The sequence below is a fragment of the Microtus pennsylvanicus genome, chromosome 6 (genome assembly GCF_037038515.1).
Source record: "Microtus pennsylvanicus isolate mMicPen1 chromosome 6, mMicPen1.hap1, whole genome shotgun sequence".
In the NCBI taxonomy this organism is placed as follows: Eukaryota; Metazoa; Chordata; class Mammalia; order Rodentia; family Cricetidae; genus Microtus; species Microtus pennsylvanicus.
The window spans coordinates 42,829,636-42,951,531 of record NC_134584.1 but is presented as its reverse complement, the minus strand read 5'-3'; the positions used below and the strand labels follow the sequence as shown (position 1 = coordinate 42,951,531).

Here is a 121,896-nt window from a genome sequence, read left to right as displayed (position 1 = left end):
ACAGCACCTTCCACGGCGGGACGGAGACACCCTGCGCGATCAGTCACGCGCGCGAGCGTCCAAGCACCCACCTGCGAGAAAGAAGAAGCATCTTTCATCTTCTCCATCCAGCTACTTGAGGGCCAAACCCGGAGCAGAGAAAAATGAGACACGCACGGCCCCGCCCACTCACGCAGTTCCTGTCACGTGCCTTCGCCCTGTCCAATCAGCGTCGGGAACCTCCAGGCTTGTGATTCAAACTGCGGCGCGGCGAGCTGGGGAGTCCCCGCCGGCGTTGCCCGGCGACTGCTGCGGATTGGCAATGGAGCACCGCATCGTGGGCCCCGGGCCGTACCGGGCCACCAAGCTGGTGAGTGAGGGTGCATGTCAGGCGGACCCCGTGCCGGCGTCACCGCCGTGACTCGGACGGTGCGCATCCGCTGGGGTCTGCCGGTGCTGCTGGGCGAGCGTCTGCTGGGTTGCGGTTCCTATCCCTGCCCCGCAGCGGGCAGACGAGGCCTGGAGCCAGCCTCACCAGGGCGGGATGAACTTCATCTGCGGGCAATGGTTATGTTATCTGCAGTAGACGGCGCTTTCGGCTTTAGCGGGAAGCGAACACCTGGCGATCGCGTTCCCCTTTGTCCTCGGGACCTACTCCAGCGCCTGGGACAAGATTGACCTTGGGTGGAGCTCTAGGACCACCCTGCCCGTGTTGCACTGGCGGGTTGCGGTGACCAGCCAAGGGCGTGTCTCCTTCCTGAGTGACACTGTTGACACTTGACGAGAGTTCTTTGTAACGGTGCACAGCGTGAAGGTGTATTCTTCCTCCAAAGGTTCCTGCCCATGGAGTTTCACTTTTTGTCAGCACCCACTTCACTTAGGGATCAGCTCTGATAGGTGGTCTGCAAACTCTGCGGAGGCGCCAGGGTGAGGCCTTTTCTCCTGAAAACAAGATGCAAAGATTTAGCCGATCTGTCTCTGTCTTTTTACTTGGAGGAAGTAATTTTACTGACCCCGCCTCCAAGGATTAGTTTAACGGAATAGGCACAGGTGAGGACTTGAGTTGAACCACTCTCAGGTATATGTACCTTGCAGTCAAGTCTCACCACTCTCTATAAGAAATATCCTGGGAAAGGTGGGGATGAGGAGCTAAACGCTAGCTCTTGTATTAGACTCATATTCTAGAGACGTAGTTTCCTTTCTTTCTAGAGCCAGGCACTCTGTTCCGTGGAGTCAAGTCACTTTCCGGATGGATGGAACCCAGATTTCGGGCTGCTTGTTCTTTACTTTTTAAATTAGACTTATGGGGCACTTGGAGAATACTACTACTATTACTACTACTACTACTACTAAATTATGAACCTTCACAGGAAACAGCACTTGCCTCATATGAGGTTTTTTCCTAAGATTTTAGGGACTGTGGCATTGTTTCATTTGGCTGAAAATGTCACATTGCTAAGATGTTTGTGATGAGGGTTGTTGGAAGGAATCATTGTATGATCTACTGGACACCCTGAGTGATCCATTTATTTTAATAAACCTAAAGTAATAAATTTAGATTTTCTTTAGAACTAGTTTCTAAGAGGTATGAATGGTAATGGCAAGGAAAATAATAGAGCCTCAAAATGGTGTTTTTATAGCTGATTCTGCAGAAGTGGTTCTAGCATTTAAACTGCCTGAGGTCAGGACTATTCCTAGCTCCAACCCCAGGGCAGATAGAAGATGTTCCTTTCAGTGACTTCTACAAACTCTAATGGCTGCGCTCTCAAGGGTTTGTTCCAAGAACCCCCTGTGGTGCCTGCATGAGAATGGTCCTCATAGGCTCAGGTATTTGGATGCTTAGTCCCCAGGAATGGAACTGTCTGAAAAGATTTACAAGGATTAGGAGGTGTGGCCTAGTTGGATCAAGTGTGTCACTGGGGGTGGGCCTTGAGGTTTGAAAAGCCCATGTGAAGCCCAGAGTTTCTCTCTCTCTCTCTCTCTCTCTCTGGATCAGGATGTTGCTCTTAGCTATTTCCCAGCTCCCTCCTGCCAGCTGCCATGCTCCCTGTCATAGTGATAATGGACTAAACCTCTAAAACTATAAACAAGGCTCCAACCAAATGCTTTTTATGTAAGAGTCGCTTTGGTCATGGTGTCTCTTTATAGCAATAGAACACTGACTAAGATACCCAGTCAATGCCTAAAACTACGATAGACCCTATATATAGTATACGTAGTATGTGTTTTTCCTGCATATGTTTATGACAGTTTAATTTATAAATTAATGCAATGAAGGATTAACAGCAACAATAACAGAATGGAACAATTAACATACTCTAATAAAGTTCACTGTAATACTTTGGAGCCATTGGTATTAAAATAAAGATGACTTGAGCACATGCACCGTGATACCTCCCTGTCTGATAACCTAAACACAGTTAAATGACTAATGTGTGAGTGGCATATGCAGTGTGATACCCTGGACAGTGACATCATTCACATCCTTGGCAGGATGAGGCAATTTCAGTCTGCCACCCGGAGCTGCATGCAATTGAAAACTTAGGAACTGTGAAGTTTTGGAATTTTCTATTATTCAGATTATTGTTAACAGTGGGCTGCTGAAATTTTGGATAAGGGTTGACTGTTATGTTGTCCTTTTGGGTAGAAAAAAAGAACACGTTTTATCCTGTACGCTATTTATCCACAATACTTGTTCAAGGGAAACAAACTGGATCTCGGTACAGCAAGTCCATATCCTGTTTTATGATAAAAATAAATATTGTAATTGGAAGTGCTTTTAACATTGTTGGTATGGTTTGAGAAAGATTGGTCTCCATAGGCTCATATATTTGAATGATTAGTCATCAAGAGTAGCATTTCTTGAGAAGGATCTGGAGGTGTGGCTTTGTTGGAGTAGGTGTGGCCTTTTTGGAGGAGTGTGTCACTGTGGTTGGGCTTTGAAATTTCAGAAGCCCAGCTCAGCCCAGTGCCTCTCTCTTTCTGCTGCCTGCTGATCTGGATGTAGCGCTTTTAGGTACGTCTCCAGCACCACGTCTGCCTGTGTGCCGCCATGCTTCCTGCTATGATGATAATGAACTAAACCTCTGAAATTGTAAGGAAGTCCAAATTTAATGCTTTCTTTTGTGAGAGTTGCAATGATCATGGTGTCTCTTCACAGCAGAGGAACACTGTCTAAGGCAGTTGTGTTTATGGGGCGCTTCTCCTCTTGGTTGCAGAGGTTTCATATAGAGATGCTACTGGATTCTCTGTTGCATTAACATGTTACTGCAGGAGTCTGTACAGAAAAGTACTTTCTTTGGATGCTTTTAATTCCTACCTCCATGACATTCAGGCCCAGTTTAGGTTAATCAGTTAATTAAAAAGAAAAGTATATGAATAATTAATAAAGACCCTCAGTTTTACCAGTATTTTTACAGGTAATCAATTTACCTTGCTGTCTTATTATGTATTTGAGAAACTTAATGTTAATTATTAAGATTTTAAAAGACACAGTGATCATCAGGTTTTTCCCCCTTAACCGTGAGGGTTGCTCTTACCAGAAATTAGTTATTATTAAAAGTAGAACCTGTGGATATTTTCCAAATATAGTCCAGCTGTGTCTTAAAGCTTTTATTGCATAAATAAATGTTTTGTAACTCGTCCTCTCTTGTCCTTCAGTGCTGGCCTTTCCTTCCCTCATCCTTGGCCCAACTCTTTTCCTCTCAGAGTCACTCTCAACTTCCTGTTTCTTCAGGAAGAGCCTGGAGACTTAGCATACAAATGGCAGGGTCTATAGTCTCCTCCCTGGTTGGCTGTAATTTCTCATAACATGTAACTTCCTCATTTTCTAAAGCCCTGATGTCTGGCTTGAAAATAAAACTTTACAGATTAGCTAACATTTTATGGTCAAAGTGAAATGATGGGTCCAGTTCACGACGACACATGAGCTAGTCAGCTGTTGGCTCATTCTCAGTGGAACAGCTGTCTTTTTTGTTTTCTAAACTCATTTAAAAATAGTTTCCAGAAGGCTTGTGCTGTGTGGTTTGGAACAATCCCTAACCTTTTGGAAGGTAGTTAGTGTCGGAACATGGTCCACGGAGCTGTGTGAGGAGAATTTTTGAGAATTTGTGAGATAACTCCAAGGAACAAGGCAAGTGTCTTGTAACCTCTGTTTTTCCAGGACACGGGTTGTTCTTGGAATGCACTTTTTCCTGCTTCTCCCAAGTGTAATAGGAGTAGGTTTACTTTAGGTCACCCGTCGTCTTACCCATGATTATCTAGAATGATGTTTCTAAGCAGGAGCTGTCCTCAGTAGTATCCAGCCTGACTCATGTGACTGTGCCCTTGTGACTGTATACAGCTAGAACTCAAGTGAACTCTGCTCATATGACCTTCCAAACCTCACAATATAATACCCTCAGAATATAAATCGTCTGGTGCTCTCAATAAAGACGGCTATTGCAGGAGGCTTTAGCCCGCCTCCTTTTTAAGCTCCACTATCCCAGGTTCATGCCTCCAATAGAGCAGAATCAGTGACTGTGAGGACTGCAGGATACAAAGGCACAGTGGAGAGAAAGGTTGGCCGAGTCCTGCTGTGTGAGGAACAGAAATGGCAGCTATTTATTCACACATCCACATTCTGGAAGCAGAGTGGACAAGAGCCTCATGAGTGGTGGGATTAATTCCTAGGCATGCCAGGAACATCGCTGTGGTGTTCTTGGTGTCTCTGGCATAGGCTGTGGAAAACTGACTGTTTTATATAGTGACCACTCTGTGATGCTTGCAGTAGCCACTCCCGGCTACCTGTGTCATCTGCTGGGATGCTGACTAGGTCGTTGCCATGTTCATAAAGCTTCCCTATTCTAGACCTATTCATGTCCTGGTTTCCTGTCACCGAAAGACAAGGAGTCTTGAAGAGGCTGAGCTGTCTTGAAGTTGTTAAAAAATGACATCTAGAGAGATCTGGATTTTGTCTTAAAGTGACATAGTGGCTCATGTGATTCTATCAGTGGCATTTGGGAGCAGAAGGAAACTGGATATTTTTTGTGGTACTTAACATGTACCAAACCTTACGTAAACTGTGAATAGAAAGTCTGGGATTAGAACCCCAGTCTCGCCCAGCACCTCATATTTTCCCTTTCTTCAGAGATTGATTCTGTCCTGTTGAAGACATCTCTTAGCCAAGGCCAGACTAACTGCTGTAAGCATTGATTGGCAGCAGTGTGTTAGCGTTAGTCAGCATGCGCTCAGGTGACACAGGTTTGTTTGCTTAAAGGTTCGTACACCAGGGCCACAGTTCTCTCTGACCTGACTAGAGTAGATTGAACCAGCCCTGTTTCTTAGCAGACTGACCCTGGGTAACACCTAACCTCCTTGACCTTCTTTTGATTGCTCTCCTTGTGGACTGGGTGGGTGGGGCTTGTATTGTAGCTCAGGCTGGCTTTGAACTCACATTCGTCTTGCCTTAAGGCAAATCAGAAGAATATGGGTACCTGCCAGCGCTCCAGCTGGTTTCCATGATTTTCATTTATCGGAATCTCAACTTTTTGCGTTTTAGTTTGCTATAATTGCTATATTCTACAGAAATGTGTTAACCATGCCCAGTGTATTCTGCTTATTGGTAGAGATTGGGCTGAATCCTAGAGACTCAATGCGGGGGCTTTTCTGCATACTTGCTCAGCTTTAATGGCTATACCCTGACAATAAAGGCGATAGCTGTAAGATTTGTTAAGTACCTACATCAGGGCAGACACTGTAGTACACTTTTTATCTTTTATTTTTTTATGTCTCTGGTTTTTGTTGCTACGTAGCTAGAGATATGCAGGTTCGGCTAACTCCGATATAAGGCTGGCCTGCTGGTCATTAGCAGAGCGGGCTGTGAAGTCAGACAGGGCTTCAGAGCCTGAGCTCTGTCTGTTCAGTCTTCTGAGTCCCTATGGCTTCTGAGGACACCATGCTGAACTGAACTGTGTTCTTCAGAAGAGCCCCAAGCCAACCCTCCCTCTCAGGCAAGTGAAGGGATTAGGAAAATTTGACTGCAGCAAAAGAAAAGAAGGGGCTTTACAGTTTGTGTGTGTTTTGAGAGACTGACTAGTGAGTCTTTTCAAACAGCTTTCCTTGGTGACTAAGCAGACCCTTCATACTACCTTGTAAAGGTTTTTCTCTGCTGTCCGGAGCCCTGTGATATTGGGAGGTGTGTCGTTATTACTATTCATGCCTTTCTTCTTTCCCCACACGATGCCTTTCACACTGAACAGTCTGTGTTTGCTGAGTGAAGTCATAGTAAACATGGGACTTCTAGAAATGAATTGTATATAATGGGATAGATTTGGGGGGTAAGGTTTGGCAGTGTTTCACTATATAATCTAAGCTGGGCCTGGGACTTTATATGAATTCTAGGCTGGCTTTGAACTCCAAGCCCTTCTGCCTCAGCTTCCTGAGTTCTGGGATTATATACAAGTGTGTAGCACCAAGCCCAGCGATGAGCTTCATTTTAACCAGTACTCCTACCATGGTTTCCATTCCAATTGTAACAAAATAACCATAACTTAGACTCTTGTTTTTTTTTTTTTTTTGAGACAGGGTTTTTCTGTAGCTTTGGAGCCTGTCCTGGAACTAGCTCCTATAGACCAGGCTGTCCTCAAACTCACAGAAATCCACCTGTCTCTGCCTCCCTGATTGCTGGGATTAAAGGCGTGTGCCGCCACCACCTAAATTGTCTAAAGTAGACAATTTAGACTACTTTAACTATTTCTAAGTGTATCGTTGTGTGGCATGATTACATCCACACCAGTTTAATCATTACCTCCCACCAGTCATTCTTTAGGACTTTAAGAATCTGAAGGTTGCAAATAACATACTAAATCTCCATCTGTATTCCAGTGTTTTTCCTTTTTATTTAAATAATTAGATTTTATCTGTTTACCTGTTTACCTACCTAGCAGCCTCCCGGTTTGTAGATCAATCTATATTTATCCTCTAACCTAGGGTCTTGCGTATGCTAAGCCGTCCCCAGTCTTCCTGCAGTTTGTTAAATGGAAAATTGGTATTCCTTGATTTAAATATTTGGGACTTAGTAACCCTTAAAGAACACTGGTCGGTAACTACACACTTTTGTGTCTTTTGCCTAGTGGAACGAGACGGTGGAGCTTTTTCGTGCCAGGATGCCTTTACGGAAACATCGCTGTCGTTTCAAGAGCTACGAGCATTGCTTCTCAGCTGCTGAAGCTGTGGACTGGCTGCACGAGCTTCTGAGGAACAGTCAGAACTTTGGGCCCGAGGTCACTCGCAAACAGACAGTCCAGCTGCTGAAGAAATTCCTGAAGAATCACGTGATCGAAGACATCAAGGGAAAATGGGGCCAGGAGGATTTTGAAGACAACCGTCAGCTCTACAGGTATTGGCAGTGTGTAAAGTCTGCAGAGGAACCTTAGGGAGACTGAGTGCATCTGCTCCGCATCTGGAAACTTCCTGTGTCCACTGGAGCGGTGGTTCTGTTTGTGATGTGCTAAGTGCCTGACTGAATGGGCTGTTAAAATAAAACCAACTGCGGTTTGTCCTGCTCCATCAGAGCAGCACGGAACAGGCTTTTGTTGGGATGCTTTTCCAGCAGGGAAAAATTTCCACGCCTCCTGCTTGCCTGGACTTAGTAATGACTTAGTAATTCCAGAGTGCCTGGCAGGGTGAAACGGTCCCTCTGGGGATAGCTTTGCTGAGGACCAAGGATTGGAATACTCAGGGGCAGAATGTCCGGTCTTGAAACAACTCAGGGTACATGTGTGGGATTGTGTTAGAATTCCTTCTCGTCTCTAACTAGCTGGATGCTGCACACCTGCTTTCTCCATGGGATTGGCTGACAATACTTTATGGTGTGGACAGTTAGTACCAGGTATTCTGAGGGGAAATGGAGATCTATGGTGCTTTCTCTCTGAGCAGTAGGGTATTTTATTGACAGAGGCCTGGGAGACCTACCTAAAATTCAGGTGATGGAAGACAACTTAAGAGGAATGGAGTCACACAGGTGCAGAGAGGAGCTGCTCTGTAGAAGCCTGTCAGTGCCAAGAACTGGAGAGGACTTAACCAGGAGTGGAGAGCTGAACAGGGAGACTTGTAGCTCGTGCTCTCCTTTATTCTAACCGAAAAGCAAGGATCTTGATCAGAACATGTCTAATGAGCCTGTCAGCCCGGGATGCATGGCTTCAAGCATGTGTCTTCTTCTACCTGATCTATTTCTTTGTTTCCCTCCTGACTAACTTTTGTGCAAAGCAGAACAGGGTGAGGGTGGTCATGGCATGTAGGGTGGTCATGGCATGTAGGGTGGTCATGGCATGTAGGGTGGTCATGGCATGTAGGGTGGTCATGACATGTAGGGTGGTCATGGCATGTAGGGTGGTCATAGCATGTAGGGCGGTCATGGCATGTAGGGCGGTCATGGCATGTAGGGCGGTCGTGGCATGTAGGGCGGTCGTGGCATGTAGGGCGGTCGTGGCATGTAGGGCGGTCGTGGCATGTAGGGCGGTCGTGGCATGTAGGGCGGTCGTGGCATGTAGGGCGGTCGTGGCATGTAGGGCGGTCATGGCATGTAGGGCGGTCATGACATGCAGGGTGGTCATGGCATGCAGGGTGGTCGTAGCATACAGGGTGGTTGTAGCATGTAGTGCTAAAGAGGTGCTGGTGTGCATTTCCTGCCAGATCGCCTGAGGGCGTGTCCTCCAATGTTTCCAGTGCCCCGATGTCAGGATTGTCATGTGAGCTGTTAGTTGTTTCTCCATTTGGCAATTATTTGCTGATCTAAGTTCTGATTAGGGTCTTGAATGGCCTGAGTTTATTCTGAGGTCAGAGTGCTTATTGGTATCAGATGGTGGGAAGTCCCGTTCAGGCTGCACATACCAAACTGCACTGGGAATTCTTAAGTGATTGTCCTTTCGGGAAATTCCTTGATTGTACCCATCAAGACTTGGCTAGAACCACTCTGAGAGACTTTTCTCGATGAATAAGGTACAGTCTTTCCTGCTGTGATCTTAAATAGGGTATCTTCCATTGAGTGTCCTGAGGCTCTTGAATTCTCAGGAGAATAACATAGGCATGTATTCCTGGAGTTGACCACTGAACACTGATTACTAGAATATTTCCTTTCAGTATTAAACTTAATCACACATCCCTGTTGATAAAAGAATTCACATGACAGAAGATGTTTCTTCATTAAGTGTGGTGGTCCTTCGGTGTCCACCAAATGTTGGTTCCAGGAACTCCCCATTTATCCGAAAATCTGCATGTGCTAAAGTTCCTTATATAAAATATAGCATTTCCATGTAACCTAAACACAGCTCTTACACTTTAAATCCTCTCTCGATTCCTTACAATACCCAATATAAATACGTAGTTATCTCATTGCTATGAGATAGTGACCAAAGTACACATATGCCATCCAGATACAAGCACTGTGCTCCTGACTACACAGATCAGATCGTGAACAGAAAGTGAGGTGAACTAGGGGAGGCAAAGGAAGCTCCGCTGGGAGTACCCAGGAGAATCTGAGGGCGTGTGAGGTGGCGGCTCCAGTGCTTTTTGAACTTTCTGCAAACTATTTTTTTTTTAAATATTTGAGATGGGGGTCTTGCTATATTGTTTGAGCTGACCTTAAACTCCTAGGCTCAAAAGTGATCCTTCTGTGTCAGTGTCCTGAAGGTCTGAGAGTACACATAGGAGCCACTTCATCTGCCAGAAGTCTTTTCTTCATATAGTGTTGGCTGGTCCAAGCTTGGGTGAATCTTAAGACATAGAACTCATGGATATAGGGGGCTGGTTCTAATGATTTCCTCCGTAGTGTCTTATTTTGGTAGCCGAGTGCTTGACTCATAAACAGGACAGCCTTTTGTTATTTAGCACTGAATGCTCACTATCACCTTGTTTTTTTTCTGCATGAGAATTCTGTAAATTAACCACTGACTTTAAACATGTAAACCATTGGTGAAGGGGCCTGTGACTTGTATGGAGGTGAGCGTACAGCCAGCTGGCACACACAGCCTTCCGGAGTTGGTACTTCATGCCAGAGTTCTGGGGAGGGTTGCCTTTGCTATTCTGACCTGTGTATCTCCAGCTCCTTTCTTCACGTGAAGAACACGAAGGCCAAGTTATCATGGAAGCTGAAGAAGAGAGAATACGTCAAGGCAGGTTAGATCTGGAGTGGATGGAGAGTTGGCAGAGTTTAGGACATACTTCAAAAGGTCCAGATTTATAGAAGGGAGTCAGTCCTTTTATGTAGTCTAGAAAGTGCTGAAAAGGACAAGCTAGAGAGTTCTTGTTGGAAAGAAAGAAACTAACATTCCAGAACATCTCTGATGATGCAGACTCGGTAAGTAATTTGCCATTTATCTCTGTAGATGTAAAGCTGATATCCTCATTATGATTTTTTTTTTCTCTTTTCTGGAGATACAGTCTTACTCTACAATCCAGGATGGCTTGAACTTGTGGCACTCCTGTCTCAGCCTTCTAAGTGCTGAGGTTTTGGGCCTGAGCTTCCCGAAATATGAAGGTTAGGAAATGAATAAAGCCGGGCTTACAAACATGTTCAGAGTCTTGGAGTTAATAGTGGAAGGCTCATCATTTGAGTCAAGGACTGTCTGTAAAGAAAATCACTGTTCTTGTCATATGCCAGGCTGACTCAGTTTCCCCAAGATGAGGTTGACATAGCTCAACAGATATGCTGATGATGAATAATCACAGTCCAGTGCGGAGCATTTGTGGGCAGCACGTTTGTAGCCACAGAGTCCTTGTGATGCATAGTAACTGATAGAGTGCTTCTTTATGAACATCCTAGATGAAGGAGGCATGGGCAACAGTCAGTCTAAGTGCAGCAGGGTGGTACCTGAGTCTGTGCTATTAGAGAAAGCGACATGAATGCAAACAGTCCGTTATCTTTTGTGTTTTGTTTCTGTAGTGATGGAGATCAAACCCAGGCTCTTCTATTACCTTTGAACTATATCTCCAGCACCTGACTGTGTGTTTTATTTTTTTATTTTTATTTTTATTTATTTATTTGTTTTTTGGTTTTTTTCGAGACAGGGTTTCTCTGTGGCTTTGGAGCCTGTCCTGGAACTAGCTCTGTAGACCAGGCTGGTCTCGAACTCCCAGAGATCCGCCTGCCTCTGCCTCCCGAGTGCTGGGATTAAAGGCGTGCACCACCATCGCCCAGCGACTGTGTGTTTTAAAAAGAGAAATTACATATATATGTTGGGTAATTTTATAACACGGGTGAGGAATAAAGCCCTCATTTTGGAAGGAATCAAATATCTCTAGATTTTAAAAATGTTCATTGTATTTGTTTGGTGAATGCCCTTAACTTAGCTATGGTTTTTCAGGAGTCAAACAGCAATGAATGTGAAGAGAGAGTTTAGTATGTAAGAAGGAAAGTGAGATCCTGCTGTCTGGATGTCCATGAAATTGAGGGAAGATGCAGTAGAGCAGCTCCCAGTGTGGTCTAGGGTTCCCTCTCTCCATTACCAACACCAGTGACTTCAGAGTCCTGGGTCTCAGTAATAGGTGCTCATAGTTGGACCAGAGGGTGGCTGTTTCAGCAGTTTTACATTCCCAGACCTCTGCGTGAGGGACACAGCTGGTCATAGCACAGAGTCTTTTAGAGTCACATGTACTACCATTGTGCCATGTGTTTTTATAAGCAGTTTCAAGCCAAGCATGGTGGTTGCACGCTTGTGATCTCAGCACTCAAGAGGCTGATGGTAGGAGGAGCTCAGTTTGATGCCACTCTGGACTGCATAGTGAGAACCTCTCCCCAAACTCAGTACAAGCAAAGTCAAATAGTGCCAGGATGTTCATCTGATGATTGATCCCCTGTTTGGGTTTTCTTATCCCCCTGTTTATGAGGCAGTTCCATTTCAGTAATTTCATCTGATCTTTAGGCTCATGGAAAGGGGGCTGGATAGCTGGCTCATCAGTTAAGAGTGCTTGTCACAATTGCAGAGGACTCAGGTTCTATCCCTAGTATGTACGTGACTCTTATAACTGTAACTCCAGTTCCAGGGATCTGGAGCCCTCTTCTGACCACCAGGTACACAAACATCTATACACATTAAAAATGAAACAAAACAAAAAACAAACAGAAAAACAAAAAACAAACAGAAAAAGAGGACAGGCAGAAGTATCTGTGAAGCACACATGTGGCTGTGGATGGGTACCAAGAACATGAAGAACGTTTGAATTCAGTAGTTGCTCAACAAGAATGAGGAAGAGGTTTGAGCAGATACTTCAAAATATGCAGATGACAGCCCTCAAAGATGTCTAACATAGTAAACCTCATGGAGATGCAAAGTAAAGCAGCAACCACTAAGTGGCTAAAATAAAAATGCCACCACCAACGTCAAGTGCTGCTGAGGTGCAGAGGTTGAGACCTCTGTCATTGGCGGGAATCCTAGGTCGGCAGTCACTTTGGAGAACCTGTTGGCAGTGTCATATAGAGTTAATATAGAGGACCTCACTCAGCATTGCTTTTGGATATTTCCCTACAGCAGTGAAAATTTAGTGTACGAAAGGAAAACTTGTATCTGTAGCGGCTCTGTTAATAATTAGCAGTAACTGGAAACAACCTAACTGTCCCATGGTTGGCTGGACAACACAGTTCATCTACACAATGGAAGGCTGTCAGGTTGGGGAAGTGTGTTGGCCATACAGTGAAAAAAAAAGAGAGTGTTTGGGGGAGTAATGAAACCTCTTTCCTGATAGAATGAAGGCTATACAAATGTGATTGTGTGTTAAAGTTGATAGGATCATATTACCCCCAACTCCCAAATCAGCTTTTCAGTAGGCCAGTAAGCTGTAGATTTGAAAAATCTCATTGGTATCTTTGTTGACAGAAACTAGAGCAGATGTTTTAAAATGTAAGACCCCTGAGTCATTTTTTTGTCACCCTGTGAAACATTCTTGCAAATTCTTAGATTATCCTGTAAATCTTCTGAAGGGAACCGGTTCAGCTCCCACAATGGGTGGACTCTTTACTCCCTCTAGTGGACATCTTTTTTCAGTAGGAAAGCACAAAATGCATGTATGTGATTTTATTCTCTCACTTCTCATCTCACCAAGTCCATAAAGGTCAAGTTTCAGGCGCTAAGTTTAAGTGCCAAGGTGCTGAGACCAGCGGAGTGCAGGGACCTGGAGACGCAGGGAGTTATTTTCATTTCTTAAGCAAGTAAAAGAAAAATATCCAATGTCAAATTGGTCAGTTGAGTTTGGGAGCATTAAAAGTATAAGGAATGCGTTTTCTTCTCTCTCTCTCTCTCTCTCTCTCTCTCTCTCTCTCTCTCTCTCTCTCTCTCCAGAAATTGGTTCAGATTCACACCTGATACCGTTTGCTAGAGGTTTCTTTATTGGCACATAGGACCCACTTTCAGTTTTGGCAACACTAGTTTTGAAATGAGAAGCAGCACATTAATCAGAGAATAGTTTGTGTGTGTTGATGTTTTTGTTTTAGATATATTTTCGTCTTAAGTTGACCCACTAATTACATCTTTGCTGGGTGTGGTGTGGCATTTCCACACAAGAATATGTGCTTTGTGACCAGATTCCATCCACAGACTCTCGGGTCACCTTGGAAATGTCTCATTTTTCTTGTTGGACATTAAAATCCCCTCTACTAGCTATATAGAAAAACTCAGTTGACCTTGTGACACAGTTACTGTATTGTGCTATTAGAACTGTTCCCAGTGACTCCTTCTATCCAACTGTACCATTGAGGGTCTGATGTTATACAGACTCTCTGGGAGGCAGACAAATAGGGAGAAGGCCATGGTTAGGTAACAAAGGTGGCAAATTTCCAAGATGATGGGTTTCTTCCCCACTCTCCCCAGTTGAGACAGACTCTGACAGCTTTAAACAAAGACCTTGCAGGCTTTTTTCTCTCACCAGGAGGCCTGCTGCTGAAGGACTGGCTGAGCAAGTTCAAAGCTGGCTCAGAATATGTTACATAACAGCTGTGGGCCAATCACCCATCCCATCTTTCCTCAAAAGGACCAGCCCTAAATCAGGGGAGGAAAACTCTTCAACACTTTAAAAACCCCACCCCCTGAGAAGAGAATGGGTTTTTTAGGCTTCATGAGACTACTCTTCACCCTCCTGTTTTGAGAGAAGGTCTTTTTCTCCGTGTTTCTGGTGTGTGTGTGTGTGTGTGTGTGTGTGTGTTCACTCCAATAGACACCTTTCTTCAACTGCTGACCTTGTCTGCTCCTGTTGGCAGTGTTTAAGATTTCTCCACCTCTTTTCCATCCTTTAACTGGCAGATAAGATGAACTTGATCCAGACTCCTAGACCACGGTTGTTCATCTTCTCTCCACCCCAGTGATGAGCAGGCGTGCCCTTGCCTTTCTAGGTGTTAGTTTTCTCGAATAGCGAATCACGGGTTAATGAGGTCCATCATCCCTTCCTCTTGTTTTTTTTTTATTTTTTTATTTTTTTTATTTTTCTAGTGATGTTGGGGATGGGGCCCAAGTCTTCATGCTTTCATGTGATAACTGGGAGGAGACAAACATGGCTAGTCTTAGGACGTCACAGGGGTGAATTTGGTGGAATTTATAAACATGGCTAGTCTTAGGACGTCACAGGGGTGAATTTGGTGGAATTTATAAACATGGCTAGTCTTAGGACGTCACAGGGGTGAATTTGGTGGAATTTATAAACATGATCTCATAAAGGTGTAATTAACAGCCAGGTTGGAGTTCTGGAATATTGGTGAAAAATTTAAACATACATATGCTTATATTTATATGGAGCTATTAGCTTTTTTTTGTTCCTAATCATGCTCAACTTTTCTATTTGTGGGAGTTCCTCTTTTGTGGTCTTGGTGGGAAGGAGGCCATTAGAGTGAAAGCCTAGGTGATTGAGCCCACCCTCCTCATCCCTCATGGCAAGGAGGACGCAGGCACATGGCCGTTCTGGCTGTTTAGGTGTTTGCACCCAGGACTAAATCTTCATGCAAGGGAAAGTACAGTTTTCATCTTCCTGTGACAGAGGCGAGAGTCGGTAGGCTCAGTGGTGGACGCACACAGGTATATAGTGCCAGTGCTGGCTTTGGGACTCACCTATTCCTAGGGCTTGGTCTCAAATGTGGTTCTAGCTGTGTTTGCCACCTGGCCCTCTGCTTTTGTCTCTGCCTCATCCTTGTTCCTCCTGTTCTCTAGCTCTCTGCTGGTTTGTGCCCTATTTGATATCTTCATATTCATTTCTAGTTAACTTTGCCAAGATTGATTTCTGGTGTTTGCAGCTGCAAGAGCGTATACCGATGGAACAAGCAATGCCTGCAGAGGATGTTAAGTTGGGGCAGCTTTTTCGGCCTAGGAGATTGTGTGTAGACCATCTGAGAGCAAAGCAATGACTCAGACTGTTGTGCAACATTCTGAGGCAGGAGGGATCCTTGGCGTTCTCTGAAAGCCCGAGGCACGGGGAAGATCTGCCAAGGACGGGAGCTTTACCAGTTGAACCCTGGGCTGAGAATTATACACGGAACTATTAAATCAGCGCAATTCTGCGGTTACAGCCAATCACTGCCATCTTGTGTGATGTGGAAGCTGCCCGGGTGTTGGTAGACATGCCAATGGGGTGTTGAAATACGCTGTTCTAGTCAAACCAGGTGAAGCCTGATTGTCAACACAGTTTTGTAAAGTCCTGTCTAAGGTGTGTTGGTGATTAATTCTCGCTAATTTCAAACCTGTGAGTTGTTTCTCTGCCCTGACCCTGAAATATTTCTGCCTTCCACGCTGTCTGGCAGGTTTCTTTATCCTTTCCCTCCGTATTTGCTTTAGCCATGTGATTGCTACCTGTTTATCCTTAAAGTTGCTATTTTCTGTGATCCTTGGCTAGTTTTCTCTGAATTCTCTCTGCTTGTTATTATTTATTTATTTATCCACTAGCTTCAGTAGAGAATGGAACCACAATTCAGAAATCTCTTGGGAGCAGTGTGGTTCACAAGTGCTCCGCCCTGTTAGACGGCAGAGAGCTCTCTCGAGCTGGAGGGAGATCGCATAGGAGCACATCCCAGCTGTTATTGACACAGATACAACGGGATAGAGACTTGGGGTTAGTTAGCCTTTCTCAGGAAAGCGCAGTTTAGGATTAGCAGAGAACAGTGGGGATTTGTTGTACGGTTGTAAGACGAGGTTCACTGAAGTTCCTGAAAGGCAGAACAGACACACCATTCTGTGTGTGGAGTTGGCAGACTGGTAAGCTAGGAATGAGCGACGCCAGGCAGATGTGTCATGTGAGCCTCAGGAAGCACAGTTGACGTAAGTGTATTTATACCACTCACATCAGCCTTTTATCCATTGCTTGACTGAAACTTATGCTCTGATAGGAGGGGCTAGTATTTTGTGTGTGTGCATAAAACTTGAAAAGATATTTTAAAGTTACGTTCTGAGCTGTTTTCTAAGTTTTAGTTTTATTTCTTTACGCAGTTCCAGGGGAGTATCACAGTGCATGTGCGGAGGCCTGAGGGCTGCTCAGGGCTACTCATGAGAGTTGATTCTGTCCTTCCGCCACATGGGGCCTTGGGATCAACCTCAGATCGTCTGCGTTGGCGACAGTGCTCTCACTTGCTGAGCTATCTTGCTGACCCAGTTTTGAACTCTTGTTAGAATTTTGTGGGTTTGTTTTGGGGGGGGGTGTCTCTGGTAATTATATCCTTACATATGCTGCTTTGCTCTCTCTGTCCTGTTTCTTCTTATCCTTTCTCAAGCACTTGTCACACCTACTGTATCCATGGTGATGCGGAGCAGAGAAAATGGGCACCCCTTTCTGCACATGGGTGAACCCTGGATCTCTTCTGAAGCCTCTCATAGGACATGGCTTCAGGGCTGTAGGAAGGTTATCTCTGTGAAGTCCCTCAGAGAAGTTTGCTTTCAAGGTGGCACTCAGTTGAATCTTTATTAGCAGCAGGTGTCTGCCTGTGGAGGAAACCAATAAACAAGTTGGGTGTCATTACAAGGGAGTGCTGGGAGATAAGAGTGTGACAGAATTTTCTTTTTTATCTGGGTGTCCCCATCATTCCAACAGAAGATCTAGTGTCCATTGAGAAAGAAGTCCGAAGGTTAGTCAATGAAGAGTGAGCTCCCGACCTTACTGTAAGCCAGCAGTTCTCACTACACCCCCTTTTCTAGTAACACTGACTGTAGCTTTCCCACACCATGTGAGGGGGAGTGGAGTATAACGTGAGCTCAGTGATGGGAGGGTTGTAACAGGGTGTGGAGTACAGCAGGGCTGGGTTCCAAACCCAGCTATTGACAGTTTCCCATCCATGCATCTCTAAGTAAACTGCTTATACTCTGTGGCCCTGTGGCCTCATCTACAAACTAGGAATGCTAACATTTGGTCTTGGCCCACACTTAGGAGTAGGGATTGAATGGTTCTCTTGCCGCTTATAATATTCAGCCTGAATGTGCTTGTTGTTGGCAATGCAGTGGGGACAAGGTAGGCCTGTCTGTTCCTTGTCTCATGTTGTCTGTGTAACCCCCAAGTAAACGCTGTTACGTCTGTTCACTAGACCAGGGGCCGGCAGCCTTGTTTTATACGTGGCTGGATAGGAGATGGCTGGTCTTGCAGCCTCTGGCACAGCCCGATTCCCCTGCTTTCTGTCAGAAGCAGCTATAAATCGTATGTAAAGAGTGTGTCAGTAAGACTTTGTTTATAAAGCAAATGATGGAGTTTGACGTGCAGGCATAGTTGTTAGACCAAGGTTTACCCACTTGTGTCTCATGTGTAACAGGTACTTGTATTTCTTGCATCCATGTGAAGTTATATCGAATGAATGCAAACACAGGATCCTTTAGGACTTTGGAGTAGAGAAGGAGGTGGCAAGATAGTACCAGATGTGTATGATTGTGACAGTTTGAATGTAATTGGCTGCCATAATCTCATTGGGAGTGGCACTGTTAAGAAGGAGTATGGCTTTGTTAGCATGGGTTTGGCCTCGTTGGAGGAAGTCACTGTAGAGATGGGCTTTGAGGTTTCCTGAGCTCAGGATACTCTCTAGTGTCTCAGTTGACTTCCTGTTGCCACAAGATTTAGGACTCTTAGCTACTACTCCAGCATGGCATCTGCTTGCCTGCCATGCTCCCTGTCCTGATGATGGACTGAACCTCTGAGCCTGTAAGTGAGCCACCCCTATTAATGTTTTTCTTTATAGGTGTTGCGTTGGTCATGGTGTCTCTTCACAGCAATAGAAACCCTAGCTGAGGCAGTGATCCTTAGTGCTGTGGATAGGGAGTACCCAGAGGGATACAGGAGTTAATAAAGTGAACAGCTCATGGTGATGCAAGTCTCACCTGAGAAGGAAAGAACTGCAGGAACCCAGGACCAGTGCCTTTCCCAGGCTCCTGGGGTGTTCTCACGCAGAGTGCGGCTGAAGTCCTGCCTCTTCCGGAAGGAGTGGACTGATTCTGTTATTCCATGTGCCCCATGATGGGCTAGAAGCATCTTGTAGAAAACAGGGATGATACAGCGGCTGGGGGTTGTTGGCCTGAAGAGAGAGATGACCTCTGTGGTGAGCACAGACTGTTTCGTGTGCTGCAAAGAACCACTTCTCCATGCATGTTTGTGGGACATTCTCCCTAAGGGGAGGTCAAGAGGATGGGAATTACTAGGAAGACCACAGCTCTGGTCCCCACAGTTAGTCAGCTGCTGCTTCTCCCCTGCCTTCTTTTCCACCATGAGTTCTCTCTCCTCTGTCATCACCTTGCAGGCTTAGAGTGCTGTACCTGGCAGAGTGACCCAGAATGTCATTCCTGAGGGTCTGCACCCTCCTTGATCATCTTGCACTTCTCAGACTAGTCGTTCTGTACGGTGCCATCCACAAATGCAATGGGACAAGGAGGTAGCACGGGGTGCCATGCAGACATCGCTGCTCTAGGCTGTTCCTCCTGCCTCCACTGTACGAGCGCAGTCATCCTTTCTTCTGGTCAGAATCACTTACCCTTGACATGGTAGTCATTCTCCTCGCCCTCTGCTCCCTGGCCACAGGAGCAGTCCAGAGTGTCCCCATTCGATATCCTAGCAAGAGTTTATCCCTTTGGGGTCAGGAATACTACCAGCTGAATCCAGAGTGGTGGTGACCATCACTCCCCTGGGAGTTACTAGGAGGGTTGGAGAGCAAGGTTAATCAAAGGAGAGCATCCTTTGATTTTTGGTTTTAATCTAAGGGGCAGCAGCCATACCCATAGTGATCCCTCAGTTCCCAGATGGTTTCATTGCTGTAGGCCCTGCCTGTGTGTCCCCGTGCAGTGCTGCCCTGATCACTGTAGGTTTGTGACAGTCCCGGAGGTCAGTTTCCTGCCAGTGCTCCATCTTTGTGCTTTTCCAGATCTTATTCCTAGTCTAGGTCCTTTGTCTTTCCACATTGGTTTTAGAGTCAATGTGTTTATAATAATTCCTCCTGGAGTTTTTGAATGGAATTTCTGGTGGAATTCAGTAGATCCAGTTGGGATTTAACTTCTCAACAAAATTGAATCTACCAAGTCATAAACAGAGTACAGACATCTTTCTGTTTTATGTCTGTCTGTTGTTCTGCTGTTTTAAGTTATTTCAATTTTGAATATGTTTCATTAGATTTTAGGTCGTTCATGTTTTTTGATGTTACTATATACAGTTATATGTTCCTGACACACCTTCATGCAGTTTTATGAAATATAATTAGCAAATTTTCAGTATTTGTGTATGATATTTATGATGCACACACACACCATACTACTACTGCATGTGCTGAGAGGCTTTATAGAGCACAGTTAAAGCCCTAGAATTGTTGAAGATTTGTCTAACTCATGGATTTCTGGAAAACAGCAGCCCTGAAAAGACCAGAGCTCATGGTAATTACTCTCTGGCAGGTTTTTGTTGATGTTGAATTTTGTTTTGTTAGTCTAAAAGCCTGAGGCAAAGAAACAGAAGATTTGTTAAAGGTTATATTTTTTATTTGTGATGTGTGTGTGTGTGTGTGAGTGTGTGCGCCCGCGCGCAGTTGCGCACACAGAGGCCAGAAGAGAGGGATAGATCTTTTGAAACTGGTGGTTGTGAGCTGCTTAGCGTAGCTGCTGGAGCTGAACTCTGGTATTCTAGAAGACCAACAACAAATACCTAGGGAACCATCTTCTTAGCCCTCAAAGATTTAGAAAGTGTGTTTTCCTTATGACTTAGATGTCTTATTGCACTTTTGATTAAATACTAAATTTAATTTTTTTCAAATAAGTATGCCGAGGATAGTAGTTGTTTGTATTGTGTTAAAGGGCATTTTCAGCCATTATTTGGTGACGGAGGGGGTGCTAAGAGACCAGGGTTGCTTTGTTGGCTACTCAGGGAGGCTGATCACTTTGCTGCTCTTAATGTCTTTGGTATACACATGTGGAATTCAGTATGACTTTATAGTTCTGAAATTTATGATTTACAGTTTCTGAAACAGACACTTTGCCCAGCAGAGGGAGCCATGGTCTTTGGAATGTTCTCTTAGTGTGAGGGACCTCCCATGCTAGAGGCGATCGGCTGTAGTTGAACAGTGTGCACTGGTAGGGAAGCAGAGCCTCTTTCCCCACAGTGTTCATCACCTGAGAGCTCGCCAGGGTTTGGACACAGGTACGGATGATTCCACTGCTTCTGGTTTACTATATTTTTTCTTGAATTACTTATCCATATAATCTTTAAACAATTCATTATTATTTTTAAACACTTATTTTATGCATAGGAGAATTTTGCCCATGTATATCATGTGTGTGTTTGGTGCTTGTGTAGGGAGAAGAAGGAACTGGATCCCATAGAACTGGAGTTGATGATGGTTATGAGCTATGCGGTGAATGCTGGGAATTGAACCTGGGTTCTCTGCAAGAGCAAGTGCCGTTGACCATTGAGCCTTTTCCCCAGCCCCTAACAACCAATTGTCTTTGTTTCTGAAGTATTTTCTCTGTCCTTGACTTTATATAAAACTTACCAGAGTTTAATCTTTTGTTTGTGGTAGTTTTTTAGATCTGTTCATATTGATGTGTGTGATTACAGTTGGCTGTTTGTACCCTGACATACCAGCATTCCACAGCCTGTACCCCGTCAGTAGAGAGTTGGGTTGCTTCCATTGTGCTGTCTTCATCTATGTGGAGAGATTGTTCTGCCCAGCCAGTGTTATTTTAGGGTACCCAGCATTATCCCAGAGTTCATTGCATTTGGAGGGTTTGGGTATATTCCACTTGCTGGTACTGACAGATCCTCTTCCAGCACACATAGTGCTTGTTTTTATTCCACTGGCAGAAAATATCTGATAAGGATTGATTTACACATTGCCCCCCTGGTGTGCCTAGAGAGCTGTCTTACTGTGATGATATTTGGCATTACGCTGGTGACTGATGAGGCTGAGTCTTTTTATGCATGCTCATTATTTCCATCCGCATCTGGAAATACTTGTTTCTTTCACATTCTTACCTCTCTGTAGAACTTTTCCTTCTAGTAGATTCTTAGTAGTTAAAATAGGATATTTTGTCAATTAATCTTTTATCAGTTATATAGATGGTAGTGGTCTCTCAGTCTCCCTTTCGCGGTGCTGAGAAACGGCCTTGTGTACGCCAGGAAAGCAGCCTGTAACCTAGCTACACCTTCAGCCTTTGGTTTTGTCTGTTAGTGCCCTGCTGTGCCCTGCTGTGCTCTGCTCTGCCCTGCTCTGATTCCCCTCCCAACCCATCCCTTCCTCTCCCCTCTTCTGTCTTCCCCCTTCCTTCTGTTCTTCCTGTTACTTTTTATAGTCCAATCCAGGACTCTTGCACATGTTAGGCAAGCACTTGCTTTACCACAAAACCTCTAGGACTTGTTTTATGACATCCTGATGAATAGAAAACTTAATAATTTTATTATATCAATGTTTTGTTTTTTTCTTTGAGACAAGGTCTCACCTTGTATCTCTGGCTGGCTTGGAGCTCACTGTTCAAAGGTACCTGCTGTCAAGCATGGCTACTAAGTTCAGTCCCCAGAACCCAGATACAGAAGAAAGGAACTAACCCCCATAGATGTCTCAGTCCTGTGCATGCTGTGGCCTGTACCACAGCTCCAAGAAAGGAATCGCTTAAAAAGTCTTCATCTCCTGGAGTCTGAGAGTTATTTTTTTAGTATATTATCTTAAATCTCATATTTGCTGTGATATTTGTGTATGCATAGGTGTATGTGTGCGTGTGTGTGCACGTGTGCACGTTGTGTGTCAGGTGTCTTCCCACTCAACTGAATCATGGCTTTGACTGGGCTGGCCAGTAAGCCCTGGGGAGCTGCCTTTCTCTACCTTCTAGTTCTAGGCTTAAAGGAACTCACAGTCATGCCTGACTTTTTGTATAGGTGATGGGGATTTGAACTCAGGTCCTCATACTTACATAGCTAGTAGTTTTTTTTTACTCACTGAGCAGTTCCCTTAGCCTTTATGATAGTTTTTATTTTGAGTAAATAAAAGAGTTTTTGCTGTTAAAATAAGTGATCATAACAGAAGACACAGACCATTCTTGCGCTTCATGGTGTGAATCAGGCAATGTTCTGATTGTCTATGGCTGAGAAACAATGTCACCAAACTTCACTGGCTTAAAGTAACTATATTTTTAAATTTAAGCTACTTTTTTTTGTCTGTTTGTTTTTAAGACAGGGTTTCTCTGTTTAACAGTCCTGGTTTCCTGGAACTCCTTTAGTAGACTGGGCTGGCCTTGAACTCACAGAGGCCTGCCTCTGCCTCCCAAGTGCTGGGATTAAAGGCATGCACCACCTTTGCCCAGCAATCTATGTTATTTTTGAGAAAGGCTTATAAGCCCAAGGTATCCTAGAATTCATTATTGTAGCCCAGGCTGGTCTTGAACTCTCCATTTTCCTGCTTTAGACTCTCTAGGACTGGAATTATAATGTACCACAAGACCAGATTGTGCGCTCTCTCTCTCTCTCTCTCTCTCTCTCTCTCTCTCTCTCTCTCTCTCTCTCTCTCTCTCTCTCATACTCTCTCTCTCTCTCTCTCATACTCTCTCTTCCTTTCTTTGGTTTTTGGTCAAGAACTTAGAAGGAAATCAGTGAGCAGGCTGTTACCCACCAAGAGAGACTGTACAATGACTCCTTTCCCTTCTTACAACTATGGTGCCTTTGTAGCATGTGGACCAGTTCCTCTCTACAGAGGTTTCCTTCCCTCTGGCCTCTCCTTGTGGTATGTGCTTTGTGTAATATCCAGGGGTAGGGGAGTCTCCATATTTCCATGGTAGGTGGCTTAGGAGAGATTGTGTCCCATGCATGGGTCTCCCAAGTGCAAGTATTACCAGTAGTCGAGGAGAATGCTGATGGGTCCCCAAGATCTGTGCCTGGAAACTGCTTGTCATATTCTGCTTGTCAGTCCACTCATTGGGGTCAGGTAGAGAAAGCTCCTGTCGATGGAGACGCAGTGACATATTGGGTAGGAAGAGCATATGGAATGGGATGGGAAGAGCATATGGGATGAAAAGAGCATATGGGATGGGATGGGAAGAGCATATGGACGGGAGCTATGTTGTGGCCATCCTTGGAAAATATAATCTGTCAGAGTTTGCCTCTGGCTGCAACAGTTTCCTCTCATTTTCAAGGACCCGTACCCTCCCAGTGAGACAACTGAGTCTCATCCTGTTATGTCACGACATCTACTGATACGCAGTCTGAGATACATCTGCCATTTCTGTTACTCCCCAGAGTTCCGTGGGGCTCTCAGCTCGATTCTTTGCTCAACATTCGGAGTCATTCTTTGTGTAAGAAATAGCCCAGGTCTGCAGCAGGATATCTTTCTCAGACACTTCCAGTGCCCTGAAGGTTGAAAGTTGCAACAACTCATTTCGTTTCGAAAAGTTGAGGCGGCTTTGATTTTCATTTCTCCTTTCAACTGCACACATGGGTGGTAGTTCTGCTACTATTCCTGTCTTAAGAAGCTTGCGCTTCCTTAGGAATCCTGTTGTGACTTGCTCCATGAGATGGAGTCACAGTCTTAGAGTTCTTTGGCTCAGCTTCTGCTCTGTCTTGGGCTACTCAGAAGTCCTCTGTGACGTAGTCCCTTGTGACTCCTGAAGCCTATGATGGAGTATTGACTACATCCTCAGTCCCGGGATTTCCCAAGTGACAGGAGGGTCTTGTTACTTGTGACAATCTGCTTTGGTAAATACTGAGTGTTTGTTACTGCTGGGACCCTGGGCAACTTCCTGATGGGCTCAGTCTTGGGGAAAGACCGGGTATTTCTCCAAGACGCTGACAAATATCCCCCACAACGGTCCGTCCCAAGCTAGGAGACATGGGACTAAATGAACTGAATTCAAGCCACATCCTCAAATTTGAAAACACGGGGAATGACAGAGTAGACAGTGCACACTGGGAACGCATGGTCTGTTCAGTAACTGGCCACTGTGGTGCATGTAGGAGAAGTGACACTGCATCTCTACAGCAGACTGCCACAGTGACAGTCCAAAGGTGTTCACCCCTGAACTCTCTGCAATGTGATTTCGCCTTCATATTTTATTGCCTTGAATCCTTCTCACTGATGTATTACTTAGTTCACTTTTTCTTTAATGTCTTTCAATAGCATTATAAAGGACCTGCAATTTTTTTCTTTTCTTTCTTTTTTTTAAATTTATTTATTTATTTATTAAAGATTTCTGCTTCTTCCCCGCCACCGCCTCCCATCTCCCATTTCCCTCCCCCTCCCCCAATCAAGTCACCCTCCCTCATCAGCCCGAAGAGCAATCAGGGTTCCCTGCCCTGTGGGAAGTTCAAAGACCACCCACCTCCATCCAGGTCTAGTAAGGTGAGCATCCAAACTGCCTAGGCTCCCCCAAAGCCAGTACATGCAGTAGGATCAAAAACCCATTGCCATTGTTCTTGAGTTCTCAGTAGTCCTCATTGTCCGCTATGTTCAGCGAGTCCGGTTTTATCCTATGCTTTTTCAGACCCAGGCCAGCTGGCCTTGTTGAGTTCCTGATAGAACATCCCCATTGTCTCAGTGTGTGGGTGCACCCCTCGCGGTCCTGAGTTCCTTGCTCGTGCTTCTTCTCCTTCTGCTCCTGTTTTGGACCTTGAGATTTCAGTCTGGCTCTCCAATGTGGGTCTCTGTCTCTGTCTCCTTTCATCAGCTGATGAAGGTTAATATTCAGGAGGATGCCTATATGTTTTTCTTTGGGTTCACCTTCTTATTTAGCTTCTCTAGGATCACGAATTATAGGCTCAATGTCCTTTATTTATGGCTAGAAACCAAATATGAGTGAGTACATCCCATGTTCCTCTTTTTGGGTCTGGCTTACCTCACTCAGGATAGTGTTTTTTATTTCCATCCATTTGTATGCAAAATTCAAGAAGTCCTTGTTTTTTACTGCTGAGTAGTACTCTAATATGTATACATTCCATACTTTCTTCATCCATTCTTCCACCTTCAGCTGCGCATAGCTTTCACCTAGGGGTGGGGCCTTGTGAGCTCCCCCCCCCCCTTTCATGCTGGTTTGGTCTTGTGAACAGTCCTTCCTGACTTCAGGCCCTTAGAATCTTTGTTCCCTTCATTTGTCCTGCTCCTTGAGCGTTGGGGTAGGGAGGTGAACACTCCAGGGTCTTTTCTTCTCTGTACAAATCGCGTGTCTCTGTGAGCTGCTGTCCTCTTATGGTGTTTGTTTTGGAGACAGGCTTTGTGCTGTGTCTCCCAGGCTGGCCTCGGACTCCTGAGGGCATGCTCACACACCTACTGAGGAACTTATAAATCTTTAAGGTGTGTTGTGCTTTGAGCCAGTTAGTTGTGGAGCTTTTTAAAAAATTGCTTTCCTGTTTGGGAAATATTTCTATTTCATCCAAGTGAAGTTTGAAGCAGATCAGCTAATAGGGTGTCTAGCCCCAGACCGCAGGAGTCAAATGCTAGGATTAAACTGGTAACTTCTTATCTCCAGAAGGTAACTCCAGTAGTCACCACCAGAGGGAGCCCTTGTACATTTTTTTTTTTTACCCCCTCTGGCTAGGTCTCCAGACTGAAGTGGAAATAGGATACCTATCTGCCAGGTGTTATGGTGGCAAAGATCTCATCACTAGGTAGGGTGAGAGATAGTCTGCACATAAGAAATTCTGCTTTGCCCTTTGAGATATTTATTTCTCAGTGGATATACAAGGATAAAGTTTCCAAAGCTGAAGGGGAGTGTATAGATGTCCGACTCATCACTAAGTTACTATTTAAGGAGGTTTTTCCTTCTGAAGGACGCACAGGCAGCGCGTAAGATGCCAAGTCTGAACCCAGGTCCCCAGTTTTCCTACCATAGTGGAGAGTGAGCTGCGAGGTGCGTGGTTTAGGAACTTGGGTTATATACGCAGGTGAGTCTGTGGGAGGGCGCATGCCCACATGATAAGCTTGGGTTGGAAAGAGGTTTTGTTGTGACTGTTGGTTTTAAGGACTCAGAGTGGACCTAGGTGTGGTGCGTCTGTCATTTCAGCACAGTGGAAGGCTGAAGCAAGGATGATCTGTAGTTCAAGGCCTGCCTGGGCCGTAGCAAGGGTCTGCTTAAAAACAGAAGAAAAGGTTGGGGGGGGGGAGAAGAGGAGGAGAGAAGAGTTAGATGTTAGATGGACTGTTATGAAACAGCCATTTTCTTTCTTTCTTTTTTTTGGAGGGGAGGTAGTTCAAGGCAGGGTTTCTCTGTGTAGCCCTGGTTGTCCTGGTACTCACTCTGTAGACCAGGCTGGCTTTGAATTCACAGAGATCCACCTGCCTCTGCTTTCTGAGTGCTGGGATTAAAGTTGTACGCTACCACCACCCAGCTGAGAAAGCCTTAACATACAGACTCAAGTATCCTTGGCTGGCTTAATGTTTTCATTTATTTTATATTTGGGATTCTGTCACCTGCTTTAATAATCTGATTGCCACATAATCCACTGGGGGTGGTTTCAGTTTCTAACTGAACTGGTGATTTCCAGACCTCGTGGTTTTTCTTGTGATTCAGACTGACTTAAAATGCAGTGCGGCTATTGGATGTTCTTTTCAGAGGATGCGGAGTCGAGCTTTTCTCTCCTCGGCTCTTTTGAAGTCTCCTGTGACTGTTGTGAAGAGGTTCCTCTAGTGCTCTTGTTACCGTCATGTCTCCTGACTCACCGTGAGCGAAGTGTTCTTTGAAGACGTTGGCACTTTTAGAACTCTTTGATTCAGTGTGTGCCTTAGAATGAGACGCTCACAGCTCAGAAACTCACGACTGGTCCAAGAATGAGACCATGTGTGCATGAAGTTTGGGCCGTAAGCATCTGCATCACACCCCTTGTCCCTAAAGCTCCTGGAATGTTGCAGAAGACAGGGCTGGGAAGATGGTGAGAGCTAGAGGTGGGGAGGACCAGGGCCAAACACATCTTCTGGATGTGACTTAGGAGCTCACGGCATCGTGGATGTCTGCACAGATGAAGCCTGTCACATTCCAGTGTGTGCGTGCGTGTGTGTGTGCATGTGTGTCCGTGTTGGGGCGGGGCTTGTACACTCTTAGCTATTGACAGCCAGTGTCACCTAGGGGAGAAGAAGCACTTTTCTTTAAGGGTGTGGCCCCTGGTATTGACGATGTACCGAGGATGGCCTCATACTCATGAGGATGTGGAAGGTACAAATTTGACTTTGTGGAATATTTAAAAAGATAAGCTGGGGGGGGGGGGGCTGGAGAGATGGCTCAGAGGTTAAGAGCATTGCTTGCTCTTCCAAAAGTCCTGAGTTCAATTCCCAGCAACCACATGGTGGCTCACAACCATCTGTAATGAGGTCTGGTGTCCTCTTCTGGCCTGCAGGCATACACACAGACAGAATATTGTATACATAATAAATAAGTATTTTAAAAAAAGATAAGCTGGGAAGAGCTGGGTGGTAGATTAGTTGAGTGAAGTGGAGGGCAGATAAAATCCATTTGTGTACATGTATGAAATTTTCAATTAAACATTTTTTAAAGAATAAAATGTTTCCTATAGATATCACAGGGAAAATTAAATATATGTGTGTATATGTGTGTCTCTATGTATGTGTGTGTGACTGCAGTGCTCATGGAGGCCAGAAGAGGGCATCAGATACTCTGACACTGGAGTGGCAGGTGGTTGTGAGCTGCCTGACAGGGATGCAGGGAACCAAACTTGGGTTGTCTAAAACAGACATGCTCTTAGCCACAGCGCCATTTCTCTGATTCCTGTGGGGACGGTTTTGAACCTTTATTTGGGCCCGAATCTTAAAAACAAAAGTTAACAACTTCCTGATTTCTTGCATTGCTTTTGAGATGCTCCCCTATCCTTTATTGCAGTGCTGGGATTGAACATCCCAGACGCCAAAGTTTCCCACATGCTGGGCAAGAACTCTGCCCCTGAGCCACACATCCATCCTACTGATATATTTCACTGTATCCTGTTCTAAAAATGTATATAGGAACGTCTTAGGAGAAAAGACACATATTTAGCATAAGTTCTTTTTTTTGAAAAAAAATTCCTTTATTTATTATGTATACAATATTCTGTCTGCGTGTATGCCTGAAGACTAGAAGAGGGCACCAGACCTCATTACAGATGTTGTGAGCCACCATGTGGTTGCTGGGAATTGAACCCAGGACCTTTGGAAGAACAGGCAATGCTCTTAACCACGGAGCCATCTCTCCAGCCCCTAGCATAAGTTCTGTATTGGTGCGGTGCAATCCATTTTCAGGAGAGAATTCTTATGTTCAAGGTGGAATGGCCCTGATAGTCAGGGGATCCAGGAAGATGGGCCATGTGGAGAAAGCAGAAACATTCCAGACGGTTTTCTACCTCCCCGAAGATGGATTTCTTGGTTGGTATTTCAATCCCTGTGTGACATGTTGGATATTCCAGGGAAGAGGAGTTAGTCTTTCTGAGAAGTCGTTATAAAAGTGCACCCAGGGCTGGGCCTAGCTGGGTGGTGGAGTGCCTGCCTGCTGTGCATGACCCAGCACTGCCAGCGAAGGAGTCAATGGATGTCAGTCAGTGTGCTGCCCTTCGGCCTCGCCCACTGAGGATTTCTCCGTCTGTGAAATTTAGCAATAGAGCCAGGAGGCAAAGAAGATATCACGCTGGGTGAAACCAAGGGCCTCCCGTTGCATTAAGAGCACCTTTAGAACTGATGAGGTGACACACACTTGATACTGCCGTTCTGGCAGCATAAGCAGAGGGGTTGCCTAGGCCAGGAGTTCAAGCCTGAGTACCAAAGTGAGACCTCATCTTAAAGATAAAGGGAGAGAAAAAGAATTCAAGCCAGAAGCCAGCCACAGCTGTCTACACTGTGATCCCTGCTTTCCAGAGGAGGAGGCTGGGGGACTGTGAATGCCGGGTCTGTCTGGACCCTGTAGCCAGTCCCTGTCTCACTGAGACTGACTGATGGCGAGCTAAGGGTGTAGTGGTGGCCGAGGGCTGTGTAATGTGCACAGTGCCACAGGTTCAAACAAGGCTTATTATAAAAAATGTCTCATATTTTATACCCTTTCTCTATAAATATTATTTGGTGGGCATAATGAATGAATATCTTAAAAGTCATTGTTGATAATGCTATTACATGTTTGATAATTTAATCAAGAACGGGCTCATCACTCCCTTGAGTGCTGAACCACCTGTCTCCTATTGTCTGCAATAATAGAGCATTTCTTCTTGGATTCAGGTTTCCTCCTTCCTCACCCCTGAAGCCATATCCAAAGAAGCCCCTGCATCAAAGAGATGTCATCAAATTTCCAGAATGGAATGATCCCCCACCTGGCACTTCACAAGAGAACATTCCCGTGAGGCCGATTGTGATGGTAAGAGCTGCGGTAAAGACAGCGGGCACAGTATTGCAGTCGCTGGCTGCTGGGAAGAGGAAGTCACTGGGTCCATGGGGTTGCCATTGGTGATATATCCATTCTGGTGGATAACTCCCCCCCCCCCCCCCCGCCCACACAGTGGGCCCTGGGTAAACCCAGTGAGTTGTCACACAGCAAAAACAAACAACAAAATAAAGAGATGAAAGGGACATGGGGACCTGGTGGGGGAAGGGGTGAGGAGGGGACAAGAGGGGTGAGGAATGAGTGTGACCACAGTGTATTGCACACATGTGTGAACTGTCAGTGAATGAATGAATTAAAACAGTAGTCATGATTTCAATCCAGGAGGGATCACCTAGTGAGTTACCAGCGTGTCTAGTGCGCTCTCCTGGGTCGTGTTTGAACTGTTTGGGAGGCACTGTGAAATAACTCCCCACCTGCCAGGGCCGAGGCCATTTCACAGGCTTCTCTCCTGGTTTTCACCCTTACCCCTGACATGTGATAGAGCCTGTGGTGCCTGCTTTCATATGTTCATATGTTCAGTCAGAGTAGATTCTGCTAACTCCCTTTCCTGTCTTCTCCTGGAGGCTGTCTTAATTATTGTCTCAGGAGCATGAGCCGGGAGGCTGTCCTGTGGAGTGACCCCATTCCCAGCACAACGTATGAACAAACCTGGCTTCTTCCGGTCTCTAAAGAAAAACACACAGCCTCTTTTTTTCTCCTCCATATTTTTTTCTTAAAATATCCTTTGTGCTAACAAGACTGCCAAGATTGAGATGATGCTAAAAAATAAAATGCAGAGAATCTTTGATACGTCAGTTATGGAAGAAATTTACTGACCTTATTGATTTAGGTTAATCAGGTCTTATAAGACTAGACATCCAGACAGTTTTGTTTGTAAAGATGTGATGAAGCCATTTTTAGACAACCCAATTAAAAGAAAAAACAGCCCTCGCCCCCCGCAAAGAAATTCTGTGATGTCTCAGCTTGGGGAGGATAATTAAGGAGCTCAGGCTTATCAAAAATGATCAAGGCAAAGATGACAGCAGTGATAGAAGCGGGGACCCCACAGGGGCTTGCAGACTTGTCAAGGGTGGTGCTGACTTTGGTATGAATTTGACAATAGTGGTGGTTTATGGGAAATAGGAGTGCCTAGCAGGTGGATGGAGACAGTGACCCTGGAACTTAGAAGGGAGACAGTATTTGGAAATCCCTCGTTTACTTATTAAAAATATTTACTGAGAGCGTCCGTGTGTGACAAGTGTGCAGCGCACATATACTCAGTGCCATGCGACACAGTCTCCGCACGCGCAGTCCAGATAGAGGACAGTGAAGCAGAAGATACAGTGTTAGACAGCAGATGGAGACTGTGGGGTGCTAGCTCCTCGAGGACTGCCCAGTAGCTGTTAGTTCCTAGTCGAGAAAAGGTTCATACGGAAACTCCTTTTCTTCAGTTGTCTGTTTAAACACCTAACAGAACCTGATCTTGCAGAGGAATCACAGTTTGTTTCCCAGCACCCATGTTTATTGGCAGCAACCATCATAAATCCAGTGCTGCTGACTTCCATGGGCACCTGAACCCTATCTACCCCACTCTCTCTCCTTTAAAAACAACAACAACAACAAACAAACAAACAAAAAATAACTTTCTTGCTTTTTTCCGAATTAGTAAGATTTTTTTTATAGCAGTATATTTACAAAAATATATTCTAGAGACCCATTGTGAATGTTTTCTACCATATTTTTGCCTCTCACAGGTCAAAATTCTTCCCTGTGATTGAAAAAAAAAGTTTGACTTGTGTCTAATAGACTGACTGGGGCATGAACTGCTAGGAACACGGGTGTGGAGAGCTGTGTGGCTTGGGCAGCCTGAGCTTTCTGAGCCACCACCTGTCTCCAGAAGGTGTCGCTCCCTGGCTCTAGTCATCCTGAACCATTCTTGCAGGCTGCTTGCTTTTCTGCCCTTAGCAGTTGCTTAGGATTGGGTTGCTTTCCAATATTATATATTTGCTTTGATATTTGCTTATAAAAGAGAATTCTAGAATATATATATATATATATATATATATATATATATATATATATATATGATTACTCAGTTGGGACCATGTAAATCAAGACAAGCATTTCTGCACTTAATTTTGAATTTATCAAAATCTATTTCTCAGGTTAGTTGGAGCTCCCACAGGAAATAGCAGTGGTTTAATGCCGTACTTACTGCCTTAGCTCTTTTGCCATTCATTGTAATAGGACCTGATCTTGAGAGTCATTCATTCCTTCTCAGCAGTCCATACAAAGAAAGATAATTCTAACCATATTTTCAGTCAAATTACAAATAGACGAGTCAAAGGCATTTCTCATAAACTGTAGCATTTTATATTGAAAAATTTATTCTGGTTCTTTCTATTCTGCCCCTTTCATCCCTTCTTCCTCCCCATCCCCCTCCCGCCACATTAGAATTCTGAGATGTGGTTCAAGCGGCACAGCATTGCTATTGGAGAGGTGCCGGCTTGCCGTCTGGTCCACCGAAGACAGCTGACCGAGGCCAACGTGGAGGAGATCTGGAAGTCCATGACGCTATCCTAGTATGCACGCTTGATGTTTGGGAAATTGTGGGGTCTTCTTTCTACTTATCTCTTTCCTACTCTGCATTTTTAGTTTTCTGAAATTATGTTTAAAAATCTCAACTTTGCATAATCTGTACTTATGCTGCTTACATATATAATTTAACTGAATTTTTGAGAATTTTTTATTGTTAGATATGTAATAGTTAAAATATGACTTTGAATTCTTTTTTATTTTTTTTAAGCCTCTTGAGACATGCTCTTGCTTTGTAGCCCAAGCTGATCTTGAATTCTCTGTCATCCTGCTCAGCCTTTGGAGTGCTTGGATTTCATATATGTCCTACCATTACCAACTTAAAGTTTTAAACTTTCAGTCACTGACATCTTAAGTTTAATAAGCATGTAATGGAAAATTTGACCTTAAGGGATTTTAGTTAAAAAACTGTCTTAGAATTCAAGTTGTTGTGTGATTAAGTAATTAAGGAAGTATGCTATTGGAAAAGGATATTTTAGGTTATTTTAAATATATTCCATTCCTAACCCACTGTCTAGAAAGTTTGGGTACAGTAAATGAAAACAGTGCACCTTAAAGATTGATCTTTTGAGGTGATAAGGGGATGCTCAGTGGATAAGAGTGCTTGCAGTGAATGCAGCGAGGACCTTGGTTCAGATCTCCTGCGCAGGGTAGAAACTGACACGCCTGCTTGTGCCTGTAACCGTAGCACTGTGAGGTAGAGATAGGTGGATTCCTGGAGCTCTCTGACCAGCTAGCCAAAACAGTGAGCTTGGAGTTCAGTGAGACCTGCCTCATAAACCAGGGGAGGGCTACAGAGAAGACATGAGGCACCCTTCTCTGACCTGGACATGAGCATGCCTGAGTGCTGGCTCACATGTAAACATACACCACACATGCACGTACACACACACACACACACACACACACACACACGGCAGGGGTGGGGGGAGAGAACCTATTGTATTGCTCAGTGTTTAGCATTACTGAAACAAACTTTGAAACTTTGAAAATTATTTTAAGAATAAATTATTTATCATTTTAGTTTACAGAAAGTCCTTGGCCTGGATTCCCTGGAAGAAGTTCTAAACACCAAACTTGTCAACTCCAAGTTCATCATCCATAATGTGTACAGTGTCAGCAAGCAGGGCGTCGTCATCCTGGATGACAAGTCAAGTGAGTGCTCAGCCCTGTGCGCTGCTCGGACCTCACATTGGCACACACGTCTCTTCCTGAGCCCCAGCGGAGTCTACGTCCTCACTACATGTATCTGTTTTCTATCAGTGTTTTACTCAGTGTTTGGGTTATTAAAATATCATAGAAAGACGAGTGTCCAGGGAGTCTGAATGCTACGGTCATGGGCAAGAGTTACCATGTGGTAATGATTCAGGTGGTACTGGCCACTGAACCTAGGACCTTGTGAGCTAGTCAGGTACGCTAGAAACTGAGCTACATTCTCAGCCCCACGTTTAGGTTTCTGAACTACCCTTTCACAATGGTGTCAGTAAGTTAGGTTGACTGGGATAGTCTTTATTATTATTTATTATTTTAATGAGATAACTTTAAATGTTGAAAGTATTTTTTTTTAATTTTTTCTAAGCTGGTTTATAAATCAAGGGGTGAAACCAAAACACAAACCAAAACATGCCTTTAATTTTTTATTTTTATTTCTTTTTGTAACAAGGCAGTCATATTGCCCATAGTGCCTGTGGTGGGCCACAATCATCAGACTGGTTTTATTTGTGGCAAGGTTTTACTATGTAGTTCAGGAACTTGAGATATTCTTTCCTCAGCTGACAGGCAGGGATGTGTCCTCATATTTGACTCAAGACTAATTTAAAAGCCTTTTCTTATAGGTAAGTGTTGGACTGGAATTAGAAGGGTTCTTTGAGTTGATCTTTTAATTTAAGTTCTTGCTGATAATTGGCCTTTGGATGTGAGAAAATGGTCTAGTTCTTTGGGGGACATAGGAAACTGTTAGTAAATTCAGGCTGAAGCTCCTAACCAGTGGCGTGTACAAGAAGGGTCACGGTGTGTGAGCGGAGAAGAGGTTTAAGTAAGCTGTGTCCCTGGACAGGAGGAGGACTTGCCTTGGAAAACAGGAGCACTCTCCTGTCGTAGGCCCTCCATCAGGAATGGAGGACAGTGGCAGGCAGAAATCGGTGGTGGAGAAGAATCGTACTTTGAGTTGGCACTTGGACAACCAGTCAGGTGTTTTTGTTTGTTTGTTTGTTTTTGTTTTGCTGTTTTTCCGCAACAACAGGCTGCTTCCCATACTATAGAATCATACAAGTTCCTTTCTACTGTAGTGCCAGAGGGAAGAGGCTGTATCAAGTTATTTTGCTGGGATCTTTTTTTTTAAAGGTTTTATTTTTATTTGTGTGTATGTGTGTTTCTGTGTAGGTTTGTACGAATAAGTGCAATATCCAAGGAGACCAGAAGAGGGAGTTATTCCCCAGAGCTGCAGTTGCATGTGATTGTGAACCATGTGATGTGGGTGCTGGGAACTGAAGAGCACCCCATGCTCTAACCACTGGGCAGTCTCTCCAGCCTCTGGGCTGGGCTGATCTTAGCCATGTCACTACTGTTGTAAGGCTGAGCTGCTACTTGCAGCCTGTGATTAATATGTCAGTGGAATGTTCTTGACCTGAAACATTTTGAAAATGGTAACAGATAAAATGAAAACTATATTAGACCTACAAAATATACTGTCGGTCCTGACTCCCCCACCCCCCGCCCCCGGCCCCTCATTTTGGTGCTAAGGATTGAACCCAGGGCCTCATGCATGCCATGTTTTTCCCTGGACAAATCATCCAATTCTTTCTTTTTACTACTGTTTTTAAAAGTGTATCCTATCCTTTGAGAAAGTGTTATTTCCGATTTAAGTCCATGTTATAACATTGCTTCTAAAGAAAAGAAAAATTTCTATCTTGTAATTGTTCTGTACACAAATTGGTGAAATGTCTCATATTGCCTGGGCAAATGATACATTCTAATACCGTGTGTGTGTGTGTGTGTGTGTGTGTGTGTGTGTGTGTGTGTGTGAGAGAGAGAGAGAGAGAGAGAGAGAGAGAGAGAGAGAGAAAGAGATTGATTGATTGATTGAGTTATGAAGAGATGAATAAAATATCTTTTGTATTTTCCTTTTTATTCCTACAGAAGAGCTTCCTTATTGGGTCCTGTCAGCTATGAAGTGTTTGGCAAATTGTAAGTACTAATTATCTGCCAGTTTTATAAAATTAACAGAAATTAGTGCCTTGAATTAGAAAACATTCCTGCTCAGTGGGCTGGACATTGATTTGACACCTGTGAGGCTGGCAGGGAATCGTTTGGCGACCGTTGTGGTTTTCCGGTAGATCCATGACTTAGTCACAGCATTTTACATTGCAGTTTTAAAGGCATCTAGTTCTTCCTCGGTCTCATGGATGAATTAGACATCAAGTCCGTGCCACTCCGTGAGCACATCGTAGGGGTGAAAGAAACGAGCGACAGTGTGCACCGTAGAGCAGCCTCCTGTGGTGGTCTGTAGGCTTTCATTTCTAAAGGGGTTGTTAAGCGTCTGCCATGTTCACGTCTTGTGTGCTGGGCAGCTTCTGTCCTCTACGGGGCTTTGGAGGCCAGTGTTATAAGAGGAACAGGGTGTTTTAGAGAACTGGCCTGGCTGATCTGCAGGATGGCTTAGAAGGAGAGGAGCCTGCATTCAGAGAGACAACAAAGACTGTGTCAGAGACCTGCACGTAAGATCTGGAGGCCTGGCCCAGGGTGGGCCCGAGGGAATGCACTTAGGCATAGAAAATCTCTTTAGTGGGCACATGGCATGTTCCTCATTGGCTGTCATCAGCACCGTAAAGGAACAGTATAATAAAGGCTTAATGAACACTATCATGGTCTTGGTATTTTCAGGAAGTGTAACCTAAAGAGTGGATTCTAATATTTAAAGGAAGAAACGCTTTATTATTATTACTGTGTGTGTGTATGTGATACGTATGTGTGCATGCTGTGTTGCCTGTGTGGCGGGCAGACGGTGGTTGGGGGATCGCTTCTTATTCTCTGGGCTCTGAGGGTCTTCACCAGATCATCAGGTTTGGACAGCCAACACTTTCACCTGAGGAACAGTCTATTCTGCCCGAAGCATGTGTTTTTAATGAGAATCCTTGTTATTTTAGCTTATTAATAATGACGATATTTGGTTTTAGAGAAGCTCTAGAGTATCATGGCTCTTTCAGGAAAAGGTTACTTTCTTATTTTTGTGTAGGATCAGCATATGCAGAGACAGATGTGTAAGTTATTGAATTAGTAGACTGAATTATTAAGCTGAGTCACTTCTGTTGATTATAGAATAAAACTAACCATTGAGTATGGTTGTGTTACTAGCCCTGTGTGGGGCGGTTTTTCCCTCTTATTCTGAACACACATAGCAATACCAGTTAACATACAACTCAGAGTTCTCCAAGTTTAACTCTTAAAATTTTCACTGATGTTTGTTGATAATTTGGATACGGCTTTAGCCTGGAGAAGTACTTTACTGAAGATTTTAAAATTGTGTGTAGTGTGTGTGTGTGTGTGTGTGTACACATACTATTGCCACGCCATAGCAAGTGTGTGGAGGCCAGAGGATGCACGGAGGAGTTAGTCTCTTCTTCACCTTATGGGTTCTGGGACCGAGCCTAGGTAGTCAGACATGGCCATGAATGTCTTTATCCACTGTGCCATCTTGCTGACCCGGAAGTGCATTTTATCCTTTCTGCTCAACTGGTCAAAGTAAATTAAATAAAAATTACAACTTTGGCCAGCGGTGGCAGTGGTGACATAAATGTACAATTGCGAGGCTCCAACACTTTTTCTGAGCTCCTGGAGAACCAAAGATTTGGAAGTTACCCGTGGGAATGAAGCTATAGTGTGCGCTGAAATGCCGTGAGGTGCATTTGTTGTGTGTGACTTTTACTGAAGACGGGAATGCTGGGAAGTATGTACTCAGTTCCCTAGTTGACACACAAAGTCACAGATGCCTGCAGTAAGGTGGGCATGACTGGCCATCTAGTAGAGGAAAGATGGCCTATGACTTTATAATTGCTACGGGCTAGAGACCAGAGTGTTGGGAGAAGGAGCGGGCTCACATGTATTGAGAGCAATCTTTACAAATGGTTAGCATATCACAGAGGGTTGGTTATGTATCAAATATAAAAGGTAGCCAAAGGACAAGGCCAGCCTGTTGGACAGTCTTATAAAATTTCTAAGCTTTCCTGAATTCTCCTGTGTATGAAATTTTACTCTGAGTCTGTCGGTTACGACCTGCTCTTTGTCCTTACCTTTAGTAAGTGCAGTCTCCTCTTGAGTCCTCTGAAAGGGTATAGGTGACTATCTGGTGTCTTAAGGGCTATGTGCCTTCTTTTTCTAGAAGTCTGCTATTCTTCCTTCTCTTTTGAAGATTTCTTCAGTCAGTGTAGACCATGCACGCTTGGACCTGCGTGCTCAGTTTTGGGCCAGATCCTTTCATGGATGCTCAGAGGATGAAGATTGGTGTTAATGCAGAACTGGATTAACTGAATTCTTTTGCCTTTTTGTGTGTAGACATCAGAAGAGCCAATAAAAAATGGAAATGAAATAGGCAAAACATTTCATTCCAGAATCTGTCAGGAATAACATTATTATAAAAAGCTAGATTAAGGGAAAAATATGTCCTTAGAACTTAAGGTGATTAAGAAAGAAAAGATCTGTGTTTCCTTTAAGGGATTTCTCCCATATTTTTTAACAAAGATGATGCTACATTCCCTAGGCATGTAACTGTTGATTACTCGCTCACCCTGCTAAGTACTAATTCTGGCAATGGGTCTTCTTGTTGAGATATAGCAGACCATCATTTGATTACGCTTCCTATGTGAGGAAGATGCAAACAAACATGGTTTATACAGTTGCTGCTAGGTTTATGCTTACAACATTATTTTAACCAATAAAATTAATTTTTAAGACGGGTACAGACTGTAAAGGGTACAATAAGTTTTGTTTTCGGCTAGAGATTTTATTTTTACCTATGTGTGTGGGGGTGTGTGCATGTAGGTGGAGGTACCCATAGAAGTCAGAAGGGGGCATTGGATCCCATGGAGCTTCAGTTATACATGGTTGTAAAGCCATCTGATGTGGGTGCTGGGAACTCTCTTAACCTCTGAGCCATCTCCAGCTCCCAGTAAAGGAGATTTTAGGGACACCATAAAGAGCCATTTCATGACGTCCTGGGAGATTGAATGTCATGGTCCAGAGTGGCTTCCTGTGTTACAGCTCGAATCTCTTAGCTCCCTCAATTCTGTGGGAAGAATTTCCTAGAATTTGTCTTTGTTGCTTTGTTCATCCTCTTGGGCATATCAGTCTATCTGGGTTTAATGGCTTTGTCCTCTGCTGGCCGGGAGCTGGTCACATAATTGCACTCCTTTTCGTCCATGGTCCTCTTGGGACGCACTGTTTCCTTCAAGGCCTCAGCACCTCCAGTTTGCTTGTCAGCTTGGCAGTGTGATCCTGTGCTCATTGTGCAGTGCACTGAGGGTGTTTGCTGTCAGATTGTGCAGATCATTCTTATTTTTCCTGGGACCTGGGTTCTAGAGGGACTTTCCTCTGCCCTCAGGTGGCACAGAGCATGGCCCAGGCTGGCTCAGAGCTTCCAAGGTTGCTCCAGCTCTACAGTGTGATCAGTTTTCTTTTAATAATTGGGCAGTGATTGTTTATAGTTTAGAATAAATTGACAAGATAGAATGTAAAATTTTTCTCATCTTTTCAAAAAGCATAAAAGTTTCATTTGTCTGAAAGTTTGTTAGGAAAAACTGATTCTTTCAACTGTATGATTTTAGGATATTATAGGATAGTTAATAAACTCAAGAAGTTGTAAAAATTTCTTGATAGCTCATCTATTACATATTAACAAATTGTTATTTTGTTAACTTTATTAAGATTAGGAAAATTTTGACTATTTGAAATGAAACATGAATAAAGTTTGCCTTGACTTGAAAAAAAAGTTTTTCTTTTAAAATAGAGATATATTAAGTACTCTTCATTTTTATAATATATTCAGTTAAACATTAATCGTATTTGAGCAAAAGGTATATGTCATTTCCATATGAAAACTTATCTGTATCTCTCGAGTATCTATCTGTGCACACACACAGATGGTCAGACTATGGTACTTACAAGTAACTGCCTCATTAATTGTTCTCTTTCTTCTTTTAAAGGGCCCAACTGTTCTGATTGGAAGCAGCCTATGTACTTGGGGTTTGAGAAAGATGTCTTCAAGACAATCGCGGATTACTATGGTCACCTGAAGGAGCCACTCCTTACGTTCCATCTGTTTGATGCTTTCGTCAGTGTCCTAGGTGGGGATATGTATATGTATATATATATATATATATATATATATATATATATATATATATATATATATATTATATGTATACACACACACACACACACACACACACAGCAGTGTATCAGCATGGTGATACGGAGGCATCCTGTTGTCACTGTCTCCAGAGTTCCATTAATAAGAGCTCAGAACATTATCTTTTATTTTTTTAAAAAAATCCCATTTTAAATTGAGTTTTGATATCCTGTTCTATTTATTTTTGTTTTACTTTTAATATTTATATGAATTATTTGTAACTTTGAGAATTTCATACATCAGTATTTTTCTTTTATTAGCATATATTAATTTATATATTATATATGCTAATATATTATATATATAAAACCATGCAACAGCCATGCCATACCTGGACGACTGCACCGCCCCCTTCCTCTGGCTCCTAGTCTCTCTTCTGTGATGATGCTCCCTGGGCCTTGGAGGGGTTGGTGGCTATCCTGTTTGCGGCAGAACATTCAGTGCTCACTTTTCTCAGCACTTTGAGCAGTTGCAAGTCTTTGCAGTGACCAAATTAATATATATTAGCATATATTAATTTATATATTATATATGCTATATTATATAACGGGTCTCATGAAGACATTTTCATACATGTATATAATGCATAATCCTTCCTTACTTCTTCCCATTCCTACTGACTCCTCTTCACAAACAGCACCTTCTGCTTTCATATCTCTCTTTCTCTCTCTCTTTCTGTGGGACACAAAGAGTTTCATTAGGTTTGCTCATCGAAGCATTGGTAAAAGCTATTTGTAGGGTCATTGCACCTTTCAGTGGTTCCACCACAGAAAAAATGTTTCCCTCTGCTCCAGCCATGATTAACTCCCGACAGTTTCTCAGGGTGGAGTGGGGAGTCCTGACCTCCCCACAGTGATCTTTGTCCGCCTGCATAAACCTTCATCTGTGATGCAGTGTGTTGTGCCCAGTCTTAGGCAGGAATGAGCTTCCGAGTGCAGCAGCCATGCCATACCTGGACGACTGCACCGCCCCCTTCCTCTGGCTCCAAGTCTCTCTTCTGTGATGATGCTCCCTGGGCCTTGGAGGGATTGGTGGCTGTCCTGTTTGCAGCAGAACATTCAGTGCTCACTTTTCTCAGCACTTTGAGCAGTTGCAAGTCTTTGCAGTGACCATCCTCCACTGAGAGAGATGCTTTCCTGACCTAAGCTGGGAGCAGCACTGCCCTGTGGTCATAAGCAGGAATAGCAGAGGGCAGAGGACGGGTCTGGCATTTATCAAGACAGTGGTAGTAGCTTCTCCACGTGTGTCATGGGCTTATATTCATTTATTTATTAAATCAGGTTTTTTTTTGTTTTTGTGTTTTGATTTTTATTTTTTAAATACCAAGTGTTAATTCCTTCCCATGAAGCAGGGCTTCAAATCCAATCAGTAAGTGGATGGTTACCTCCATAGCGATCCTGCCAGTGGTGCTCCAGTGTAGGGTCCACAGCTGGGTAAAAGTGTTGGTGACTTTTTGCCCCTAGCGGCCTGTATAGTGCCTTCCTGCACAGTAAAAGCTAGCCATACAGGCATTGTCAAGGTAAGAACTGATAGACTGCTTAATTCCTGCTCCAGAAGGAGTAAAAGGAAATAGTTAACCTGTATTGTAAAACCCAAAGCAAAACCCAGCAGCTTTTATTTCTAAAGGAAGACCAGAATGTTGTCTAAGAGCATAACTTGGTTGGTAGAGAAGAATGTAGATTTGACATTTACTCTTCAATACTAAATTGATTACTCTAGGTATGACTTCATGAGCACTCAGTGTAGGAGGTATATTGTCATTTTGAAGGTAATTTATTTTTATTAGAAAAAAACACGTCTTTATAGGACTATTTGATACTTGAAATATGCAAAATAAAAACAGTAACATTATCCATGAAAAGCTTGTTTTTGTTCTTCATATATATAGGCTTATACCTTAGAATTTACACCGTCAAGGAAACATGGTAGAAAGGGAGAAAAGTCCATTATTACTATCGTTCCTTTCTTTTTGGAAATCAGATTTCCCAGTGGGCTGTAAGTATCTTCTCCTTGTCAAATGCATGCTGTGTGAGTATCGTCAGTTACGTAGACGTGAGAGGAATTAGCATACTCTTGTTCCCTAGCATCCTAGGCATTAGCAATCTTTCCCCTTCCAGTTTTACTTCCTTTATTTTTCTCTGCATCCCTTCCATAGCATCTGAACAAAATGTCAGTCATATGTGAATGAGTTACCTGAACTCAGCAGTGTACTCTAGATTCACACCTCTGTAGGTTCTCTGAAAGCAACAAAGTTGCTATAAATCATTTGTGTAATAGTAACTGTGTGTGTGTGTGTGTGTGTGTGCATGTGTGTGTGTGCGCACGCGCATGTGCGGTTTATGTGCAGGCATATGCCATGGTGCTCCCGTTGAGATCAGATGACTGCTTTGTGCAGTTGGCTTTCTCTTTCCAGATTTGTGCAGGTTCCCCGGCAGTGCTTTACCCACCCATCCACCTTGTTTTAGGCGTGATTATTTTCTATTAATATCAACACTGGGGATAAATGGAGGACCTGTTTAGTTTATTATGGGATTCTAAGACCAGCAAGTCTTTTGGGTATTTTATTTAGGCCAGTAATCTTTTATGGGTGTCTTGGTTTTGATTTGATTTTTAGATAGAGTCTCATTTAGACCGAGCTACCCTTGAACTCACTATGCAGCTAAGGCTGGCCTTGAACTCCTAACTCTCCTCTTCCCCTATCTGAGTACTAGATTACAGGTATTTGCCACCAACCCATCACTGTTACGGAGTCTTCTTGGTATTTTGTTTCCAGCTGGGTTTGATCTGGGGCTTATGAATATGTGCATCTCATGGCTAATGCTGAATGCTTGCTGCTGTTGCTGGTGCTTATGGACTCAGTGGGTAGATCCTCATTATCCGTACTGCCATTAGCACTGCTTAGACTAGAATTCTAAAGGCTGGATTGAAAAATCAGTTCTTATAGTTTCTTCTCATGTCCCATTTTTTTAATATTATGTAGTAAAATTATTTGATTTGGAAACTGAATGACTTGGAACATTTTTTTAAAGCATAAATTCCAATGAATCTGTCTTTTTATATCATTTGTTCTTCACAATTATTTATTTTGAGCTGAGCTAGGAGTTAAAGCTGGCTCCATTCCAAATTGATATCAGAATTAGTTAACCCATAAAATATAAAGGACTTGAGGTAGAGAATGATGAGTATTAGGAATTTTTGCCTTTAGCTGTAAGCCAGAATAGACTATTGTCTTAGTTAGGGTTTCTATTGCTGTGAAGAGACACAATGACCATGGCAACTATTAAAAAGGAAAACATTTAATTGAGGTGGTAGCTTACGGTTTCAGAGATTTAGTCTGTTATCATTGTGACTGGGAGTATGCGGTGTGCAGGCAGACGTGGTGCTGGAGAATTCTACGTCTTCAGGAAGTGAACTGAGACACCAGACAGTATCTTGAGTATATGTGAGACCTCAAAGCCCACTTCCTCAGTGGCACACTTCCACCACCAAGACCACACCTATGCCAGCAAGGCCATACCTCCTAGTAGTACCACTCCCTTTGTGGGGGCTATTTTCAGTCAAACCCTCACAACCATTGAATGTTTCTGGTAAAATGTATTAACCTGCTCTATTATCAGACCTTCCAAAGTGAACATGCACGAGCCAGTGGCATTGGAAATCACTGTTTAAAAAAGATTAAGTATCTTCCTGTAGTGCAGAAAGAAAACCCAGACTGGAAGATTATGATTAACAAAGAGTATCTAATACAGTCTGGATAAAGGAAGTATATAGAGATGTAGGTTGAATTTCGTAGAGTTGATTCATCTCTTAAACTTCTTGACTTTGATTGAAATAGGATGCTGCCTTGATTGAAATCACACGTTGCCTAGACTGAAGCAGGATGTTGTCTTTTGAAGGAAGTAATCAGTCTACTTTGTGTGGAAGCTGAAAATTGTCTGGCAGTTTTCAATGGACGTGATTGTCACTTTAGCTTATATTCTTTTTTTTGAGGTTCATGCCTCTGTTTGATTGAAGATGGTAGACCTTGTGACCAGAGCTGTGGCCCTGAGAGCTGTTAGCCACCACTGATGTATGAAACTGGGCGTCTCAAGTCCATTTTAATAGTTGTCAAAGAAAAGATGCAGGTGTGGCGGCCCATGCCTATAATCCTATCCTTTAGGATGTTGAGAAGGGGAGAGTAACATTTGAGGCCAGCCTGGGCTACATAGCAAGATCTTGTCTCAGGAATCGGACATTTAAAAAGCATGGGATGGGGATCAGGAAAAGAACCCTGATTTGACATGTTTGAAGATGCGAGACTTATTCTTTACCAATAATTTACAAAATACTGAGTTGGTCCAGCAGTCTAACCAAGCCAGCTGTCGACGGTTCTTTATTTTCCACCACGAGTGTCAACCTTTACCCGTGCTCCATAGCCCCTACACCGAGTCCATTGACTAGTGTAGCATTTGGTAGTTTGCATATTGAGGGGAATGAAGGTGGATAAGAAATGAGAAACCGAGTGATCCTATTGTTGGTTTGTGCTAACCCTGCTTCTTTAAATATCCTGTAAGCATCTCTAGTTTGAACTGTGTGTCTGATTTTTTTTTTAAAGAAACTTGATTAACTTGCATATTTTAAGATACAGGAGATTCATAGACAAATTAATTTTTACAGCTTTTTAAAAAGAAAAATGGCAGGATCTGTGAGTCTGGAACTCGAGGTTTGGCTGGTACAAGTCGCTGTCCTTCCAGCAGAAGGAGCAAGTGTTTGGGAACGTGGATTCCAGCTTGCTGCTGCATTGCTTCTCCGGCTTTGACTGAGCTCACTCAGTTCCCGTTTCTTAATTATTGCATCTCAGCAGTGGCGCCCGGTTTCCCTGCCACTGAGCTGGAAGGCTGAGATGGCAGAGATGGCAGCTTTGTTATTTGTCATTTCCTCCCTGCTTGAAAACACACCGTCATTTACTAGTCATTGTGCGCTGAATCGTCTGTCTCGGTAGTCTGAGATCTCTGTGTGTATACACGCCACTCGCATGCACGTGTGCACCAGAGAGTTGTGTAGGCTCCTAGTGTAGAATAACCAAAATGGCTGGGTGTTTTCACTGTTTGTTGTCAGGTGACTTGTCGAACAGGATGTGGTCTTTACCTGCTCCTATATTCTCCAGGCAACCTCGGGGTCCTTGTCACTTATTTCCTCCTTTCTCAGAGGGAGACTGGTTAGTGTGCTTGCCCAGACAGAGGACTCTTGTTCTTGGTGGTGATGTCATCTGATTTCTGGGCTCACATCTTGTTACTGGAGCTTCTGAAGATGCAGATTGGTCAAGATAGAGATATCTATTCACCCTCAAATAGCTCCAGTGATTGTCGAAATACAGTGGAGTTAGGTATTCCCCAAAGGTAGCAATTTAGGGAAGTGTCTAGATTTTCCTTGGATGTAACCCAGTGTATAAGTTATTTATATCAGTGATCACTAAGATGATTGATAGTACTTTCAAGAGGAAAGTCCAAGATTCTTCCCATACCATTTCAGCAAGATAAAGATAAAATTAGTTTAAAATGTAATATGAAATATGGTTCATTTTTATCCAGTATTTGGATGAGTAAAAAACTTTCTGAGCCCAAGAGCCGAAGGGATCATTAAATGCTATATTTGAGATTCATGTAAGAAAGGACATCATCTTGAGCATGGGGAGCCTGTATCTACTTTTGAATAATTCTCTGTGGTAACCTACTTGCCTTTCCTTAAAAATCTCCAAAGAATTAGATTCTCTTGCTGTGTCTTTCTTTAAGCCAAAAATTCTTGCCAATTGGTTTGTATTTTAAATCCTCTTGGTGCAATATAATCTCTTTTCTTTATATGTTTTCAATAAAAATGAAACTTTGACCCCTCCCTCCCTTTCAACAGACATGACTCTATTGGCCTTTCTAGGACTTTCAGGCATTCTAGAGTTTTCATATTTCATTGCTTTTATATTTCATTTCATAGTTTCATATACCAATAGCCAAGAGGTTTTTCAAAAGAAACCCAGAGAAAAGATAATATTTTCAGTCAATGATGTTAGAACAACTGGAAAAGATGAGCCTCTGTATTTTTTTCATACTTGTTCAGACTTAAATTAAAGTGGATCATAGACTCCAACAAAACAAATCAATCTAAAATCCACCAGAAGAAAATGTAGGAGAGGATTCTTGCAGTCTTGGGTAGGCAAAGATATACATACAGAAAGCTTAAACAATAAAAATTTAATAAAATTGACTTCATTCAAATTAGGAGTGTCATGTGTTTCGATTACTCCACCAGGAAATGTAGACAAGGTTTCAGGAAGACTAGACTTGTGGGGTTTTTTTTTTTTTTTTTTTTGGTCTGAGAATGATAGATCGTCTTGCTGTAGCCCCAGATCACTGTTCATCCCCCAGCAATGTAGTGTGATTTTGTTGAGCCTCTAATGTCTCTGCACTAGAACAGCAACCAACCACTTTGAGGAAACTGTGGCCTACAGCCCCTGCTGGCTGGCATGACCAGCTCCTCGGCACAACTACCCATGAACAGCAGTGCTAGCAACAATAATGGCAAGAGGAAGATGTGGGGCTGATACTAACTAGTACCTGCCTCATCCAGTACCCAAAATGGAGACATGTCCCGCATAGCCAGGACAGGCCAGCTCACGGGCAGTTCTCACTATAACAGCTCCTCTCCCAGGAGGATGGACAGGCCGTGCATGATGTTGAGGTTCACACCAGCAGGGCCCTTGGCTCTCAGTCAGAAGTTACAGAGAGAAACAAGTTGAGGTATAGAGAAATGTAGACAGGGCCATTCAACGGTCCCAGCAGGCCAGAAAATGTTCCGCTCAAAAAGCTCATCTGTGGTTCAGATGCTCTGTCTCTAAGCATGAAGAAAACAGGAGCCGCGGAGAGGGCCGTCCTCTCTGCAGGACCTCTGCAAGGGCTCCTTCTACCTCTTCCCTTTGCTTTGGCATGTGGTTCCTGTGTTAGAAAAGGACTAAGTAAGCCTTCTGCCAACGGCTCCTGAGGGAGGGAAAAGCCCTTAGCAGTGTGTGTGGCCTGTGGGTATTGTTACAGTTGTGAGTGTTGCTGCTGAGATGCTCCAGCCTTGTCTGTCTGTTCCCAGCAACTTCCAAAGTCTGTGTTTTCGTCAAATGCCACTGAGACATTTAATTAACCCCATTCCCCTTTGGCCCATGAGTCACTTTAGAATTTTCTAGCAGTGTTTCTTTCCTCCCTCAAAGATGCAGCCGGTAGTTATCATTTGTCAACATTTCCTCTTAGAACTTCCAGAATTATACCTGTGTCGTTCAGACTCTGGCTGTTCAGCTGCCATCTTGCTCTAAGACAATGTCAGATTAGCAAATGGCATCATGAAAGCTTTGCCATTTGGTTTTTGTTTTACAAGGCAAAGAAGGATTTCTTTAGTTTGATTTTATAGTTATTGAAAGGTAAACAGAAACAATAAAAATGTAAGGCACAAGAAATATATTCTCGGAAATAAAAATAAATTAAAAATAGAAATACACCATTAAAATACAAGGAAAAGAGACTGGAGTAGCATGTGCTTATTATGTATCTTAGAAAATGCTTGAAGCTAGGTGCTGTAGTTAATTTTGAGTGTGAAATTGGTGGGTTTTAGAATCCCTGTTGGAGGGGCTGTAGAGATGGCTCAGTGGTTAAGAGCACTGACTGCTCTTCCAGAAGTCCTGGGTTTGATTCCAGGTACCCACATGCGGCTGATCTGATGTCCTTTTGGCCCCCTTTGGCACCAGGCACACATGTGCTAAACAGACATACACGCAGGCAAAGCACCCATACACATAAAATAGTAGACTAGAATGGAGTCATTATGGAAACAGCCCGCTGTCTCTGAGAGTGTCTAGGTTAGGCTAATTGAGCTGGGAAGACCCTCTTAACTGTGCACAATATCATTCTAGCCCAACTGAATATGAAGTAGAAAGGGGACTGAGAGCTGGTGTTCATAACTCTGTTTCCCTACTGAGCCCACAGCATGACCGACCTCCCAAATTCCTGCCGCTGTCGCTGCTCCCCCTCAGGGATAATACCCTTGAACTGGAGGCCAGAAGGTCTTCCTGAAGTTGCCCCAGCAACGGATAAAGTAATGAGCACATTGGAATATATTCAGAACTCTTAAGCAATAAGACAATTAATACAATGAAAAGGGCACAAACTTTTTTTTAGTTATAATATTTTATTATTATTATTATTTTTTATTGAAGAAAAAAAATTTTCCGCCTCCTCCCAGCCTCCCATTTCCCTCCCCCTTCTCCCACTCCTCTCCCCCTCCTCTCACTCCTCTCCCCCTCCCTCTCCAGTCCAAAGAGCAGTCAGGGTTCCCTGCCCTGTGGAAAGTCCAAAGTCCTCCCCCCTCCATCCTGGTCTAGGAAGGTGAATATCCAAACTGGCTAGGCTCCCACAAAGCCAGAACATGAAGTAGGATCAAGACCCAGTGCCATTGTCCTTGGCTTCTCAGCAGCCCTCATTGTCCGCCATATTCAGAGAGTCTGGTTTTATCCCATGCTTTTTCAGTCACAGTCCAGCTGGCCTTGGTGAGCTCCCAATAGATCAGCCCCACTGTCTCCGTGGGTGGATGCACCCCTTGTGGTCCTGACTTCTTTGCTCATGTTCTCCCTCCTTCTGCTCCTCATTGGGACCTTGGGAGCTCAGTCCGGTGCTCCAGTGTGCGTCTGTCTCTATCTCCATCCATTGCCAGATGAAGGTTCTTTATTTGTGGCTAGAACCCAATTATGAGTGAGTACATCCCATGTTCATCTTTTCGGGTCTGGGTTACCTCACTCAGTATAGTGTTTTCTATTTCCATCCATTTGCATACAAAATTCGAGAAGTCATTGTTTTTTACTGCTGAGTAGTACTCTAATGTGTATATATTCCACACTTTCTTCATCCATTCTTCCATTGAAGGACTTCTAGGTTGTTTCCAGGTTCTGGCTATTACAAATAATGCTGCTATGAACATAATTGAACAAATGCCCTTGTCATATGATAGAGCATCTCTTGGGTATATTCCCAGGAGTGGTATTGCTGGGTCCAGGGGTAGGTTGATCCCGAATTTACTGAGAAACCGCCACACTGATTTCCAAAGTGGTTGCACAAGATTGCATTCCCACCAGCAATGGATGAGGGTACCCCTTTATCCACAACCTCTCCAGCAAAGGCTATCATTGGTGGTTTTTATTTTAGCCATTCTGATAGGTGTAAGATGATATCTCAAAGTTGTTTTGATTTGCATTTCCCTGATCGCTAAGGAGGTTGAACATGACTTTAAGTGTCTTTTGGCCATTTGAACTTCTTCTTTTGAGAATTCTCTGTTCAGTTCAGTGCCCCATTTTTTAATTGGGTTAATTAGCATTTTAAAGTCTAGTTTCCTGAGTTCTCTATATATTTTGGAGATCAGACCTTTGTCTGTTGTGGGGTTGGTGAAGAGCTCCTCCCAGTCAGTAGGTTGCCTTTTTGTCTTAGTGACAGTGTCCTTTGCTTTACAGAAGCTTCTCAGTTTCAGTAGGTCCCATTTATTCAATGTTGCCCTTAATGTCTGTGCTGCTGGGGTTATACCTAGGAAGCGATCGCCTGAGGGCACAAACTTTTAAAAGATATTTTGTAAAGGAGAGATGATTCCCTAAGGAGCACACAATAAGAAAATATATTTCATTGGTCATTCAGAGCCCATGGGTTAAAGCTGTGGTAAGATACTGGTGCATAAGTGTGAGGAAGCCTAAAATGAGTTTAATTGATCATGTCATATCTTGGTATTTAAAATTTTTAATCTACATTTCTGTATGTGTGTGGGTATGCATGTGTGTGTATGTACATGTCATGATACAGTTGCAGAAGTCAGAAGATAGCTTGTGAGAGTCAGTTTCACTTTCTACTCTGTAGGTCCCACAGTTCAAACTCAGGTCATCAGGCTTGGTGGCAGTGCCTTCCTTTACCTGCTGAGCCATCCTGCTGGCCTAGAGCTGCTCCTCTTTTTCTTCCTCTTCCTCCTCCTCCTCCTCCTCGTCCTCCTTGTCCTCGTCCTCGTCCTCCTCCTCCTCCTCCTCCTCCTCCTCGTCCTCCTCCTCCTCCTTTTCCTTCTTCTTACAGCTTTCTGGTGTTCTTGTCAGCTGTTGTCACTTGACTATGCAGTAGGGTCCCAGAGCCTTCTCGTCGTGTCTGCCTCTCAGCACACCCTGGTCAGTGCTACCCCTTCACCTCATTTCCTCAGTTCTGTGTGATCAACTCTTTAGATTCCATATGTAATTGAGGTCATGAGACACTTGACTTTTTATTCCTAGCTTATGTTATATAACACAAAAAGAACTGTAACTCATTTAAGAACTGGGAAGCTGAAGCGGGAGGAATGCTGTACGTTTGAGATCAGCCTGTCTTTTCTTCTAGAAGTTTCATAATGTCCAGTCTTACACTGAAGTTTTTATACATTTTGGGTTGTATTTTGTGAGACTGTAAGGACTAGGGATCTAGTTTTACTCATCTGTATGGGGGTAGTCTTCAACGCGGTTGGGATGGCTGTCCTGTGTGTGTCCTTAGCACCTCCCTTGAAAGTCAGTTGGTTGTAAGAGCGTGGGTTTATTCCGTTCCTTTTGTTTATACTGTTTAGCTTTGTGTGTGTCTCTGTGTAGCTGGTGTCAGCAGGGGTCCGGAGAGGGAATTGGATCTCCTGAGGCTGGAGTTGTGAGCAGCCTGATGTGAGTGCTGGGATTTGCACAAGTGTCCTCTAGAAGAGGCGTATGTGCTCCTAACCACCCCTCCACCTCCTCGTGTCATATTTGGAAGTCAGCAGCTGTATGCAGTCAAACACAGCTGTGTTGGATAGCGAGTGGAGACCGTGGGCATGCTTTTCTCAGTCCAGGTCTTAGAGAAAGCATTCAGCTTTCCCCCATCAGTATGATGGAAATCATGTTTCTCCCGGTCTCTCTGTCTCTGTTTTTGTCTCAAACAAAAGTACCTTTTTACCTCTCCCTCCCTTCCTCTGTGTGTTTGTGTAAGAGAATGTGCACGTGTGTTGGGACACGTGTGACAACTGTTGGGCAATTGTCCCCTCTCCCTCATTTCTGAGCAATCTGTCTGCCTGTCCATGCTTTCTCCTCCCGGCTAACCAGCCTGTGATCTTCCGGGCAGTCTCTTCTCTGCCTTCCACCTTGCCGTAGGCGTGCTTATAGAAGTGCAACAGCATTGGGCTTTTTACAATGATTCTGGGGTCACATTCAGGCCATCAGGTTTGCCTGGCCAGCATTTTTATCTACTTCTCTGGTCCCAGCTATTTATTACTGTAAATGGTTTTTATTGTGTTTAGTTATGGTCCTTTGTCTTTTTGTTGTTGTTTTCTTTTTGAAGATGAATTTTAAAAAATTTAAACAAATTTATTTATTTATTTTTATTTTGTGTGCATTGGTGTTTTCTCCTGCTTATATATCTTGCATGAGCGTGTCAGATTTCCTGGAAAGGGAACTACAAACAGTTGTGAACTGCCATGTGGGTCTTGGAAATTGAACCTTGGTCCTCTGAAAGAGCAGCCAGTGCTCCCACCCTCTGAACTATCTCCCCTGTCCCTCGTTATGGTCCTTAATTTGTTCAGGATTTTTATCTTGGAAGGATGTTGAGTTTATTAAATGCCTTTTCTGAAGCTGTCAAGATGACCATGATTGTCCATCTGTTAATATGACATTTTATGTATTGTATTCTCAATCACTGTAGGTTTTAGAGTTGGGCTTTGGTACTAGCAGGGCCTGCTTCTAGTTTAGTGGGAAAGAGAGCTATGAACTTGTTCTCTCTGTCTATGTGGTTGTTGCTGGGAGGGAAAATGGCTGTGTTTGTCTCCCTCTCGTGCATGCTGAATGGCTTCACGGTTTGCATTTTTTGTGCTGACTTGTGAGTCACAGTGCATGCATGTTGTGCACCTTACCAGGTGTAGCTGAATATGTGAGAACATTTTGTATAATTTTAACTGTAAGAATGTGAGAAAGGAGGCCCAGTCAAGTGGGTTGGGTACTAAAAGGCAAAATTTCTTGTTTGAATCAGGTTTGCTGCAGAAAGAGAAGATGGCAATCGAAGCTTTTCAGATTTGTTGTCTCCTTCTGCCTCCTGAAAACAGGAGAAAGCTGCAGCTGCTGATGAGGATGATGGCAAGGATCTGCTTAAACAAAGAGATGCCGCCACTGTGTGATGGCTTTGGCACCCGCACGCTGGTAGGTGACCCTGTTTTCAGTCTGAAAGGCAACTGAGTCCCTGTTCTGAGCAGTCAGTTGAGAGTGGGAGGGAAGCTTGCTTGAGAGCGCAGCCCTCTGTCTACCCAGACTTCCTTTGCTTTCAGCCTTAGGACCTTGGAGAACATGTTGCAAAGTGAAGAGGGAGGGTAGGGAACAGGCACTCCCTCCAGAGACAGCTGCTGTGTCTTTGCTTACATTGTATAAATCGTTACCTGCTGTCAACAAGAAGACAATGAAAGTGGACAGGCAGCGTAGGGAACCCATTCTCTTGTTCCAACACAGGGGACTTGAGGAGTCCTTCTTATTGTAACAAGCGAGAGAGACAGCAAGAGCAATGGTAGAAGCAGCTGAAGGCAGTGGGTTCAAGCAGGCGGGAGCAGAGTACCTAGCTGTGCTAGACAATATGGGAGGAGAGAGAGATTTCTTTTTAATTGGCAATTTCATGCATTTATGGATTCATGTGCTCTTCTGATATATAGACACACTGTAGAAATATTTAATTAAAACTAATTAATATGTCCATCACTTTATTTATTTATTCATTTATTTGTTTACCACTTTTCCAGCAGTGTTGACACATTCCATGTATTGTTATTGTAGCTATGGCTGGGCTGCCATGGATAGATTCCTAGAACTTCCTCCTAACTGGAACTTCATATGCTTTAGCTTGCATCTCCTCTCCATGCTTTTTCCTGCCGCTGCCTTCTCTCCGTTTTCCTCAAGAAGAGTCTTGTAGGGAGGTTGTTACTTTAATACCATGTGTGTCCTTCTTGTGCTCTTGAAGCCACCACTCCCTTCCTGGGGATTGCCGAGAGCATCTCTAGAGGAACATGCTCTGCCCACTGGGGTGACTCTTGATCCTTCCTGGGTAAAAGGAACCTTTTTGAAAAGTCAAAGAAGAGAAAACTTGTACCTCTTTCCTTTAACAGCACACACACACACACACACACACACACACACACACACACACCTATATAAATTGTAAGTATAAAATTTTAAACATGATTTCAAAGCATTCTTAAATCTATTGAAATTTATTGTTTCAAAGCAAAAATTTCTGCCTCTCCTTATATATGCAAATATGAAGATAACGTGACACAGTGTGGATGAAAGCTAGTCTTAATACTACTTAATAAACAGCAGCACGTGGCTTTCTGTTTGTAGGTTTTGATGTGAGATGGTTGCAGTAAAATTAGAGGGAAAGGGAAAGAGGTTACTCCAGAGCGTAGAGTGGAAAGAAGTGACCATATGAATTCCATCGAAGCTGTATTGTTCATATTACTTATATATTTGTATTTCTGGTTACCATAAAAGGAGTCTTGTCACTTGATACACAAAGATAATTCTCAAGTGTGTATCTCAAATTGCAGAAAAACTACGTTAGCCAGGGAACGATGACAGTTGGGGAACACAAAGTAAATACAATCAGTGGAACTGGGGTATTGCTTGGTCAAATGGCTATGAGTACTTTGAACTTTAAAGTGATAATTCATGTAATTTTCAGAATATATGTGCATAGGTATATGTATGTATGCGTACAAATATTTATGCATATAAACCCTGTATAAAACAGAGTTTCAACAATTCCTTAGACAAGCTTCTCCCTGCTAAGTCTCTTAAGCGGAGATTGCTATTTGAGTTGGGCATGTGTGACTGGGTGCCTGGTGGGATGTGCACCTTGCCCCTTGTCCCTTCTCCCCAGCTCTTCACATTTGTCTTTTGCAGACTAGCTGGCACTCAGTTTAGAGGTGGCAACAAGGCCACACATTTCTGCTGATTTCACCCTCTCCTGCTTCTCGTTTTAGATGGTTCAGACATTTTCTCGGTGCATCTTGTGTTCTAAGGACGAAGTAGACTTAGATGAGTTGCTAGCTGCTCGATTGGTGACATTTCTGATGGACAATTACCAGGAGATTCTGAAAGTTCCTTTGGCCCTGCAGACCTCCATAGAGGAGCGCGTGGCTCATCTGCGAAGAGGTCAGGTAAAGACGAGACATTGTCATTCCTGTAAGATTGACAGCTGGAAGCCAAGTAGGTCTGCCAGTCTCCTCCTGACATCTGTCCTAAGGATCAAGTGAGTTGATGGGAGCAAAGTGCTTACACTAGGTCTTGACATGTACTGAACACTGCAGGAGTCTGCTGTTACCATGGATAACCGTGGGATGTGTGTTTGGTTCATTGGATCAATCACTGCTATATGGGTCAACCTAATACATTGAACAAGCTTGAAAATACAGATTACACATATAGAAAATTAGCAGAGTTACACTAAAATGTCTGTAATATATGTTTTCTTATCTTTTTTATATTTATCCCTTCCTCCTTTCTCCATTCTTTTCTTCATCTCACTTATTTTTAGTAGCTTAATTTTTCTTACTTAGTAATACAATGGAACATTATCTCCTATCTTCAAATATTCTTGATTGACACTAGTTTCAAGAGCACACTCTGAGGTAAATAGTGTTTGAATTAATGGTGTGTCCTTTTCTTTGCTGTGCCTTCTTAGTAGGCAAATGAAATAATATTACTGTGCTTTATCCCTTTTCTGTAAAATTGGAATGATAGTTAATATTTTGTTTGGTTAGTACATATAGAAAGTGCTTACAGTAATATTCTAATGTCTATCACATAGAAAATTGCTGTTGAGGCCGTTGTTGTTATTGGTATGTGATTGCTATTGTTATTTACAATAACAATGTAGTGATGTTATTGGTATGTGGTATCAATAATATCTTTATTGATACCATCCATATTCCATAGTAGGAATGTATACATAATTGACTGTGGTGTGTAACATGAGGGCTGGGCTTGTTGGGGTTTCTGTCCTGCCCGGTACCCCAGCCGTTTAGTCCCAGAGAAAATCACACAGAGAGTCTACATTAGATATAAACTGTTTGGCCCATTAGCTCAGGCTTCTTGCTAACTCTTATAACTTATATTAACCCATTATTCTTATCTATGTTGGCCACATGGCTCAGTACCTTTCTCAGAGGGGCTGGTCACATCTTGCTTCTTTGGTGGTACTCCTGTTCTCATCCCCCTGCCTCTACTTCCTATCTGGTTGACCCGCTTATACTTCCTGCCTGGCCAATCAGCGTTTATTTAAGACATGATTGACAAAATACAAACAATTCTCCTGTACCAGTATTGTTGTTGGTGTTTAATTTTTAAAAATTTTTAGTTGTATTTTACTTTATGTTTTTAATACAGGGTCTCATACTGAAGACCAACATGCCCTGGAACTCATTATATAGTTCAGGCTGGCCTTGAATTTGGAGACAATCTTCCTGCCTCATCTTTCTGAGTTTTGGGATTATAGACATGAACTACCATGTCCAGCTATGGTTGATATTTAGATTGTCTCTTAATCCCTCTGTTTTGCAAGTAATATATTAGTAAATATTTTTATAGCTAGATTTTAGGGAGAGGGAGCTGATCTACAATTATTTTCTAATAGTAAATTACTAAGTGCATCATTGCTGGGTCAAAGACCTTAAATATATTTTAAGTATTGACAGCATATTGCCAAGTTTCCTTTTAGTTTGATTGTTTCAATTTAATTTATGTCAGTGGTATAAGAAAATAAGTGTTCATTTCCCCTTTGCCTTTGCTTTGAACATAATCTTCATGTGTATGTGTGTGTAATGCATATATGTATGTGTGTGTATATTATATATGTATACATACACATGCACTTGCCATTTGCACTGGTAAAATACATAATCTTACTAGTATTTTAGTTTAACATTTTTTTTCAATCCTGATATTTTTATGATTTGACTTTGAAGAGTAACGATGAAAAGCTTCCTCCAGTCTTTACAAGGGAGGGTTAGAGCAGTCATTGTTGTTCCAGGTACTTGCTGGGTTTGTGTGCTCACTTACAGGGCAGGTAGATCACAGTAGCTTAGCTGGTGAGCCCTGTGGTTTGAGGATCAAGGGTGGGCTATGCAGATAATCTGCCCGCAGATGAGCTTGGTCTTGTAAAGACGGAATTGTGCAATGGCTGAGTAAAGTCAGTGATGGCTGTACATGGCTCCTGGAGATCAAGCTGAGCTCTCCAGGCTTTTCTAGAAAGTTCTCCACCACCCACTCACTGGCCCCTGATTTCTATTTAAATTTCAGATCTTATTGAAGGGCACATATAAGAGGTCTTTGTTATTTATTGGGTTTTTTGTTGTTGTTGTTGTTTTGTTTTAGAATGAGTCTCAAATTCAGAAAAATAAAACAATTTAGTATTTTAAATTTAAAATACTAAAATACTGTGGCTTTAAATGTTATTCTTTTGAAAGCATGAATACACCCTTCTTTTCAGTATGCCCCCGCCCCCCCCAATCAAACTGAAGAAAATATCTCACTCCTACCAGGAGACAAGCTGGTTTTAATTTAATCTGATTCTTTGCTTTGCCTCAGATAAAATACCCAGGAGCTGATATGGATATCACGTTGTCTGCGCCTTCTTTTTGCCGTCAAATCAGTCCAGAGGAATTTGAATACCAAAGGGCATACGGCTCTCAGGAGCCTCTGGCAGCCTTGTTGGAAGAAGTCATAGCAGATGCCAAACTCTCCAACAAGGAGAAGAAGAAGAAGCTGAAGCAGGTGATTAGGATGCTCTTGAGGAGGCTTCTCCCTCTCTGTTCTCGTTGCTTCTTCCTTTTATTCTCTCTTTTCCTGAGCTTTATGTAAATCTTATCTAGGCATGTGAGTTTTTCATTAGGTTCTGTGTTGCAGAAATTTGGTTACTGGTACACTGCAGTCATTTCCCCTGTTCTATCGTGTTTGACATCATTGAGTACTTCTCTCGTAGAGTTAAATTCTAATAGTTGCCATTCGTTTTGCAACCTGACATGATATAAATCAGCCAAACAATTACTTCATGGAAACTGACTATAAGGAAAATATTTAGTGTGTGTGTGTGCGTGTGCATGTGTGTGCGCATATGTGCAGGTGCCTATACCACAGCATGCATGTAGAAGTCAAGACACCTGTTAGGAATTAGTTGTCTGGTGTACCTTGGTGTTCAGCCTCTGCAAAGGTGCTTCTACCCACTGAGCCACCTCGTAGGAACTGTTATTTTTAGATAGGCATTATCAGCGTGGTTTCCTGTCTCAGACCCCACTAAGTGTTCCAGTCAGCCAAACTGAGTTCCTCGTAAGTGGGGTAGCACAGCCGAGGTTCTTAGAGAACAGTCTTCATCCAGAAAAGGCACACCTCCTCACGTCACCGCCTCATGTCACCACATCACTTAGGTTTTGATGCTGTGGAGGAAAAACAGATAGAAGCAACTTAATGGGTGGGGAAGGTTTCGTGGGCTCCCAGTACCAGAGGGTATATTCATTGTGGCAGGTAAGGGATGATGGAACAGTTTAGGGTGTGGCATCAGGAGCATGCCTAAAGCATGCCACCATGGGCCAGAGAGCATCTGTGGAAAAGGGTAGGGTAATATACCCGCAGGGACCTGCTTCCAGTGGTTCACTTCCTTCAGCCAGTCTTTGCCTCCCAGTTTTCAAGACCTCCCCAAGCCATGTCCCCTGTTGGGAACCACACATTCGAAACACGGCACCAGGAGGACATTGGCCATCCCAGCCTAACGTGAACTTTGACCATCCTCAAAGCCTGGTCTTCATTCGGGTGGATGGTATTTAGTTCTTGGTTTGTTGTTTTTTTCAGACAGAGTCTCACTCTGTCACCCAGCCAGCCTCTACCTGGTCATCTTCTCCGTACCTGTGGAGTGCTGGAATTGGAAGTGGGGCCTCGCCACTCTTGATTTTTGTTCTTCACTGCACAGCTGGGTTCCTGGACACAGCATACATAGGATTGTTCCCTGGACATCAGGGATCTGGGCCTCTTTCTCATACTTCTGCTAATGTTGGAGTGGCAAATATCGAAGGAAGAATACATGCCCTTTCTTTAAATATTCCTTGGATAATACTTCTGGCATTCTTCTCTTCTCTGTGTTGGGTAGAAGCTGGCCAGGCTAAGCTGGAGAAGCAGAGAGATTTTGTGTAAACACAGGGCACTTCTGGTTCAGACTTACCTGTTTTCACAGTGAGGTCTAGGTGGAGTGGACAGTGAGAGCATTTTAAGGGATTTGATTACAAGGACAGTTTCATCTGCAGACTGGATCAAAGGTGAGGTGGAGCTGTGGGCACCAGCATCAAATATATAACAAGACTAAAGGGGAGCGGGGATCAAGAAGTCACGCAATTGGACTGTCCAATTCCTGTGGCTCTTCTGTGTAGTAATAAGAGCAGCGGGGCTGTGTTCCCAGCACCCCGGCCGCCTGCTCGGCTAGCTTATGCCCGAAATAATTACACAGACACTGTATTCATTTAATCACTGCTTGGCCCATTTCTATCTAGCCTCTTCTAGGCTAATTCTCACATATTAATTTAGCCCATTTCTAATCATCTGTGTAGCGCCCCTAGGTGCGCTTACCGGGAAGATTCTAGCCTATGTCCATCCTGGGTCGGAGCTTCATCGTGTGCGTCTGCCTGGGAGCTGGGAGCATGTCGTCTCTCTGAGGCATCTCCTCCCGAGAGGAGAGCTGTGGAGTCTGAGCTCACTTCCTCTTCCTCCCAGCGTTCTGTTCTGTTTACTCCTCCCACCTATCTTCTAACCAATGAGGGCCAAGCAGTTTCTTTTTATTTAACTAGTGACCTTCCTCCATCACTTCTGTGTCTTTTTTTTTTTTTTGACTCATATTGGACTCCTGTTCAGTTTCAGAAATCGTACCCTGAAGTCTACCAGGAGCGATTTCCTACACCAGAGAGCGAAGCGCTTCTCTTCCCTGAAAAGCCCAAGCCCAAACCGCAGCTGTTTATGTGGGCGCTGAGGAAGCCTTTCCAGCCGTTTCAGAGGACAAGAAGTTTCCGGATGTGATGCGGTGACGGAGCTTTAGAGACCTCAGCGCTCGAGACAGTTTTCAGTCAGTCGAGGCTCAAGAATGCTAAGTTATAAACTACTGAAATAGAGGGTTTCAGAGAAGCCGGACCTGACCCTTACCATATTGAGCCGTTGTCAGTATTTTTATAAATCTCAATGCTGTTTTTAGAGATGTACAAATCAGTGAACGATTACAAGCCAAGTGTATAGTGGTGGTGCAACAGGCTTGAGATTGTTGCAGAGTCTAAAGGTAAAGTGTTCCCCCTCTTCTATTTGTTGTTTTCTATAGTGTGTAAAGTTCTTTGTGTGTGCTTTCTCCTCCCTGACACGTCTGTGAAAACCAAGCCTAAGAATAATGTACATACTTGAATGAAAACCACACTGGGTGCTGTTACTGTGGTACATTGACTTCGTTGCCAGTTGTGATCTCTGTGTACATCCCATTTTGTTGTTGTTGCTGTTGTGCAAAAGTCCCTACTGTCTTGCATTGTGTTGGCTGTGCTTTTCCTTGCAGGTTTGTCAGTTGCTGTGAAATCCACTAACGCTGGCTCTTTGATCTCCCATATATCAGTCTGCAGATGTGTGGGTGTGGAGTAGATTTGCATCTGCCCACAGTCGTGTGTTGTGAGTCTTAGCTAAAGACCGAAGGTTGAGCTGGATGAATTCTTTGGGTTCTCTTAGACCTGTAAATCTAAATTAAATCTTTGTTTGGTTTCATAAAAAAGTATAAATAGGTTTGGTAAGATGAAATTACTTCCTTTATGAATGTATTTTCTCAGCTTCTTCATCCTTTTGAAAGTAAATGCAATGTAAATAAATCCTGAAGGTTTTAATACTGTGCCTAGTGTTTTTCTTTTTTTTAATATTATGTCTAGTGTTTTTCTTTTTCTTTTTAGATAAGTTAGGGAGCCTCCTCAAATGCCTTTGTTAATATATTCACATCACTCGGTGTATCAGAAGTAAGTGAGGTTTATTTTGGCTTTCATATTGGTTTCAAGAGTGTTCCCCAATGGCTGTTTGTCTGACTGTCTCTGTCTTTCCCTCCTTCTTTCCTCCTCCATCCTCTCCCTCCTCCTCTTCTCCCTTCTCTCTCGTTTCTTCTGCAAAATAGTGGAGCACCTGCATTACTTCTGAGTGTACCCTGACATGTTTTTGTGCTCTCGTCTTTGAGATCGGCCCCTGTTCTCCTGGGACAGAATATCTTCCATGGTCTACAGAGATTTAACCCATTTAAAAATGGAGAAGTGTCCATGTTGGCCCAAGTACTGTTCCAAATATTTAATGTGAAGGTGAATTTTAGACTTCAGCGTTCTTAGACTTTGACATTTTGTTAAAGCAAAGTCTAGTTCTGCTTTCTGCTCAGTCCTGGCCTCTCGATCCTGCTCTCCCTTTTACACTCATATGCACACACACACTCACACACACACGCATGTGTACACACATGCACACCTGCCCACACCCGTTTCCTTTCATAGTCTGGCTCAGGGTCAAGTTCACTCTGTACTCTCCCTACCTCAGGCTATGCTTTCTCTCTTACCTATGACTAACCTCTTCCACCATACCTAGGAGCAGGCATAGCCTTCCTTTTTTCTTTCTTTCTTTCTCTTTCTTTCTTTCTTTCTTTCTTTCTTTCTTTCTTTCTTTCTTTCTTTCTTTCTTTCTTCTTCTTTTTCTTTTTTCATTCAGTTAACAGCCAGTGATGACGGGAGGACTGGCACTAACGTTTGTGTCCCTTTCTGGAAGTGGGTCCCACCTCAGTTCAGCTTGAGGTGATAGCCACAGCCGATACTCTGAATTGCTGTCTTTGAAAGACTCAGAGTCAACAGGACTCAGCTAAGCTGGATCTTTAGACACCCTGAAACCATTTATTATATAAAAATCTATGGTTTCATGATTTATAGTGGAATTTTTACAGCAGCAATTGAAATGATATAGTTTTTAAATGCTGTCTCTTTCACCCCTTCTGCCCCCTCCCTTGCTTGAAATGGGAATGTCTCACACCACCCGAGACCCTCAGTATAGTGCTGATCGGAGATAACAAGCTGTCACTGTTCTTGATTTTAAAGAGAAAACTTTTAGGACACTTGAGAGTATTTGCATATTACTTTTATCATGGTAAATGAAGGTATTTAATTTTTATTACTTTTTGTATGGATTTAAATGTGCTAGAATATGCATATGTGTATTGGTAAGTGTGCATCCTTGTGGAGTTCATAGGAAGCCATGGATTGTCCTGCTATGGCAACTCCACTTTGCTCCTGTGATGTGGGGTCTCTTACTGGACCTAGAGTTAGGCTGGTGACCGGCAAGTCATAGGTCCTCCTGTCTGTCTCCCACAGCACTGAGGATACAAGCAAGCACTGCTTTTTATGTGGGTGTTGTATCTAAACCTGGGTGCTCAACGCTGGGAGAAAGGGGTCTTTAACCCATCTCTCTAGCCCCGTGAATTTACTTTCTATTGCACTGGGGTATATTGTGGTATTTGATTTCTAATATGAGTTCACCATTGAATTAGGTAGAAAGTGGTATAAATTCCAGTCATATCTTAATGTATTATGCTAATTTTTTAATACATGTCTAGATTCTGTTACTAATGTGTGGTGGTAGTGGTGATGGTGGTGGTGTGTGTGTTTGCTAGCCTTGAGTTTGAGGTCTCTTGCCTTCATGTTACTTTTTGTTATGTGAATATTTTACCTTTTCCATGTCTCATCCCAGTTAGGACCTCTAAAAGTAGAAGTAACACATGTTCCCTTATAAACACTGCAGTCCCCTTATGAACACTGCGGTCCCCTTATGAACACTGCGGTCCCCTTATGAACACTGCGGTCCCCTTATGAACACTGCGGTCCCCTTATAAACACTGCAATCCCCTTATGAACACTGCGGTTCCCTTATGAATCCTGTGGTCCCCTTATGAACATTGTAACATCTCCCTTGTCTTTCCCTTTCCCTGATCAATTCTTTTTGCTTCTATTTGTTAATCTTATTTTCATTTTTGTTACTATGAAAAGGAATGGGCTTTGCTGTGTGACATTTTCATACATGTGCTTCATTCGGCTTTGATCTTATTCCTGTCTCTCCCTCCCTTCATACTTAACATTCCCTTGCTTGCTGTCCCTTCTTCCCCCTAAATTATCCCCTGCTTTCATTACATATATTTCAGTACCTTTTCCTGTCCCCTGACTCCTGTTTGGACTTTCCCACCCTTTCTACTTTAATGTTCATACACACTCACTCACACACACACACACACACACACACACCTCTATTCTACATGCAAGAGAAAATGTACTTTTTAATTTTTCAGAGTCTGCCCTCTTTTACTTAACACAATAGTCCCTAGTTTGTCTGTTTTCCTTTGAATACTATAATTCCATTTTTTATTAGAGTGCAATAAGATTCCATTGTATATATCTACACTACATTTTCTTTATGCATTTATGTGTTGAAAGATGTCTTGGGCTGGTTCTGTACAGTACCTATTGTGAGTATAATAGCAGTAAAAATGGATGTACAAGAATCTATGTAGTTTGCAGACTTAGAATTCTTTGGGGCCTGTATTGGGGTGCTATAGCTGAATCATCTAGCAGTTCTTTTCATTTTCTTTGGGACCACCAACACCCATTTCCGCAGGGACAACCTCAGAAGCATCAGTTTACATCCCCATCTGCCGCGCTTACAAGTTTCTATTTCTCCACATCTACCCCTCATGAGCATCGTGGTCATTGATTCTTCCAAATATTTACAGGCTATTTGTGGTGTTCCACCCCTTGAGAAGTGTCTGTTCAGTTTATCTGTCCGGTTTTTGATTAGATGATTTAGGTTTTGGTATTTAATGCTCACAGTTTTTTTTTCCAGGTCCTAGATTTTGTTGCCTTGTTCATTTTTCTGTTGCTGTGGTGGATCATCACAATCAAAACCAGCTGGGGAGGAAAGGGTTTATTTCCGTACACCTCTTTATGGATCATCATCAAAGGAAGTGAAGGCAGGAGTATTTGATTTTTGAAGAGCAAAGATGCTGCCTGCAGTAGGTCGCAGATGCCTTCATTAGTTCAGCAGGAAAAGTATTCATGGGTTTTTACATTGCAGGGTTTGCTAAACTCATGTTCTACCCTCCTGTTCAGGGAAAGAAAATGGGAATGACAGGATGCTAAGCCAATAAAATGCCACTTAGGTTGTTTAGTGCATATCTGTTTTGTTATATAAATGTCACTGTTTTCTAATGAATCTAAGCTTTTGTTTTAAATCCCCTTAATAATATTGCAGGTTCCTCTTTGGAGATTGTTGAGCAAATTTTGTTTCAACTGATTTTCTGTTGCAAATTATGTTCTTTAGAAAGTGTTACCACCCAGTCATCTTTCCAAAACAAAAGTAACTCATGGTTTGGTTAGTTCTCTTCAGCTCGCAACACGTCTCTTGGTTCTTCTGCTCCAATAGGAAATGGACAATATTTAGAGCTTTTTCTAGAGAATGGAAGGACAGTTTCTCCCTTCCTCCACCCATCACAAGCTACAGACTGCTGCCAGTCTCGTCTGCAGAGTTCATCTCCCAGTCACAACGAGGAAGTCTTCTGGAGTGGTATGTGCTAGTGCTCTATGTTTAGCAAAACAAATAAAGCTTTATTTAAAAAAAAAAGAGGCCTAAAAATTGTTTTCATGGAAATCAGTAAACTGCAGTTGGCGTCCCGAACTGTTTTTATTTTGAATGCTGTAGACAAATCCAACATGGGAACATGGAGGCCTTTTACTCGCTGTTTCCACAAGGGACTCACACATGACCTTTGAAGAGGCCTGGCGGGAAACAACCTCAGGGTTAATTTACTAAGATAGCAAGACTGTAGGCTGCTGAAAATATTTGTATAGGACAGCACACTGTCTGACTCTCGGAGGCCTCGTGGCTCTACTTTATCTGTAGCTATGGATACCAGTATCTATGTACCTTTATTTTAAGTTCAGGTCTGTTAGACTCAGCAGCTAGTAAAAGCCAAGAGTCAAACTGTTGGGAGAGAGTTTTAAAAATTAGATTCGTGTGGCTGAAAGCTGAATCACCTGAGATCTTAATGATGAGCATGACAGAGGAGGCAGAGCACATGACACCAGCTTTCTGGCCTATTAATTGCATAATTAAAAAGAATTAAACATGGGGTTCTGCGTGAACATTTATCCTAAAGACAGTGCTTCACCACCTTGCCCAGGCTGGTCTTGAGCTTGTGGACTCATGTGATCCGTATGCTTCAGCATCCTGAGTGGCTGGCTGACTTTTGAAAAGGCCCTTGGCGTTGGGCTGGAGAGATGACCTGTGGTTAAGAGCACTTGCTCTTACCTGGGATTGGTTCCTGGCACCCACATGGTGCTCACAGTTATCCGCAGCTTCAGTTCTGGGGGATCTGACCTCATCCTCTGAACTCAGCACGTGGTACACATACAGACATGTAGGCAAAACACTCATACACGTAAAATAAATGAATCTTTTATTTATTTATTTATTTATTTATTTATTTGTTTGTTTGTTTGTTTTACCTCCCAACCACAGGTTCCCTTCCCTCCTCTCCTCTCATTCTCCCCTTCTCTACCCACATCCAATTTACCCCGCCTCTGTTTCTGTTCTGAAAGTGTCAAGCCTCTCATGGGTATCAACAAAGCATGGTGTATCAAGTTGTAGTTAGACTAAGAACCTCCCCTTGTATTAAGGCTGGACAAGGGAATCCAGGATGAGACATAGGCTCCCAAGAGTCAGCTGAAGCATTAGGGACAACCCTTGCTCCCATTAGTAGGAATCCCACAAGTAGATCAAGCTACATAACTGTAACATATATGTGAAGGACCTGTGTTGGCACCATGTAGGCTCCCTGGTTGTCAGTTCAGACTCTGTGAGTTCTAGGCTAGTTTCTGTTCATTTTCTTGTGATGTCCTTGACCCCTTTGACTCCTATGATTCTTCCTCCCTCTCTTCAGCAGGGTTCCCGAAACTTGGCCTAAAGTTTGATTATTGGGTCTCTGTGTCTGTTTCTACTAGCTACTGGATGAAGGCTCTCTGATGACAATTGGGGTAGTCACTAATCTGATCACAGGAGATGGTCAGTCCAAACTGTGTATCTACTATTGCTAGGGTCATCCTCTTAGCTGGGGTCATCCTTGTAGATTCATGGGAGTTTTCCTTTTATCACGTTTCTACCTGACCCTGATAAGCGCCCCTCACCCCATTTCCAGTTGTTTCTTTCAGTACTCTCCCCTTTCATCCATTCCCCCAATTCGATCCCTCAAGATCCCATCCCCAATATGGCAGTTTCTCAGAAAATTGGGATTCCATTTACTTCAAAACCCAGTGATAGCACTCTTAGGCATATACCCAAAGGATGCTCAATCATATTACAAGGACACTTGCTCAACTATATTCATAACAGTTTGTTTGTAATAGCCAGAACCTGGAAACAACCTAGATATCCCTCAACAAAAAATGGATAAAGAAAATGTGATACATTTACAAAATGAAGTATTACTCAGCTGTTAAAAACAAGGACATCAGGAAATTTGAAGGCAAATGAATGAAATTAGAAAAAAAATCATCCTGAGTGAGGTAACTTAGACCAAGAAAGACAAACATGGTATGTTCTCACTCATAAGTGGATATTAGCTGTAAAGTTAAAGATAACCATGTTATTATCTGCAGACCCAGAGAGGCTGGGTAACAAGGAGGGCCCAAGTGGGGGGGACACATGGATCTCCCTGTATAGATGGAGGCTGCATGTTGACCTCCTGGTCGACCAAACTCAAATAATCACACAGAAACTATAATAATTACAGCACTGTTTGGCCAATAGCTTAGGCATATTTCTAGCTAGCTCTTACATCTTAACTCATTTCTATCTGTGTGTCACCGTGAGACTGTGGCCTACCAGTAAGGTTCCAGAGTCTTTCTCCTTTGACAGCTACATGGCGTCTCTTATTTTGTCTACTTGCCCCCTGCATTTAGTATAGTTTTTTCCACCTAGCTCTATTCTGTCCTGCCACAGGCCAAAGCAGATTCTCTATTAACCAATGATAATAAAACATAGTCATAGCAATCAGAGGGGAATCCAACATCATCCCTGGGAGTGGGTAATAGATAATAAATACATTTTAAAAATACTTAGCAAAACCGGGTTGTGGTGACTCATGTTTTTAATCCCAGTACTTAGAAGGCAGAGGTAGGTGGATCTTTGTGAGTTCAAGGCCAGCCCGGTCTACAGAGCGAGTTCCAGGATAGTCAGGGATACACAGAGAAACCCTCTATTGAAAAGTCAAAAGAAAAAAAGAACTTAGAAAAAAATGTAAGACTTCTAGGTAAAATGTGCAGAATGGTCAAACTTACCTGCATCAGATTATCTCAGCATTCTGTCTTTGATAACCTCTGATTGCTTTCTTCTCTAATCAAAATGCTAGGTATAATTAGAAACAATTATTGCCTGCAGATGATGATTTTATATTCAGAGTCCCTCACTTTTCTGTTTTACAAAGTTTGCATTGTGTGATGTATTAAGGCCATAGGAGGCACCTCACTTAGCTTATTTGACTTTTCACAAGCCATGATGCATCTAAGGAGGACGGATTTCCAAGTCGAGTTCTTCCTTGTGCTGATAATTATTGACTTCTATGGGAAAGAGTGGTGATTTGTCCATTGCATTTCAGTAAGTCATTAATTGTGTGAAAACGATACCTTAAAGAAGCATCCATCTTCCTAGTAACCAGAGGACTTCCACTAACACTTCTTTACAAGTGGGAGAAAAGAATAATTGCCTGAATTCAGCAGCAAATAATTTGGAATAAGTGTCTAATTACTAGATTTTAAAGAGGAAAAATTTCTTGGCATCTTCAACTTGAGCAGAAAAACTGAGGTAGGAGAACTGTATACAAGCCAGCCTCTTGCTTTAGCTCTGTTCTCTGCTCTCTGAGGGTAGCTAGGCTTGCTCCCTTCCATTGGATTTTAGTCCTCTTGTTTAGTCCATTTGTTTTAGTCCTCTGACAAAAATCGATGTTTTAATCTCTAAACCAAGCGTGTTGTAATAAATGTAGAGATGGCCATCTAGGTCAAAGCATAATCCTCCAAGTCATTCTTTTGCAGTTGCTGGTGTTAAAATATAATAAGCATTTTAAAATAGCAGAGCAGAGAACTCATCGTTGAGGTAGCTGAGAGCAGCTTCATGGGCAATTGATGACACTGTGACGGGAGTGATGTGTAAGAAACAGTGGTCCTGCCGTGGAAGAGCTGGAGGAAGCCTTGTCTCCTCCATGCTAACAGAAAGGTAGTGGGGCAGGTGGCAGTTGAGAGAGTCTCAGGCAACTCCTGATCCAGTACCGTGGTCTTTCCCGGTGGAATGTGTAGCAGCCATATTGGTTAGAACCGAGAATATGGATATTAGTCTTTAGCGCGGCTGGTAGACAGTTATGCAAGTGTCATGGTGTAAGTTATGAACTCTCCAAGTTGGTTTTCACTTCCTTCCTTCCTTCCTTCCTTCCTTCCTTCCTTCCTTCCTTCCTTCCTTCCTTCCTTCCCTCTCTCCCTTCTTTTCCCTTCCACCCTTTCTTTTTCTCTCTCTTTTCTTAGTTTCTGATGAGTTTGTTTTAATTAAAATTAATTGTATACACTGAGGGGAATGACTACTATTTCTATACATGTTTACATTGTATATTAATCATGTCATCACCCTTCTCTCTCTCCCCACTGTTTCTTCCCTCACATTCCTTTTAATTTTGTTTCTCTGTTTTTTCCCTCTCTCCTTGCCCCCTCCGTTCTTCTTCTCTCTTTCCCTCTTCTTCACTCTTTCCTTTAAAAGCAAAGCAAAGCAAAACAACAACAAAACAATTGCTGCATCTGTTCAGAGGCATTTAAGCTGATTCCATGCCTCGCTCAATGGAAAGACCTCACACACTCATGGTTTAAAAGACTTAATATTGTGAAAATCTCCTCACTGCTCTTCCCTTCCTCCTCATTGCTGCCCCTGTGCCTTTACTCCCTACTTCCTTGTTTGTCCTCAGGATCTGGTCAAACTGTCCAGTGCCAATGTTGGTATTGCACTTTCACATCAGGATCATTACTGTGACGTTAACACCCTCAACAGAATGTATTCAGGCTGCAGGACATCTCCTCAGAAAGACTAGTTAGCTCTCCACCTATTGAGAACCCTTTTATTTATTCAGCTTACTGTGGAGCCTAATGTCTGATACCAAAGGCTAGAAAATGAGGCAGGAAGAGTGATGGCTGTAACTCTTAAAGGACCTCAGCTCAGGGAAGAAACAGCTACATCTACATCTAAGTATAGACAAAGAAATCAGTGTCACATACAGTACAGAGCTGAAGAGGAGAGGTAAGTGTCCCAGGGAAGTTGGAGGGAGATGTCACTAGGAGCTGCCATTTAAGATGACCTCTGAAGATGTGTTCATCAGCAAAGAAGGTAGCATAGTGGCATCCTTTGAGGGAGCATCCTTTGATGACCACTAGAAATGACTTGACAATTCACATTTCCCAGCTAATAGAAACACTTTAAAGTCTAAAAGGCCTTTAAAGAGAGGGGCAGCAAGGGTTTCTGTGAACTGGCAGTACAAAAGGATTCTTTCTAGGTGCAGATGCTTTTGAAGTCTCCCCAGTAGCATCTTCACGATGGCCACCGTACTTGCATATTCGACACTCTTACATCAGGATCCCAGTGCTTCTTGGAATCTTGGATACTTTTCAGGTTGACGCTGTGTTATCTTTCTCTTTCCACCTTTTCACGAGGCTCGCTTGTGGTGGGTCCCTCGAGGGCATTGCCGGATTGCTGGCGTTGATGAACGGTCCCTGTGCTCTGTTTCAAGAGTGGTCCTTTTATGATTGGTTTTCATTTTGCTGCCAGCAGCCTGATATCCTGAGCCCCTGGGTTTGCTCTGCTCCTTTTCATAACACTTAATGAATGTTAGAACTGGCTCCACAAATGCATTGCCTGAGCTTCTTGCCGGCAGTGAGAGGCTTTTAATATTTTCTCCGCATGTGAACTCAGTGTTTCCTTTAGCATTTCTTTGATTTCCATGTAGTTAATCTCCTACTCCCGCAGGAAGCCTGGGTCTTCAGTGATTTGCCTTTTGAATTCAGTGAATACATCAATCACAATAAATGGCCTTTTCAATTGTATTGAGTACAGTTATATAAATCATACTCTCATTTTGTATCATTATTGGTGTTAATGACAGTTTTTAGGACTTGGAAAACTGAGTTTTAAGAGCTGCTACAAAGCAACAAGTTATCCCATTAGATTGAAGATCACCTGACTTGTGGCTTGATGCTTGCTTTCAAATTCTAATCACAAGTGTGTGTGTGTGGGGTGTGTGTGTGTGTGAGTGTGCGCTTGCATGTGGACATTTTCTTAGATGTCTTAATATAAAATAAGAATACTAAATAAGCATCTTTTAAATTATTTCAAATTCCCTGATAATATTTTTGATTAAAAAACAATTGATACAGGATCTCTCACTGCAGTTTGGGCTTGACTTAGCCTCACAGTGATTCTCCCATTTCAGCATCCTGGGTGCTGGGATTACTGTTGTGTGCGGCCATGTATGGCTAGTTTATTATGGATTGTAAGTAGACTCTAACTTCATAAACATGCAGAGTTTTGAGTAGACATAAACAGGAGTTGAATTCTAATCTATTAATGTTGGTCATATACTTAGATACTAAGATTTTTTTCATTAAACTTTTGAGTATTTACTTCCATCTATCTTTCTTCCCCTTTTAACTCTTATGTTCCCCTCTACTCCCTTTCAAATTCATGATTTTCTCTTTTGTAGTTGTTGTTTTACACACACACACACACATGCACACACGCATGCACGCACGTGCGTACACACCCTTCTGATATGCCAACATAGACGGAAATTCTACAAGGTCTCAACCCTAGGTGTAGAGCTATTGTCAGTCAATGGCTGCTGAAAAAGAGGATTTGTTTTCTTCAGAGTCAAGCTGCCTGATTGACTATTCATCCTAAAACACATGTACAAGAACAACTCTATTGTGTTCTGGGTCCTCTGTTTATCTTAATAGATATCGAAAGGATGGGATTTTAATATTCATATTCATGCTTTATATTTTTTATTACGTGTGGATTTTTCCCTCTCTGTCCCTGAGCACACCATCAATTTGTAGGTGGCATGAAGGATGAACTTGACAGTTTGTGTGTTTCTGTTCTTTAGGTAAAATTAAAATGGGCCCAGAGACCACCACTTTTTTCTTCCTTTTTTAGTCTGGAGAAGATTTCTTACAAGACATCTTTCGGCAGTGGCCTGTGCTTCCATGACACACTGGACACAGTCTTTCTGCCACAGGACACAGCGTTGTCCTCGCCCTTCACTGCCCGGGCATGTTGCCTTTGCAGCCACCAGCGACATTTCCAGGGTTCCAGTTGTACATGGCTTCTCATTTTTTCACTGCCCTACTGGACTGTTGTGACATTTGGGAACACTTAATACTTGCTTCAAAATTATACAGTTTGGTGCCTTTTTTTTTTCTATAGTGTATTCTGGAAGTTAGAAATGCTAAAAAAAATTATATTAGAAATCATCTCAGAAGCTCTTATTTCAATATTTTCACTTGAAATTGAATCTTGGGGCTTACTCATTTATGCTGTGAAAAGGCCTTTAAAAAACTATTAATTTATGAGGATTTTGTATAAGGTTATTGGCTGAAGGAATTCCCACAGCATCTCCCCACTTTGTCTAAATAAAAGAATTCCAAACCCAGTATATAGTTTTGTACAACCAGTGTAAACAATATCAAGCATGAAACATATGCTAAATGCTTCAATAATTATTCTATCCTAGGGGTCTAAGTCTTGTATTAGAAATTGCTTCACTGATCCATGAAAGGAAAGTAACTACAACTATCTAGTCTTCAACCCCATTAAAGACCCAAAAAGGGAAATAATATTACTTGAATAAACAGAAAGTACAATCAAGCAATGTCCAAAATGTGCAATAAATGACAGAGACAACTGTCTACTTGGGCAATCACCCAAAGTCTCATTTGCAACCTTGGAACAACCAACTTTGGCAAATGCCCAGAGTATCTGACCGACCATTTCAGAGGCAGGAAAATTTTCAAAACCATCTTACTCTGTCTTGGCAAGGTTTGGCAGTCTTTTTTCTTGTATCCTTTTTGTCCAGTCCAGACACCAAGCATTTTGTCAGTGGTTGAGGCAGGGGCAGTTCTCTGCCCAAAGGCCAATTTTTCCAAGAAGACAACAAACTCTAAGTGGAGTGTCTTTGATGCCCAACATTCTTTCAGGAATAGATCAGTGCTGCCAAGAGCAATTGTGTCTCAAGTCAACAGAATTCCGAGTTATCTAAATGCCATATTCTACAGTTCTTTGACATGGTTGAAGATTATTTATTTATGTGGAATACAATCTCTATGTATCTAAAGAACCTGATTAGTATTATGACTATAAAGATGACAAACATGGATGACTATTGACCTATAATTATTAATACCTATATAGCTTAAAGACAAAGGCTTCATATTAGAATATTAGACAATCTTTAAACAACTATGCAGCAAATGAGGACAATGACCTCAAAGTATAAACAATGTATAAGTATCTTGATCAGAGGTAGAAATGTATAGTGCAATATAATATATATATATCTTAAAATTGTATCAATATACAAAATGTTTTAAGCGGAGGTAGAACCATGCATGCATACAATATGACAAAATAACCTTGCGTAGGTTTTCAAATATTGTAAACAGAAATAGGAGCATATTCAATATAACAAATATAATTTGAATTTGTATCAATATATAAGAATCTATACCAATGTAAATTGTCTACAAATAATAGCTCACATTTATTCTATTACTCACTATTATTATTAGTGTGAGTAAGCTCACACTAATCTACCTATTATCCCACTCAATTTCCTTTTTTTTCCCAATGGAGATCCCTGAGCCTACATAATTTCCACCCCAACCTCCAACCAGTTAAAACCAACCCCTAATTGATGTTCCTAACCCTAAGGACAAACTTAGCTGGGAGAGGGGATGTTGTCTTCTAGAATTACTTCCAGCTGTTATAGGGGTGATGTTCTTTCTATGGGATCCTATAAAACTATAATGATGGTTAAGTTTCAAGATTACTGTCTGGTATAATTGCAAAGAGTCTCTGAGTAGTCAGTAGGGTCTTTCTCATTTGAAGTTCTGGCCAGAATATAAGGAGGTACACCATTTCAGCTAACCAAGTTGGAATCATTTTGAGCAGCTGGTACCCAAAATTGATCTTAAAGTAGCACTATCAGCACTATGATGTCATATCAACCAGGTGGAACCATTGTTGTGGGACCCCTTCTTCTTCCTGGAAACTTCAAAGATAACTGCAGGAATATTTGTTGTTCATTGTGGAAAACTTAAACATCATTCATATATAGACGTATATTCAATGAAAGGTATGATAAAGACAAAATATTTATGAGGAAAAGTAAAATCTTTCCTAAATTCATTCTTCTTTCTGTCCCATACAAGATGGCTCCTTATATGAGACAGAAACTCTGAGTTTTTCTTTTAACAACATGCTTGGATATATAGAGAAGGATAGCCATCATCCAACTCCAAAGCCAGCTTTGATTTTTAGTAGAGATACATATGAAGGCGTAAGTCATAAACAATGCCACACCAGTTTGGAATTATGATTAATAGGGTGATATTTATTTAAAGGGCAAAAAACTTACAGATCACCGTCAGCCCTCTGCGTAACCAGGAAGGAAGTCTAGTCGCCAGCGGAGCAGGAAGTGAAGAGAGGAGAGGGAAGTGGCCACTTTTTTAAAGGGAGAGAGACCACGCCCCAATGGGCTGGTATCTCAGCGGTGATAGGCTGGAGGAGTGGGAGGACCTCCCGTAACATACATACATGTTTAGGTAATGAAATTTTACCCTGCAGATGATATGTCACCATAAGTCAGATTTCTCTTTGCTTGGTGATTCTTTCTGGATAGCTATCTTTTCTTCTTTAGGCATCTAGATGTCCAAGGTCTCTTGAATTTTTGAAGATGGATATTTTCCTGCAAAGACAAGAACAGAACCCTGCCCCAACCGTATATGGTTTCCTTACCACCTGTATGATTGTCACTTCTGTGGAGGAACTCTCATTTCTTTCTCAAGAGGTTTCTATTTTTCAAATATTTATTATTTTTGAAGGTATCCATAGTTTTTATTCTCCTGTGAAAACAAGAGCGAAACCCGTTCCTCAACATAGCACATCTCCTGGTTTCCATTCTGATGTCAATACATCCTTGAAATTCACCAGCTGATTTAATTCAGAAGTTTTTTTCTATTATCCAATGTTTCTCTGCTGCCATTGTTTCTTTCTCATTAGTTAAGAAAATTCAAGGTTAATAAAGCATTATGCAATCTATTTCTGGGGGTATTTTCTATCCTTTTCTGTTTGTTTAACTTATCCCTTATAGTTTGATTTAATCCTTCTATAACTTCCTGGCCTGTAGAATTGTTTGGTATATCTGCAATATGCTTTATATTATAATAAACAGAAAACTGTTTCATTTTCTTAGAGACATATGATGGACCATTATTGGTCTTTATTTGTACAGGTTTACCTATGCTGACCATAACTTTTAATAAATGCATGATTACTGAGTCAGCCTTTTCTGAGTTCAAAACAGTTGTCTATTGAAAACCTGAAAAAGTGTCAGTGGTGTGGTGTACTTATTTTTATTTTTCAAATTCTGCAAAGTATAACACATCCATCTGGCAGATCTCATTCCTTTGAGTAACTTTTGGGCTACTCCATTCAGGTAATGGTATTTGGTTATAGAAAGAGCAAGTAGGACATTTCTTTATAATTTCCTTAGCTTGTTGCCATGTAATAGAAAAATCTTTTTTAAACCTTTGCCACTGACATGTTTTTTTTTATGAAATTCTGAGGTCTTTAGTACATTTACAATCAATAACTAATCAGTTTCTGCATTACCATGTGCTAGAGGATCTGGCAGACCTGTATGGGATCGCATGTGTCTTATGTATATGGGACAAAGCCTATTCCTGATTATATCTTGAACCTGAATGAATATTAAAGTCAATTCTGTATCATCTGCTATAAATTCAGTGGTTTCAATATGTAAAACAACTCTTTTTTGCATGTTGCAAATCAGTAGCTATATTGAGAGGTTCTTTAAAATCCCTTAGTATCATGAAAATAGCATATAATCCTGACTTTTGGACAGAGATATAAGGACTTTGTTCCATTTTACTTGAATCTTCTGCATTGTAATCTGCTTTTCCTGATTTATTTGCATCAGTATAGAATTATGGGCTCTAGTTACTGGTGTGTTGTATACAATGTGGGGAAGGACTCAAGTAACTCTCTTTATAAGGTTAATTTTATCACTTTTGGGATAGTCGCTATTAATCTCTCCTAAAAAATTAGCACAGGCTCTTTGCCTAGGTTCATTGTCTTCCCATAATTTTTAATTTTATCATTAGTAAAAGGTACTATAATCTCTTCTGGGTCTAGTCCTGCTAGTTGACAAAGACTCAATTTTTCTTTTATAATTAATTCAGAGACTTTTTCACATAAGTTTTAAAATTTTACTCAGTTTATGTGGTAAAAAGATCAATTCTCAGATAGCATCTTCCTTCTACATTAAATTCCTGTAGGGGAAATTCTGAAAGGCAATATGACTAGAATGCAATTAAGATTTGTATCCACCCAATCCACATGTGCCTTCTGTAATTTCTCTTCAACCAAAGTTAATTCTTTCTCAGTGTCAGCTGTTAATTCCCTGGGAGTATTTAAGTCTTTGCCACCATCTAAGGTTTTGTTTAAATAAATTATTAGATCAGGTGTTATCCCAACAGCAGGCCATAGATTGAAAATGTCTCCTAACAATCTTTGAAAGTCATTAAGAGTCTGCAATCAGTCTCTCCTAATTTGTACTTTTTGTGTTCTAATTTTCTGTAAACCTATCTTCTAACCTAGGTAATTGATAGAATCTCCTTTTTGTATTATTTTTCAGCAGCAATTTGTAATCCCCATTTAGGCAAAACTTTCTTTATTTCTTCAAAAGTATCTACATCAGATAACAAATGTCATCCATGTAATGGTAAATTATAGACTTAGGAACTTGTTTATGTATTATTTCCAATGGCTGACTCACAAAGTATTGGCACAGGGTAGGGCTATTGAGCATCCCCTGTGAGAGGATAGTCCATTGATATCTCCTAGAAGGCTGAGAATTATTATAAGTAGGCACTGTGAAGGCAAATTTTTCTCTGTCCTTTTCTTGTATAGGCATAGTGAAGAAACCATTTTTTAAATCAATAACTATAAGAGGCCATTCTTTAGGTAATAGGGAAGGCAAAGGAATTCCCGATTATAGAGGATCCATAGGTTGAATTATCTTATTGACAGCTCTTAGACCTGTCACCATTCTCCATTTTTCAGATTTCTTTTTTTTCCTCTCTCTTTTTTAAAAGATTTATTTATTATGTATACAGCATTCCTTCCATGTGTGCTCGCATGCCAGAAGGGGGCTCCAGGTCTCCTTATAGATGGCTGTGAGCCACCATGTGGTTGCTGGGAATTGAACTCAGGACCTCTGGAAGAGCAGTCAGTGTTCTTAACCACTGACCCATCTCTCCAGCCCTTCAGATTTCTTTTTAACAACAAATACAAGAGAATTCCAAGGGATGGTTGATTCTTCAATATGGTGAGCATCTAGTTGCTCCTGTACCAGCTCTTCTAAAGCTTGCAGTTTCTCTTATGTCAAAGGCTATTGTTTAACCCATATTGGTTCCTCAGTTGACCATTTTAAAGGTAGAACTGTTGGTACCTTTGAAGGTTTGCTAGCTGTTTTGGGTTCTTGTGCAGCCTGAATGGCTGGTGACCTGTGTATAGTACCTTCCCAGAAACATGAGTTTCTTAAGGCTATTGGCCGAAGAAGTTCCCACAGAATTTAACCATCTCTTCCTCTATATCTTCTTACTTTTAAGACTTGCTTTTTAAAAATCCATATTTCAATATCTCTCAAACTAAGATGCATAATTCAATGACTGTATTGGAGTTCATTGGCAGCAGTTTTACTTTTTTTTTCTTTTCAGTGTTGCAAAAATTATCAGTGCCCTAGTTTTCATAGAGTGAATCATTTTATTCCTATCTTTTAAGGACAGATAATGGAAAGTTGTTTATAGAGTTAATGTCATTGAGTATTTTATGACATAAGCCTTCCTAAAGGTTCCAAGCTTGTATCTTTTCTAGTCCAATGTTTTCTCTGCTGTCCCATCTTCTAACTTATTCATACATTTACCCATCCATTTGTTCTCATTTGCTAGTGAAGATTAAGGTTCTAACTGTAATATAAGTGATTTTGAAATATATACCCCCTTCTGAAAATTTATGTACATGATTTTATACTTGGTCTGATCAAGACACCTTTTGGTAGCCATGATTGGAGCATGAGAAACTGATTCAGGGTTTTTATAACTAGCATGAAAGAAACTGCCTGCGTTTGACTTTTTGTTACTATAGTATAGGCTGTTTTAAACAGTGCTGGCAGTATGAAAACTCAAATGATCAAAAGAAGCAAGGGCTCTCTCAAATTTTGTATATCTTAAAATTGAGTAAAAGAAAATTTTGTATTAGTTTTGACTTCATAAGCAAAAGAGGCTATAGGAAACCCCACCCCCCCCCCAAAATAAATAAGAGTAAAATTTCTTTCAGAGTGTGGTGGGTTTGGTCACTCTGGGAAGGATAAGTTGGATTAGAACAGGTAGAGGTCATTTTTGGTCTCATGGGAAAAGGGACTTACCTTTTCATACAATTCTTTTTATACAATTCTTGTTATCTCAAATAGAGACAACAGAAAGACCAGAAAAATATGGCATTGTTGGCTTAGTGGTCTGTTCAGATCTGAGCTGTGATTCCTGTAGAGAAAAAGCACCCAAAGTTTGGAGAAAGCCAGGAGGATACTTTAACGGTGCTCCCAATTTTTCCCTGTTGTGTCTCTTCCTACAGTTTCAGAGATGCTGTGAAGACACCTCAGAAAGAAGGGACTCCTCCTATTTCCATTGCACAGTGGTGTGAGTGTGGTGAGTGTGTAGACTGATTGTGTTCTGCCCCAGCCATTGTTCCAAAAGCCGAAGTCTCTTAGTCTCCTCACAACCAAGGGCAGACAAGCTGAAAGTGTTGCCACCTGGATGTAGCACACTCCAGGCCTTTTGTCTGCCCTGGTATTTCCACCTCCCTCCCCTGCCCCAAATACCCCTTGGTGAGCTACTCTCTGGTACTCAACCTGTCAACTATCAACCCCTATGGAATTGTCACCTCCATTTCCTTCCCCTCTGCACACCTCTTCCCAACCACTAGCTACAACCTTGTCCCACTGCAGGCAACCCAGATATTCCTTCTGCTCCCTGCTTGTAGACATGCTCTGAAATGAACAAGACAGGGAACTCCTCTAGTCTCTAGTGATATGGTACCTCATACCCTGCACAGAGGATGGGACCCAGCTTCCGTCTTGGGTCTGGGATTCCTCTAACATATACCTGTCCTTAAATTCCCACAGTCTTAGCCATCATAAAACATCTTACTACATGTTGTAGTTACTCTCTTTCATGGGTGAGTCTGCATTGTAAAATGTTTCTGTTCAAGTCATGGTGTGGGCTTGTGATTAAAGTCAGCCCAGGACGCTGATGTTCTGAAGTTGTTTCTCCATCCATCTCTCATCCCAAAGAGGGTATCCAGGCATATGAGATAGGGAAAAGCAGGACTGAGGTCTCAGAGATGTTCTCTATTGCACTATGTGGCAGATAGGTAGTTTGGTCAGCTGCCTCAATTGGACACGTCTCGTAAGCCCTAAAAAAGGAAACATATCAAGGTGTTCTAACCGCTGTTATAGAAAGTTCAGTGAAGGGGGAGTTTTGAAACTAAAAAAAAAACCTACATAAGTATTTTCTTCGGAAAACAAAAACAAACAAGCAACATCAACAAAACAACAGTCATCCCAAAGATATCCTGGTGGGTTGACATTCTCTTCATGGACTGCTGATTAGGAAAGTTTCTGGGTAAACCATGCTGTTTGTATCCTCTATAGAAGTATACAGATGCATGCCCACTGCATAGTGTTGAGTAACCAGAGCCAGTTGGTTGTCTTCTAACATAGCATTGAGTTTTATTCCCAAACCGTTTGCTAATTTTATTTAACTGCAAATCTGTTCATGTCAGTTGTATTGGGTGTCCATTCCTAAACCTGTTTGTACTACTCACATTAGTTTTTAGTTCATAACAGATTAAAACTTAATGGCTTACTGGTTTTAAAAACAAGAATGAATTGCCAGACATGGTGGTACCTGCTTTTAATCCCAGCACTCAGGAAACAGAGGCAAGTGGATCTCTGTGAGTTTGAGGCCAGCCTGGTCTACAGAGTGATTTCCAGGACAGCCAGGGTGATTATACAGAGAAACCCTGGCTTATAAAACAAAACAAAATGAAAACAATGAATGTTTGCTAAACCTTAGTGTCTGTGGGTCTGGGATTCTGTTCAGCTTGATTAGGGTAACTGACTTGGAGATACTTGGAGGCTCTGACCAAGTTCCTGGGAAGGTTTGCTGTCCTCTGAGCACTTGACTGTGGCTGATGGAAGTTGTGCTAATATGACTCAGGTTTGCAATGGAAAAGCTGATGGTGGCTGTCAGCAGGAGGCCTTCGTTTCTTGCTGTGGAGTCATCTGCTTAGACTGGCTGAGTGCCTCTATGACATGACAGTTGGCTCATCCCAAAGTGAGTCATCCTAGAGAGGACAAGATAAAAGCCATAATGCTTTCTATGATAGCGTCATAAGTCATGCATAGTCATTTCTGAGATGTTCTGTTAGTTAGACAGCTCAACCCTAGTCAGCACGCAAGAGGACTATATTAAAGTGTGTATAATTCAAGAGAGAGCCACTGGAGGCTGTCCCAAAATCTAGTTACAACAGTAGTTACGCCTATTATTGTTTGCAAAATTCAGCCAGAGATTACAAAAATCCTTGTGAAATATAAATGCAAAATATATTTTCTTTGAAAATGAAGATGAAAAACGTAGTTGGAAAACTTGGTAAGGTGAATGAACGTAAAAAGAGTTGTTGGAGGATCTGAGGGTTAAGACACTAATAAGAGATTGCGGTTGTTAGTAAAAATCTGTAGGGGCTCTGTTGCCAGGTAACTTCCTAAGCATGAAGTTTTTATTCCACCTTAACAACAACAACAACAACAACACAAATTGGTTGAAGGTCAGGAGGCTGAGAGATGGTAGTAGAGCCACCCTGTACTGTGCAGTTCTCTCTCAGGCGTACACACATACTTGCATGCTGAGGGTGCGCTGACTTCCAAACACTGAGCCGTAAGGATGGAAAGTCATGCTTTTACCATAGAACTTAATAGCAAAATGCTGAAATTCATTTGGGAAAGATGTGATATCAGGGCATGTCTTAGATAATTGAAATGATTGTTTTTTTCACAGAAAAGTCACTGTTTGCAGTTTAGTGCGGGAGTAAAAAGTGTTAAGAAATGGACAGCCCAAACTTGGAACTAGCCACGCTCAAAAGTGTGTAGGAGAGGGACACGGGATTATTTACTCCCAGGGTTTTCACTCATTGACTCGGTAGATGCTAATGGCGGGCATATTTTTAACTTTGTAGGGGGATGCAGACTAACACAGAACTGACCAGGATTTGGTAAATTCTGTTTAGTGGAAAGGGAAACCCCAGAGGTCACAGTTAGTGTGGGATACCAGCAAGTTGTCTATGTATTTTGGCATTGGTTTTGTGAGCTCTTCGTCAGTGATAATATTCTTCCGTTTCCTCCACCCTTTGGAGTCACCTTTGCCATTATCTTATGCATTAATTCTTCCCACATTAATGAATAAAATGAATCTTTCCTACATGTTTATATTTAGATCAGAGTCAGGTTTTCAACGTTTTGAAAATTATGCTTTGTTGTTTTTTTAATAACCTCTTCTCTCAAATTAATAGCCTCTTTATTGGTTATACATACATGTAATAACAATTGTACATCTATGTACACACACATATATCTCACCTTCTGAGTCCATTTGCTGCTGCTCAATGGCACAATACATTTGTGGTTAAGGCTGACCACTTGGGAATGGATAATATCAAATAGCTCAACCCTGGAAAAGACTGATTCTCCCTCTCTCAGAAGCCTTTGACTGCCTGTAGCTTTTAATTTGGGGGTAGGGTCTTGTGGAATCGCTCCATCCGCACTGGCATGTCAAGCCGTGTTGTCATTGTATAGGTCCTACTCAGACCACCACATTATTGGGGTTTCATGGATGTAGCTCCCTATCTTTACAGAAAGGTTTTGGCATGATTATAGCATAGGATTGAACACTTATGAGTAAGACCATATGGCCACAAGGCCCAGAATATTCCCTATCTGTTTCTTTATAGAAAACCTTCTGCTATAGGAAATCTTGAGTCTTAAAACTTGTCATGAATATAGCTTGTCAATCATTTCTCAGGCAATTGAAAGTATCAGTCATTTATAAGAAGACAGAGTGGTGGGATATTTAGATGGTGACTTATCAGAAAACAAATTATAAATAATGTATAAATCACATATATTCTAAATTAAATGGATTGATCTTGACTTTAAAAAGGAAATAAATGAAGAGATGGAATTCAAACCCTAGCCAATAGTGGTGCACAAAGCCCTAAATTTGATCATATGTTGAACATGAACCAACAGACAACAATAGAATAATAATGAATAAGTAGAATTATTATTCCATGATAAATAATGATATAATTGCTTCTAAGGACAACTTTTTTTTTTTACTAGATATTACTTGTGACTTAAATGACAATGATTAATAGTAGATATGCCATACACATTTTGTGGTTTCTCATTTTACCTAATTTTAAAATCAAGTGTCAGTCTTGATTTCATAAAATGAGAAAGCATCTGGATATTTAAATTTGGGGCCAGGAAGATGGCTCAGCCAGTAAAGGTGCTTGCTGCCAAAGCAGATTACCAGAGTTTGAGTTCCAAAATTCATGTGATGGGAAGAGAGAACTTATTCCAGTCAGTAGGCCTCAGAACACACACACACACACACACACACACACACACACACACACACACACACATACACACACTGTAAAAAGATGCTTTATTTTTTTTTAAAGTTTATTTTTTTTTAGTTTCTATAATACAATGTGTGTTCGCACACGCATGTGTTTATGTTCAGTGTGTGCAGGTGCCTTCAGAGGCCAGGAGAGAGCATTGGATTCTCTGGAGTCGGTGTGACAAGTGTCTGTGAGCTGCTGCGGTGGGTGCTGGGAACTGAACGCAGGTCCTGTGCAAGAGCAGCAAGTGCTCTTAGCCACTGAGCTGTTTCTCCAATCCGTTGTTAGTGTCTCTTAAATCACAGTTATGATGGTTGAATAATGCTCCACGTGCCAAAGCCTATCAAAGTGCACACTTCATTTATATTTAACTGGGTGAATTGTGTGGCATAGAGTAAGATGAAAATGTGTATTTCAACACTGCTGAGTTTTGGAAATTTACAAATAGATAGGCTTGAGAAATGTAAACATGCATGGTAGCCGAAAACAAAATAATTAGACGTTTGTTTGTTTTAATGGCCACAAAATACTATTTCAAGATAACGCTTTGTTTATGGAGGTCAATTGTCAGGGCCAAGCCATGTAGTTATTATGATAGCATGGGTAATATATTTTTAGGCAGAGCAAAATAGAGTTGTACTTATGAGGTCTAATTTAATTAAGTCGTGAGTCTGTGAACACAGGTTTCCTCTTAATTATAAAGGATTCTGAGCATCACCATGAGGTCCTGTTCTGCCAGGGCTCATACAGGCTTCACACTAGGTAAGCAGTAATGAGATCGAGTTTAATTTATAAATGAATAAACAATCAAATGAATATTCCATCTCTTTGAAGAGAGAGGTCAAGAAATGTTAAAATGCCCTCAGTTTCACTTGTTCAACACAGTTTTTTTGACCGCTTATGTTCTCAGGCAGGAAAACCTGTGGGGTGTGTGTGTGTGTGTGTGTGTGTGTTTGTGTCCAATTCTGATATTAATTAGTGCCATTTCTTATTTCAAAATTCCTTTATGTCTTCTAAAATTCAAATTTATCCTCTAAAGGTTAAAAAGAATAATCATTATAGAGAATGTTCCAAAGCTCCACTGTGTGCTTAGTGGAGCACACAGCACTGGTTGGAAGACGAAGCCTGGAGAATGGGGATTGGGAATTTGGTGGGAACCTTGGCAGAGGAGGGCACAACTGAGGTCACAACACAAGCAACTTGGTTCTGAATGTTCCATCATGGTCACCATTATCCTTGGGACCACTCAGCAATTGAGCCTTTTATCATTTCTTTAGACGCATCTTCCCAGCCATGGGTGCTTGTGCCAAGCCGTGTACCATGCACCTGACACCATCTCTAAGAACTCAATGTTACTGAATCCCGGAGCCAGGTTTGCTCATAAACGCAAATGCCAACAGGGAGCGCAGAGTCTTTGAACTGCACTTTATTTAGAGAGCGAGCAGTCTGGGAAGGATGCGGATTGACATTCCCACATTTACAGCCCCCACCCACCATCTCCAACCAGCAGGCTTTATAACAAGTGGGAAGAAAAGCAGCCAAGCATTCTGGAGTTTAGCTTCATCCCCGTGGGCAGGTCTGCGGTTCCTGGTGCTTCTCTCTTCTCTGTATGATGCCTGCACTGTTCTTGCTACTTAATCTCTCTTGGTGCAGGACGATCCCATCCTCTCAGGGCCTGCAGAGCCTGGAATTCCTCTGGAGCACCACTTGAATCAAAGGTCGAGTCAGAATGCAGGTGGCAGTGTAGACAGATGCGTAGACAGTGTGTAGATGCAGATTCTCATCTACATTGAAAACACAAATGTATACTTGTGATATGGAATAGGTAAGTGTTTCATCTGTCCTTTCTGCCCATCATTCCCAGCACAGGATTCGCACAGAAATGAACACAGCTGAGGGCATCTCCTCAAATCCTACAGTAAATCCTGATGGTTCAGATATAATCTTTATATCCCAGTTTCACTATAAATGGGCACGAGTTGTCTATACAGTTTCAAAGATGCAATTTCAAAACAGGCAGGTAAAGAGTCACCCGCATCCGATAGTAGGGATGCATTTCAGAGTGTTGCCCTCTCGCCCACTGCTCCAGAATGGCCCGGCAAGGAAGAGAGCCCGGTTCCTCGGGAAATTCCATTTCCTGTCTACTCCAGTGGGAGAAGTAATAGCTGAAAACCACATAATTTTCTTTCTTCCCCTCTGCTCAGTCATGCCACTGTACCCAGTACTCCTCTCAAGTGTAATCTTTTGTTTGACTTGGAAAGGGAAAACACACACACACTGTACATTATTTAAAATTAAAAAGCAAAACCAAAACAAAATCGAGAAGGCAAATGTTCTGCCCCATTTTGCTAAGGGACCCATGTTCTCTGACTCCTGAGGAACTTGGATCTGCTGACACCATATTGTGTAGCAGCTGGCAGAAGCTCGGGGGACACATTTTTCTTCATTTTCTTCTCTACATATGTGCAGGAATAAGAGAGGAAAGGGTACAAAACAAATCTAGTCATCATCATCCTGGGATAATTGGTGATAAAGTGCGGGCACATCTTATTATTATTCTACCAAGTCACTTTCTAATTGGGTGGCCTCGAGCTCAGGGCTCACTTCTTCACGATTTTTCTTGTTAATATCCTTTTTGAGGGGCAGGGCAAGTCTACCCAGGAGAATGATCAAATGCACAGGCAAGTATATCTTAGCATTATCAGCTCATTACATTCCTTGTCATTTCTTGCTGTGTGCTGGGAACTGCTGATTTCCGACCAATTTTTGCAAATGTAGAAACTCCTCTGCTGCGAGCGAGCGCCCAGAAGTTCTTTCTCTGATAATTAGTCTCCCACTTTGGCCAGAGCCATTACAACTCCGAATAAGTTGCCAACATTTGCAGATGTGATAAGCAGAGCGCCTGCCCTGGGGAGCTTCCACAGTTGCTTCGGAATTGTTGTTTTACTTCAGATACACTAAAATCACCTGGGCTCGTTAAAGCCCAGGTCTCGGAGGGTTAAAACCCTCGCCTGTTAGAGTTGGAGTCCGTGGGCCTGAGGAGGAGCCCGAGAATCTATGTGTCCAGCCGTTCTGGGTGTTAGGATTTGAGTCTGGAAAGAATTCTGGAAGCTGGTTCCCCTGCCTGCTCCCTCGTAGTCATATTAGGGGTGTAGTTGTGCTTTGGGAGATGATTGGTTATGTTGAATCTGACCATATAAATGTGTTGGAACATGGTCTAAGAATGGAGTCCTGTGAGGAGAATTCTGAGTACTCAGGAGAGAACTCCAAGAAAACGAGAGAAAAGTCTTGTGACCCCACTTCCTCCAAAACTTGGAAATGTTCTAGAAATGTTTCGTGACCTTCCCAAGTGTAGCGGGTCTGCGTGGGTTTACTGCAGATTATTCTTTACAGCTGGCTGTTGTTATGTGTTTATATGCCTCTATGGAAAACCATGTTTCCTTGTGTGGCCTATCTTTGTGATTGGACACTTTGCTCAGGTGACTCTTCTTAAACCTCGGAGTGTAAATTGTCCGAGGCACTGAATAAAGATGGCTATTGCATGAGACTTTAGTCTGCCTCCGTTCTCCCAGGTCTGCCTCCTCTAGAGCAGCAAACACAAATGGATCCATGTTTCTGGGCTTTTAGGGTGTGATGGGAACTCTGGAAAGTGGGGCCTAGTTGGAAGAAGGGGCCGTTAGTGTGTGTCCTTAAATGTGTATGTTGTCCCCATTTCTCTCCGCCTCTTCCGTGATGTTCTGCCTCACCACAGGTCCAGCGACAACAGTCAAGAACTATATTGAAGTTTCTGAGGCTATGAAGTGAACTAAACCTTTCCTCCAAGTTTGCTTTCAGAAAGGGATTTTTTTTTTTTTTGTCACTGAAACATAAAGCCAAGTAACACACCAGGTGACGGAGCTGCTCGGCTGGGAATGTGCCCAGAGATCCTCTGCTTGGAAGAGTTGTCCTGGGATTTAGGCTCAAAGAGGTATGTAGACCTGGATGGAGGGGGCAGGACCTTGGGTTGCCCACAGTGCAGGGAACCCTGACTGCTCTTCGGACTGGAGAGGGAGGGGGAGGGGAGTGGGGCGTGGGGAGTGGGGGGAGGGGGAGGGAAAAGGGAGGATTTCTTTAAGGTTTAATCTGTTAATTTTTACCATATGAGGGCTAATGTTTTCAGGGTTCTGATTCTCCGCTCCCTTTCTTACCTGCTCTCCTCTTTTCTAGTCCTCTTGTCATGGTGATGGGGCTGACTCCAGGGCTCTCTGCACATGCTAGGTAAACATGGTGATGGGGGCTGACAAGCTCTCCACAACCTCTCCAGCAAAAGCTATCATTGGTGTTTTTGATTTTAGCCATTCTGACTGGTGTAAGATGATTCTCAAAGTTGTTTTGATTTTCATTTCCCTGATCGCTAAGGAGGTTGAGCATGACTTTAAGTGTCTTTTGGCCATTTGAATTTCTTCTGTTGAGAATTCTCTGTTCAGTTCAGTGCCCCATTTTTTAATTGGGTTAATTAGCATTTTAAAGTCTAGTTTCTTGAGTTCTTTATATATTTTGGAGATCAGACCTTTGTCTGTTGCAGAGTTGGTGACAATCTTCTCCCAGTCAGTGGGTTGCCTTTTTGTCTTAGTGACAGTGTCCTTTGCTTTACAGAAGGTTCTCAGTTTCAGGAGGTCCCATTTACTCAATGCTGTTCTTAATGTCTGTGCTGCTGGGGATATACGTAGGAAGTGATCTCCTGTGCCCATATGTTGTAGAGTACTTCCCACTTTCTCTTCTATCCGGTTCAGTGTGTTCAGACTGATATTGAGGTCTTTAATCCATTTGGACTTGAGTTTTGTGCATGATGATAGATATGGATCTATTTTCATTCTTCTACAGGTTGACAACCAGTTCTGCCAGCACCATTTGTTGAAGATGCTTTCTTTCTTCCATTGTATACTTTTGGCTTCTTTATCAAAAATGAGGTGTTCATAGGTTTGTGGGTTAAAATCCGGGTCTTCTACTCTATTCCATTGATCGACTTTTCTGTTTTTATGCCAATACTAAGCTGTTTTCAATACTGAAGCTCTGTAATAGAGTTTGAAGTCAGGGATGGTAATGCCTCCAGAAGTTCCTTTATTGTATAAGATTGTTTTGGCTATCCTGGGTTTTTTGTTTTTCCATATAAAGTTGATTATTGTCCTCTCAAGATCTGTGAAGAATTTTGATGGGACCTTGATGGGGATTGCATTGAATCTATAAATTGCCCTTGGTAGAATTGTCATTTTTACTATGTTGATCCTCCCAATCCAAGAGCAAGGGAGATCCTTCCATTTTCTGGTATCCTCCTCAATTTCTTTCTTCTAAGACTTAAAGTTCTTGTCAAATAGATCCTTCACTTCCTTGGCTAGAGTTGCATTGTATTTTCAAACAGTGAGCACACTTCTGTACATTATGTGTATATCAACTGTAGTCATCTTTTATCATGGGAAACTTGGATAATGATGCATCTTAGTGGTTATTGGAGGCAAAATAAACTCTATTTCCCCATGAAATATGTGTTTGATTTAGAACATGTTATTGAGCCATTCGAATGGTTCAGGACAAAACTTCTTTATCTAGTCTTCCCAAAGGCTGAGTAGCTAATGTATACAGGATAGGGCTTGACTCTGTCCTGCACAAGGACTGCAAGGAGCATGGGTGGAGTAACACAATGTCCAGATAGAGCCCAGTGTTTGGTGGACATGTTTAGTAATGCATGTTCCAAAGTTTTGTTTTAAGCAAGTTCTCTCAAAACATGTCACTGTCAGCTGGATAGTTGCCTGGGGGATTGCATGGGCAGCCAGGATTAAGATTCACTGTGGAAGATTTCATTTTCCCATCTCCCATTTTCTTGGATACCCTTTCTTTCAGCACCCCCCTCCCCCATGACTATTTTAAAAGAAACAAGGCTTAAGCTGCAAAAGTCTTTGAGAATTCCCTCCAAGTTAAATAAAGTAACTATATTTTTTTCAGTTACATGTTCAAACAAATAGAAAGCAGGAATTCAAACACGATCCTACACATACAATGATTACAGTATTTACCATAGTTAAAAAAAAAAGGTGGTTACAACAGCAGAAACTTGCAGAAGCTCCAACCCATCAAAACCTTTAGTTTTGTCTTTATTTCTACAACAGGCACTAAGAATGGACAGGGGAAACAAAGGAGTTAAGAACAAGGGCCAAGCTCACTAAGGTGAATCATAAGAGTAAAGCTGAAGACAGAAGACAGAGCTATTGATAAGAAGCAAAACTGCCTTTAACAGGACACGGAACAAAAACAGAACAAGCAGAGAAAGGGCGACCCATAGGTGAAAAGATACAGACAACCATATTCTCCAGGGATGAGCCCTTTGATAGGATAGCCAATCCCAAGTAGTCAGCCTTGAACAAAGTACACAAGAGCAACACCAAGTGGACTCTCAGGATTTGTGCTTGTACACACACACACACACACACACACACACACACACACACACACACACACTCACGCACACACATCAATAATTAAGTGATCATGACTTGGAGAGGGAGTGGAGACATGAAAGGAGGGGTAAGAGAAGAGGGTGAAAGAAAAAGTAAAATGGCTACTTATGAAAGGAGCTCTAGGAAATTAAATTTTATAAATGCTATAAATGTTACTTGATAGAAAAAAATTTGAGAAGCATTGTTCTATAAAAGAGCCTATATTCCACATATAGCAATAAAATCATATTAACTTTTATCTTAAAAATATGATGGAAAAGAAAACAACCTTAATTTGTACAGTCAACAGAGGGGCTATAAGGCCAGTCATAGCAGAATTAAACCCTTTATATACTTTTCATACCAAGTCATTTATTTTGATAATCACTGTCATCTTCAGTTAGAATTTGCGACAAGGAGGCTTATTCTATTTAGTGATGTTTAATGATTTTTTTCACAGTCATGACCCTATATTATTTCCTGAGAATCAGATAGACCACACAACAAACAAAGGAGAGGCTTTCTAATTGGATAGTTTGAAGAAAAATATCATTATCATTCGACATGGTGATCAAAGAGTATTCAGCAACAACTCCAGGGGAAGTTTCTAGACTGTGTCCAGCAGTTAATCAATGAAAAATACTTCATTATTTTTTAGTTTAGTTTTTAAGTGGCTGTGGTCTTTGTTATCTTCTGAAAGTCTCTATTTTCTTGAAGTTTTTTCATTTTGAGAAAGCATTCACTGTATCTATTATTTTATATCTACATCTAGTAGGGACCTAAAATGCTCTACCTCTGAGAAATATCCTATATATACATTTATAGTAATTCCTAAACATATTAAGATTTTAATTATATTCATTTAATATAGTTTTATTCTATATTATTCAGATAAAAGCCAAAGGTTTTAATTTACGGACCACCCAACCATTTTACACACACTGTAAAATAAATGAGGTGAAATTTCCGAGGACGAGATTCAGACTTAACATCCTTGCCTCGCATCTAGGCTACAATTCATTCAAATAAGCAGAAATTGCTTAAACAATTTCCCCAGCCTCGATAAAATGTCATCGACATGATTTAAATGTGAGATTAGCTAATGTAAGTAGCAATTAGAATTAGATTTAGCTTGTACATTTGGAGTCGTGATGCAAAAACCTCTCTGGGGACTGTCATTGCATCCACAAGAAGTATGAGAAAGGAAGTGGAGGGCTCTCCTGCATTTTTCCTGAGCTACAATACCTCACGATGTCCTCAGGGAGACAAAGAATAGATGAGCAATGTGGAAACAAAGGATATAAAGGATTTAATTATTTTCAGGTTGCTTTTTTTTTCTAAACAGGAATAGCTGTAAGACACCCATGCTACAATAGAAGGGTTCTTATTGTTCTTAGTAAAAAATGGTAATGCACGTAGTTAATGACTGTAATAATGAGATTATAGCCTCATTCAAAGGTCCTCATTTTGAAGGGTTCACTGTTGTTTGACTCCCATCTAGCCTCTGATTCTATTTGTCCACTTTTTTTAAAGAATGGTGGCACTGGTGACCGCCGGATTAACCATCAGACTTCGGCATTTAGCTTTAAAAATGGATTCCCACATGCAAAATTTGCTTAGCTCTCACCCATGCTTATCTTTACTCATAGCACTGATGAACAAACACTAACACATACATGACGGAGTCTCAGGTTCACAAAGTTGGTGTCTTAAAGGCCTGCGGAGACCGTCTGCTTCAGAACTCTTGTTTTTACCACTGAGGAGAGAGGGCCAGGGAGATGAAGGTGTGCTGGAGAGCTCAGGCCTCCATTTCCAGACAGGGAATCAGGACAGTCCTTGACATTTCCCATCACACTTTGCTGCTTCTGACCTCCCATGAGCTTGTCTTTAATATGGATTTACAGTCATTGCACATTAAATCACACTCAACAAGTAGTACCCTGCAGGCACTTTCATATAACAGCTTGCTTATTATAGGGCCACAGAGGAAAATGGTCCACTAACCTCTCAGATGTTGCCCTCAACAAATTTTATTAAAAGCAAATACAATGCAGCTAAAATAAACATGCAGAGGTCTTTTTTTTCCCCATCAAGATTTTTGACTCATTGAGCTGAAATCTTGGTTGTATCTTAGTACCAGTTGGAAACATTTCCCAAATTGGAGATAAGACAAAAGCAAAAATAAAATGAAAGTAAACCAAAACACTTAAAAAAGCAATTTTATGGAGTTGCAATCCATGTACATTTATTTACGTTCAATGTATACATTTGCTGTTTAGTATACTCATAGCACTGTGCAAACACCATGAGAATCTAATTCTAGAACATGTATTACCCTGAAAGAGATCCTGTACCCATTAGAAGCACAATCTATTCCTACTCAATCCCTTATTCTTCGTCCTTAGCCTTAGGCAGCCACGTGTCGACTTTCTGTTGACCTGCATGCTCTAGACATGTCATGTAAGTGAATGCCTGCAATATGGGGTCTTTGGTGATGGTAATGCTTTCTTACACTCGGCATGATGTTTTCAAGGTTCATCTTTCTGTGGCTGACTGTCTCATTGTGTGCATACAGCCACATTTTATGTATCTGTTCATCACTCGAGTGTGTTGCACTTTTCGGCTATGAACAATTCAGCTGTAAATATTCATGCTTCTCGTGTGTGGGTGTCTATCTGGAAGCAGGATTTCAGAGGGAGAGGGTAGACCTATGGTTAAAAGTCTGAGCAACTCTCAAACTGTTTTACAATCGCATCAGCCACATATGAAGGTTCCCACTTAGCGATGGCCTCATAAAAGGCACACTTTATGATGCTAATTTCTTGGCAAAAATTCAGTGGGCCTTTTTCTACTAACCAGCTGCTTTGCAAGAAGCCTTGTGAGGTGGTGTAACTTGTTAATATGTGATACGCTTGTGAGGCAAATTTGAGCTCTAAGGAGGATTAGTTCTTGAGGGCTCCTGCATCAACCGGTGTCCAGAGAGGGGATAGAACCACACCAGTAACTTTTGACAGGGAAGATTTAACACAAGAGCAATAGCTGGTAAAATATGGCTGACGGCAAGGGAGTGAAACTGTGCACTGCGAAGCACAGCAAAGTACTTCTGCATCCACCGGGCACAATGTTGGTGTTGAGGACAATATTTGCAGTGGCTTCCAGGGCTTTAACCAAACCCCGGAAGCAGGGTCTTCTGTGATTTCACACTGTTGAGGTTTCTGTTGCCGGGCTCTCTGGGGTTACAGCTTTCTGCAACTTTATTGTGGTTGAACCAAGAAAAAGGGCAGACACAGGTTTCCAAAGAAGTGGAGATTTATGGCTAGTTTTTTTTTTCTGTCTTTTTGTCAACTTGACGTAAGTTAGAGTTATGTGGGAAAAGGCCTTCAATTGAGGAACTGCCTCCATCAGATTAGCACATAAGCAAGTCTGTGGGGGCATTTTCTCCCTCCCTCCCTCCCTCCCTCCCTCCCTCCCTCCCTCCCTCCCTCCCTCCCCACCTCTCTCCCTCCCTCCCCACCTCTCTCCCTCCCTCCCCACCTCTCTCCCTCCCTCCTTCCCTTTCTCCTCTGCTCTGCTCTCCTCTCCTCTCTACACCCCTCTTCTCTCCTCCCCTCCCCTCCCCTCCTCTCCCTTCTCCTTCCCTTCCCTTCTATCCCCTCTTCCTCCTCTTCCTTTTAAAGGGAGAAAAGCATCTATTTGATTTTTAGTTTAACATTTTGGGGAAGTCAAGGTTGGACTACAAGTAACTAGTCCCAAACACATCCACAGTCAAAAGCAAAGAGAAACATATATACCCACACGCTGCCTGCATGCCTGCTCTCAGCTAGCTTTCTTTTCTCCTGAGAAATGGTACTGGTCACATTCAGTGTGGACCTTCCCTCCCACCTCAGTCAAGTCAATCATCCATAGATAGGCTCACCATCCAATCGGATCTAGGCAGTCCCTCAATTGTCTTCTCAGGTGGTTCTTTATTGCAACAAACTGACATTTACACTTGTGACACTACAAGTGTGCTTGTGACACTACAAGCACAGGGCATTTTCTTGATTAGTGATTGATGTGGGAATACCCCAGACTAATGGGGGCGGTGCCACCCCAAAACATGGTCCTGGATGGTATAAGAGAGCTGGCTCAGCAAGCCGTGGGGAACCGACTCATAAGTAGCATTCTTCCCTGGCTTCTGCTTCAGTCCCTGCTTCCAGACTGCCCTGAATTCCTTAAGTGATAGATTGTGGTGGTTTGAATAGGAATGCCCCCCCCATTCCTATTGTGAATGTTTGACATATAGGGAGGACATTATTAGGAGCTGTGGCCTTGTTGGAGGAAGTGTGTCACTATGGAGATGGTCTTTGAGGTTCATAAGTGCTTTAGGCATGCCCAGTGAGACAGTTCCTGTTGCCTGTGGATCAAGACGTAGAACTCTTTTCCTTTTTAAAATATATGTGTGCTCTGTCTGCATGTGCACCTGCACACCAGAAGAGAGCATCAGATCTCACTATAGATGGTTGTGAGCCACCATGTGGTTGCTGGGGATTGAACTCAGGACCTCTGGAAGAGTAGCTAATGCTCTTAACCGCTGAGTCATCTTTCCAGCCCTAAGATGTAGAACTCTTAACTCCCTCTCCACACCATGTCTGTTTGAATGCTGCCTTGCTTTTTGCCATCATGATAATGGACCAAACCTCTGAAACTGTAAGCCAGCCCCAATGAAATGTTTTCCTTTGTAAGAGTTGTTGTGGTCTTGGTGTCTCTTCACAGCAGCAGAAACCTGAACTATGACATAGACCTGAAATTGGAAGCTAAAATAAACCCTTTCCTCTCCAAGTTGCTTTTGGTCGTGGTGTTTTATCACAGCAATAGAAACTCTAAGACATCTATGAAAAGTTATTTAAATTATTTTTATGTATGTGTATGCATGTGTGTTTCTCTGTGTCCCTCTCTGTGGATATGTGCTCTGTGTGAGAATGGCCTTAAGACCAGAGCAGGGCATTGGATCCCTGGAGCTAGAGTTACAGAGAAGGACATATTGCTATGTGAGCCATCTGATACGGTGCTGGAAACAGAACTCTGGTCGTCTCCAAGAGCAGCAAATGTTCCTTACTACTGGACTTTCTCTGGGTTTCATGATTTAGAAGACGTGTGCCTTTGATAGGACAAGTTAATGTTTGGAATGTTAAGAATTTCTTTGGGTTGAGTTCCATAGATGTTTGTTATTAAGAAACTGTGAAAAATGAGTATGTCAGATAAAGAGCTTCTCCTAATAAATGAACAGTAAATGGTATGTGTAGGTGTTCTTGGGGCATATAATTGGGCATGTAGGTGTGTAGATCATACATAATTCTCCCCACCATTTCTGTCTTTCTAAGCGTTTGTAGGCTATGATTGATTATTCACTCAACCAGTCACATAAACGCTAAGATTCTCTGGAAGATGAATAAGAGTGTACATTAATACCTAATTGATAGAGCTGTCCAACCTAATGTCCTATCCAGTTTTCTGGTCTTGCTCTAACCTTGCTTTAATATACTCAGAGACTAGTTCCATCAACATTGCTCAACTTTCTGTCAACATTTATAGTGAATCATGAGATTCATTTGATCAATGTTTTTTTGTTTTTACCTGAGCATATCATACACCTGATTCTTTGGAATATGTTGAGATTTTTTAACCCAGTATTGTGACTTAGTAGCTACAAAAGGTCGTTACAATTGTGGCAGGTTTCTAAGAGAACGTGTGGCCACCCTTTTTAAGCTCCCAACTCCCGTGTGATATCTCAGGCGGGCTTTTGTTTGTTTCACTTTGTTTTTTGCAAAATTAATTCTTTTCTCCTTGGGCAAATGGAGAGAAAGCCCTCTCCTTTTGGCAAGACAGACTCAGAGTTACTTGTGGGCACAGGATTGTGGGTGTTACTTAAATACATTCTCCTTCAACATATTAGGGCTCCATTTTTTCCAAATAAGTGACTCAATTTTGATACAGAGACTTTGGAGATAAGTAAGTGAAATGAAAAATTGTCTACTCTATACTACTAAATTTTATCTTTGATTTTTTTTTCAGCAAAATAAGTACCTTGGCTAAAAAATTGAGAAAGATCTTTCTAGAATTACTTGGAATGTGGCCAGAGCCTAGTTAAGAACACAAGCTTGCCTATTTATTTTTGTCAAAGGCACTCAGTGAAATCCATCTGCCCCATCTTCCTTATAGACACCATTAACAGCCATGATAGACAAGCATCATGGCCACTGACCTCCCATTTGCAACATACTTTTTAAAATCATAAATTTATGGGACTTAAGCACACATGCCATTGTGATTGTGATGCTGGTGCATATCGTGGTTACTAGTATCGTGTGATGGTTAGGTTTCTGTGAGAAGTAAGGCTACAGTGCCTTAGTGGTTTTTTAAAATACTGATCAAAATGTTGCAGTGAAATCTTTTTGTAGATGTGTTCAGCATCTCTAATCAGTTGACTTCGAGAGAATGTGATTAGCCTAGATAACATGTAGGGGTCTCAATCATTTTCTACCCTGACCTATGGATTTTAGGCTCAAGACTAAATTTCAACTAGTATGAATTTCCAGCCTGCTGGCATACCTACAGATTCCAAACTGTCCAGTTCTCCTTAACCGTCTGAGCCAATTCTTCAAAACGTCCTCCTGTCTCTCTCATTGTATTCATATGCATCTATACATGCAAAAATATATCCTTTCTATTTTCTTTCTTTGATAAACTCTCATACACATCCCATTTTTCACTAGTAAGGGACTCAATTTGCTTGAGTCCAAGGACACAACCCACATGAGCCCATAATCTCATGTTTTCAGAGATACTGTTTTCTTTTTAGTCAGGAGCTGGACCCTCATCTATGAACAGGGAAAATGTAACATAATGTGTAAAGAGTAGTTACCATTTTTTTTTACAAATTAATATGGTTATCTTATTCTATTTATTTATATTTTGGAGTCAGGATCTCACTATATGGTCCAGGCTGGTCTTGAACTTGCAATGTAGCCCAGTGCCACCCTACCTGGCTTGATTGAGAATGCTTCAGAGAGCTTAGGAATTCACTGACTAGCAGAGAGGTATGATAAACTGCAGTTCTGTATTGCTGGGTACTGAGCAGGATGGAACCCTGCTGTGCTGGTAAAAGTAGCTGGAGCCAGTCATCGGGGTGTATAGGGAAGTGTTTGATGAAGGTTCACTTCTCAGAGTGCTTTCCAGCAGGGTGGGTGTCTTTGCATGCCCCACACATCCCAGAGGCTGCGTCATAGGAGCCAAAGGGGACACATGTTGCAGATAGAAAGATAAACTCCTTTCCTTGCTGTGCAGGCAGATCTAAAGAACTGAGTGTCAATATGTGAGGTTATTGGTCACCTTTGGGAGAGTTATTTCACAACCCATGGCCACTTTAGGGCTGATACCTCTCCTTCTTGCTTTACTTTGAAGAAGACATGTGATTTTCTATTGCGTGCAAGGCATATTTGCCCCCAAATGAATGATAACTTAAGAAAAAATAATACTGATTCAAGGCAAAGAATGTCACTTGATAAATAGCACTTTGGCCTTGATGTTATTTATCTTCTGCTGTGCCATACTGGCTACAAACCATAATAGAACCATAGGCTCTATTATGGACTGAAATAAGTCAAAGCTATTACTATTAATGAACGTTCTTTGTCATGTAGAGGACCATTTAGATTTGTATGTGTTTGTGTCTTAATTTGCTAAGTAGTAAACATTCTGATGTGGTGGACATTGTCACTGCATAGCATTGAAGCAGATAGGTTCTGAATAAAGTCCAGTTTGTCTCTTTGTTCAACTGAGAAAAAAAAATCTATAATGGTTAAATATTTCCTTCATCGTGGGTAATAATCTCAGTATACAAATATTAGCCTTTAAAAAATTCACTATTGCTAATCCCCATTCCATTGGCATAATAGAAGCACTCAGTTTTGGCTCCACATCTTCTCTCATTTTACACTTTGAGCTCATCTACTAGATAAGTAGCCAATGCTGGGCATGACCTGTGTGCCACACTGTGTAGGTGGTACCTGTGAGATAACTGACCATGCCTCTGCTCTCGGTCCTTAGTTCTCATATACTGCTGCTGAGTCATTCCTGGTTTCCCTCTGCGTTGCATGTTTATCTTGAGCGACTTTTCCCATGGTGTGCACACCCTGTGTCTGGGACTGTGTCTTTGAAGTCTCCTGTTTCTGTGCCTTGATAGGGGGTACAGGGTGTCATTGCATCTTCATCTCTGCTCTCCTCTGCCCTAGGGAACTTCTCTCTCCCTAGGTGGTGCTACAGTGGGTGGAGACTTTTCCTTTCTTGCTTGTCCTGAAACATTCTTGTAAACATCTTTCAAGGTTGAGTTCTTACCCACAACACTCCAGAAACTCCTGCCAGGAAAATTGATAAGCCTCGTCTACTTTCTTCCTCTCTTTACCCTTCGTTGAAAACAGTCATGAAGAAGTGAAGTTTAAAGCAAATACAGAAAAAAAAAACCAAAGTAAAACCCCACAACTCTCTTTTTTATCTGTTAAGTTATAAATCTTAAGGTAGCTGCCCATTTGAAAAGTTCACTAGCTAAAATTCTACCAGTAATAAACTACATATCTATTACATGTCATATTGCTTGCTATATATTAAACCCTATTATCTGCAATATGAGAATACATTGCAGCCAATTCCTCTTAAGAATTTTCTCCTGAACTTCGGATGTTTGAATTGGATTCAGAAGATGAAACAAGCTCATCTCTTAAAAGTGTCAGACATGCTAGATTTCTTTCTCGGCTCCCATGGAAAAAGTAAACACCACGTAAAACACCCATTAAAATTGCGAAGTCAAGAATGTGTTGTATGTACGTTATGCTAAGAAATTTCCCAAGCTGTATAAACTTGCAAATTCCAGCGACTTATGGTCCTGTGGGGACGACACTAGAGCAGATGGCCACTGAAGAGTTTCGACACAAAGGTGAAAGGCTTCCTGCACTGACCTGAATCTCCCAAAGTGGTGTGTGTGAAGGCTCTCTCACAATATATGAAGCAATTCTGAATTTTGTCAATCAGTCTGGGTTGGTGCGGTGACTCGTAGGCCAGGTCAAGAAAGTTATCAGCGCTGAAGAAGGAGAAGAGAAAGTAGGCTTATTGTGAACATGACTGTTTCTTACTTCAGAAAAGGAAGACGGTTTATGTTATTTTGAGAATCATGAAGTGGGAGAAGATCAGCATTTCATACTACTAAAATAGAATCCTCCTGGCCTCACATCTTCCTTATTCCTTGGCCCCAATTCTTTACAAAAGAAAGAAATCTACATTTTTTAATGGAACACTCTTACAGTTGTACTTGTCTTAGGATGTTAGGGTGAACAGTAAAAATAGCTTACTTTGTGGCAGCATGAAATTCTTTCTTTCTTTCTTTCTTTCTTTCTTTCTTTCTTTCTTTCTTTCTTTCTTTCTTTCTTTTTTTCCTCCTGGCTTCATTTCCTATCTTTACCTGCTGAGGATGGCCAGAAGGTTTTATGTAGAAAGATGTCTTGTACCTTGACTTCTGTTACATAGATCTGTATTTTTTGGAACAACTGGCCAGAAGGAGGATAAGAAAGTGGGAGAGAGATGTTAGACAGAGGTGAGAGAATGCCGCAAACCCTGAGGTTGGTGTCTGCGCATTGGATATGTGTTCAGCCCCCTGGAGGTGGGGCAGAGGTTTTAGAAGAGTCAGCTACTCTTTGAGTGACAATCATCTACCATTTGGCAAAGCACATGAGTTAGACAATATAATTCCCAGTTTTGAGATCCTGAAAGGCCAAGAACTAGACTCGAGCAAACTAGTATGTTCTTCAAAAGAGAGACAAATGCCTTTTTAACCTACTATATACTGGGCATGGAATGATGTGATCAGATCAGAGTAAGACAGTGTGGCTTTCTTTCTGGGTCCAGAAATTTAAATTCTGGAAAAACATAAGAAAACACATGAAATGTTTTTGATCTACTATTTTCTGTGAGTTTGCGTGGGGTGGGGTTAGAAGTGGTCTCTGCCCTTGAGGAAGCAAGAGAAACAGAAAGAGCTTATAAATTAAGTCAACAAAGCATTAATGATGCCAATAAAAGTTCTGATGAGTGTGCTCAGGCAATGTACTGGGAGGTCCATCTCCAGCATTGTGAAAGAATTAGTGTTCAACCATATCTCAAGGGGCAAAAAAAGACAGGCTTATACCCAGAACACTGAAAAGAAATCAGCATGTTAGTGATTGTCTGAAGTGTGAGTGTCTCCATGATTAGACTTGTCTAGGTTTCTTTAAAGCTCTTTGGTAGGCAATAAATCTGCACAATTGTTGATGATAATAATCTGAAGGCTTAGATATAGATAATTTTTATACTCTGAAGCTCAGGGACTTTGTTATTCTGCTAGAAAATAACCAAAAGAGCATTTCTTGGGGGACAACTACAGAAGAAAGTGCCGGAAGTCTCGGGAGCTCCCCCGAAGAAAACAAACTCAGTATAAACTCCTCTCAACTGGGAATAGAAATGTGCTTTGTGCTAAGAAATCAATAAATGCCCATCAGTCCTCCTGAGGCAACACCTCTGATTATTTTAAATAAAATAAACTGTACTTCAAGTCACTACGTTAAAACTGTCCCCTTATTAGATTAAAAGAAAATAAAACAAGCCTCACTATGTAGCTCATGCCAGCCTCAAACTCTTGATACATCTGCCTCAGCCTTTCTTTACTGGGATTACACGCATACCACCATGCATGGTTAAGGAAATTCATACAATGCTTAATAATCATGAGAAGACATCTTTACTATATTGGGACAAGGAGCACAGCAGAGGGGTCTCTCTGCGGTGCCTTCCCTGGCAGAAGATAAAATTCCAGAGATCAAGTAGCAGGTAGGGAGTAAAGATATGCTGGTGCCTGAGGTAGCACCAGTATTGCTCTGCCCACTTGAAGGTCCTGGGCAGTCCTGACCTTTGTAGGATTGCCTCTCATCATCTGCACTCAAGGGTATTGGATAAGAACCTTTAAAACCCAAAAGCAGGTGCAGATTCATTTAGTACCACGTAGTTGTTGTCCCGGTGATGATTCAAGCGGAGACCAAATACAATCATTTGAAGGATTCAGAGTGACACGACCCATTGGTTATTCCATGGTGACTCTTAGTCAGAAGGTGAGGAAGGTCATTTAAAATCTCTGCATCAGGGACATGTGTATGTGTTGGAGGACCAGGGTGTGCAGAGAGGAGAATGTACCAAGAGACCAGCCGAAGGGGGGGGGGGCTTCTGATTTCAGAAACATCCAGAGAGCCCTAGAGCCATCAAAAGTGCCTTTCTTTGCATGACTGCATTTTCTCCAGTTATTCAACAGCCACAAATTGGGCCATATTTTCTGGGAAAGACAAGAAAAAGAAGTGAAAGTGCCTCATGGGATATTTTATAGCTACATGTCTTCAGATCTAATTACTATTTTTAGGAAACAGGGCAAGAGAACTTGCCTGCAGTAATTATTGAAGATACACATATTATCTTGGGAGAAGAGAGACTGTTATTCTGTCGCATCCACATGCACAGTTTCACTAGAAAGAAAAAAGGAAAACTCAAATCTCTTAAAATAGAAGAGGAGCCGTGGAGATTTGGGCACACACAATCACACACAAGCTAATTCGGATTTTCTGGGCTAGTCAAGTTCCTACCGAGGTGAGGAGAGAATTAAGGAGGAATGAAGGCTTAAAAGTAAACTTATGCAAGACCCATTCTATCAAAGAGAGGGCATGCCTGGTACCATAACCAAGAACCCCTGATTTGGGAACTTATAGGTCCCCAAAATTGATCTAATACTGTTATTTTGCCAAACTAACCTAGTATCAAAATGCTGTCGAAATCCAAATCTCTCTATACACAAATTAGTGCAACTCATCAGGGAAGCTTTTCTGTGGAATGGACAGAAGTTAATATAGGGACTCACAAGGGACTGAAATGAAGCAGAGAATACGTGTCTGTGAAATGCTCAGTCATTAATGGGACACCGTGTCCTACTTTCTCAAGGCTCAGGGAACATGGAGGAGGACAGGAAGATTCTAAGATACTGGGAAGATTCCAAGAGCAGAGGTTGCAGAGGACCAGGACAAGACTACTGTACTCCCAAACTCACAGTAACTGTGGTTGCTTGCACAAGACCTGTGCAGTATTAAGGCAATCAACCGTCCAGCATGGAGGGTCTAAGAGTTCACAAGTCTCTGCCCGTAGCTGAAGAGCTGCTAACTCTTGGAGGAGTGAGAACCGGTTTCCTTTAGGAACATGGTCCATAGTAGGTCAACCGTCTGGATGGTCTCACATCCATGCGTTTATGGTAAGCACTAATTAGGACCAGTAAGTTATTAAAAATATTGGACATGACGTTGGGAAGGTGCTTGGGAGTTGGACTCTGGAGGAGTTAGTGGAAGTAGTGTGGTGTGTGTATGTGTGAATCTGATCAAAATTAATAAATGCATAAGTAAAATGTAAAGTCTGTTATAAATCAATCAAATGTGAATTAACAACAACGACAAAAATGTAAATGGATTGAATGAAAAAGATTTTCAAGAACGCAGTCATCACCTTTCTCCATGAAAGGACTGACCACTGAATTGAGCACCATGAAAGATACTCTGGCCTTAATATGAAGTGTGTGTGTGTGGTGTATGTGGTATATGTTTTGTGTGTGTATATGTGTGCGTGGTTTTTTTTGTGTGTGTGTGTGTGTTTGGAGTGACTTCAAAAGGAAAAGGTAGAGAAGAGTTAGAAAGAGCAGACAACTTCACAAAGGTTTGGTTTGGCCATTTGTGATTAACCAACTGCATTTCAGAGTGGACTCTGACCAGGGAGTCTTGTTGAGGACGGGGGTATATTTGCTTCGCAGTCTTTCCAAGTTGAACATTCCTTATCTAAAATGCTTTCGATCACAAGTGTTTGCAATGCCATATTTTGGGATATATGCATACACATGGAACCTAAATTGAAGTATGAGATTCGTGGGCTTCATGTCCACCTTCTTCATATTTCCTGAGACTACTCTTCCATGATATTTTTGTTGTGCCTGCATTTGGACTCTATCATACACAATGTCATATGTGGCATTTCCTACATATGGCATCATGTTAATGCTAAGATAAGTTTAGATTTTGAAGCATTGATTGGGGATTCTAAACTGTAAAGAGTGAGAGTTCATTCAGGAAAATAGCTTCCTTATAAGTTTATGCTCCGAAGGAAGTTGATTTTCCCCACTGAGTGATTTGCCATCTTTCAAAAGCTCTTCAACTTTAAAACAACACTTATACAATTATGCTTTTCATTTTCTGGAGCAGAGTGTGATATTTCAGTCCTTGAAGGTGATAATGTTATCAGGCCACAGCTCTGGTGCATCCATTCCCTCCTTGGTGGTTTCCTCGTGTATTTCTTATTTCTAGTATGATACAATATAGACTACAATGTAGTATAATCTATGACAACTCCTTCTTCCACTACTTTGAGCCCTGCATATACCAGAAGGCTTAACAAGTGTCATTTGTTTAGATTGCTGCGGAACAGTACCCCACAGAGAGAATGTATTCATCCTATAGTGTAATTTTCCTTGACGTCCTACAGTTAGTTTTCTGAGATTCCCTGGATGTCCTGCTAACCAGTCTGGTTGCTTCCCTGCTGTGTGGCGAACCTTGCGCCTTGGGGAAAAAATTGCTTCACAGGACACAGCTGGAAAAGATGAAATCATTGCTTTGCGTTTGTGTTTGAGTTTCCAGAGAGGACTTTCACAGCAAGGAAGTGTCTATTTTTAGAATGACCACATTCTGTTTCCATGTTGCGAACATTCGTTTTAAACTTACTGTCTTTAGTGAAAGTTTGATGACCCACCTAGGGAAACTAGTTTGAAATGATCACCTTTCATTTCCAGCTCATCAAAATGCCCCCAAGACTGAAAAAAGGCAATGTTAACTACACCTGGTGAGGACAACTGACAAGAGAAAACTCCATCGTTTGAACATAGTCTGAGCATAGGTGTCCTGCTGAAGTCTGTCTTCAACATCAACTATAGCTGCTGTGGCTTCACCCTCTCGCCAGGACTCGACTCTTGGAACCCGGCCTCTGGTGGCAGGGGTGGGATGGTGTGCTGTCACCGCTCTAATGTCTGGACGGTGTGCCTTCCCTTTCCACTCAGAAGTCACGAATATTTGCTGAAACACCACTCGGGAAACAGAATCTCTATGCATCCTTTCCAGGTATGTACGACGTTGGGGGTCTAGGGTCTGACGACATTTCTTGTCAGAGTTTTTGCTAATGCTGTTATTGCTCTCTTTATTCATTCACTTCTGTTGGGGGCATGTTCCAAAGCCGTGACTAAGATCAGTCAAGTGGGGCCAATTAGAACCCTGGATCCCGAGTCCAGGTTGGTTGGGACATGGCTTAGTCGGCTAGTGGGAGCCCCGGGGAAGCACTAAGTGCCACCGAAATACTCTGAGATGGAAATGATATCATACACATTCATGTGCCTGTTCTGCAAAGGCTAATTGATTGATTGATTGATTGCAGGCTAATCATGGTGCTTGCAGGACTTTAGAGGGGGAGCTGTTCATGATTAGAGAAGAATTATTCAATAAGCACATAATCATAGCACGATGAGAGATTACTAGGGTAGGAATGTTGTGTGAATCTGAGCAATGACAGAATTTGGTATGATGGGGTGAGGGAAGGTTTGAGACGTGTATGTCAGCAATTTTTTTGGGCCTGCCAATCATCTGGGGCTCTTGCTGAAATGCAGATTTCCATCCTGGGACTGGAGTTGGAAGGCACTTGAGACTATGTCTGCCAAGCTCCCATGTGATGCTGGACCACACTGTGGGTACCAGTGGTTACTGCAGGGCAAGGATAGAGTGAAGCCTGGTTTCTGGGAGAGATGAACTTGTGATCACACAGTCTACGTGGTACCTTCTGACCCCCAGCCACCCGGGCAGAGGCAAAGGGATTGACCTACCTACCTCACAGTTAGTTTTCAGATATGTAGATTCCCCTGACAAGACATTTCCCTCCTCTAAGCTCACTATTAGTGCTCACTTTAAAACTCACCTTTGTGTATAACGGGACTCGCCTTTAAGGAATCAGACTAAAGAGACTGAAGGTATGTCTTCCACTTTTCTCCACCGGTTTTGCCAGGATAAAAGAGGGAGAGGTAAAAAAAAATACCATATATAGCACATTATGTATAATATACTACATTATATGTATTTCATATGTATATCTGCTATACATATGAAATATATATTTCATGTACACATGGATATATATGTATTTCACTTTTGATAAAACCTAAAGACTAACTCTCAAGGGATAGTGTCTGGAGAGGCCTACCACTGTGATAAAGACCAAATATGGGTGCAGAGATCCAGAGAAGACGCATGGGTGTGTAGACATCTCAGACATAGGTGGTGGAGAACTATTTCCTTAAGCAGCGTTTGCTTAGAGCAAACCAACCACTTCTTTGGAACCCCAGGAAAAGCACGTATGTGTTGTCTTACTGTGGGGTTCCTGGGCTCCCTTTGACTTCATAAAAGAATGGAACAAGCAAAATTGTAAACATATAAGCCTGTTCCTTTTGGCTCGTCTCCTGTTAAGATGGTATGGAGGATGGTGTGTCTATAATAGCTTGTGTTCGTTGTCTGGAAAGTAGAAACCACAACGGCGTGCACTGATTCTGTCAGTTTCTCTTAAAGCCAGGGAGAACTGCTGGCCGGGAACATGAGCCATCTCCAAGGGCCAGAAGAATACACTGAACTTAAATACAATTAATGAAGAGAGAGAGGCGGCAGGTTCTATGTAAGACACCGTGACACAAATTGACAAGAGGTATAGGGGAAGGGGATCCTCTTGGATAAAATCCTCACCAGTATATATATAAAAAGACTGCCACCAAGAAGTTGAAATTTATGACATTAATGTTAATGAAATATTAGAAATGGACCGTGAAGAAGAAAAAGATCAGTTATAAACTCTCAGAAGATAACATGGGTACTATAGTTGGGGACAAACAGAAAGCTATTAAATTGATGGAACTGGGATAAGGGTTGTGCCCAAAGACTTGTTTAAGGAAGACACTGGCTACAAATAGTTTTTGAAATTTTACTTTGTGTGTATATATTTAAAAACATATAACTTAAATTTGTTCAATTCAAATAGTTCTTTGCAGTGTGTGATTTGGTGATGTGGATTATATGTGCCCTCGGCACAGCGCTCCTCCATCTCTCCATCCCCAATACTGGGAACTCCTGATCTACTCTTTCTCTATGAATTCGCCAAAGCTGGTACTTCATACAGGTGCTCTCATATCATATTTGTCCTTTTGCGTCTGCTTGTTTTATTTAGCGTGATGTTTTTGAAATGATTACATCACAGATTACATCAGATCTTTACTTATTCTAATGTCTGAATAATACTACATTGTATGTTTATGCCACTTGATGTGTGTGTGTGAGTGTGCATGTATGCTATTGTGCATGTGTGCTGAGGATCGAACCTATAGCCTTCTGCAAAAGCTGTACCACTGAGCATATACCCAGTCCTGTCTCTGCCACATGTTGCTCATCCAGCTTCTGTTTGTAGTTACCTGGATTGCACCCACTTCTGGTTACTGTGAATAATTGTGATACACATTAGTTTTTAAAAGGAAGAAAAAGTAGATGAAGCAAAACAGTGAGGAAATAAACATGAAAAAAGGAATTGAAAGGTGGTGGTTATTTGTTCAACAATATGTAGATTGGCTCAACAATATGATAGTTTAACAATATCTACATAAATGTATAAATATTGATTAAAATATGTAGTAATTAGATAGGATGAGATTCTATGGCTGGCCACAGGAGATATTGAAAATAAAAATATTAATTGAAAGAAATGGAGAGAGAGAGAGAGAGATTGTTAAAAGCCAATGCCCCCCCCCCCCACAACTATCGGGTGCAGGTGTTTGCAGAGAAGAACTCTTCCAAACCTTCATGAATCAAGCACATTGACCGCTAACTTCTTTATATGAAATTCAAATTATATTGTTGACAGTCTACCAATGAGCAAATAAATCCCCAAAAAGAAAGAACAGCATAGATCAATGTTTTCTGATTTTATCAATGTAATGATCTACAAAATGTCAGCTAGCACTTAGATTTCAGCGCATCGGCAAAAGAAAGATTTCTTGTGTCATTTGTAAAGTTTGTACCATTTGTGGTATTGTCTCTCCAGCAGGATCAAGTCAAGTAAGATTAATTTCCAGAATGGCAAGATTGCTTGATCTTAGGAAACATAATGAAATAATTTGCAGTGCTGGCTGGCATCTAAATAGTGAAGTCATACGCTCACACCGTGGTTACAGAAAATGTTCACTAGAAACTTAAAGTCCACTACTGGTTAAAGAAAATAAAAAAGAACAGCCCATAAACAGACTGAATTAGCAATTTCATGATTAAAAAATATTTTGTATTATGCACAATGTAGCTCGTGCAGATGGGACAAACAATGGAAGCATTCATAGCTAACGAGGAAAAACCCGGCAGTGCTAACATTATTTAACATTGATCTGAGGTGCTGGCCTCTTTCAGATAAGGGAACAAACAGGAAAAGAAGACGTAAAAACAAGCATATATAAAAATAATATAACTGTGCTTAGAAGATTCCAGAGAACTAATTGGAAGAGCACTGCCAACGCTATAAGCAAGAGAGGAGAGCGGGGTTGGCTAGATGCAAAAATGAACACCCTTATACCCGTAGGCACGCAGTACATGGTATGACACAATAAAGGGCCACATGGCCAAGAAGCTGGTGCTGACGTTGTGTGGAAGAATAAAAAGGGCCAGGACAGTGTTGCACTCAGAGCAGCAAAGAGAGAAGTGTTCCAAGGTTAAATGACGACCACCGCCTCATCCTGGTGCAGAGAGCTACACTGAGGCAGAGAAGACACAGTTCCTTTGTTCTGGAAGTCCACAACAGGAGAAGTTTGTGGATACACATTTTACATAAGCAATCTGCACGTCTACTGTTGGATATGCATTGGGAAGCATTCAGGAGACCAAGCTTCATGAGGAGCCTGGGAGACGGGGGAGAACAGTGCTACTGTTTCAATAGCTTTCTTGTGTATTTTGCAGATTTTATGCCATTTGTGGTATTGTTGCTTTAGAAAAGCAAGTCACTATATATATATATATATATATATATATATATATATATATATGTGTGTGTGTGTGTGTGTGTGTGTGTGTGTGTGTGTGTGTGTGTATGTATAATTTTGTAAATCTAGTTTAAGTTATAAACAAGGTTATAAAGAGTCAAAGAAGACGAGTGTAGTGGTTGCTTGGATTGCAGCAGGGCCCTGAGAGCCTCACTGTCTGCTTGGAAGCTTCCTAGGTTGAAATACCTTAGGAAGACTCTGGAGGTTCAAGGCAGAGGGAACTCTTAGGCACCAGCATTTCCCCATTCCCCAAGGTTTGACCTGTGTGGCACTTTCCCTCTTCCTTCAGTCTCCAGTAGAGGGGGCAGGAGGAGTTGGAGGTGGAGGTTTTAACCGGTCCAGTTTCACTAGACTGAAAGTGATATTTTCCTGATGAAATCCAAGAGGTTGCCAACCAATGTGCTCTTCCCGTGAATAGAATATGCTTGAAAATGCAGCTGCATGAAAATTCCCTTACAAAAGGTAGAAGAAAATATATTCAACATCACTGATCGTCAGGGAATTGCAGATCGGTACATATTGCTTGTTAGAATGGCTAATGAATAAAACAGGTAAGCAAGAGCAAATGTTGGCAAGGATACAGAGAGAGGTGAATGCCTGTGTACTGTTGATGGGAAGGTAGATTAGTTCAGCCATTGTGGAGGTTCCTGAAGAAATGAATATTAAAACCACGAGCCAGCCACCCCTCTTCTGAGTCATACATCCAAAGGGAATGGAATCCCCACCCAGAAAGAGATTTATGCCCTCGCGTTCGTCACAGTAGACAAGATCTACCTGTCAGTAAATGGATGCACAAGGAAGTTGCAAAATGCACACCCACACTTGCCTACATTCACAGAATTCAGCTTCATACAAAGGAGTCAAATTATCTGTGAGAGCAGGAACAGATCCAATTAATATTTTGCTAAGTGAATTAAGCCAGACAGAGAAAGAAATATGCTGCATAATATCCCATGCAGAATCTAAACGAAGCAAACTGAAAAGCTGAATATATAGAAACAGTAGAAAAGTGGTTAGTTGGGTTAGAAGGAATGGGGGAAATGGGAAGGCAGGGACCAAAGAGTATACATTTTAGTCATGTGGAACAAGTAAACTTAGCCAATGTGCAGAGTGAAGAAGAAAGTTAACAGCATGACTTTAGATCAGAAATTTGCCAGGAGACTAGATTTTATGTACTTTCACCAAAATACACTCCTGTGTGAGGTGCGGGGGTATGTCAATTTGCTCCGTCTCCCACATATGTAGAAACCTCAAAGTTCCCTGGCCCACACCCAGCCCATTTCCCTGGTTTTTAGGATATTTTCACCAGTGAGAACAGCTTGGTTTATTGGTTAGCACGGGCAATATCACAAGCATGTTTAACTTCTTTTTCAGAGGGCAGCTCAAACACGGATGTGTTTACATTGCCTTTACAAGTTTTCCCCCTGGCAAAGTCTTTGACAAGGACCAGGAGAAATGCTGAACGGAAGGAAACCCAACCCCAAGTTCCTTTGTGGTAGACGCCTCTTAGAGAAATGTTATGAATGTCAGATCTTGAAAACCAGGGTCACCATCGGAAAGTCCACCAAGAGCACACACGTCTGAGGCGTGTCCAAAAGCCCCTGTTTGTTCTAGGAAGGAGTTTGGGGTGCAGAAGGTAGGATTCTACTTGGAAAAATGCCTTATCAAAGTCTCTGAATTGAAACCTACACTGGGGAGGACACTTTAGACCAAGAGGACACACACAGACACACACAGACACACACAGACACACACAGACACACACAGACACACACACACACACACACACACACACACACACACGGTATTTAGCCTTCGGTAGCAAAAGGAGCAGACATAGAGAAAAATCTGACATAGCTAATTTATTGTGTACTATTTATAGCTTCAGGAATGCGTCCCCTCAAAAAGTATTTTACTTAGGCGCCTTTCTTGTTGAAATTTAAAGAGCTGCCCACACCGCTTGGTTCCCCACAGCAAGTTATTTCAAGCAGGTGCTGTCGTGTCTCTCCCCTCCCTCTATCTCTTCTCCATCAGCAACTTTGGGCTCCTCTCCTCTGCCAATCAGATGTGTTTAAGAAAAAGTCACTGGAGTCTTCTTCTGTCCCTTGGTGAAACAGGGGTGTGGAGGAAGCAGGGTGCCGGTCCATTTGGAGTTTATCAAGATTGAAGTAAAAGGGTCACCAACTTTGAAATTACTCAGCAGATAAACACGACATTGAGAGTAACCTGAGCCAAGCTGTTTTCACCGCCCCTGAGGGCTGAAGAACGGTGGTGAGCAAGCAGATTCAGAGCTCACATTGTTACCACATGACCAGGGAAGAAATATGTATCTTTCAGGAGCTAAATAAAATTCTTTTCAATGTTGCCATTGCATCCAACATTTCCCCTCCCGGCTTCACGGCACTAAATTTATTTCACAATTTCAAATAGCGTTAGAGGAAGGCACACGATTCTTGTGCCTCTCCAAAGGCTGCAGCTTTTTTCTCCCGAGTAAGCTAAGCATTTCTAAGGCAATTCTTCAGTTCATCATATGACCGAGCATGTGGCCCTTCTCAGCCCAGAAAGCCATTCAGAACAAGCTTATCTGCTTTGTCCATGCCAGGCTCACTTCCTTCTGTACCAACTCCTCTCTCTGAAATCCTTTCCTCTGACAGCTGACGAGTGTGGGGCCCTGCTTGCCTCCGGGCCAGGATGAATTACTCCATCAGGACTGGACAGCTTCAAGCAGCATGGGATCTACTTTATTGATAAGGTAGGGGGCAAAAATACTGTTGGCAGTGGTAGGGTTAGGTAGGTGTGGCAATAGGAGCGAAAACAAAAGCAGTCTTTTTGCCTTTGATATTAGTAGATAACATTTGTTAAGCTTCTTTTATTTTAAGGATTTCATTTTATTATCTTTGAAACTCTTCAGAACAGCCCTAGGGATTGGGTGTTAGAATAATTAGTGCAGGTTTCCATAAAGGGAAACTGAGGCTTGGGGAGGGTCACGAAATGTGTTCAAAGTGATAGCTACTGGAGCCAGGATCGAAATCTAGGCTGTTGGACTTCCACAACCTACCCTTCTGACCACCGCTCGTAAAGACTTAGGAACGTATTCCAATATTGCTGCTGTCTGCAACTGCCTCGCCTTTCTCAAGAAAAAAGCAGGTTGTGTTTTCATCTGTCCTATTATAGCATGTGCGAGCTATAAGGCTGGAAGCTGTAATCCAAAGACCCAAGGAAGAGTAAAGCCTTTCATGTAACTTCTAACCAGTATTCTCCTGTAGTTTGTGACTATCTGGTTACAGAACGCTGTCTGAGTCTGGCCCAGTCAGAGGGTTCATTGGACAGGCCATGCAGTCATAGCTAAGGGTTTCATTATTATTATTGCTGCTGTTGGATATTTAAGTAATGTATGTGCACACATGCACATTCGTGTGTGTGAATGCTGGTGCCCGCACACATACCTCAGTGTGCATGTGGAGGTCAGAGGTCAACCGTGAGCATTGGCACTTGCCTTCTACCTTGGTGTCTTTGCTGTGTTTCTACAATATGAGTTTCCAGGAATTTCTAGAGATTCTACTATCTCTTTCTCTCATCTCTTCACAGGAGCTCGGAGATTTCAGATACTTGCACTATGCATCTACTTTTTACGTGGGTCCTCAGAATTCAAACTCAGGTCTTCGTGCTCATGTGGCAAACGCTTACCCAATGAGCCATCTCCCCAGTTTCAAGTCCAAAGTTTAAAAGTTTTGCTTAAGTTTTCCTATTTATTGCTTTTTTTGGTTTTTAAAATTTGTTTTGTTTTTACATCCCAACCAAAGTTCCCCCTCTCTCTCCTTTTCCCAGTTCTTCCCTCCAATCCTCCATCCCTCCCTATTGCTCCCAGTCCCACCCCATCCACTCCTCTGCAGTTTCTCTTTGGATACAGGTGGACATCCAATTGATATCAGTCAGCCACGCTATATCGACTTGCAGTGACATTACGAACCTCCTCTTCTAGTAAGGCTGGATGAGGCAATCTGGTAGGAGGAATAAGGTCCTAAAAGCAGGCATCAGAGTCAGAGACAGCCCCTGCTCCCACTGTTATGAGTTCCACAAGAAGACCAAGTTACACAACTGTCTCATATATGCAGAGAGCCTAGGTCAGTCCCATGCAGCCTCCCTGGTTGTCAGTTTAATCTCTGTGAGCCCCTGTGAGGCCAGGTCAGTTAGTTCCATTGGTTTAATACCCTCGATCCCTCTGGCTTCGACAATCCTTCCTTCCCCTTTTCTGCAGGATTCCCTGAGCTCTGCCTAATGTTTGGCTGTGGGTTTCTGCGTCTGTTTCCATCAGTTTCTGAGTGAAGCCTCTCTGGTAACAGTTGGGCTACAAACCAATCTACGAGTATATCAGAATATCATTAGGAATCATTTCATTGACTGTGTTTTGCCATTCATGTTTGGTTCGATCCTAGGGTTCTATCCTAGGTCTCTGGGGGTATACTGCCTCCAGCTCTCACTAACGCTTTTATTACAGTCAAGTGATCAATAAGTATTGTCTTAGTAACTGCACCACTGATTCTTCGGGAGTAGTAATTTTAGACACCTCAGTAATTACATTCTCAGGAGTAATTAGCTTTTGTTATTGAGTGATGTTGGAGGTGCTAAAGGAGCTGCGGGCCGCATTCCTGCCGCCCGGCTCCTGGCCGCCTGCTAGCTTATGCCCTGAAATAATTACACGGAAACTGTATTCTTTTAAACACTGCTTGGCCCATTAGTTTTAACCTCTTATTGGCTAGCTCTTACATATTGATCTAACCCATTTCTAATATTCTGTGTAGCACCACAAGCTGTCTTACCAGAAAAGATCTTAACCTGCATCTGTCTGGAGTGGGAGAATCATGGCGACTGCCTGACTTGGCTTCTTTCTCCCAGCATTCTGTTCTGTCTACTCCGCCTACCTAATTTTCTGTCCTATCAAAGGGCCAGGGCAGTCTCTTTATTTAACCAATGAAATTAACACAAAACAGAAGACTCTTCCCCATCATGGAGGCACTTCCCAGGATGGGGTTTTTGTTAGTGTACATCTCTCTGAGATGTGGAGAACACAGGTGGCCAGCCGGTGCCCACTCTTCTGATCTGGGCCAGGAAGAAGCATGATGGTGCATCATTCCTTCCCTAGTCCCCTCTCTCATTGAAACCACCCAGCACTTTCTCCTTCTAGTTCTTTTTTCACCCTCTTAATTTTCGGAAGGTGTCTTTCTCTGTCCCTTACCATGAATGTGTCAAAGGAAGGGAAACACAGGGTACAAGTGGGAGTTACTGGAGAAATTTTCCTGGCCCTTGCTACAAGATCCCGACTTACCACTCACTCCCTGCCTTTGTCATGACTTAGGTGACACTGAGCAGGCTTATCTTGAAAATAGGGATGGCAGAACTGCCCTTGGAGAGCCCACTGAACTATCTGAGTGGAGTCTAACTCCAAGTGAGTGTCTCTTGCATAAGGTCTGACCAGTTTCTTTTCTTTTCTTTTCTCTTTTTCTTTTCTTTCTTTCTTTTTATTTTTTTGAGCTCCAGCTTTCTTAGCTTCTGGTCCCTACCTCTTTAAACATAGTCCACACAAGGTGACTAGAGTTGTATTCACACCGTGCTGTTTTTTAACGTGTTACTTTATCTGGCAAAAGGACAAGGAAACCTCCAATAGCTTCTGAAGGCTGAAATGAAAACCAAATTTTTCATGCTGGTGTTCAAGGTCTTCCATAATCTCACCTCAGCCTGAGGCTTGGATGGATGCCCCTTTCTTCTAGTGTTGGGTTGTAGCCACTAGACCAACAAGCGCCCTCGTGGTTTTGATAAAGGCATCCAGAGGACATTTGGAGAACGGTGCTTCAGTATTACCTAGCACGCTACACCTATTGTAGGCGCAGCGTGCTTTAGTATAGTTATTTCTCCAAATCTGAGTTGCCTTCACGTAAAAATTGAGTTGTTGTTGTGTGTATGCATACGAGGCCTGAGGTTCTTGCCCTTTGGAATGCTTGTTTGCCAGACTGGGCCAGGACTGGTAACTGGGGACTTGGTCCCTAAAGTATTCTTAGTCAGGAGTTACCTACTGTGTACTTCACTGAGCATCAGCTCTTACACAAGCCACAGTTGTGCTTAAACAGCTGCTCTCTTTCTGGGAGTCCGGGATCATTTGAAATGCTGGACAGAAGGAGCCTGTGTGAGCAGCTCTGTTAAAAGCCCTTGGCGCTAATTCCTAATGAACTGGACTGAAACATCGTATTCCAGTCACTGCGTTTTAGTGGCTGGAATCTGTGTGATCCTGCACAGGAGAGAAGAGCAGCGTGACATCTGCACAGGGCACCTGCATCTTCTGCCTGTGTTCTTCCCCAGTAGGAAATCTCAGCTAACTCCAACCCTGCCAGAGTCCCTGCTGGACATGCAAATGAAGGAGTGGTCTGGGGGGGGGGGATCGAGTACACAACATCCCTTCCTAAACAATTCTTAGAGTAGCTACCCAAGAAATATTTTGTGCTTGAATTCCAGAAACTTCCCAGGCAGCATATATGCATACTTACCACATATTTGCCGACTTTTGTTTCTTTACTATTTTCTTTTTGTTTTGGCAGCCTTATGCAGCACCTAAATCAGGCCAATACCTGCCATGGGTGCAAATTTTGATGTGCTCTTTCACAGTCTTAGGTCTGGTTTTGCTCTTTGTGTGTGTGAGAGAAAGAGAGAGAGACAGAGAGAGAGAGAGACAGACAGAGAGAGACAGAGAGACAGAGAGACAGAGAGACTGAGAGAGAGACAGAGAGAGAGTGTGTGTGTGTGAATATGGGAGTGAGAGTCTGTGTGTGTGAGTGTATGTAAGAGTGCGTGTGAATGTGCATGTATATGTGTGAGTGTGTATAAATTGGTTTTGATCCTACTGCATGTACTGGCTTTGTGGGAGCCTGGCCTGTTTGGATGCTCACCTTCCTAGACCTGGATGGAGCAGGGAGGACCTTAGACTTCCCACAGGGCAGGGAACCATGACTGCTCTTCAGACTGGAGAGGGAGGGGGGAAAAGGGAGGCGGGAAGGAGGCGGAAATTTTTAATAAAATAAATAAATAAAAAAAAGAGTGCATGAATGTGTATGTTTAAGAGTATGTGTGTGTGTGTGTGAAGATGAGGGTGAGTCTGTGTGTGTGAGTGTGCATGTGTAAGTGTGTGTGAGTTTGTATAAGAATGTGCATGAATGTGTATGTTTAAGAGTGTGTGTGTGTGTATTTGCTTCCCTACATTTGAAGCAAGGCCTCTCCCTGGACAGTTTTTGGAGGGTTTTGTGATGCAGAATCAAGGTGACAGCTCCAGGCACAGGAAGACAGCTGTCTGAGGGGCGGGGCTAGGAGAGAATTTTTAGGCAAAGGTGTGGAAGAGAAAGGGGCACGACAGGGCCTATGACTTGACACAACCACATGAAAGGAGGGCGGCTTTCTGAATTGCCAACTGTCAACAAAGGCTCCTGTCACGGTGTGGAGGGCTGTCAGAGAGGATTCACGGCTTTGAAACCACTTCTTGGTAGCAGAGCTGTTTTTCTTTGATAAACGTCTCTAAGAACAAAGTGTGGTTCACAGCTCCGGTTTAAGGTTTTTGCTGATTTTGGTTGGTGATATGGTTCTACATTTAGCGTGCGTAGATCTTCAGAACATTTTTTGATAAGGGTGAGGAGGTGAGGTTCAGTTTTAGAGTGCATGCTTAGCATGTGCAAAGCTTTGGGTTCAGCCCATTAGCATCACACACACACACACACACACACACACACACACACACACACACACACGTAAAAAATAAAAACTGGGAGAAAGAGTGTGTGTCCACATGCAGTAGGCTTAGAAGCGAGCATCTTTAACTACTGAACCATCTTACCAGCCCCATAAATACATTTTTTTTTGGGGGTACAGGGTTTCTATGTGCAACAACCCTGGCTGTTCTGGAACTTTCTTTGTAGGCCAGAGTAGAAGACCTGGGTGGTCTTGAACTCACAAAGATCCACCTGCCTCTGTCTCCCAAATGCTGGGGTTAAAGGCATTTGCCACCACACCCTGCTACATACCCAATTCTTGGTGATAATACATTGCTCCGCTCACAAGCATTTATTGAATGCTTGTTACGGGTAAGGCACCAGATGCAAGAGTAAGTGAGGAAAAGATCCTGCCCACTGCAGACGGGGTTGACTTCTACATGCAAATTTATGATCTCTGGTGCAGAATGCAGGGCCCTAAGGAGAGCCTCTCTCCAGCTTCCCGGAGACTGTTTTCCCACTAAGTTTGCCTTGTGGCTCACAGCCTTGATCTCACAGATTTATTTACCTGGAGGTGCTGATGAAGTACATGTAATTCATTTTTCTCCTTTTATAATTATTAATTTCAGCTGCTGTTTTTCTACCTTTCTTTAGCGTCTCTTGTCTTGATTTCTCTAGAATTAATTAGCATGGTAACAGATTAATTTTTGCAAATTCGTTACCACTTACCAACAGAGCAATATCATCCATTAGCAAAGGACAGTTATACACTAGCATACTTGAATCAGATTCACAGAGTCCCTAGGAGTCACAGTATATACTTACTGACACCTAGCTCACAGTATGGTTTGCCTGAGGTCACATACCTAGTTGATGATATAATTGCCATGATTTTGCAGTTCCTACTATTAGGAGTATAATTATTTTATTCATATCTTCTGCCAATCTTTCTAATACAGTGTATTATTAGACTATACTATATTGAGTGTAGACATTTGTGTCTTCATTTTTGACCCCTAATGAATAACTTTGCTTAGGGATAAAAAGATCTGCTGGATAAATGGTTAGATGAGATGTCAGCAGAATTCCCAGAGGAACAGAACCGATGGGAAATGTGTAGATGAGCAGGAGAAGATTTGTTATGGAAATTCACTCATGTGCTTATGGAGGTTGAGAAGTCTCACAATATATTGTCTGCAAGTTGAAGAGCCAGGAAAGCTGGTGGTGAGAGCTAGTCAAAGTCTGAAGGGCTTGGGAACCAGGGAGGAGATGTTCTAACTGCTGCCATGGACCTGAAAAAAAAAAAAACAGTGGTCTGCTGGTTGAAGTCCCAGAGATTTGAAGTCTGAGAGCTTCAAAGTCCAAGGACAGGACACAGACACGAACACCTCAGCCTGAGGTCCCCTGTTGTAGAGATGGACACCTCATCCTGAGAGGTCCTCTGTTGTAGATATGGACACCTCAGCCTGAGGTCCCCTGTTCTGGAGAGGGACACCTAGCTCAAGACCTTTCTTCCTTTCTCTTTGTTTACTCTTAGCCCTCGGGATAGAATGAGGCTTTGCCCACTTCTTAATTTGCTGTATTGATTTAAATGCTGATATTGATTAAACACACCCTCATAGACACACCTGAGTCTCCCTTAGATCCACTAAGCTACCCTGTGAATTGATCATTACCATTGATAGAAATGACAAAAGAAAACCCCCCAAAACTTTAGGGTTCCCACTTGGATCCATATGAAATTTTTTCCATATGATAGCATACAATGTGAATAAAATGTTTTCATTATATATGGAGCACATACTATGTTTGAGTTACTCTGCTAGGTACTATATTAAATATGATTAACCAGGCAGTGGTGGCACACACCTTTAATCCCAGAACTCAGGCAGTCAGATCTCTGAGTTTGAGGCCAGCATGTTCTCCAGTTCCTCTCAAACAAAACAAAACAATAAAACCCACAACCAAGTGTTTACTGATTCAAATATGATTAAGACAAATACCTATCCTGAAGACTGAGACCATAACATAGATTTTCTGGTGACGGTAATACAAGTAAGACTTAAATGCTTTCACTAAGATACAAATATTGGTTAAAGAAAATCAGAAAACGGAAGAAAGTTCCACAGATAAGGTGATATTTGGCTTCACCATTAGTGGAGAACCTAAATTCCAGATGTAAAATGAGGAAGAACAGGGAAGAGGAACTTAAGTCACTTTTAGGAGCCTTCAAAAACTCTCTCCTAGCGGTGGCACGAGAAGTGATGTGTATAGGGGAGGGGAATTGGGCAAAGTATGATTGGGGCGTCAAGTTCCCAGGCAGTTTCGCCGTCTCAGGTTCATTGCCTGGCAATTAGTCCACCAGGGTTTATTGGCTTGAACTTCAGTAGCAACAATGTTCTATGTCAAAAGGAGATGAGGTTTGTTTGGAGGGAAATCACAGGGTGAGGCGTGCCCAGAGGGACTTTTAACACTTCAGCCATGAAGGAACGTAAGAAGTCAATCACAGGGTGTCTGGAGACATGGAAAAATGATACAGTGTCATTTGGTGAATGACATGGCACAGAAAGAACAAGAGCGAGAAGTGTCAGAGACAGTACTGACATCAGTAACATAGATTTTGTTCTCATTATGGCCTATTAAAATTTTCCATGTACATACTCACGTCATTCATCAATGAGCCCCTAAAGGACAGGACTTACCTTTATCTGCACAAAAGGCATGGCAGATGTTCCCTTAGTGAGTGCTAACAATGACGACACCTTCGCAGAGGCAGTTGGGGGATGGCACCCGGGCCATTGGAAGACATGAGTGCTTTGTTTTAGACCAGCTAGAATTTGAGGATGTGACCTAATTGCTTTTGGAGGGCATTTCAAGGAATAAATTGCAGAAAAAGCTGGAGAATAATTATGGTTTGGTGTGTAAGAGAAAGGGTGCTGAGGAATAGAAGCCTTTAGGTTTGATACAGAGAGAACTCAGACAGTCTGTCCCTCAGGGTATCAGGTGGGGTTAGGGAGAGAGAAAAAAAAAGTCTTCCTCACACCTATCAGGCAATATTGTGATATGGAACAAGTCCTCAAAGAATGGGAAGGACTGGCTTTGCTCTCAGAAGCTAAGGGAACCAGGCATGGTGGCACAGGCCCATGGCATCAGCAGTTGAGTGGTTGAGACAGGAAGATTAGGAGTGCAAGACCAACCTAGCTTTCGTAGTGGGACTTCTCCCAAAGCAAACAAAAAGCTAGAGGAAGGGAGGTATCACAAGTTAGTGTTCCTAGAACAAGATGGTTTCTGTCTTGCCTTAGTTTCTCCTTGAGTAAAATCAGGTTTGTAATTGTCATAATAAATAATTGCACATGTAATCATGCACACAATGCTCAGAGCAGAGCTTGAATATAGTAAGAACTTCATAATAAGAACTTTAATTTTCATTCAAGTCGATGAGGACCAACCACCTTATCTCTATTATCCCTGTTACTAGCAATTGTGTAGATGGGTGCTATTTCCATTCCACTAGAGAAAACTGAGGCACAGAGAGATTTTATAATTTATCAGATTCTGATAGCTACTAAGAGATAAAGCTTACCCTAAGATAAAGTCTTACCCCATTTATTTGGCCCCAGGCAGATGCGCTTTCCACTCTAACACATCACCCTGGTATACAGGGCGGGGCCACTTGTTGAGCAAGGAAGATATGATCAGTTGGTACTAAGGGGCATGGCAGGCTGGCAGGCAACCCTGGAAGGGCATACACTGCTGGAAGACTTCGCCTTGCAGCCTTGGGCAAGGGCAGGACAGTAGAGAATCTACCCCAGAAGGGCTGGATTTACAAATCAGATGGGAGGATCAGCTGAATGTGTGGCTGAGGCAAACCAGGTAGCAGAGATGGTCTATGAAGGAATCCAGCTAGCAGCCGTACAGGACAGAGCTCCGGGTTTCCACTGGAGTCAAACCAAGCCCTCTGAACAGGAAGTTGGAAAGAGGACTTCTTGTTCCCTTCAAGAAAAGTGCCTTCAGCGTCACTACCACTATCCCTAGAGAGCGCATCCAGGCGCTGGCTGGGTCATTTCCTTAGGAGCAATGGTAGTTCGCCTTCAGTTTGCAGTCATCCTTTAGGGCAAAAGGCGCCTGCACTTCCCACCCCACCCCCACCTCCAGGATAGGATGTTTTCGGTGCACAGTTTAAGGGAAGGTTTACACCTTACTGTATTTCTCATCCATGACTGAGTGTGGTGAGGGTTGGCATTTCGGAAGTTAGACACATCAGTTCTGTTGACTTCCTGTTTTCTGTTCCGGAGCGCTGAGTATCACTTCACATTCCAGTGGGATCCCGCAGAGCACACCAAACTAAGAATTCTTGCGGAGTTGATTTGCCATGGGAATACAGTAAGTTCATGGTTCGGGGGTACCTGTCCCACAGTGTACCTTTCAGTTGCTCTTTTAGTTTTTTAATACTAGGAGTGAAATGAGAAAAGCTTTTACTATGACGCTTCAGGTCCAAGTCCGAAGTCTTCAGTATGCATTTCCACGCACCTGAATTTCAAAACCCGCTCCTCAGGTCAAGACCTCGGCCAGGTTTTCAGATCACAGTGGCTTGCTTGGACAGTTGCTAGGGATATTCGGCACGAGTCAGCATCTCTAGGTTTTCTTGGCTAAAATTTCACTCTGCCTGCTCATGGGAGGGATGAGGGAAGGGTGGTCTCTCTAGTGGTTCTTCTCCAACCCGTCCCTTTTCCTCACTGCCTTTTCTCTAGAGTTTAAAGTGTTTCCAGGTTCTTGATGCCATTTGCTTCCTTCACAGCGCACTGAGAGGTGGATGTTCCAATTTTCCCTTTACAGAAGGTGAAACTGAGGTTTTAGTGACTTAGCTTAGATCACTTAGTTAACGACATCATGAGAATGAATCTCTAGCGGCCCATCTTCGGACATCTTGGGTTCCCTTCTCTTCACACCACACATATTTTCTGGTACGATGTTGGCAGGAAGCAGGAAAATAGTGGTTGGGCTGGGAAGCATGGGCAAATTTCTATGCAATTGAATTTTGTACCCAGATGAAAAAAAATCAAATTGGCATGGAGATCTTTTTGCATAGAAGCCTTTTTTCCCCCATTAATTTTTTTTGCATTAATTGAATTATGGGAGAAACTGAAATGTCAGGTATGGACCCAGCCCTGTTTCATGCTGTTTTTGGTGGCACACATGTTCTGCTGGAGGTCAAGACACATTCATGTTACCCCAATCTTGGTAAGGCAAAGAGAGGTGGGAGAGTCAGTTGTGAGTTGGTGTCAAATGAGTATGTAGCCAGGAAAAAAGGGTCAGAATTAGTGGCTGCTTAGGAGAAGTCAGTGGTGGAACTCTGCTTATTAGGGATCCAGGGAGGAAGACTGGAAACGGTGGCTGCTGCCTTGTTTCTTAAGTTTATGAAATGACCTGCTCTGACTGGATTCTGGAGGGGACCCTCAGATTCTAGTGCAGGTTCTAGGACCAGACATAACCAGACATACAGCCACTCTGTCCTGACGATAATGTCCAAGGGTCCTTCTGTGTCAGGGCCCCAGACCAGCAGGTGTTTTCCTGATACCGAGCTGTCCCAGCCAGGCAGTTTCTATTCTTCCTGAACCAAGCCACTCCTTCTTCTGCCCTAAAGCAGAAGTGGTAGGTGGGTGGTGAGCTGGGTGTTGGCCTTAGGCCACAACCCACAGGCTGCTTGCTGGTGGCATTGCTGTTAGACCCTGACCTTCGTCTTTCTGGACTCACAACCGAGCAGACAAGGGGAAATGAAATGTTAGGGAAGGCAAGGTTTCATAGATGTGGGCACAGCCAGCAGAAGTCTCACTCTGGAGTGTGCATCACAGAGGATTTTGGGATTTGCCATCTCCAAAGCTGCATTCTGAAAGAAGAGGATTAAACATTAGATAGTTCTCAATGGCGTTATTATTGAAGCTCTAGCCAGTGCCGGATGTATACATTTGAAGTCAAATTTTGTTTTGTCACTAGTTCATGTGGGGAAACCATATATGAATGTGTTGCTGACCTTCTAGAATTATAAACTGCGAAATAAATGATTTTCAAATTTCAAAATAAGACACAATTAGGACCCAAAGAAGCTTAGATTTGGACGTGACTATGGTCTAGGTGTGGAGGCTAAGATTCCATGTAGCTGGCCAACCTAGGAGCAAGCACTGATGGAACTGGAGTGAGTGCTTGGGACACCAAGGAGGTGAAGGATAAAAAAACAAAGGCCAGGAAGGACGTGCCTTTGCAGAGGTCAGAGGCAAAAAGGCAGATGATGGTCCAGCATCTACTTAGGGGGTGCATCTCTGCCCATGGCCCCCAAATAAGCTATGCAATGTTTACTGCATTTTATTATTTTTAGAGGCTGCTGGTGGAATATTTGTAAACTGGATTTTACTTTTTTGAAACACCAGGGAATCTCAGCACTTAAAAGACTCTCATGGGAATTACCCTTTAACAGCAAAGAAGTATTTTAGGGAGTAGATGCTCTTTCAGTGTTTGGCTTTGAACTTCTGGATTCTAAAGAATTTCCTCTCGTAGGAGCCAACTCTTAACCATTTTACTGATTCCGGAATGTTTTCTCTTTTTGAGACAAGGTCCTACTCTCTATGCTAGGCTGGACTTGGATCTACCAATCCTCCTGCCTCTGCCTCTAGAGTGCTGACATCATAGGATGCACCACAACACTCAACTTCGGATTATTTATCCTGCTAAGTGTTTGGTTGCAAAATAACCAGTTATTTTTATTTCTGATATATCAAATAACTGGGGATACTACTTTTTATGTAGAATTTAAAGAAAAGCACAGGGTTCTCGTCTTCAAGATTCCATGCTTCCTCAAGGCAAGCCTTGTCCAATAACGCGTTTGGAGATGGTTAGCAAAGGAAAATTTTTCCAACCGAGGTGCTCAGCCACTAAGTCTGGCCTTTGGAAAATGATCACTATTCTTTTTGCTAAATGTACACAGTGAGCTCAGTCATGTACACCATGAAAATAATTGGTGTGTTTTAGTTCGCCTTGTGCCAGATTTCATGCTTGTTGAAAGGTGACTGGCCTCAAACCAGCACATTTAAAGGTCAACTGGTTCTTCTAAAATTGCAGAGCTTCAACTTTTACAGTCTCCAGGGCTTTAACCAAATGGCCATGTTAGGAAGGGGCAGTGTGCAGCGCATGCTAACTTTGGGAGTGTTTTGTTCTTGAAATACTTTTGTGAAGTTCTCTCGGCTCCCTGTGGCTCCAAGAGATCTGAGAAAGGAGTTCTCTACTGGCTTTTAGAATTGAGTGGGAACAGCAGGAGCCGGGTTCTTTCACAGTTACTACATTTGGATGGAACTCTAATGTGATTACAGTCATCACAAGGGCATCATCATTGGCTTGAAGTTCTATCCCATTTTCAGAAGAGCTTCAAGTTGTTTAGAAAAAAACCAAGAGATCAACACCTAGACCTGCCTCTTTCTTCTTTGTTTTTTCTCCTAAATGTTCCTTAAATATCTCAGTGGAGGAACTCTTCCTAAGCGTTCACTATCAAGTCCAGCTGTTTGACATCAGTTCTGGGGGTCCTGGTTCCCTGGGGAGTAGGGTTTTTGGTGGTTCTTCTTAACCCCACTGATGGGATCCCTGCGGTTGGCAGCTCCAGAATATCCCCCATCTCATCCTGCTAGGTTTCTTAAAATAAGGCTGAGTATTGACCCATCTCTAACAGGTTGGTTGAATTTCTGTCACCCAACAAACGAGTACCTCATGCTTTGGGTGAGTGTCCTGTTGAGCCCCTAGACATTGGCCAAGCATTCTGTCCTGAGAACTGGTTTCGAAGCTTCAAATACAGAGTCTTTCATGAGCAAAAGTTGGAGGTCTGACATTGGGCAGACCCACAAACGTCACACCAAAGTCCACAGTAAAAGGCAGGTGGATCAGAATATCTCCACTTTGAGGGAGTGTGTGTGCTGGTGTGCCTGTGAACGTGAGTCCTTGTGGTTCTGAGTAAACACGAGCTAGAAACTTACACATCTGATTTTAATAAACTGACAGTAAAGCTTTCTCCCCTTTCTTTATTATTTCATAGTCTCTTCTTCATTCTTGTCTTCCCATATCCCTCACAAATTTGATCTGAGAGACCGTGTTAGTTGCTTTAAAACAATCCTGACCTCATTCACTTCACCTGAAAAATGGAGTCAACAGTACTCACGTGAGCATGACTGTGAAGATCGGGCAGTTGGATGCTTGTAAAATGCCTTGTACAAAATAGGTGATCAATAAATATTAACTCTCACTTAAATATAATTTTTTTATATATATTTTAAATTCGTTCCATATGGCATAGCATCTTTTTGGCCTGCAGAGTCTCTTCTTGGTGGAGTTGCACAAACCTATTAGTTTGGCTTGAAGTTCTCCTTCTCATGCCTTAAAATTCCAGATTTTTAAATTTTTTTTTTCTCATGG

General features: G+C 42.3%; 1 protein-coding gene across 1 annotated transcript; it reads left to right on the top strand.

The window, feature by feature from the left end:
- Positions 1 to 242: 242 nt before the first annotated feature.
- Positions 243 to 59,686, top strand: Depdc1b (DEP domain containing 1B). The gene is made up of 11 exons (XM_075977839.1): positions 243 to 349; positions 7,092 to 7,357; positions 29,600 to 29,735; positions 32,196 to 32,323; positions 33,361 to 33,491; positions 35,475 to 35,522; positions 39,533 to 39,673; positions 51,786 to 51,952; positions 53,779 to 53,955; positions 56,384 to 56,569; positions 58,691 to 59,686. The coding sequence occupies exons 1-11, from the start codon at positions 302 to 304 to the stop codon at positions 58,850 to 58,852; spliced, it is 1,590 nt and encodes a 529-aa protein (XP_075833954.1). The 5' UTR covers positions 243 to 301; the 3' UTR covers positions 58,853 to 59,686.
- Positions 59,687 to 121,896: the final 62,210 nt, after the last annotated feature.

Excerpts from the sequence above, each read along its gene's own strand:
- Depdc1b (XM_075977839.1), top strand. The coding sequence starts at position 302 with ATGGAGCACCGCATCGTGGGCCCCGGGCCGTACCGGGCCACCAAGCTG. Across the intron at positions 33,492-35,474 it reads CATCCTGGATGACAAGTCAA|AAGAGCTTCCTTATTGGGTC; the intron begins GTGAGTGCTCAG and ends TTATTCCTACAG. Across the intron at positions 53,956-56,383 it reads CTCATCTGCGAAGAGGTCAG|ATAAAATACCCAGGAGCTGA; the intron begins GTAAAGACGAGA and ends GCTTTGCCTCAG.